Raw genomic sequence first — 143,426 nt, 5'->3', positions numbered from 1 at the left:
TGGCATGAAATTATGGTTATCAATGCAGAAAGCATTAAACAACCTAGCTGCGGCCACAGGGCTATTGCAGTCGACCATTGTGTGTGTTGAAACTCCCATTATCGGTTTTTGTTAAGAGGCTAAATGAAGAAATAATATAAGATGTTTGAATTGAGGATTGCTAGTGAAATGAAAGAGGTTGATACAAATGTTTGCTATTTCGTCTCATATTTATAGCAGGGGCGTCTAACACCCCGTGCAACCACGGGCGGAGGAACCGGGCCTCCGGTTTTGAACACCGAATTTATAAGCCATATTGACTAAATTCAATACAAAAATTGAAGTATAGTACCCTTGTACACTCATATTTGAGGCCTCATTTTTTCTCGGTGCACCGAGCCTCCATTTGTTTTAAGACGCCCCTGATTTAGAGTGGAATTCCACAAGTAGTACGGAAATTATCATGCATCATTAGCATCAGGTCAAATATTGTGGACCTCTTAATATTGAATTACTTTGAAAAATGTATGTGAAGAGCATATCTTAATACAAAGTTGTCATATATACGCATACATCGGCCGACGACCAAGTCTTGAACGTGCTCCGCTTTACAAAATCATGACTAAGAGATATGAGCATTGAAAGTAATTTTTCAGAAAAGTAGGGACGTTAAAGGAAAAAAAAAAATGCAAATTTATGAGGTACCAGGAGAATAATCTCAATTATTTAATTGGTGCATAGAGTTAAAGTTGCATTTTTAAATTTCCGTAACATCAAATAAGAAAATAAATTTGGAATAAGAGAATATACATTTTCCAAATTTTTCTACTCCATGTCTCTAGTAATAGTTTACATTTTTTTTTAATAAAGAAAAAATAAAATAAATGTAAATTATTGACTAGACGGAGCGACTAACATATTGCTTAAATTGTACTCCGTATTAAAATGATTGAATTGGAGGGATTGTATGATAACGTCAACATGAAACTCAATAATACAAAATTAGTTTTTTAAAGTAGTAATGACAAACAAAATTAATTGCTCTTATTTTATGATTAATCAGTCCATAACGGTGTGTACTAAGAATAAAGGAATGGTCTTTCGTTTCGAAATATTAGATAGATTATTAATTTGAAGACTTTTCTTGCCATCAACATGAGTCCATGAGCAACCCTTGCTGAATAAGAAGAACTAAGAAGGCATTGATCTCTAGAAGGTCAAGGTCTATATATATCATTTTCAATATTGTTGCTAAACTAAACGATTTATAGTCATAGGATATAGATGACATGAATGGACTGACAATTTGAAGTAGGATTATTTCCTCTGATATATTTACACTTTCTTTATTTTGTGAGGGAAAAATAAAGGAAGTGTAAACATATCACTGGAACGGATGGAGTATTATACAAAATATTAAAACGGAATTGCTAAATTATGCATATTTTACTAGACCTTGTTTGGTTGTCATACGGGAACTAATCAATACTATATATTAAATCCAGAAACCAAAGGACTTCAATGTAATTAAAGAAAGTTATACAAATTAATTATACTATATAGTTTTAAATCACTAGCACCGTGTGATGGACCCGATTAAGGGATCTCAATGCAAATATTATATAGTCTGGGTTAAAATTAAATTATATAAAAGTTTGGTAATTTTCCTAAACAATTATAAGAGACTAAAACCTGGTTAATTTCCTTAAAATAAAATAATTAATTAAAATGGTCAATTTCCTTAAAATAAAATAATTAATTAAGATGATCAATTTCAAGGAGCCTAAAAGAAAGAAGATGCTTAATAATTTTCCTAAATATTTATAGAAGACTAGAATATGGTAAATTTTCTTAAAATAAAATAATTAATTAGTATAAATATGCACATTTATGGTACTGATGGGGCATATTCTGCACCCGCTGACCAAGTCAACACATTGAGCAAGGTCAAAGATATCCACAACAAGTCAACGGCTTAGACCCTAAGCAAGACGAGGCCTGTTTCGGCTGTCGATGGGTCCCGGCCAGGGGCAACCGACCAAGGGGCACACATCCGCGAACTCATATCCAAGACCCCTCGGCGGTGGGTCAACGGGGCCCGCCGGCCGCCATAGGTCCCTCGGCCGAGGGGTAGATCGATCTTTCCACCGCTAGCCACTTGGCCACTACGTGACAAAAGGTGAAAGTCTATAAATACTCCTCAACTATCATTGAGGAAAGGATCCACAATTTAACCTAAGAATCACTATTCATCTGGTAATATCTTCCTTATCTCTCTACAATACGTATTTTGCCAAGTAACAACCACTTACCTCTCTAAGTTCTCGACTTGAGCGTCGGAGTGAGTTCGCTCGGTCCAAAGCCGAGCCCTCGATTTGTTCATCGTTTCAGAGACCGCAAGGAGGATTCAACTAAAGACGTCATTCTACAAGCACGGGTGGTAACATATAAGCGCTCGAAATTACACCCGGAACAATTGGCGCCGTCTGTGGGGAAAGATACTAGAAGCTAGTCACATTCATTCCCAAACAAAAAAAAAACAACAAAACAAAAACCCACCCAAAAAAGCTAAGAAGATGTTAAAACAACAAGAGGTATTCGTAACTGACGAAACCGAGTTCCGCCAAGATGATACCGTCCACAACTCTGGAGTTGCGCAGCCCTCCACCGGCCGGGTAATTCAGCCGGAGTACGGGATGCCAATAATACCAGATACGCCGCTGCCCGCCAACCAGGTCACCATCATGGGACATGTGGTTGATGTAGCGAAACTGAAACTACTCCTGGACCTCATTAGTAGTACGTCGGCTCACACTGTCACACCGACAAGAGCGGCGGAACCCGTCCCGGAGACCGGGGCCTCCGTAACGTGACTCAAGAGACTTGAATGGAGCACTGGAAGAAGCGGCCCCGTCAAGACGCCGGAGGAGCCCAGTGTGCGGTGGTAGACCTAAGCTCCTCCCGCACCCGCGGGAGGACAGCGTCGCGCCGGCACCGACGAGGCCTCGCCTCGGAGGAGTGAAAGAAGTCCGACTCGTCGAGTCGGAGAAGAAGCCCGACTTACCATAGTCGGAGGAGAAGCCCCACCCAAGACGAGGAGAGGGGCCGGACTAGGAATGCGAGGAGCCGATCGCCGCGTGTCATTCGACACGTGGTCGACGACCCCTCGGTGCCTATGTCCTTGACACCGCCGTGCCAACCAAACTAAAATTGCCGGCGTTCACTTACAAAGGGGATAGCGACCCCACCGACCATGCCGAGGCCTTTGAGTCGTACATGTCGGTGTGGGAACAACCCGATGAAGTCTGGTGCCGAGTCTTCCCAACGACCTTGCATGGGATGGCTCAGAGTTGGTACAAAGGGCTGCCCGACGGCTCGGATATCTTTTACGCCGACCTAAGGGACGCCTTCCTAGCCCAGTACTCTTGCAATAAGAGGAAGGCCGTGGAGACGTCGGACCTCCTAACTATTAGGCAGGAGGGGGGCGAGTCTCTACGAAGCTATGTGAAGAGGTTCGATGCCAAGGTTCAGCAAATTCGGGAGATAAATCCCCATTTGGCGGCCTTTGCCGATGAAAGGCCTCCCAAGGGGAGACTTGAAAACGAGCTCATCAAGTCCGGAGGCCTGGGCTTAGACGCATTTGCGGGAAGATGGCCGATCAAGCCATCAAGGTAGAGGACTATCACAAGACTGGTCGCCAGCCACGTGGCCGGGCACTCGAGAGAAGAAGAGCCACCGCGAGGACAACCCGGATGAAAGACGCCGTGACAATAATAGGTCACGGTCTCGATAAACTGCCAGAAAGCGAGCTCGGCGGGCGCCGGGTGGAGTTCGGGAACATACCACCAAAGGCGGTACCGTGATCACACCCCCGGTTGTATCTCGCCGCCGAGGTCTTCGCCCGAGCAAGGGCGAGGGCGAGAAATGGGAAAGGCCTCCCAAACCGAAGGGAGACGGTGACACGAGCCGATTGTGAGTACCACGGCCACACCGGTCACCTTATCGACAACGCCGCCGGCATCTGAAGAATGCCATTGAAGAGCTAATCCGGAAGGGGAGCCTCGGCAAGTATGTTGCCAAAGGCCAAAAGACTGAGGCCGGCGGTTCAAATAAGAAATCCGTCTTTGAACGGATAGGAGTGATCCATGTTGTCATCGGGGGCAACGAGAACGGTGGGTCCGCTCATGGGCACAAACGGCACCTGAACGAGCTGTATCAGGCCATCAACTTTGTGCCCAAAACAGCGGTCCCCGCTTCCAACATCCCCGATATGACTATTGGGAAGAAGGACTACGAGGGAGTCATCGCTCCTCACAGCGACCCACTCATAGTCCACTTGGACATCTCCAACCACCTGGTCAAGAGGTGCACGATTGACACACGGGCGCCTACACGAACATCATGTTCAGGGAATGCTTCCTCAACCTCGGCCTGAAAGACAAGGACCTAAGCCCTTGCACCAGTCCACCGTATGACTTCTCCGGGGCCGGACTAGTACTCCGGGGTCAATCGATGCCGGTGATGTTCGGCGAAGGGATTGCGGCTAAGAATGTCCTAGCTGAGTTCGTGGTCATTGACGGCTCGTCCGCCTACAACGTTCTTATCGGTCGAGTCACTCTGAGCGAGGCCGACGCAGTGATGTCCATACGGGCCCTGACACTGATGTATGTCTCGGACCGGGGGAAGCACATAAGATCGTCTCCAAGGACGAGAAGGACGAGGTGGTCAACATCCGGATATCCCGGAGGATGCAACTTGCAATCCCTCAAAGCGGCAAAGAAGTCGAGAGGGGAAAAAGCCCATCCTTACAACGGGAGGGCGACCTCATGGATGCAATCGACGGCTAACTAGGAAGGTGTGCCTTTAATAAGCCGTTAGAACACTGACGATCTCAGAGAGTACCTTGTAAAGTGTCGGAGGTGCCCAAGACAACTGTGGGTATCCCGGTACGTGTTTATATCTAATGAGGAATCGTCCAAGTTCTCCATCAAAGTGTTCATTCCCCAAATAGTCACTATCAGAAACAGGTACCGGCTCACACTGTCATACCGACAAGAGCGGCAGTCATCATCATCAAGAAGCAAGCGCCGTCGCAGTCACCCCAAGTAGTAGACGCTACGGCGATCACCCCAAGAGGTAGACGCGCAGCGATCACTCCAAGTGGTAGACGCCACGGCGATCATCATCAAGAAGCAAGCGCCGTCGCAGTCACCCCAAGTAGTAGACGCTACGGCGATCACCCCAAGAGGTAGACGCCGCAAAGTCACTCCAAGTGGTAGACGCCACGGCAATCACCATTAAGAAGCAGGCGTCGTCGCAGTCACCCCAGGAGGTAGACGCCACGATCACTACCAAAGACAAACTGGTGATACTCGCAAAAGCAATCAACATTCCTTAGGAACGTTAAACAGTTGAGATACGCACTCTAGACTGCCTCGGCCAGGCCGAGGCGAAAACAAAAGAGGCGCTCAATTAATAACGTGAGAAGACAACCCAGACGAAGACGAGAAAAGACCTCGGCCAAGCCGGAGGCAAAGCGAAAACGTTTACAGTTAAGACGCTCAACTACTAGCGCAAGAAGACAACTCAGAAAAATTGGGTAAAGACCTCGGCCAAGCCAGAGGCAAAACAAGCGAACTTTCACTAATAACAGCGGATTACAAACAAGAAGAAATGCAGACGACGGCCGTCCCCATAAGGATAAGCCAAAAGACAACCTACCAAAGCTGTACAAAATACAAGGAAAAAAGAGGCAAAAGGTTACAGATATCATTTAAAGCGCCAAAAGATGGCAGGGAGGAAAGACTGATCTAAAGCTAAAGCTATCCGAGGCGCCGGGAGAGCCTGGTGACAACCGCCCGTCTCCCTATGCCTGTTGCTGCTCGCCGTCAGCAGCGTTAGCAACATCGTCCTTAATAGGCGACCCAGAAGCTGTCTCAGCAGTCTCAGCTTTCTCAGCAGCCGCAGCCTCAGCAGCCTCAGCTGCCTTCATCCTCTCGGCTTCCTCTTTGGCTGCCCTAGCCTCCTCAGCAAGGGCCGCCTTCTCCGCGGCCGCCTCCGCCTCCCTCTTCACCCTTGCCTCCTCCTTGGCCTTTTCCTTCGCCTCTTCCTCCTTAGCTTCGAGCTTGTCATCAAACAGCTCGTCAAAACATCCCACGGAAAGGAGCCATCGAGAGGGAAGAGCTCCTCAATCACTTCCCTGGCAGCTCCTTCGGCCAGGTCCCGATATTGGGCGCACATGTTAGGGAGAAGAACGGTTTGGAGTTTCTCAATGTCCTCCTCCCTTTGGGCAATGATAGCATCCTTGTCCCGGACCACCTTCCCCGGGTCCGGAACAGTCCCTAAATTCGTTCCTCGTGTAAGGTAAAGGTCGGCGCGCTTCGAACAAAGTCACGCATCTCCCGCAGACTTGGCGGCCGGCCGCCGAGCCTCGCCTTGGCTCTCTCAAAGAAGGACTTCCTTTTCGCGTCCTCCCTAAGTTTTCTCTCAAAGACGGATCGCCTCTTGACCTCCGCCTTGGCCCTCTCGGCCTCCTTGTTCGCCGCGTCAAGTTCCGGCCTTAGCCGCTCGAGCGTGGGGCGGCCTCACCATGGTCTCCTCTTGCTCCATAATGTGGGAGCTGGCTAGCCGAGCCCACTTCGCCAGCCTCTTGGATATTTTTGCACCCTCCGCCACAAGCTCGGCGGGGGAAATCTTCCGAGGTAGGGAAGCGACGGTGACATTTCTATCGGCCCGCCTTCTCAGTCGCTTCTCCAATTGTCGCACGGTGAGAACGGCGGCCGCCGACGGTTGATCTACAAAAAGTCAATTAAAACATCCGTGTCAGTATACATGGACATATCGGAAAGCCACTCATCAGGAACGCCCAATGAGCCGGCTGAGTTTTGAGCCATAGGATAAATCGGTACCAGGCTTGGGATTCTTTGTCGGAGGGCCCATTTCCTTGCCGCCCTCGGTAGCAGCAGTAGAATGCAACAAAGCAGCAGCGGGGGTGGACCTTTTCCTCTTAAGGATGAGGGGAGATCCCTCCGCATCAGAGTCCTCCCCGTTGGTGATATCAACGATCTCCACCGTCTCCTTCTGGACTGAAGGGATGGAAGGTGGAACGGATGTCGACGCCGTCGCCACCGAAGGCTTTGTTTTCCGCGTTCGACGCGGCTGATAAGTAGCATTTTAGTCGTATTTTGCCCCGCATTTATACTTTATTCCGACTCGATTTTGTGTGCTTAATTGTCTAATAAGCTCATTTAATTACTAATTTATAATAATTAGTCGTATTAGTTATATTTAATAATTAGTCGGTTTTATATAATATTAGTATTATTTTATTATTATTATATTAATTTATTATTATATTAATTCAATGTGTAGGTGAAACGGGAAAGCAAGGCGGAATAATGAGACGGAAAATTGAGGAGCAAGCCAGATTGAGGTGAATTAAAGACGGGTCAAAGCTATTAGTAAAAAAACGAGAGACTAATGTTGAGTGGAATCAAAGGTCAACCTTTGACCTTTAACAATCAAAGTCAACAATCGTCTTCATCAGCGTTGCTTCACCATCATCATCAAGCTTCATCACCATTTTCGACATCACCATCAAACTCGTCCTCCATTCACCATTCATTCACTCACCTCACCTGTTTTCTCCTTCATTAACCAACCCGACATCATTCAGCCCTGCATTTCATCATCTTTAACAACAACGACACCATACCTTCCCTAGCTGCTCGACCTCCATTCATACATTAACAACCCACCATTTCCGCCATTTCCATTCATCAACACCTCCCCTGCATCTCCACCATACTCGACCTGCACCGTCATCTATCACCCCGCAACCATCACCTTTCACCTCCTTTTCATCATCATAAACTCCTACCTCCATCATCCGCCATCAACAATACCACACCACAACATTAAGCATTTGCTTATCCTTAGACAACCACCAATGATATCAGTCATCATCAACTCGCATCATGAACTCGGAATCAAAGCAACAACAGAATTGAAGCTTGAGTCCCCCGCCGTACCCGGCGATCGACTACCCACACCGGCAGGCACCAACATCAATTCCTCTCCTTTTCTTTGTGAACGCTACTCGGTCATAGCCACGGCAGCAGCCGGGCAACCGGCATACAACAACGCAGACAACATTATCGCATCAATTTGTGTTCCTATGCCGATGCCCCGGCAGCCGCCCCACCGGCAACCATACACACCTAGTGAATTTCCGCCTTTTCTTCATCTACTCGCTGCCGGCACCATGCCCCGGCCGCCGGTGGACCGGCATGGACTCCCCTGCTTCCGTTTTTGACTTTCCCTTTTCCCCTCTTACTGCTTTTGTTTTTTTTTAATAGAAAAAGTGGGTGTGCGTGTCAATGATTTTAGAATGTATCGATTAGTAGTTTTAATATGTGTCGATGATGGGGTATTAAGAGTATTATTATTAGATTATTATTATTATTATTATTGTTATCATTATTATTAGAGTAGTATAAAAGAGACACAACACATGACACTACCATTAGACATTAGACACTACCATTAGAATTAGAATAGAAATTAGATTAGTTCATCCTTCTCTCTCAATATTGTAGAACCCTAATATTTACTCTCTCATTTTCACTCAATAAAATTTGCAATCTTTCTTTAATTATTAGTTTAATTCTTCCCTTGTTTATGCAAGTTCTTCATCTCTCATTAGTATACAATTAGTATTTTGGGTTGTATTTGAAGATTAGAAGAAATTCATTCTTCCATTATTATCCAAGATTGCTACTTTCCTCTTTGTTGGTACAATTCTCATCTTTTGTTTGCATTTACTTTCATTTGTTTACATTTCTTATGTTGTTTAATTGTTATTCATCAAAAGTATTAGTCTTTATCATGTTTGCAATGTTTACTTGTATATTGTTGGAAATTGTTGGTAATTTCTCACCCATGAACATGTGTGAGTAGTCTTATCTAGGGTCTAGGGGGAATTTGGGTAATTAAGGGGATGATTTTGGGTTGTTAACCTTTTGAATTGGGTGATTATGTGGTTTCTACTCTTAATGCATTTGAAGTGTTTGTGGAAATGACTCAATGAAAATTGGACATTTCATTAACATGTTTGGCTTACCTTGGTGCATTGTGCTATTAGATAGTTTTAGAAGTGCTTATAGATGAGTTTTAATGAAAGTTAGAACATCTCTTTGATGCATTCGATCCGTCTTGGTGCTCATGCTATTGGGTAGTCTTTATGCTTTATTTGTAGCTAGTTCATCTCGATCAAGTGACAACTTATTGAGGAGCTTAAGGTGACTAAGAAATTAGTCTTAAACCCTTGACCACTATTATTACCCTTTTCTTGTTAGACCTTGTTTCTCCCCCTAATTGCCCTTTGTGAACCCAAAGACCTTAGCCTTCCATCAATTGAATACAATCCCATTTAGTTTAATTTATACCTTATTGCATATTAGTTTTAGATAAATCAACATCTTATTTTTATTTGGCTAAACTAAAGACTTAAACAAACCAAGTATCTAACCCCCGCCATCTTTGTGTTCGACACCCGAATAAATACTACTTTTATTTGGTTTTATAAATTGTTTTTGATTGGGAAGTGACGGCAAATCCCGTCATCAAAATGGCGCCGTTGCCGGGGATGGCGTTAGGTTATGCTTAGTTAGTTGAAGTTTCTAGCTTTAGTCTTTACTTGTTGTTTGCTTGTTTGTGTAGCTTGTGTGCTTCTTGTAGAGTGTGTGTGATTTTTGCCTTACCCTAGTGTGTAAAAGCACTAGGAGTCTTACGGTTTGTCAAGTTGTATGCCTAGGAGGAACCACCAAGCTTTGCTCTTTGACTCCGATCCCGAAAGGCTTTTTAGAGCCTTAAGGAATAGGACCATTGCAAGGGTTAGAACCTCTTCTCAAGCAACCATAAACCAAGCAAATTCACCCACCCAACCTCTCTTTGAAAACACAACACAACAACAACCAAACAACACCATTGATCACCCCCTAGAAAATCCTTTCTACAATTTCCAACTCCCAAATACTCCACCTCAAACACCACCCCCTCATATACCAAATCTACCACCAATGGCTTTACGTGACCATAACCGTCCTAACCACAATGATGCTTGTGACCCTATCAATTTTGGCACCTTGGCCCCAAACAACTTTGAAATGCATCCCGCCCAAGTCGGGTTAATTGAGAAGAACTTGTTCGGGGGTCATATTGAAGAGGATGCCCATGCTCATCTCCGGAAGTTTAAGAGGAAAGTTTCAATGATGAAGAAGAATGGGGTGTCCGAAGACACCTTGAGAATGATGTTGTTCCCGTTTTCATTGACGGGCAAAGCGGACCGATGGTTGAACATCCATCCACCGGATACTTTCACTACTTGGGATGCTTTGGCTAAAGCATTCATGGCCAAGTATTACCCTTCCTCCAAGACCGCGATGCTCCGTAATGAGATCCATACGTTCCAACAAGAGGATGGGGAGTCCTTGGGTGAAGCTTGGGACCGTTATCAAGACTTGATAGCGAGTTGCCCCCACCATGGAATACCGGAATGGTACATCACTCAAACTTTCTTCCAAACTTTGCTACCAAGGACTAAGGAGATGGTAAATGCCTCCGCGGGGGGAGGATTTGATCACTTGAATGATGAAGAGGGCACGACATTGATCAAGAAAATGGTAGATTCGGAAGCAAACTATGGTTCTAGAGGAAACATGCTAAGAAGGAATGGGAAGTTTCCTAAGGAAAACTCCTCCAACTCCGAGACAAATGCCAAGCTCGACTTACTCACAAAACAATTTGAGAAGTTTCAAAGAAATCAAGTGCACCAAGCCGCAACCTCACATGGGGCACCCATGGAGGAAGTGGCTCAAGTCTCAAGTTGTGAACTTTGTGGAGGAAGTGGTCACACATATGACTTGTGTGCCAACAATTACAACAACTTTGATGGGAACAATGTGCAAGAGGTGAATGCTTTCCAAGCATTTAACAATTTTTCCAACCGTCCACCTAGACCCTCATTCAACAACAACCAAGGATCCAACCAAAACTTTGCCAACCAATCTCAAGCATATCAAGATTATAAGGGTAACCAAGGGAACCAAAGTAATCAAAACTTTTACCAAGGAAACCAAGGAAACCAAGCTAACCAAGGGTTTGGCCAAGGATTCAATCAATGGAACAACAACAATGGGTTCAATCAAGGATACAACAATAATCAAAGGTACAACCAAGGGCAAAATCAAAGGTTCAATCAAGGGTACCAAGGGAACAACCAAAATTCCAACTTTAAAGATCAAGGATATGGCTTTTCTCTTCCAATTTCCAACCAACCTTTCAACCAAGAGATACCACCCCAAGCAAGCAATACCATGGGAGATGATAAATATGAAAACTTAGTGAAGTTGATAGGGGATTTGGCAAGTAATACCCAACAACAAATCAAGAGTCTTGAAGCTAAAGTGGCTTCCCAAGCTCTCATGAGTTCTCAAAAATCACCGGGTGTATTTCTAAGACAAGGGCAAAATCCAAGGGACCCTATGAAGTCTAAGGAAGTTAATGCTATCATGGTTGGAGTTGAAGAGGAAAAAGAAGAGTCATTTGATTTGCCAAGTCAAGAGGAGTTATCTTACACTACTCCCTTTTCTATGGCTATGGAAACATTCCAAGAAGTTGATCATGAGCCCGAAAAAGAGAGCATAGAAGACTATGTGCTTGAGCAAATAATGACCATTCATGGTACAAGCTTGGATGTTGAAGTCGGCCCGGATAAGGGAGAGATGGTTATGACTACACCAACCACTATGAGTGAAGAATTTGTGCTTGAGGAAATAGTGGAAGCACCAAATGTGAACCCAAAAAAAGAAGAGATGGTGATGGTAGAAGAGCACTCTTTGGCCAAGCAAGAAGAAGTCATTTCTAGAAGAGTGGACATTAGTAGCCATGAGCTTGATGCCTCAAGTGAGAAGTGCAATGTGGTCAAATCTAAAGAAATCCCCATCAAACTTGATGACCCCGGGAGTTTCTCAATTCCTTGTACCGTTGGTGACCAAAAGGTGGATAGTGCTTTGTGTGACTTAGGGGCAAGTGTGAGTGTCATACCACTTGCCCTTGTGAAGAGGTTGAATATTTCAAGCTTAGCCCGCACTTCCATTACAATTAAACTTGCCGATGGAACAATCAAATCTCCAAATGGGATTCTCAAGGATATCATGGTTCAAATTGGTAAGCTTTCAATTCCTACCGACTTTGTTGTGTTGGATATACCTATGGGAAGACGCTCTCGTGTCATTCTTGGTAGGCCATTCTTGGCCACGGGAGGAGCCGTCATAGATGTCAAAGAGGGACGATTGTCATTCAAAGTCGAGGAGGAAAAAGTTGAATTCAAGCTACCACATGCTTCAAAGAAAACCGTGGTTCAAAACATGTTTGCCGTGGAAACTTTAGAACTCCATGAAAATGAAGATGAGAACATGGAGCTCTTAATTTCTTGTGAGCCGAAAGTTGATGATGAGCCACCGGGTAAGTTCCTTGAAGAACAAGTGAATGATAAAGATAAGTGTGGGGAAATGAGTAAGACTTGGGAAACCAAGTTCGATTCTAGCACAAATGCCCCTCCAAATTCAAAACCAAGAATTTAAAAGAAGAAACTCAAAAGATGGAGGAAGAGATCGAAAGTAAATAGGGTATGTGACCCTAATGTTGACAAAGAAACCAAGGAAAAGTTTGAAGAAGAAATGAACCGAAAATGGCAAGAGATTCAAGATGCCATGAGTAAGTTGCATGCTTTGATGATGAAGAACAAGGGTTCATGTGTTGTTGATCCTTGTATTGAAGGTAGAAGGTTGGTGGGATCTCGGGATATTGATCCCGGTTGAATGAAATTTTTGAATGAAGAGGTTTGGTGGAGTTACTTAAGAACCACCGCAATGTATATATTCTTCTCCTCTTTAATTAAGTTTTTTTTACCGCATTTTGCATTTAGTAACATGGTCCGAATAGGAGCTAATCTAAATTAGCTCTCTTTGCATTCATATAGTATAGGTTGCATCGTATTTCAATATTGCATATAGGTTAGATCATGCATTGCATTCTTATTTGAAAACCACTAAAAATTTGAAAAATCAAAAATCACCAAAAACATGTATTTCATTTCCGAATTTCCTCCACACATTTATTTCCATTGGAAATATGTAAATAAATAAGTGTGGGGAGGAAATTCCATCATTTTAAAAATCCAAAAACATGTTATTTATTTTCAAATATTCAAAAAATCCAAAAACATGTTATTTATTTTCAAATATTCAAAAAATCCAAAAACATGTTCTTTAATTTCTAAAAATTCAAAAAACACCAAAAATATGTTGTTTATTTTTCCTATTCTCTCCCTATACTTTGTTCCATTGAGGACAATGTAAATTTCAAGTGTGGGGAGGGAAATATCCACTTTGTGAATATTTGTTTATATTTGTATATACCTTTAAATGTGATAAAAAATTGAAAAATGCCTAAAAATTGAAAAATTTCGAAAAATTGCAAAAATATTGCATTGTATATATATGTTTGTCTAACAAGTGGTGCAGGCACATACGGGACATTTGAGGCATTAGAAGACTAGAAGACCGCTCGGTTTAATCTTTCTTATCTCTTTCTCCTTTTTCATTCCTTTTCTTTTACAATTGTTGGATATATGGAGGAGGATGGGCTATGTCGATGAGGATGTTCCATTTTGGAACTTGGTGTGTGTTGCTTACGTGCTGATAGGTTTAGACAATTGTTGCATGTTTATTTATGTTGCTAGTACTTAGAAATGCATTTCGTATCTTGTGAATATGTGTTGGTTGCTTTATTTACAGTTTGCATCAAGTTTGTACGTATTTTAAAACAAAATGTGGTCTAGGGAGGGATTATGATACCCCAATGATGATTTATGTCTTGACCGTGCCTTCCCCCTCCCCATGGCTCACACCCGTGTCACATGGTTAGCATATGGAAAAAGGGCATGTCCACCAAGTTTTGGCCGCCTTGTGAGACCGAGAGGACCGTAGGCTAGACCTAGACCTCGACCTAACTACTCAAATGTGAGGATTAGAGCCTCCTAGGGTCGGTGCATTCATACCCGACCCCTCACTTAGGATTGTGAGTAGGTCTCCTCGCGAGACGTGTTATGTCTAGACGCATAAGTGTGTCATTCCGTCCTTAGGCCATGATTTGCATTTCATTTTTTGTGCACAAGTTATGAAATAAAATTTGTTTCTACATGCATATAAACCTCACATAGCCAAATTGCCTTGTTTTGTCCCTTCCATTATCTCCCTTTTTTATTCACCCCCTTTGAGCCTCAACCTATTCATTTGGCAAACTCACTAAAATAGCTACATCCCATAACCACCCTTCCTTGATCAAGAATTAGTCGGTTTTGTAGTAGTGTTGTAGGAGGTGATTTGGGTCATAGTGGTGGATAGTATACATATCCACTTGGGTCGGAACTTGGTATGCATTTGGCATTATATATAATTTAGAGGTTTTGAAAAAAAAAAAATGAAAAAAAAAAAAAAAAATAGAAAAGTGAAAAAGTTGTGAAAAATCCAAAAAAGAATTAGTTGTGTTGTATATATACGTGTTAAGAAAAGAAAAAGGCAAGCAACACCCCTCCTCATCATTAAACGGGGTAGAAAGAGCCGTTGCTAAATAAAGGGGCAATTTGATGTTTTTCCAAAATGAGTCGGGTTTACACAATTTTTGCAAGACTTGAGAAAGCGAGTCTTTGTTAGGGTGTAGACGTTACCATTTGTTGAAATAAGAGGAGTACTTTCAAAGTTTTTCCAATTTGAGTTGGGTTTATGCAATTTTTGCATAGTTTTGGTGATCCATGCTATGTTAGGGCATAGACGTGTCTCATGTGTTGCAATAAGAAATGGATGTGATGTGTCGACAATTCTTGATTTGAACTCCACATGTCCAAACGGTGCTTGCACCAATCCCGTTTCGTCCTACTCCTTAGCCTCGTTACAACCCTTATTTCATGGCTTGTGCATTGTACTTTTTGCATCTAATTTGGACGTAGGACGGTCTTACACATTAGATTGCGGGCACGTTCTCACGAGTCGCAGTAGGAGAGTGTTTGGGCCACTTTTTGTACAAAAAACACCCGGTCTTTAAATGAGTGACGAGTGAAATCCGTGAGGTTGTCGATGGTCTAAGTCCCCTTAGTCATGGGTCTCTTTTGGTTGAATCTTGCGCGTGTCGTGTCATTCTTGGAGGAATAGCCTTGCTTCCCCTTTTCCCGCCTTAGAATGTGTTTCTTTGGCTTTTGTGAACATATTTGGGTTGTTTGTGCCACGTTTAGGGAGTTGGCACCTCGTTGAGGTTTTGAGACGGTTTCACCTAACCTAGACCTTTCAATTTTGAAGCAAAACGGCCGCTTAGATGAGGAAAGCGGTTTGACTTTTTGATTGATGCATCTTATGATTGATTACGTGCTTAAATGTTGGATGTGTCAAAAGTTTTCCGCAAGCCCCCACTTGCCTTGCATCGGAATGCATACCTCATTGTGTTTCGGTGTGAGTTGAAGGGACGGAGAAGGCCCGTTACTTGCCTCTCATCGGATATTATTAATTTAGCTAGTCTTTTATATTAAGGGTCTCAGTTTAGTTTAAATGAGCTTACTCGAGGACGAGTAAGGTTTAAGTGTGGGGAGATTTGATAAGTAGCATTTTAGTCGTATTTTGCCCCGCATTTATACTTTATTCCGACTCGATTTTGTGTGCTTAATTGTCTAATAAGCTCATTTAATTACTAATTTATAATAATTAGTCGTATTAGTTATATTTAATAATTAGTCGGTTTTATATAATATTAGTATTATTTTATTATTATTATATTAATTTATTATTATATTAATTCAATGTGTAGGTGAAACGGGAAAGCAAGGCGGAATAATGAGACGGAAAATTGAGGAGCAAGCCAGATTGAGGTGAATTAAAGACGGGTCAAAGCTATTAGTAAAAAAACGAGAGACTAATGTTGAGTGGAATCAAAGGTCAACCTTTGACCTTTAACAATCAAAGTCAACAATCGTCTTCATCAGCGTTGCTTCACCATCATCATCAAGCTTCATCACCATTTTCGACATCACCATCAAACTCGTCCTCCATTCACCATTCATTCACTCACCTCACCTGTTTTCTCCTTCATTAACCAACCCGACATCATTCAGCCCTGCATTTCATCATCTTTAACAACAACGACACCATACCTTCCCTAGCTGCTCGACCTCCATTCATACATTAACAACCCACCATTTCCGCCATTTCCATTCATCAACACCTCCCCTGCATCTCCACCATACTCGACCTGCACCGTCATCTATCACCCCGCAATCATCACCTTTCACCTCCTTTTCATCATCATAAACTCCTACCTCCATCATCCGCCATCAACAATACCACACCACAACATTAAGCAGCTGCTTATCCTTAGACAACCACCAATGATATCAGTCATCATCAACTCGCATCATGAACTCGGAATCAAAGCAACAACAGAATTGAAGCTTCGAGTCCCCTGCCGGTACCCCGGCAGTCGACTACCCACACCGGCAGGCACCAACATCAATTCCTCTCCTTTTCTTTGTGAACGCGCTACCGGTCATAGCCACCGGCAGCCGGGCAACCGGCATACAACAACGCAGACAACATTATCGCATCAATTTGTGTTCCTATGCCGATGCCCCGGCAGCCGCCCCACCGGCAACCATACACACCTAGTGAATTTCCGCCTTTTCTTCATCTACTCGCTGCCGGCACCATGCCCCGGCCGCCGGTGGACCGGCATGGACTCCCCTGCTTCCGTTTTTGACTTTCCCTTTTCCCCTCTTACTGCTTTTGTTTTTTTTTAATAGAAAAAGTGGATGTGCGTGTCAATGATTTTAGAATGTATCGATTAGTAGTTTTAATATGTGTCGATGATGGGGTATTAAGAGTATTATTATTAGATTATTATTATTATTATTATTGTTATCATTATTATTAGAGTAGTATAAAAGAGACACAACACATGACACTACCATTAGACATTAGACACTACCATTAGAATTAGAATAGAAATTAGATTAGTTCATCCTTCTCTCTCAATATTGTAGAACCCTAATATTTACTCTCTCATTTTCACTCAATAAAATTTGCAATCTTTCTTTAATTATTAGTTTAATTCTTCCTTGTTTTTATGCAAGTTCTTCATCTCTCATTAGTATACAATTAGTATTTTGGGTTGTATTTGAAGATTAGAAGAAATTCATTCTTCCATTATTATCCAAGATTGCTACTTTCCTCTTTGTTGGTACAATTCTCATCTTTTGTTTGCATTTACTTTCATTTGTTTACATTTCTTATGTTGTTTAATTGTTATTCATCAAAAGTATTAGTCTTTATCATGTTTGCAATGTTTACTTGTATATTGTTGGAAATTGTTGGTAATTTCTCACCCATGAACATGTGTGAGTAGTCTTATCTAGGGTCTAGGGGGAATTTGGGTAATTAAGGGGATGATTTTGGGTTGTTAACCTTTTGAATTGGGTGATTATGTGGTTTCTACTCTTAATGCATTTGAAGTGTTTGTGGAAATGACTCAATGAAAATTGGACATTTCATTAACATGTTTGGCTTACCTTGGTGCATTGTGCTATTAGATAGTTTTAGAAGTGCTTATAGATGAGTTTTAATGAAAGTTAGAACATCTCTTTGATGCATTCGATCCGTCTTGGTGCTCATGCTATTGGGTAGTCTTTATGCTTTATTTGTAGCTAGTTCATCTCGATCAAGTGACAACTTATTGAGGAGCTTAAGGTGACTAAGAAATTAGTCTTAAACCCTTGACCACTATTATTACCCTTTTCTTGTTAGACCTTGTTTCTCCCCCTAATTGCCCTTTGTGAACCCAAAGACCTTAGCCTTCCATCAATTGAATACAATCCCATTTAGTTTAATTTATACCTTATTGCATATTAGTTTTAGATAAATCAACATCTTATTTTTATTTGGCTAAACTAAAGACTTAAACAAACCAAGTATCTAACCCCCGCCATCTTTGTGTTCGACACCCGAATAAATACTACTTTTATTTGGTTTTATAAATTGTTTTTGATTGGGAAGTGACGGCAAATCCCTACATCAGCGGCATGTTACTAGCAACCCTCGCCTGGGCCGCCTCCACATTCAGGCCTTTAAGCTGCTGATCCATCAGGTCATTCGGCGACGTCCTGCGATCACGGGCGAGCCTTAGGGTGCAAATCAAGAACGGTCTTGTCCTTGTGCGGCCCCCATCCTCTTAAGAATATCCTCGGACAGTCCGCGCCAAAATGATCTGCAAAAGAAGCAAAGCAAGAGTTAAGCAAGGAATGAACCAAAATTCAAAAAGCAGACGAAACATTGAGAGCGACCATGGGCCTCACACCGACCCCACTCACCTGCGCCAGGGCCGGTATGAGGCCGACATGGAGAGCGGCTCATCCGAAGGATGATCTCGCGTCGGGGGGATCCATCTTTTCGACACCCCACTCTTGTCCGTCTCAAAGAGCCTCATCGTGACCCTCTCATCCTCATTAAGAGGGACCTTGTCGGCGTCCATCTTAAGCTTTTTCCGTTTAACCCATCTGTCATGCTCCGCCTTAGTCTCGCACCGCAAATTAACTTAGTCTTTGGAAGGACCGGGGAGCGGATAGTCATCCGGCACCTCAATATACACCCAACGATCTTTCCAGTCTTTACAAGAAGACTGACTTATCAACGGAGACGTAACCCGGCTCCATTTGCACGATGTACCATCCGACGCGACCGGAAAATGACGGCCGAAGGTGGTGAAGCCGACGGAATAAATTAACCGTTGGGACCTCTCCCTTAAAGAGACAGAGCCAGACGAAGCCGACTATGGTCCTAAATGCCAACGGGTGTGGGCCCACGGCGACGTTCATGGCCCTAATGATGGCCATAACGTAATCATTCGGCGGAAACCGGAGCCGTACTCCAGTGCCGCATATATACGCCGGTGCAACCCGGTGGAGGGCAACAGATGGCTCGACTCCTCTCGGGGATAACAATTTTGTATCCCCTGCCAAAGTAGAAATGGCCCTCGAAAAATGTCTCGCCGGAACAACGGGCGAACTTATGGGTCCAAGTACGGTCGGGCCGACCTTACAAGGTTCGCCGTGATCCATGACGTCTCGCCTCCCCTCATTAGGGTGAGCCCTTTCAGCATCATCACCAAAATCGTCTCCGTCGTCATCAACATCATCATCATCCTCCCATTCCTCCAAAATTTGAGGATCAACTTCAGGAGAAGGAGACCTCGGACCCCCGGACCTTAGTGGGATGGCGGCGGTGCCTCCCCTTCATCAGGACGCGACAGGGAACCCCGGCGCGGGGTTACTAGGTCCGGCCTCAGTAGAAGACATGGTAGAAACAGTTATTCAACAAAATAAGAGATCGAGAAAAGTTTGTTTGTTTACCTTGAAGAAAAACACTAGCCAAAGTAACGACACTGAAGATTAGAAAAGAGAAAAACCCTTGGAAATTTGGAGGAAAGAAAATTTTAAGAGAACGAAATTGGTGCCCAATTTCAAAGACTAACTGCCCTATTTATAGGAAAAAGCCCATGAAGAAGGACCAATCAGGGCACAGCCCACGAAACGTCAGCCAATCAGCAATCAGACACGTGTCAGACATGCGGCCACGGAATGTCAATCGTTGCAACAGTTGAATGTCAATCAATGCAACAGTGACCAAGCGTCTTCAACACGCCCCTTCATATCTCTCTCTGCTGTTCATCTTCCTCAACAAAATCCTAAGTATCCGTTTCTCCGCCGGCCACATGATCAACCAAGCCGAAAGCACGGCCGGGGGCAATCAGAAACAACCGGCACTCTCCACCCTGGTCTCAGCCAGCGTCATTGCCTTTTCCACATCGGATGTCCATTGCAAAACCATGTGGAGGGGGGATATGGTACGGCCTAAGCAGAGCCACGCCGAGGTAGAAGAAGCCGGGGCAGAAAATTTTCACTTACGCAGAATATACGCTCAGCATACATCGGAGCCCATACCACGGCATAGACTACGCTGGGGGCAAATTGATGGGGCATATTCTGCACCCGCTGACCAAGTCAACACATTGAGCAAGGTCAAAGATATCCACAGCAAGTCAACGGCTTAGACAGCCTAACCGACGAGGCTGTCGGCTGTCCCCGATGGGTCCGGCCGGGGCAACCAGCCAGCCGGGGCACACATCCGCGAACTCATATCCAAGACCCCTCGGCGGTGGGTCAACAGGGCCCGCCGGCCTGCCATAGGTCCCTCGGCCGAGGGGTAGATCAGTCTTTCCACCTGCTAGCCACTTGGCCACTTGGCCACTACGTGACAAAAGGTGAAAGTCTATAAATACTCCTCAACTATCATTGAGGAAAGGATCCACAATTTAACCTAAGAATCACTATTCATCTGGTAATATCTTCCTTATCTCTCTACAATACGTACTTTGCCAAGTAACAACCACTTACCTCCCTAAGTTACTGACTTGAGCGTCGGAGTGAGTTCGCTCGGTCCAAAGCCGAGCCCTCAGTTTGTTCATCGTTTCAGGAGACCGCAAGGAGGATTCAACTAAAGACGTCATTCTACAAGCACGGGTGGTAACATATAACTGCTCTAGAATTACACCCGGAACAGGTACTAATTATTATCATCATAAAATTATACAGTATATTAAATTTAAAATCTATGCAATTATATTAAACTTTATAGTTTATTAGATGTATAGAGATATTAATTATTTAACATACAAAAATATAATATAAGTAGGTTATAAATAATTCAAGTTAGATTCCATAATATAAGCTGGTTCGTTATTAGAAGGTATAGTGCTTAGGTTGAATTTAATTGGGATTATTGATAGGATGGACTATGGAGTGATTATTGCAGACCGCCAATAGGATGAATATTGTTATGAAATAACCCTATATAATATTGCATAATTCTTTCGATTTGATTTAATGCATATATGTAATAAATTTATATAAATATATAATCCTCTTAAAATCGCATGCCTAAGTAGTAAAAGTAATTTCGTGAGTAAAGAAAAGAATTGTGGTAACATTGGATATAGTTATATGATAGTAATCACTCATTTAAATAGTAAAAGTAACAATATTATCAGCGAGATTAGTGAAAGTGGTAGAAACAACAACAGGAGTAGTGAGATAATCAATATTAATGCGGCAATAGTGGAAGTAACAATAATTACGGCGAGAGTAGTGAAATTATCAATATTAATGCGGCAGTAGTGACAGTAACAATAATTACGTCGGGAGTAGTGAAAGTAACAATGATTACGGGCAAGTAGTGAAATGTTATTACTATTGTTTCATTAATAAGAGTAAAATATTAATAGCTGGAGTAGTGAATTTGTCTTAAAATTTATTTCATCGTAATTTTAGGATATGTCATAGAAAAATATATTAATGATAAATTTATGGGTTATGTAACTTTAAGTAATTTTATTTAATGAAAAAAAAATTAATGGTAAGTAGAGGTAGCCCGGGCGAAGCCGGGCACCAATACTAGTTTTCCATGATTTTACAAAACACATGAATTGGCCAATTTATGTAAATTGCTCAAAACTCATTTGGTTGACATCCGTGAGTTTGATTGATACAGGAGTATTCAATAACTTAGAGGGGCTAAGTAATTAAACTCTTCCATTATGGAGTTGGAAATTCATGGGAAAAAGAAAATTCCATAATTTGGGGTAACCAAGCATCTCCCATTTTTCCAAATCATGGGATTTTTCAATTTACCCATTTTTATGAGGGCAACAAAACGAGGCCGTTTTACTAGGACTTTTATTTTTATTTTTACAAATTGTGCTATAAGACCATTTTTAGCAAAATATTACCTCAATAACACGCACAGCCCAACTAAATAGTTTACGTAATTGCTCTTTTATGGATAAGTTTTAATCTTTCATAGGCTTTTTTCATAAAATTTCCATACTTTGTCCTTCTTTAGATAAAAAAAAAAAAAAACTAATCAAATTCTCTTCTTCTCTTCCTCTTAAAAAAATCAATCAAATCCTTATCAAATCATTCAATTATAATTTTAAATATTATATTAATCAAGTAATAATTCATAATTCTTACTCCACAACAATTTTTATATCAAATTAGGTGTATAAATTAAATTAGGATGGATAAAATTAGGGTTTGTAAATTATAAAGAAGTTTGGGGAAGGTGGTGGTTGGATGGTAAGGGACTAAGGGGAGGGGCTGATGGTGACATGGGGAGGTCGTCGGGTGGTGGTGTCGAACGGTGATGGTGCTATCGGGGTGGTGGGGGGTAAGGGAGTAAGGAGGGATATGTTGGTAATTTTTTTATGTTAAGTGGAAAGATATAATGGTCTTTCATGTCCACGATTGAGTAAATCATGTCTATGAAAGAACATGACCCATAATTTAATAAGCTTGTAAACTAATACTCCCTTCATTCAAGCCCAACACTCACATTTGCCTTTTACACATTTGCCTTTTACACATTTGCCAATGCAGGTTTTGCATCGGCAAGAAGACTAAGGAAGCTAGCAAAGGAGCTTACAAGTCAAGCATAGGGAAGAGGAGTGAAGAGAAGAGCAACAGGACTCCCAGCCGGCTGGACATCAGCCGGTCCACCGGCTGAGAGTCCCCCTATACGAGCCATGAGAAGAAGAAGTGAAGGAAGACTCCAAGCCGGCTAGTCGGCAGCCGGTCCACCGGCTGGCAGTCACTCCTTGGAGCCGGTTCAAAGCCGGCAGCCGGTCAACCGGCCTACCACACCTGGCAATTTAATTGACATTGAAAAGTTCCATCGGGCTATTTGTCGGTCCTTAGACCGGCGGCTGGCTGGCTCAGACTCCTCTCCCCGCATTTGAATTTCCTTGTAATATTTGACCTAAATATTTGAAAAACTATAAATTAAATACCCCTCTCCTTAATCATTTTCGGGACAATACCCTAAATCTAATATTAGCCTCTTAATCATATGCAAACCCTTAATCAAAAATTTCAATCTTTTCTCAATAAATCTTTAGCTACTTGTTATTATAGTCTAGATATGGTTTAGTTGGATTGTTTACATTTGAGTATTGGGTTGTAACTTGGAGATTGGTGAAAATTGTTCTTCCATTAATCAAATATTGCAACTTTGTCTTCATTATTGGTATAATTCTTCCCTTATTGTTGTTTACCTTTCATTTGTTTACATATTCAAGTTATTTAGTTGTTCTATCTTCATATCATGTCTCTTCTTGGTTGTTACATGTCAAAGCATCAATCTTTTGTGTTTGTTATCATAATTATGTGTGAGTAGTGCCTTACTAGGATGTAGGGGGATCTCTTGTAGTATTAATGAGAGAGTTTTGGCATGGATTAATAGTAATTCTTTGGTTGTTTACATTTACCACTTGTTATGTTCTTAAGGTGTTTGATGAATTGCCCCAATGAGTAAGTTTAGTAATTTCACTAACAATCTATCTACTATTTGAGTGAGTAACTTGATTAGTAACTAGGATTTGATAACAAGTTGTGAGTTAGGTTAATTGAATGAGTAAGTTGATTAATCTTGACTTAAGTGTAGAATTTACATCGAGAGACTATATATGTTGTGACAACCTAGATAACTATTAGTCCATGCCTATTTCCCTTCTCCATGCTACTTGGGTGAACCCGATCGTCCTAGTCCTTAATTAATCTTGTCTTAAAACCATCTTAGTTATTGCCAATTCCTTATTTGCTTTAGTTTGCATCTTAGTCATTAGTTTAGAATTCAAACTACTCCCTTTTAGATCAAACTAAACTAGTTATAAACGAGTAATCTTAGTGCCTCAATTTCCGTCCTTTAGGTTCGACCCTTTTGCATATTACAACGAGTTTTCGTTCACTTGCGAGAGGAGTAAATATAAAACTCACATCATGTGTCAGAGAGGCCGCACGACGCATGCCGTAAGGAGCAAGGAGGACCGAGTAATTGTCAATAAACCATTTCAACCAAAACTTAAGCGTTGGTTGAAGTCCCAAAATCGGTTTTATACTGTAACACACCCCCTTACACAAATGTCCTTTGGGCTTGAAGTGTGGACACGACTACAGCCCCCACCCCCACCCCCACCCCCACCCCCACCCCCCCAACGTGGTGTTAATATTCCACTTTAGAATTGAGAGGATGATAGGCTATCGCACACCTATGTAAAGATAATTATCCTAGACAACAAATGAATGTAGCAATAGGGGTCGAACACAAGGAGACGGGAATTGCGTTGTGAAATGCTATGAGAAGATTTCTATCAAGATCGAATTCGTTTTGGGTTTGTTTGTTTGGTTTGGTAACTTAACAAAAACTATGATGTAAATTATATAATAAAAAGGAGTCTAAGTGGGTCGGGTCACACATGCAAATGTAAATATATAGTTGTGTTAAACTTGGTATTAAAAACATTGTCAATTGCTTAGGCATAGAGACACCCACCTTACGGCATTAGTGTCAACCATAGACCGGGTCCTAGAGAAACTCTCGTCCATGACTAGGTCGTCCTACTACACATGTTTAGTCTAATTCAATTCAGTGGCTCTCGACTTTAGAACGAATGAACAAACTTAATCAATTGAATAAGGCCTTAAACAAAGATTAAACATTATAGTGCAAACATGTGATAGAAACAATTGAACAGTATTATTATCAACCTATTTTAACATATTATATATTTGATTTTGCATGGCTCCCCTAGCCCCTAGACTAGGAAATTTAGCTACTCATATTACAATGTAAATTATAAACTATATTGTAAGAAATGCTAAACATGATTGTGTGAATTATAATAACAAAATGATATAACATGTAAAATAAGTTATGCTAATGAAGTGTAAATAAAGTACTAATAATAAACTATGCATAAACTAAGTGAAAATGTAAAATCGTAAACTAGAAATAGAAATACCTTAATAGAAATGAACTTGTATGGAAGAAACAATATTAGAACCAAATGCTTGAAATGTATTAAGGACTAAATGTTTGAGAACTACAAGCTTAACAATGTTGAAAACTAATATGAAAACTATTGAGAGAATTATAATGCTTAAGGCTATGTAAAGTATATGAGACGTAAGAATAAGATGACCATATGTAGATACCTCATTTCTGCACCTCTCGCAAACCACCCGGTGATGATTGGGCCGCATGTTTGGTACGCGAAACGATTTGTGACAATTCGTAAGATTATCGTCAAGTGATTGCTCAAATATTGATGTCTACCTCTTAATTGTCATCTACTTGCCGATACGGTCATTTTGACGGTAATTAGAGTACATTTGGAGTCCGGGCTTAAAACCGTCTCCATTTTCTGATAACCGTTAAATCCCGAGTCAGAATGTTCTGGAATGTTCCGGATATTTCTATTCCATATTTCATAATTTTCATCCTTTGGTAAACAATTTCCCGAAATATTCACATAAGATATTAAGGAAAACCAAATTATTCCGTCCTACCATAACTTAAACACGGAAATCTTTCTTCCGCAGGAGGAAACCACTTGGGAACAGACGCAGCAGGTGTTGCGCCTCTTCCAAGAGACGCAGTGACTGCTGCGCCTCTTCCCAGGTCCTATTCTGCGTAGTTTTCGTATCTTTTTCATATCTTTCCGAGATTCACTTCCAAAGAGTCTCCGAAACCCTAATTCCTTCACGTGATTAGTATAAATAGGAGTCTTCGCTCCTCATATTTCTCACGCGAGTGTCCGCCCTTCTCTTCTCCCTTTGCATTCTAGACCTTTGTTCTTACTTTTTGGCGTCTACGTGCTTGAACATTCGACCACGTAAGCTCGGATCCTTCTGAGTACCAGCCTCGTTTGCATGACCGACCAATTTGACCAACTCCACATCAATCAACTTAATTAATTAATCGTTTTCCTCTTACGAGGGCATTTTCTTTGCATTCGCGTCGAGCATCACTAATCGATATCTTAGTCCTTCTCGTTCCGTCAACATGTAAGTCTGAGGGTGTATAATCCTTGTTTATTTATTGTATTTACTTTTTGTATCATCAATGTAAGATTTACGTCGAAAATACCAATTAAAACCGATTTCTAAACCGTGCTTCAAAACCTCTTTTTACGGATTTCCAGGAGATAATCGTTGAGAAAGGACGCAGCAACTGCTGCGCCTCTTCGAAGGAGCGCAGCACCTGCTGCGCCTCTTCGTGAGACTGCCGCAGTTCCTGCTTCTTTTCTTCTTCCTTCGTCCTCTGTAAATTCGTTCGTTCGTTCTTTTTTATTTGTTTGTTCTTTAATTCTTCGTCATGATAACATAATATTTCACATGTATATTATTATTCACCGTTAGCATGTTTAATTCATCATAAATTCGGCTTGAATCCCAAGTAATCTCATATTTGCGGGTTTTCGTCATTAAAATTCAATCCGGGTTGTAGAAATCCAATTCGTTCATATTGAGTTTCTGGAATTCGATCTTTGATAAATTTTTATCTGTTTATTGTCATATTCGTCATTAATTTGTCATTAATTCATCATGTTTAGTTTAGTCTAATTAATTTGTTTAGTTTATTTCATTCACTCATGTCACTAATCAATCATTCTTTCATGTAAATAATCCGTCTTTATTCCGTCTCATCCATGTTTTATTGCTTCATGACCCGTTAATCACATGTAAACAACCTATTAATCACTTCCATCCGAGTAGATAATTTAATCAATCATTAAATTTACCGACGAGTATTAACAACACGCAATTCCGGCTTCACAGCCAGAATCCAGGTCAGGAACAGAAGCAGCAACTGCTGCGCCTATTCCAAAGGACGCAACTCTGCTGCGCCTGTTCTGGGTTGAATTCTGTCCCTGAACTCCGTTGTTGCTTGACCTAGTTTAAATTAGCTTACGTTTAATTAATTATTATCCGTATTATCACCTCCTGTTGTGTTCGTTAATTTACTCTTTTATTCGTTTTCTCAAATTATCCGTTTTAAAGGTATTTTCGACATAAATCGCCTATTCCATTGTAATTATTGTAATTTTCATTATTGTAATTTTATTGTATTTATCATATTTCTTGTATCCATTTGTATGTTTTCACGTATAATCAATCTTAAATCCTACTTCGACCTTAATTGTATGTTAAACTAATTGTCAACCGACTTAGTTAATTTTCACATGTTAGGATTAAAACTTGGATGTTGCATTGCATGCATATAACCGACGATATATCAAGTACAAATAACTTCCCTAATCATTAGCAGAGGCCGCTATCGAGGCGGGCGGGATTAGGTGTTCGATCAAAAGAGCTTCCTAATACGTACCCTCACCCCTTACTCCAGATCGATCTCCGTGAGCACCCGTGTTCATTGAGATCCACGAGAGTCATTCTAGACATAGAATGCTAAGGGTAACGATTGCTTAGTGTTCATGTCTCTACTTTGTGTCTTGACATGACACGAGGTATTCGAACGGTTCCAATATCCCATAAAAATTGGTGGCGACTCCATACAAAAATGCAAACGCTTGTTCCTCTTTCCTCCCAAGCGCCCCCGTGGGCATCCCCGCTGTCCACACCCTAATGACGGATTAAGGCCCCTATTTATAATAAAATAGGGGCATAACATAAAAATGCTAGAGAGGGTCAACTCCGATTGGGGTTGCCAGCCCCGATCGGGGGCGTGGTTGTCCGGGTTCATTTCTCTTAATTTCTTGCTTAATTGCTTGAGGGATCCAATGTTCGTGATAAATGCTCCCTTAATCACCCGGTAATGCTATATATTCTTAGCATCCAAAGCTCCATAGCATCCAATGCTTACACCTCAATTTGAATTTCTATTTTTGGGCTTGACTTTGCATTTGGCTTTATTTGCAATTTCTTACTTCAATCCACTAAATCTTCATGCAAAACCCATGCAAATTCATATACTTAGTCCAATACTTGGTCTTGTTTAGCTTAGTGAACTTCGTGTATAAAATGAGAAGAAAAAGCCTTTAAATGCTTAGATTCCTACAAAAACGTAACAAACACAACAATACGCCTAGAACACGTACAAGATTAGCTCAAAAATATATCATTTAAAGTATGAAAAACAATAGAAACCGAGCTAAAATGAGGGGTAAAAGCATATATAAATGAACACATCAGGGGGATGGTATTCGAACCTTTGACCTTGTGATCACACTGGCTTTGATACCTTTTAAATTTAACAACGGGTCTGGGTCAGACCGAAACGGAGGAAACAGATTCCACAATACAAGTCCAAGAGTCCTTCACTCTTAAACCAATTGACAATAGAGGGAATAACCATTTGCCTTATAAATTGGAAATGCTTCCCTTCTTTTCTTAATTTGAGACAACTCTCACATGTGGGACTTTGGGGTTCTTCACACTAATTGACTAACAAACGAATTTCGGTGAATTTGTGAGGGAGAGAGGACGGGCAAACTGACTAGTCTAAGTTAAGTATCCGGAGGTCGTATTATTTTCAATTTGAATGTAATAATTCATAATATATTATTAATAAGGAAGAATAAATGAAAAACAACTAAATTTAATTTGGGTGTTTTTATGAAAAAATAAACATTTTTCATTTAGGTTAATTGATTCAGTTCTTATCGGTTCAGATTCAGTTTCGAATATCATTGGATTAGCATAGAGTTCGATTCAGTTTCGGCTCGATTCGAATTGAGTCAGGTTTCAGGTGTTATTTAATTTATTCATATCGGATGTTCGATCGTTTATCATTTTAGATATTTTCGATCGACTTTTAGGGTTCGGTTTTGTTTTGCCAGGTCTAATTGTACTCTTTACTGAATTAAAATTTAACTAGTTTAGATCCCGTACAATATATGCACGGTATTTATAAAATTTTACTTTTTAGTCAACTTCGAATTATTTATGGATTTTAAATTGATAACTCACTTATTTTTTATGTTTCTCATCACTTATTTTGATTTGAGAAATAAAAAATAAAACTGTAAAAAGTCATGAAATGAGTATTTTAATAAAAAAAATCTTTTACCGAGAAATTAATGATGTTATTTTTAGAATTTTTTTTACTATTAACATTTTTTGTGCAACTTCTTATCAATAAAAGTCAATAAATTTTCATCGTACCATTATTTTTTAAAAAAAAGTATATAATTTTTTTATCATATAAGAATGGAGATAAATTTGTGGAGAATGTGATCAAATATGGAATATTTTAAATATTAATTTTTAAAGATTGTGTCATTAATCACCTAACATACTACTTCCTCCATTCTTATATGATGTACCCATTTTATTAAAATACTCCACTCATATATTCAACAAATGCTATATCATATAAAAATGGAGGAAGTATAATATATGATAAAAAATACTAAGCTTCATTTTAGGAAATATGATTTAGACGGGAAAAATAAAAGTTTAACCTATTTATTTAGTAAATAGGGAATTTCTAAATGCTAATTTTTCTAAAGATCACAATCTAAAAACCGGGCGACACTAATAAAGTAACTGAGTACTAACAACTCGAATGGAGAAAGTTTTAGTTGTAGTGAATTGGATTACTCACAAAATTTAATTGATAAATTCTATGTTATCACAATTTAAAGAATTTCATACAAAAATGACTCATAAATGATAAATGTATAAATTAGGCAAGTAACATAATTTTGGTTTATTAAAAAATAAAATTTCAAAGATAGAGGATTTTTTCAACGGTACCCCTCAACCTTTTCATTTTCTAAAAGTACCCTTCTTTTTCGGAATTTTTTTTAACAAGCCAAGTCACATGATTATGAGTTTAGAAAACCGTAATTTTTTTCAAGTTAATCGTCTTTACGTGATCTTCAGTTTAGCCGAAAAAACATTGAATTTTGAACTTGCAGTTGAGAGTTACAGTCAGTTAAAGGTTTTGGACGAAATAAATTTTGCCTGACCATATCTCTCGTCTACGAGTTCCGAAAGCGATTTTTTTTTTTTCCAAATACATTGTCTTTATAGGAACTTTGAGTTGAAATAAAAAGTTGAGTTTTCTGCTCTCTTATTAGCCAAGTGTTATGTCTAGTTAAAGAGAGTAACAGTGAGGAAATGAAAATGTTGAGGGGTATCATTGAGAAAAACATAGGTATTCCGGATGGAACAAGACACGAAAACAAGTATACTCGAAAAACCCAAGTCCATAAGATAGGCTGATCAGCATGGTATAATTTGTCCCTAATAAAGGGTGTAAACTCAAACTCTCGCTTGTGACCGCTCACCACGTCTCTCCTATTAAGCTCTTTCACTTGCAGCTTATAAGAGGCTACGTACTTATGATAAAAAAATGTCCGTCACAAATGAGAATTTGTGATAGCAGGATGTAATGTACTACCTTTTCACGTACACAAATCGGAAAAAGTAAAACAAAGCTCACAAATAGTCATTTATTATAATGAACATTTTATTCTCAAGTGAACAAAAATTGAAAATGAACAAAACACCATATAAAGAGAGCCCAATATTTTGGGTTACAAAAGCAACAAAACACACGCATAAAACTCAATAAAAATCTTATTCAATCTCTATAGTCATATCATATCCTTGATTAATCAGACCGGCCAATTCAAGCATATAGGTGAGGATTGGCAGCGAGATATTCGGAAGCAGTGTCGAACATCTTCTTGATATTCTGTTTTCCAGCTGCGACGTGGTCATCAGTTACCACAAAATCTCCCTTTGTGTGGTAGTTTGTCACCATCGTGTAGTGTGTCCCGTTCCCTGATGGCTCGAATGTCGTCTCGTGAACTACATATTCTATGTTTTCACGAAGTACATCACCTTCAATGGTGGTGTACTTGCAGTAGAACTTGCCTGCATCAATTCTTTTTAATCATCAAACAACCAAACCAAACCAAATCGTAATCGACCTTGATAAAAATCTACCCATAGCATTTCACGAAGTAATTCCCGTTTCCTTGTGTTCGACCCCTATTGCTACATTAACTTGTTGTTTAGGGAATTTATCTTTGCATAGGTACGCGATAAGCCTATCAAAGGAGTTATAAGATGTCTCGTGAACTACATATTTGGGATTTGGGATTCACGAGACAACCTTCGACATTTCACGAGACAACCTTTTGTGTTAATGCCTCCTTAATTGCGTTTGTCTGCTGTAAATGTGGAATCGTTTTTTGGCTCATCACCTGCTCAATTCTCCTATAAATACGACCTGCATCTTCACTCCAGAAACACACAACACTGTAACAGCAAATTTTGTATTGCGATAACTGAAATACAAAACAAGGAAATAATTATATTTTATTAATAAATATCAAAAGTACGTGTACAATCTCTAATGTATCCTCTGATTCTAATATGCCGTAAGGGGTACGTGTCCGGGGTACACGTGAGGGGTGCACGTGTAGACAAATTTAATTGCTCTACGCGCGATGTAAATTTGATTTCTTGAGAGGGTCGCGATGACTTGAATCTCTCTTGAAGGTTTGAACTTGTGATTGAATCTTCAACGCAGTGCTTGTTGACTGCTTGCAATGATTTTTGAGAGAGAGGATTTGTAGGAATTTGTCTGCTTCTTCTCAAACTTCTTTGCGATTATGAATTTCCAACCCTTTGAATGAATGAGGAGAGAAATTTCTATTTATAGAGTTTAAATTCCCTTTGTTGGACTTTGATGGTCACGGGCCCATTTGTGGGTTTATTAGCAACCTTGGCCCAAGTTTGATTCTTTCAGGTTTAGTGATCGAATAACTCCTTTTTGTAATCCGAATCGACCCACATTTTATTTAATCGGGACAATTAATTAAATTAAGTTAAAATTTGGTATTAACTCAAAATAATTAATTCATTTTATTTATTCGGCACATTAATAAATTTTCTGTGCCTACAAACACAATTCACTTTTCCTCTCTTCTCTTCTATAACATTTCTGGGTAAAGAAAATTATGTCGTTCCAATACTCTCAGTCTCGAGTGGGCGTGCCTGAGTGCAGTAGTGTAAATCCTTGGGGAACTACCGGTCAATTGCTGATCGCCACCACGGTCGTACCGGAAATATAGTTTTCAAGGCAGTGGCTCTCATACCACGTCACTACTAATCGGTTATCTCTTTTCCTTTTACATTGTTACTGCAATGCTTGTGACCTCTCACAACATCTTTTCCATTTGCTCTCTCACTTATAGCTTATAAGAGATCACGTGCTTGTGACAAAAAAATGTCCGCCACAAATTGAGAATTTGTGACACCTGAAAGTAATGTACTACATTTTCACGTACACAATCGGTAAAAGTAAAGCAAAGATCACAAATAGTCATTTATTATAATGTAACATTTTATTCTCGAGTGAACAAAAATTGAAAATGAACAAAACACCATATAAAGAGAGCCCAATATTTTGGGTTACAAAAGCAACAAAACACACGCATAAAACTCAATAAAAATCTTATTCAATCTCTATAGTCATATCATATCCTTGATTAATCAGACCGGCCAATTCAAGCATATAGGTGAGGATTGGCAGCGAGATATTCGGAAGCAGTGTCAAACATCTTCTTGATATTCTGTTTTCCAGCTGCGACGTGGTCATCAGTAACCACAAAATCTCCCTTTGTGTGGTAGTTTGTCACCATCGTGTAGTGTGTCCCGTTCCCTGATGGCTCGAATGTCGTCTCGTGAACTACATATTCTATGTTTTCACGAAGTACATCACCTTCAATGGTGGTGTACTTGCAGTAGAACTTGCCTGCATCAATTTCATCCACTCTATTTTTCGCGTACTTAAAGGGCTTCCCTTCAGGGAAGTTGAGTTGTCTGACAGACCCAACCGTGCCAGGTTCACCATGAACAACGTCTACACTTTTCACAAAATGGGGCAACGCTTTTGGCATGAAATTATGGTTATCAATGCAGAAAGCATTAAACAACCTAGCCGCGGCCACAGGGCTAGTGCAGTCGACCATTGTGTGTGTTGAAACTCCCATTATCGATTTTTGTTAAGAGGCTAAGTGAAGAAATAATATAAGATGTTTGAAGTGAAGAAATAATCTACTTCACCAAGCACTACGAGCCTACAACCGGCCATCAGGCGAATACTAAAACAAAAGGCGCCCATAGCGTTACTGCTCCCATCTTTACAAAATCAGACGTATATTAAGCCACATTCGACTCCTTAATTAGGATATGTACTCTACCATGTAGTAAGACGCTAGGTGAATGTCCAAAAAAAAAAGCAAATACCACTTCAGTAGCATGAGAGGAGTCAACACACGATGCCTGGCAGTTTAGCAGAGTTGCTTGCCTTTTGTAACCATAGCCTGCAAACAGAAACAAACTTTTTTGGAAATATATTTTTCTCTCTCGAGTAAACAAAGCTAAATAGTGATGAATAAATTGGCGAGCTTGACAACAAATGTTCCTCAACAAGCACCAAATAGAACATCATTTCAAAATGTGATGATTTAAAGAGGTTGAAGTCTTGACAGATGGATGTTCATAAAAATAAACCAGTATAATGCACACCCTGTCAACTAACGCAAGCTTTATAACGCATAACAGAAGGTGTAATCAGTCATTTGGTAGCAAATCGAGTCATGCAGATAAAATAAAAGTAGAAGCTTACTTACGAAGGCTTTAGCTTTGGGCTTTTTTTTCTTAACTTCAGAATATCTTCCACAGCCTTCTCTGCAGCAAATATAGTCATCCTTTTCACCTACACAGAAAAGGGCATTAAATCCGTATCCAGAAATATTTGTTCGATTTCTAATCCTGGCGAAAGGGCAACAATGGGGCGACTACATTAGTACATCGTGACAAAGCGTGATGAATGTACGTACCTCCAATTTATCCTCCTTTGCCCTGTGGTTTTGAGGCAGAAGACGAAATTCCTCTGATAGCCGCATACACTCTTGAGTATTTTCAGGAGACACAAAATCAAGGGCCACTTTTATGCACGACTGTAAAAAATAAAAAATAAAAAAATCAATTGATCGCAAAACATCACCCGCGTAAAGAAAGCAATAAAAAAACCTGTTACTTTACTAGCAGCAGAGCATAGAAACACACTTCCAAGTAACCTATATTGTAAGCACCATTTTGCACAAGTACACAAAGAAAAGGTCTTTAATTTTGCAAAAGATTGTTTGAACTATAACATGGCAACCATAGTCCACAACAGCAGCATTCACAGACCCTATTGGTTAAAGAACTGACCATTGAAGTCAAGCAATGGTACCTTTAAGTTCCTAACTTGATAAGGACAGCCAACGGGAATTAAGACCGCTTCTCCAAGATCTTGAACAAATGTCCAAGGCTCAATTCCTAAAGACGGGATAGAATTCAGATTCAAAAAGCAGAACTGGGGAACAAGGTTTCATTATATAAATGACGAAACAAGGCTGGGAAAGAAAACAGTTGATAGATTCATGCCATCATGCCTAAAATCGTCATACACGTACCATATTCCTCCTTCAGTTTCCTTTTGTGTTCCTTAAGCAGGTAGAACGTTTGATCATGAATAGGGTGAATGACCTAACAAGTTTAAAAGAAAAGAAGACGTGAAACAGATTATACATGAGATAAGTAATAAAGTAGCACAGATAATTAATCCCCCAAATGACATTTCCAGCAACTTAAGGACTTCACAAGATGTACATAATTTAATAGCAAATAATGATGGATTAAATTTAACACGTAGCCTCAAACTTACCTCTTTTAGTGGTGCACAATAAGTGTGCCTAAACTCTCGATAATGAGCCTTCAAAAAATCTTCTAGCTTAGGGATATCTTCTCTTCGGAAAATATCCCAAAGAGCACCTCCACTGCAATGCTCTGAACTTTCAACTTCCATAGAAGAACGAACAGATGCTTCATTGCCAAAAGTATTATCAGGATCACCTCCTTCAATGCCTGGATCTGTTTCGCCATCTACTATCTTTGCTTTCGAGCATCCACTACTATCATCCAATTGGGTTAAGTTTGTTGACTTATTGCTCAAACAAGATTGGGTCTCACACAACCCATCAGACCCTCGGTCAGAAGCATGATTTTCCACTTCATCCGATAAACCTGGTGATTTTATTTCTCCACCACAATTTTCAAGGAGCGCCTTATCAAAGATTTCCCTTTGGTCTTGTGCAGAGTGCTTCTTTTTCAAAGCGAAAATAGCCTTCAGTTTCTGACCTTTCAAGGTAACTTCAGCAGTATGTGTCAATATATTAACCTAAATTAAGCCAAAAGAAACTGCAATTAGTAACTAACAGAAAAACAACTCAAAAGCAATACAATTCACGGTGCAAAACAACACGGCCTTAAAAAAACATCAATCTACGGTGAGTAACTAATCAAAATTGGTAGCAATATCTTCAATTAGTAGCAAAACTACACTATTTTCAACCGACGACAGTCTTTAACAAAATGACAAAGTTAAGCACCACGACTAACTATACTCATCAACAATTCCATATTTGTATGACACCAGTATTGTGAGTAAACCAGAAAATAAAAAAGCTAGAAAAAGTCTCACTACTATAAACATTGGACACACTTTAGGTCACAAAACGCCGGGATCTCTTAGTTTTATAAAGGTGAACCTCCAGGACCTAAATTGTTGTAAGACGCAACTAGCAATACATACAACCAAGTAATTTCTATTTTTCACTTGTAGTTCTTTTGTTATTCCCTTCTGGCACATTATAGCTAGTTTTTACCTTTGTCACTTGTAGGTCAGTTTCTCAGGTATTGCTGTGAAAAAAATATTTTGGCAATAGATATTTGTTTTACAAAAAAAAAAAAAAAAAAAAAATGTGCCTTAATATCTATGAAGTGGCTTGTTGCTGCATTGCGCCGTGTCTTTTGAAATGAAGTATGTGGTTCATCCTCGTAATGCATAACGAAAGAAATAGTATATTTGACTTGGATCATATAAAACCTTTTTTCATTGATATATATATACTCATACATGGGTTAAAAATTGGATTGGAAAGTGGTTGTGCTGCATAAAATGGGGGCTAAGGACATTTTGTGACAATGAGGTAACAAAGGCTTGTTTTGTGAGAATTTTCAGAGATTTTGAGGAGCATTCAAAAGGACCGAACTGAACAACAGTTGAAAAGAATATGAATGCCTTGCACATTCAACATAATCGCGCTACAAAGGAAGAAAAATACCTACAAAAGAAAAAGTTTTGTATACGCCATTTTTTGTTCAATATCATCAAATCAGATTTATACAATGGCAGTCCTCCCTTTTTGAAGGATACATGAATTACCAACATTTAACTAGTGATCTGACGAAGACAATGGTCATAATAAATGGAATTTAAAATTGAATGCATTAGGAAAGTACGATGAGAAAATTGACATGCAAGAGCTAAATCCCATTAGTTTGTAGAAATATCAGCTTAATATGATCCCAGCTAACTTCATGGTCCAGGCGTTTGCAAACAGAGAACAAAAACCAAGTACTTCTTCGAAACCCACATTCGTGGGCCAGGGACGTGCCATTTACTACCAAAGATGAAAATTGCGTCAAAAACATCAAATGACTGGTACACTATAGAAGAAGCGCTTTAGTGAGCTATTGTGCTTTATTCCATCATAATCCGGTGCCAAAGATTACTCAGTCTTTGGCACGCAAAAAGTAAAAAAGTATTCAGTTTTCACATATTACTTAAAGTGAACAGCAAAACATTAAAGGTCAGACATGGGCATACCGCATCAGACATATCACAATGAAGCTTCGTAACCGAATCACCCCGGCCTAGCTCTTGAGAGAATCCATATGCAATATCAGTTTTTGGACCCATGCGAGGCTTCAGGTAACCTTGAGGCCACTTGGCAGCTAGATTCAGAACTCCATCCCTGGGATGCGTATACTCTTTAAATGGCAATGCTCTAATGAATTCAGCGCCATGGCGAGGCAAACGCTCCTCAAACATATCATCGGGTGGCCAATCATTCAATTTTAATACAAGGGGCCAATCCAATTTATCAAAGTCCCCTGTTGTATACCCCCTAAAAAACTTGTGAACATTGATATCAACCTACAGTAGAATAAAAAATGCCAGGTTGTTAGTGGTGGACTTGATAAGTGCAAAGAGCATAAGGTGAAAATGTTAAATAAGGGAAGTTGTAAGTTGAAACTATATTGACACAGAAAGAGGCAAAAAACTGACGACAAAATAGGACTGAGGAAAGCAAAGGCACTAGTAAGAATCTCATCATGATAGAATCGGGAAATATCCAGACTTCTTAAGCAATCAGACTATAAACTACTCGATATCTATAGGCAAATTTAAATAGATGTAATATACCTGAAAATAGGATCAAGTCAATCATTTCAGATTCATCATGGTTTATATTTGCTCCATATGTCGTACAGGCTTGTCCAATTTGAGTTTAGTTTGTTTTATGTCTTTTAGGAGTCCAACTGTGTCGGGGTACGGATGTCATCATGGGATACAAGAACCATGAGTTATATTAAAGGAAAGCTAAAAACAACAGAAATATAACGTGGAACTCATAAAGGAAAAAAGAAAAAGACAAAAATGACAGATTAGTTTAGACAAATGATGGAGGGAATATACCAGGTTGAAATAGGGTTCTTCAAATAGGGTTCAAGTCAATCATTCCAGGTTCACCAGGGTTCAGATTTGCTCCATATTGAGTTATATTAAACTACAGTTTCAATAAAAGATAATTTGGTAGAGGGAGCATCTGCGTCCACTATTTATGCCAAGTAAATACAAACTTAAACGTATAGTACATGTATATCTCAGTTGCTACTATTTAATTCAAGTATTTACAAGATTGAAAGAGTTTAAGTCGTATCAATTAAATTGGGAGATTTGTGTTGCAGGCAATTATATTTAGATTCATCAATACAGGCAGCAATTTGCATTCAACACATGTTTTTCAGTCTAATTGGCCTATGGGTTTAAGACTTTAAGTTTCTTTCACAAGTCTAACTAAGTGCATATTAATTACATGGTGCAAATTAATTTCATGAAAGCATCAAAAACATATTACAGGCCATAGCAAACACGCAACAAGACACCTATCAGATCAACAGATCATACAGCCAGGTTAAACAGACGCCAACAAGAATACTATTTCTGGTAACAGGAGATGGGGAATGGGGACAATAGACATTAACAAATTTAACAATAAAAAAAAAAAGAACACACAAAGCAAGCAAAAAGTGTGTATTCACCTCACACCACTCCAAGCAAGAAATAGCTTTCACACCCAGCTGCGTGGAATGGTTCAGATTCTTAATTTGACGAACAGCACGCCACATGACTAATGGTTCCCAACTTAAACCAGGGGTAGTTTCCAGAACACCTCGTACAATTACGGGTTCTCCCCGAGCCCAATGTTTCTGGAAATACTTTAAGTCTCCCTGCTGAATATCCCTCGCATCTGGACAATACAAATAATTGTCCTTGCTACCCTCTCTTGAGGCACATTTCCGCATATTACATTCTGAAAAACCATCAGGTGATGAATCAGAACATGATAAATTATAGGCCTCAGCTAGACTTTCCTTTACAGAACCAGTTGCAATTTTTTCTACTGTATTAATTAACCCTGAAACCCGGTCATCAGACATTATAGACCTCAACTGAAGAATTTGGCTCCCGCATCCTTCGCGTGATGCACAGAGTATCCTGCCCCTTTCATCTGCTTTCCATTCAGCCTTTGCCTTGTTTTTATCATCAGGATGAAACTTAGGAACATCATCGCTTCCACTCGCGCTATCCGATTGGGCAATCCTCCCTTTGGTCCTATTTTTTTTTGCTGGCCTTGTGTTTTTAGTCTGTGATGGGGCAGCTTTACCGCCATGCAAATATTCAAAACCTGGGTCAACAAACTCAATAATAACTTCTTCATAATCCTTTAGCTGTCCAGCACGAATGTCCCGGCAACAAGCGAGGCACAAATCATATGTACAAGAGGGGCAACTTCTGTGGAAATCGAAAATGGAAGTTTTGCAGTTGTTACTGCACAACAGAAGAAAAATTCAGGCCTACATGAGGTAAATAAGTGTCATCAACTAATAAAACAAAGTTTTAGTAACGTGTGACATTTACCAGAATATACGCTCGTCTCTGCTGCAATCTGCCTTTGGAATGTTGAATTCGGTAACTGGAACACCTACATGGACAGAAACCAATTACATAAACAGGTACCAAGTCTAAACAAACAAAGGAAATAGATATGGACATTAGTCCACCAGAATATAAGATAGGGCCTACATGCAAAGTACTTACTCGGTAATTAAACCCAATCATTAAAATTAGAGCCCACATATCGTCATCAATACAAATCTATTTTCTTTTATGGAATGAATGTTCTAATCCAATGTTAATAACAATTTTCACACAAAACATACAAGAAATATTTTGAAACCCAGGCATTACAACAAGTTTAACCGAGACAAATTTTAGCGTCAAATGACACAAGAAGAAAATATCAGAATGCATCAATAATAAGAGGCCATAATCGCACATATGGCCCATAAAGGGCACTCATTAGAACAGAAAAATGAGGGAATGTTGAATGCATAGCCATAACCAGCACCAATCATACGATGAATATTGGCTTCAATTTCCTTCTCCAACATCTGTTCCGTATTGATTTGCTTCAGAAGCGGTAAAATAGTCCTCAACAACTTTTTGGAGTGCTCAATATTTTCTTCAACACTAATTTCAAATTTATCGTCCATGGCATTCTGCACAATTCAATCAACATGTCAATTTCAATAATAATTATCTACAAAGAAAACAAGATATCATGTCTAAGCTGGAGAACGCACCCTGACAAGACCCTCCATACGCAAGCAAGCTTTACAATTGCAATTGTGAAGGCAAACTGGGCAAGCTACGGCAATCTGCTCCTCTGTCATACGTGGATACCTATTTGATACAACTAGCATCATTAGAATTGCAACATGCATACTAAGGAGAAATCTATTTATGTGAGAAGGTAATTTGATAAGACAAACTAACAGCTTATCTAGTGATACTAAGGAAAAGGGACTGGAACAGCAAGAATGCGAGGCAAAGTATCATAATTGATGAATGAGATAGAATACTATCATACATCACAGAACTTTCAGATTAGCAATCTCAGATGGTTGAAGTGTATGCGTATAAAATGCTCATTATAGAAAGACGCAAATCCACCATGCTTCTTCACAATGAAACAGCCTTAAACGTCTGAAAAGAATTTGTGAAGAATGCAAATTTCACCAGCCAATATAGATTTACTTTTTAACATCACATAACTCCACCAGAAAACGATTCATTCGTAAATCGTAAATATAGCAGATTACTGAACATAGTTAAAACAACATATCACATAATGACATTCAACAAATATAAACATCTACCAAAATTGGAATTAGTAGAAGAAAAGAGTAAGATAACAACCAATTTCCGATGCAAGGGACGCAAAAGCGCTTGGTTTTACACTTGGTGCACCTAACTACTCTACCCTTGTCATTCCTCTGGCACTGGTGACACATTGTAGAATCAATCTTAATCCCCTGTCAACCACGCGCACAAACAATTCATCACACTCATGAAATTCAATTAACACAAACAAAAGACTAATCTTATACGGAGCAATAATAATATATTCATACATACATTCTCATCAAATTTGAAGCTTCTCTTATTGGTTTTCTCCGAGTATGAGACCTTACCCCTGCGAATACTCCTACTACTCCTATCCCCCATACTATCATCATCATCATCATCATCTTTATCCTCGTCGACACCGTTTTCAGAAACACCTGGTGTGCTCTCCATGGCTTTCTTCTTAGTATTTTTCTTCACATTACTAGTCTCTTCAGCTTCATCGTCAGCCACCTTCTTCTTCCTTACTGCTTTTCGCCTTCTCGTCCTCTTCTGCCTCTCCTCGTCTTCTTCGATATAAGCAATTACTTCAGGATCATACCCCTTTGGAGCACATTTACGACGTCGTATCTTCGGCAAATCAACATCACTCAAACCCTCTTCACTTTCCTTGCTGTCTGCTTCACCTTTATCGGTTATTTTATCGTCTTTTCGGGTAATTTCATCATTTTCACCGATAAATTTTTCACCTTTCGGGATGATTTCATCAGCTTTTTTACCCATCTCTTTAGGGTTTTCTCCATTTTGTTCAATTCCGTTTTCTATTTTAGGGATTAAAACAGCAGGTTTACCACCAATCTTACCTTTCTTAGTAGGGTTTTCATCAGTATCATGAATTCCGTTTTCTAATTTGGGAATTATAACAGCAGGAGGAGGATTACCAGCTTTGATTTTGGGTCTTTTCCTCTTATAAACTTTAGCAATTTCATCAGTTTTAGGCTTGATATAATCATCAACTATTTCCATTGAGCGTTCTTCAATCTTTGGTTTCAGCAATTTTCCATTTTGCCCAACATTATCTTTCATTATTAGTTTCTAATTAAGGTTAAAATTATAAATTGGGGAATTAGGGTTTGAGGTTTGAGATATAGGGAATAACTAGTATTGATGTCCGGCTTCGCCCGGGCTACCTCTACTTACCATTATTTTTATTTTTATTAAATAATTATTTTAAGTTGCATAACCCATAAATTTATCATTAATATATTTTTCTATGACATATCCTAAAATTACGATGAAATAAATGTTGAGGCAAATTCACTACTCCCGCTATTAATATTTTACTCTTATTAATAAAACAATAGTAATAACATGTCACTACTTGCCTGTAATCATTGTTTCTTTCGCTACTTCCGCCGTAATTATTGTTATTATCACGACTGCCGCATTAATATTGATAATTTCACTACTCCCGTCGTAATTGTTGTTACTTATACTATTGCCGAATTAATATTGATTATTTTACTACTCCCGTTGTTGTTTCTACCACTTTCACTAATCTCGCTGATAATATTGTTACTTTTACTATTCAGATGGGTGATTACTTTCATATTACTGACGAAATTACTTTTACTACTTAAGCATGCAATTTTAAGAGGATAATATAACTTGAAATCTAACTTGAATTATTTATAACCTACTTATATTATATTTTTGTATTGTATGTTAAAATAATTAGGGTTATTTAATGAGAATAATCCAAACTAAGCCTCATCTTCCTCATTTAATCCAACATATTGATTATCCCATATTAATCTGATCTTTCCTATCATTTAACTCATATTGATACTTTGGAAAGGCAACCTGTTAAACAGGTTACCCCTTCATGTTAAAACACTTTTTTTTTTTTCCTTTAGGCTTTGTTTATTACAAAACAAACATCAAACCCATTCATACTGAATAAACCTCTTCTTTCTTGTAATTCCACCATTACCAAACACCAAACTTTGTCCACCACAATCACAGATCCATCACCATTTCCCCACAAAACCCACCACTACGCCACGACAACAACCATCATGCAGCCACCATCCGATAACACCTCGCTTTGCTCAGAAATTCGAACCAATTGAATTGGTAGCACCTCAATTTTACCCAGAAATTTGAACCTAATTTCCAAGCTTGGAAACCCATAAAATTTCGTCTCAAATTGGCAGAAAAAACGGAAACAAAGAACCCATAATTTCGTTCAAATGAATCCTTTCTAAATTTCCATCAGAATTTGCCCTTAACATACCTTCAATGTCAACCCAACACTTCAATAAATTTTCCAGATTCGACTTGAAATTCGAAAGTTGCAATCAAACGCATTTGGGGGTTAGGGTTTGTAGCGTTTGGGGTTTTGGTGAATGTGGCCGGAGATGGCAATGTCGTATCAGGGAGCGACGATGGAGGTCATAATGAAGAGTCGGTCGTATCAGTAAGCGACGAGGCTGACCTGAAGGGGCTGGTTTAAGTGTACCTGGTCGAAGGATGAAGAACCTGAGGGGTGGATGGCGCATCAGCGAGGTGGTGGTCGTTTGGTGGTGGCTTGAGGCTTGGCATGAGATAGAGCGAAGAAGAAGGTGAGTAATGGAAAAAGAAGAAGAAGGGGTTAATGTTCAATAAAGATGAAAAACCTGATAATAATAGAGGTTAACAGGTTGTAACCGGTCAAAATTAAGACGGGTGTAAAATAAGTTAAATGATAGGAAAGATTAGATTAATATAGGATAATCAATAGGTTGGATTAAATGGGGAAGATAGGGCTTAATTTGGATTATTCTCATTAAATAACCCAAATAATTAATACATCTAATAAACTATAAAGCTTAATAAAATTGCATAAATTTTAAATTTAATATATAATTTTATGATGATAATAATTAATACCATAAGTGTGCATGTTGATACTAATTAATTATTTTATTTTAAGGAAATTGACCATCTTCTAGTTTTCTATAAATATTTTGGAAAATTACCAAGCATCTTCTTTCTCTTAGTATCATTGAAATTGACCATCTTAATTAATTATTTTCTTTTAAGGAAATTGATCATCTTAATTAATTGGTTTATTTTAAGGAAATTGACCATGTTTTAGTCTCCTACAAATATTTAGGAAAATTACCAAACTTCTATATAATTTAATTTTAACCAAACTATATAATATTTGCATTGAGATCCCTTAATCGGGTCCATCACACGGTGCTAGTGATTTAAAACTATATAGTATAATTAATTTGTATAACTTACTTTAATTACATTGAAGTCCCTTGGTTTCTGGAATTAATATATAGTATTGATAACGAGAACAAAGGGGAAAGAATTCGAAAAGATCCCGCCAAAAAAATCAACGGGATTTAGTAACTCAGGACTACTGGGAAGGCCTCGTGTTGCACCCCTTTAAAAACAAGATGAATGTGTCATAGTGGTAATAGTGAGGGTACTCCAACCAAGAGGTCATGGGTTCGATCCTCACTAGATGACAATTTACACATTTAAAAGGACTGACAGTTAACTAGAGAGACAAGTAGGAGTTCCCTCTAGGTTTTCCTTGGGAGGGCCCGCCCCTAGTGTTTGACAATCCTAGGTTTTGCCTGCTTTCTGCAGGTTCTTTCTTCGTTTTTCCTCGTTTTATTCTCTTTTATTCTCTAGATTTATGTGGCAACTTTCTCTTCGAGAGTAGTGTTTCGTGGGTAGGGCTTCTTTAATGGCGTCTTCAAGCAGGGACGTAGATCTAAACCAATCTGATACTTTGGTGGTACAAGGGGGGTGGAGGATGGGACGGAGAGGAATATAGAATTAGAATGGGTTGTGGAAGATGAGGAAAAGGAACCGGCTGCGCAGCTGTGTGTAGTAGGACGTCTTTGGACCGAACAGCACGTTAACATGAAGGCTTTTATTGATACAATGTGCAACGGATGGAAGACGAAGGAAGGGGTGGTTGGGGAGGTTGTGGACAAGCAGAAGAAGTTGGTCACTTTCAAGTTCAATAGTATGGCGGACAAGCAGCGGGTTTTGGAGGAGCAACCCTGGCACTTTGATAGGAATGTGCTTATCATGGCGGATCTTCGTGATGACATGATTCCGAATGAGGTACCCTTGTTTTTTTTCTCCAATTTGGGTGAGGGTTTATGATCTCCCTATTGTGGGGCGGCTAAATTTGGAGAATGCTATTAATATTGGAAACTCTATTGGGACCTTTGTGGAAGTTAATAATTCGGTAAACCCGTCGATTAACAGATCTATGCGCATTAAAGTAGTTATTGACGTACGTAAAGCTTTAGTGGATTCGATAACGATGAGGATGAGGAATGGGAAGCAGTGGAAGGTTAGGGTTTCTTATGAGAGTCTTCCCATTTATTGCTATGTTTGTGGGCATGTCGGTCATGGGGAAAAGGACTGTGGTGAGAGGAAGGGACCGGTGGGGGAGGGCATAAAGTTTGGTGATTGGCTGAGGGCATCCCTTTGGAAGGTGGCCAGGGTTTCGCAAAGAGGTATGGAGGAGGATGGGAGTTGTGCGAAAAAATTATTCAAAGAGACTGAGGAGGTGGGTCATGTGGAGGAGGAAGAGTTGAGCAAGATGGTGGAGATGTTGAGGGGTGTCTCGATAGCCAGGCAATCTGATCAAAAGGAAATGGGCAGTCCGACATGTGCTGCTAAGAGGAGTGCTGTGGATGGGGGGGGGCGAGAAGATGTACGCAGGTGGCAGAAGAAGGTAATGCCTCCGTGGATGGAGGGGAGAAGGCGAGGGAAGCGGCGAGTGGGCAAGAGACTAGACGAAAGCTGAAGGTTAAGAAAGGGGTGATCAGTAACGAGGAGGGTGGTAGAGGTGTGCAAGTAAGTGGGGGTTCAGGGGGGCTGAAGAGAAGTGGGGATGGGGAAGTATGGAACACTGATCAGCTGGGTCCCGGGGAGAGGAGTAAAAGGTGGTGTGAAGGTTTGGTTGATGAATCATCTAACATGGAAGTAGCGGATGTCGGCGAAGACCGACACCGCGAACAACAATGAAAATATTTAGCTGGAACTGTCAGGGGTTGGGCAATCCCCTGACAGTGGGAACCCTCAGCGACTGGTGCTGGAGGGAGGGCCCGAACATCGTCTTTGTTATGGAGACGATGATTAGTGCGTCGGAGTTGTATAGAATTAGGAGTAAATGTGGTTTTTCGTCTGGTTTGTGTATGGGAAGTCGTGGAAGGTCTGGGGGGTTAGGATTCTGGTGGAAGGATATTAATGCGGAGTTGGTAGTGTATGATAAAAATCATGTGTTGGTGGATGTGAAGGATGCAAACGGGGAGGTTAGTTGGAGAGCGGCTGGTATCTATGGTTGGCCCGAGACCGAAAATAAACACAAGACATGGAGCTTGCTTCTGAGGATACGTGAGTCGTGTACTGTCCCGCTGGTTCTCTTTGGCGACTTTAATGAAATTCGGAGTCCTCATGAGAAGGAGGGGGGTAGTGTGAGGAGTGAGAGGATGATGGATGCCTTCCGTGAGACGATGGATGTGTGTGGTTTTCGGGATTTGGGGTATAAAGGGAATAAATTTACGTGGCAAAGGGGGTTGCAGGTGTCCACTTTTGTGAGGGAAAGGTTGGATAGGGTTATTGCAACCGAGGAGTGGTGCTCATCCTTCCCTGGGTCAGTGGTGCGTACTTACCCGCTGTACGCGTCAGATCACGCGGCTTTGTTGCTGTCACAGGAGGTGGTGAGGGGAGAGCGAGTGGGGGGTTACCGGGGGTTCAAGTTTGAACCATTTTGGGCGGCGGAGGAAGAGTGTGTAAGGGTGGTGAAAGAGGCGTGTGAGAGGGAGGGAATTGGAGGGGTGGAAGAGAAGGCGCAACGAGTGGCAGGGGAGCTAAAGAGTTGGGCTAAGGTCCAGTTCGGTGACGTTAAGAGGAGGCTTAAGGAGAAGGAGGAGGAGTTGGGGCGGTGGCAAAGACGACCCCCGTCGGGGGACATGCTGGCCCATTGCCGGGAGGTGGTTAAGGAAATCGAGCAGCTACGATACCAGGTGGAGTCGTACTGGTATACGAGGGCGAGAAGGTTGGAGCTGAAGGATGGAGACAAGAACACTTCTTATTTCCATCACAAAGCGAAGCAGCGGAGGAAGAGAAACAAAATTGTGGGTCTTGAGGATGATGAGGGTCGGTGGAGGGATAAAGAGGAAGAGGTGAGAGGGGTGATTGAGAATTATTTCGGGGGTTTATTTGAGTCGAGTAATCCGGCTAACATGGAGAATGTAGCGGCTGCTATGGATGAGGTTATAACCCCGGAGATGAATGTGGTTTTTGATAAGGATGTGAGCGATGAGGAGATTAAAGAAGCCTTGTTCCAGATGCACCCCCAAAAGGCGCCTGGCCCTGACGGGATGACGACTCTTTTTTACCAACGTTACTGGGATGTGGTGGGAAGGAATGTGTGTGCTTTTGTGCGGGATTGGTGGGTAGGGAGGACAAGTCTGACGGAGGTAAATAGAACTAATGTGGTGCTTATACCGAAGTGTTCCGAATCACGAAGAATTACGGAGTATAGACCTATTAGCTTGTGTAACGTGCTCTATAAAATAATCTCTAAAACATTAGCTAATAGGTTGAAGGGGTGTTTGAATGAGGTTATCTCGGAAAACCAAAGCGCCTTTACACCGGGGAGGCTTATAACGGATAATGTCTTAATTGCGTTTGAATCTTTCCATGCGATGAAGCGAGGGGGGAGGGACGGGCTGGGAGTGTGGCTCTTAAATTAGATATGAGTAAGGCCTACGACAAAGTGGAGTGGGGGTTTCTTGACGTGGTGATGCGGCAGATGGGGTTCTCGGTGCATTGGCGGAGACGGGTAATGTCCTGTGTGTCCACGGTCTCACATGCTTTCCTGGTTAATGGTAAGGCCTCAGATAGCGTGACTCCGAGTCGGGAATTGAGGCAAGGGGACCCGATATCACCTTACCTTTTTCTCTTATGTGCTGATGCTTTCTCTTTGATGATTAGGAGGGCAGCGGAAGAGGGTCGTATTCATGGCTTTCGGGTGTGCAGGGAGGCGCCGAGGGTGTCCCACTTATTCTTTGCGGACGATTGTATCCTTTTTGCGCGAGCAAATGTTAGGGAATGCTCTGCCATAGCTGATATTATCAGCCAATACGAGAGAGCATCAGGGCAGAAAATTAATTATGCTAAGTCAGAGGTATTTTTTAGCAAAAAGGTGACGATACAATGCAGGAATAATATCATTAGTACCCTTGGTGTGCGTGAGGTGGAGCGTTATGAGAAGTACCTGGGTCTCCCAACTATCATTGGTAAGTCGAAGAAAGCTATTTTTGCGGGGTTGAAGGACCGTATGTGGAAGAAAATGCAGGGGTGGAAGGAGCGCATGCTCTCCTTTCCGGGAAAGGAGACAGTGATTAAAGCCATTGCCCAGGCTATTCCAACTTACATGATGAGCCTATTCGCCATTCCGGAGGGAATTATTGAGGAGATGCATTCGGTGATGGCCCGTTTCTGGTGGGGTTCGAAGGCGGGGGAGAGGAAGCTGCATTGGTGGGCGTGGGATAAGATGTGCCAGCCGAAAAGTCTTGGAGGAATGGGGTTTCGGGATATGCGGGTCTTTAACCAAGCACTACTTGCTAAACAAGTATGGCGGTTGATGGTTTTCCCGGAATCGTTGGTGAGTCGGGTGCTTAAAGCAAGATACTTTAAAAACAACACGGTTCTGGAAGCTAGGCGTGGTTTTGACCCGAGCTTTACGTGGCGAAGTATGTGGAATGCCAAGCCGCTGATTTTGGATGGCATAAGGTGGAGGATAGGGAGTGGCCGAATGGTTAAGGTGTGGGAGGATGCTTGGGTCCCTGGCGAAGGAGGTACGAAATTCCTAGCTCCAAATATCGAAGCGGATCCGGGAATGACAGTGGATGAGCTAATTGATGGCGAAAGGGCGGTTTGGAAGGTAGACTATATCAATGAGCTGTTTTTGCCGGAAGAAGCTAAAGCAATCCTAAGCCTGCCTTTAAGCCGGGGAGAGACGGATGATCAAATCTATTGGTGGCCGAATAAATATGGGTCCTACTCCGTTAGGTCGGGCTATTGGTTCGGGAAACAATCTTACTCTCCGGTTGCGAACCTCAATGTGGGGGATGGGGTTACTAGCTGGTGGCAGCGGATTTGGAAGCTTCAAGTCCCACCAAAACTGGCTCATTTCGTGTGGAGGGTAAGTGCAAATCTGCTAGGAGTGAAAGCTAATTTGGCCCACCGCCACTGTGCCCCTGACCCAATTTGCGGCGTGTGTGGGGTGGCAGAGGAGACCGTCATCCATGCCTTTCTGGAGTGCGAGTGGGTAAGAGCTGTGTGGGAGAGCAGTGAGTTTGCCGTCCTTAATAGTGAAGCGCCAAGGGAGTCGGGTGTTCAGTGGTTGGTGTGGGTGTGGGAGAGGTTGGATAGGCCGGAGTTGCGAAGGTATTTGGCTATGGTATGGGCGGTGTGGTATATGCGAAATGCACGGGTGTTTGAAGGAGATACGCCTAACCACATCCTTGTCTTGACGGGTTTCATTAGAATGGTGGAAGACTACTCCACTTTTACGCTGGAAGGTAGAGGAAGTCGTAATGAGCAGGGGCACCATCCGAATGATGCCTGGGTGCGGCCATCCCAAGGGAGAGTGAAGATTAATACGGATGCGGCAGTGTTTGATGACGGAGAGGTGGGTTTGGGGGCAGTGGTAAGGATTCTAAGGAATGCTCTCGGGGAGGTTTTGATGGTTGGGTGTCGTAGGGAGCGAGGAGGGTGGACTCCGGAGGTGGCAGAAGCAAAGGCGGTCAGTTTTGGCCTAGAGTTGGCGAGGCAAGGTGGCTGGGAGAATGTTGTGGTGGAGAGTGATGCGCTGGGAGTTATCAATGCTGCTAAGAAGAGGAGTTTCTCAAGGAATCCGACTGGTCTTTGTATTTCTGATATTTGCTCTTTTGTTTCTTTGTTTTCGTCGTGTTTGTTTTCGCATGTTAGACGGGGTGGGAATACGGTTGCGCACCATGCGGCTAGATTATGTTCATCAGCTAATACGGAAGTGGTGTATGTTGAAAATTATCCGGGTGCTATTTTGGCACTAGCGGAAATTGATTTAATATAAGTATTTTTTCCCCCAAAAAAAAAAAAAAAAAAAAAAATGAAACCTGCTAAATATGAAGAGATTTTGATGGTGAAACACAAATTCCCAAGACCTGCACTATCCGTTTTTGAGTTAAATATCTACATCTTTCATAGATAAGAGTATAATGTCTAGCTACGATAAAAAAAAAAAAAAAAAAAAAACTTTTTTTTTATCTAGGTAGGTTAAAAAAAAAAACCTTGTTTTTTATCTAGGTAGGTGACATGTATTTCATCTTATTATTTCACCCTGTTTTAAATTTAAACGAATATATCCCTCTTAAAATAGACTTATGGTTAGAAACTTAAAACAAGGAGTTTTATGATTAGCATTTCAGTAGAGTAGAAGTTTCGCAATATTGATATAAACTGTATGAGCAGGTCAATTAGTTTCTATGTGAATGGCGGCGATTATGATGTCTTGTTTTAACAGTAAACATTGTGGTCTTTGATAGCTCTTTTTCATTTAAAGAGTCATGACGCAAATTACTTAACAGGTATATCATGAGAGTTGCTACAGAACTTCGCTAATTCACCTTCGCTCATACCTTTGATGCCTTATCTTGACACTTGGCCAACTTTACATGTCATATCCTCAGTATATATTCACTCAAAGGTGTACTAATTTTAAACTCGTACAAAATTACACAAGAGTACATGACTATTTTTTCAGAGTTGTGATATAAGAGAGAGAGATGTATTTGAGGGTCATATTTTAAGCGAAGTAATATGGTATACCAATATAAGGATTATAAGTTAAGCAATCCAGTGCTACAATCATTACAATTTGCGAGTTATGTAGTGCTCTGATACCAGATGCAGTTAGCCAGCCACATAAATGGCTAAATCTGTTATTCCCCACAGCCCTACCGTCTTTCCAGACTCCACGACCTCTGTCATTGAAAAAACCTTCATTTATAGAGGATAGATTGGCCGAAAATGGAGAACATTGACAAGATACCAAGAAGTTCAGGACTCGGTATTAGTTAGGAATTGGCTAACATGAGCAAATGTGATTCCTGCATAACCTGGTCACAGTAATGATTCATGCCATTCATGGAGGTATCAGTACTAAAAACATTGATCACATGCATCTAATTATTCCACAATCTACTTCACCAATCACCAAGTACTTACAAGCCTACAACCTGCCATTAGGCCAAGACCAAAACAAAAGGCGCCCATAGCGTTACTGCTTCCATCTTTACAAAATCAGACATCTTATTAAGCCACATTCGACTCCTTAGTTAGGATATGTACTTTACCATGTAGTAAGACATAGGTAAATGTCCAAAAAAAAAATACCACTTCAGTAGCATGACGGGAGTCAACACACGATGCCTGGCCGTTTAGCAGAGTTGCTCGCCTTTTGTAACCATAACCTGCAAACAGAAATACACTTTTTTGGAAATATATTTTTGCCTCTCGAGTAAAAAAAGCTAATAGTGATGAATAAATTTGCGAACTTGACGACAAATGTTCATCTACTACCAACACCCATGACCCACCAAATAGAACATCATTTCAAAATGTGATGATTTAGAGTGGTTGAAGTCTTGACAGATGGATGTTCATAAAAATAAACCAGTATAATACACACGCTGTCAACTAACGCAAGCTTTATAACGCATAACAGAAGGTGTAATCAGTCATTTAGTAGTAAATCGAGTCCTGCAGATAAAATAAAAATAGAAGCTTACTTAAGAAGGCTTTAGCTTTGGGCTTTTTTTTCCTAACTTCAGAATATCTTCCACAGCCTTCTCTGCAGCAAATATAGTCATCTTTTTCACCTACATAGAAAAGGGCATTAAATCCCTCTCCAGAAATATTTGTTCTATTTCTAATCCTGGCAAAAGGGCAACAAGGGAACGACTACATTGTGACAAAGCGTGATGAATGTACCTCCAACTTATCCTCCTTTGCCCTGTGGTTTTGAGGCAGAAGACGAAATTCCTCTGATAGCCGCATACACTCTTGAGTATTTTCAGGAGACACAAAATCAAGAGCCACTTTTATGCAGGACTGTTAAAAAAAAAAAAAGTAAAAAAAATCAGTAGGCCGCAAAACATCAACCGCGTAAAGAAAACAATTAAAAACTTGTTACTTTACTAGCAGCAAAGCATAGAAACCCACTTCCAAATAAAAGATTGTTTGAACCATAACATGGCGACCATAACTGAAGCAATCACAGACCCTATTTGGTTAAAAAACTGATCATGGAAGCCAATGGTACCTTCAAGTTCCTAACTTGATGAGGACAGCCAACGGGAATTAAGACCGCTTCTCCAAGATTTTGAACAAATGTCCAAGGCTCAATTCCTAAAGACAGGATAGGATTCAGATTCAAAAAGCAGAACTGGGAGCAAGGTTTCACAATATAAATGAGTAAAAGACGAAACAAGGCTGGGCAAGAAAACAGTTGATAAATTCATGCTATCATGCCTAAAATCGTCATGCACGTACCATATTCCTCTTTCAGTTTCCTTTTGTGTTCTTCAAGTAGGTAGAACGTTTGATCATGAATAGGGTGAATGACCTAACACATTTAAAAGGTAGCACAAATAATTAATCCCCTATATGACATTTCCACCAACTTATGGACTTCACAAAATGTACTTAATTTAATCAAAAATAAATAAATTTAACACGTAGCCTTAAACTTGCCTCTTTTAGTGGTGCACAATAAGTGTGCCTAAACTCTCGATAGTGGGCCTTCAAAAAATCTTCTAGCTTAGGGATATCCTCTCTTCGGAAAATATCCCAAAGAGCACCTCCACTAGGCTCTGAACTTTCAACTTCCATAGAAGGACAAACAGATGCTTCATTGCCAAAAATATTATCAGGATCATCTCCTTCAATGCCTAGATCTGTTTCGCCATCTACTATGTTTGCCTTTGAGCATCCACTACTGTCATCCAATTGGGTTAAGATTGTTGACTTATTGCTCAAACAAGATTGGGTCTCACACAGCCCATCAGACCCTCGGTCAGTAGCATGATTTTCCACTTCATCCGATAAACCTGGTGATTTTATTTCTCCACCACAATTTTCATGGAGCACCTTATCAAAGATTTCCCTTTGGTCTTGTGCAGAGTGCTGCTTTTTTAAAGCGGAAATAGCCTTCAGTTTCTCAGGTTTCAAGGTAACTTCAGCAGTATGTGTCAATATATTAACCTAAATTAAGCCAAAAGAAACTGCAATTAGTAACTAACAGAAAAACAACTCAAAAGCAATACAATTCACGGTGCAAAACAATACTGCCTCTTTCAATATGCATCATGAGGATGAACTATATACTATTATACTTTATTTCATAAGGCACAATAGGGCCTTTTACATTGATATATATACTCATACATGGTTTTAAAAATCGGATTGGAAAGTGGTTGTGCTACGTAAAAATGGGGGTAAATGACATTTTGTGACAATGGGGTAACAAAGGCTTGTTTTGTGAGAAATTTCCGAGATTTTGAGGAGCATTCAAAAGGACCGAATTGAAAAACAGAAAAAGAATATGAATGCCATAAACATTTACATAATCGCGCTACAAAGGAAAAAAAGTCGAAAAAAGAAAAAGTTTTGTATAAGCGACAATTTTTGTTCAATTATCATCACAAATCAGATTTATACAATGGCAGTGCTCCCTTTTTAGAAGAATACATGAATAACTAACACTGAACTAGTGATCCGACGAACACCATCAAAGGTCATAATAAAACAGCATTAGGAAACTATGATGAGAAAATTGATATGCAAGACCCAAATCCCATTGGTTTGTAGAAATATGAGCTTAATATGATCCCAGCTAACTTCATGGTCCATTCATTTGCAAAAAGATAATAAAACGTTAGTACTTCCTCAAAAAGGACCAAGTTCACATTGTTTTCTCTTCTTCCCTCTTTCATCCATTCCCTCAAGAACGACTTTGGATCATTTGACATCATATTAGGAATGAAAGAAGGTTAGGTTAAAAGACAGAAATACCATTTATATGCATAGAGAGAAAGAGTGGAACTTTAAAACACATTCATGATCCTGGACCAACTTCGAGACACAATACCTCTTTAACTTCAATGCATTTTTAAAACATGAATTCTTCAACAAAAGTTACATCAATTGACTTTTATTTGTAGTTGTAATCACAAAGGAAAAAAAAAAAAAAAAGGTCTAGATCATTAGATATGAAGCTTCGATTGATAGTATTTCCCTTGCATTAACCCCAAACATGTGCAGGCTATACTCTACCCAGTTCTAAGCCCATCTTATGTCAAATTGACGCTAAAGATTAATAGCTTTTCTCTCCCAAACATATGCCATGTTTAGTGATGACAAGTCAGATGATTCAACCTCCACAGCTAGACATTCGTGACATGGATGGGACATTCAGACATTTCATTTTAGACCATAAACATGAATTTGTTTCATATCATAGCCGAGTCCGACACTTTGACACAAATCCATGGAGGACAGTTCCATCCTAGCACGAGCAACATAGGATATACATATGATTCAACCTCCATAGCTTTTAAAAACATTAAAATCGTGAGATTTAGACAATAGTTATTTGAGATGTGAATTTTTGAAGTTAAGCATTCCCCTTGCATGATAAGGCATTGCTAGTTTTTAAGACTCTTGCCTTAGATAATATATAGCGAACAATCTATAAGTTCTTTTGCATTATATCCGTCCATATATAATCATAAATTTAGAGAAAGAACTTGAGATATTCGAACAAAACTCTCAGCAATTAAGCTTGGCAAAAGGCTTGGCTATATGACAGTGTCTTGAGTAGTCCCTTAGACTATATTCAAAACTGATTTTTCATTCAAATAACTTTGAACCTCATCCGCCCTTCTTGCTTTGAATCTGTTGTCAATGATATTTGACTAAACGAATTTTGTCATATAGATTTCATGTTTTCTAGTGTTAGCCAAGGGGGAAAAAGATTCGTTCAAAATTCCCTTTCCCCCCTCCTCTCTTTCCAAGGGTTACACCTAAAATGGTATAGCCTAATGCTTTTGAAAGTGAATCTAAGTAAGACCTTTTAAAGAAAGAATTGTCTCTTACCTTTTCAATGACAATATGTAATTTTGGTTTTCCATCTTCATAACATTATCAACATTTAGAGCTTTGCCTTCTTCGATTTGCTTGACCACTTTACTCCAAAGCAAGTATTGCCTTGACTATCGTGTCTTAATTATAATCATTAGACGTAAACTCTTATATATCTTAAATCATTTCTATGAAAAAATGGTATCCAACAAGATGAAACTCATTTTTTTCAATTCTTTTAAAAAATTTTATACAACTTTATACTATACAAATATCTTTGTAAGTGAAGTGGTAATGCTTTTGGCTTTCCCCTGAAAGCTCCACTTTTGTTGCCACATGTGTGTGATTCCCTTTTTCATCTTGCTCTTAGAATTGCACCCCCATTGCAATCCATTGCGATTGTTGGTAAGATTCGCGTATATATGTTTTTTTACTGCTCTATGTAACTTATCATCATAACTTATCATCGGAGGTAAGTGTGTGTTGTATACATATGTTTTTCCTTATTAGACAGATTCAGCCTTAGTCTTTGATCCACAATTGATGTTGCTGGTATTTAAGAAGATATTGAGCAAGAAACTAAATGTTAGAAACAAAGTGTACTAAATTGGTAAGCAAAGTATTTCATCCTCACCCCAGTGCACTACCTCAAAGCTACTAAGTGCTCTCTTGTTTGGACATTGGTTAGCAAAGTGACCAAAGCCTTGATATTGATAACATTTCTTCAAAGATGTGGTGTTTTTGTGTGAGCTCATGGGTGCTTTGCCTTTGTCAAGAGTGGAAGGTTTGTTTTGAGGGGTTGGTTCATCAACCTTGGCCTCGGTTTGGGTGGAGTAGGGGCTGTTTTGGCGGCTGTTTTTATGGCGGTAGCTCTCCCCTTTCCCAATTTCTCAACTCTCAAAGATAGGTTCACGGCCTCCTCAAAGGACAACACTTGATGCATTCTTACCTTACTAGCAATCTTAAAATTCAAACCCTCAATAAACCTAGCAATCTTTTGTTGGGGTTGTTCATTGACTTCACATTGCAAGGTTAATTGTTCAAAGTCTCTAAGGTAAGACTCAATGGGTTGTTGGTCTTGTTTAAGTTGAGTAAGCCTAATAAACATGTCTTGAGTGTAGTCTCTAGGCACAAACTTATCTTTAAGCTTCTTTTTCAACTTAGACGATGACTTAATAGCCTCTTTACCATCTCTTCTTCTCTGATTTTTCAAGTTTTCATACCAAAGAGAAGCATAGCCTTTGAGTTTCAAGATTGCAACTTTGAAAGATTTGCTATCCGAATAATCTTTAAACTCAAAAACTCTTTCAATGGTTCTAAGTCAATCCAACAAATCATCGGGGTTTAGACTACTATAGAAATCAGGAATTTCTACCTTAACATCTTTATTGTGCTCTTGTTGAAAAGCCTCGGCCATGGAACCCTCCGAATCCGAGTAAAGCTCTTCATCTTGGACCCTTGTTCATCTCGGCCTCTCCCTCTTCCCCAAATAACACGACCTCTTCCCCTGCCTCGTGGTGGTTGTCCTCTTCCTCTTGGTGGTGTTGGAATGTTAGCCATGATAGCATTAAAGGAATCCAATATCAAGTCACATTTTTCAAAAAGTTGAGAAAGTTGAGTGACTTGTGTTTCAATTCTGGCAAGTCTCTCCTCATTTGTGTTTTGAATGATATTACAAAGAAAAGACTCTTCCAAGACTTAACACAAGGTGGAATGTGTTAAAAACCTTGCTCTAATTACCACTCCTTGGAGTGTAACTTTGGAGTGTAATCTTGGGGAATAGTCACGATTTAGAGCAACACTTATGACCAAGAATTACAGCTTAATTTAGACTCAATAATGGACTCGATTTGGACACTTGAATGGCCTGTTTTAAGGACCAACAAACAACACAAGGGCAGATTTAAAGCTAACAAACGACTCAATCAAACCAAGGCACGAAACAACCTCTTTTGGACGAAAATAAGACCCTAATTAACTTGATTAATTTGAATGAAAGTAATGGAAATAAGATTGTAATTTAAATGCTTCTGAAGTAAACATTCAAATAACAATTTTCACAAGGACTTAAAGCAACGAAAACAGAAACTTTGGGACTGTTTTGACACGAAACAAGAACAAGTAACCGGGATATGACTTAAACTAAATCACGAAGCAGGTTTAAGCCTTGGAATTAAACTGAAGATCACAAAGCAAGAGCTAATTCTGCCTCAAACAAAGGGGTTTTCCGCACTAAACAAGAAGAAAGTTGATTGAAAACTTCAGTTTCAAACTCATATTTTAATTCACTCAAATCTGATTTTTTACATGAGATGAGAGCTCCTTAAATAGAGTCCTTGTTACAATCCTAGCCCTACAACTAAGGTAGCATCTAAGGGCTCAAAAGAGTCTCCTAATACTCCAAGAAAAATGGCTCATATGGCCTTACAAAGCTGAAAAATAAAGACAAATGACATAAAGAGGATTGTTGGTAATTGTACAAACTTCCTTTGGCATGCTTTACTTATTTATCTTATAAGGACATCTTGGCAGTTGGTGGGGCACGTCCCTAAGGAGTATAAGACCCAAAATTGCAGCAAAAAGGTCTTTTAAGCTTGCCTAGACAAAAGAAGAAAGCTTGAAAGCGATGGTTGTACTTCTCTCCAAAACCGTGCCCATTGGACCACCGGGCTGTTTGTTCTCTTTTGCACCAAATTTAATTCTCTTCAAGACTTAATATCCTAGGCAAAAAGGCTCTAAACTCATCATAGAAGAGTCTTAGGCCGGAAAATAGAATGTGTTCTTAGACGGAATTGGAATTGGACCTCATTTTTGGAGGTGGCCCAAAACCGTGAAAAATAGAGCTCGGGATACTTGTCAATTTCAACTTCAATCCCTCCCTCTTCAAAAGGACATGCGATTTTTTCAAAAGGACTTGCGATTTGTTCAATCCCTCACTCTTCAAAAGGACTTGCGATTTGTCAATTTCATTCATTATCAGAAATAAACTTTCGATTTGTTCAAACCTGAGGCAGCACAAAACGCATCCAAGACTTGCGTAATGACCTTAGCTTGTTCTACCGTGGCTTTGCCAAACAAAATGATATCGTCAGCGTAAAATAGATGGGTTAGGAAAGGACCATCGCGGCTCGTTCTGAAATTCGTCTTCATGTAGTACTTTAAGTATCATTCGACACAGGCTAGGTCACACCGTTTCCCATTGTGACTGATAAAAGATGGCTTGGAAACCATCCGGACCAGGAGCCTTATACAGTGACATTAGATTAAGCGCACACTAGATTTCCGCACATCAGTAATTCCGGTCAAGTTTCCCACGTCCTCACTTCCTGCCAATGTTAGTTCCGGAAATAAACCACTCGTCAACCCCTCCAAATTAATGGTTGAGACTTGACCAGCGAAGGAATTTTTAAAAAAGTTCAAAACTATGTTTTACACCTCTTTGCAATTCCATACCCATTGACCTTAAGCATTTTATAAACCTTCAATACGATTGTGCTTCCTACGTACTATGGTACTAAGATGGAAAAATCTTGTATTTCTATCGCCATCACATTTAGCTTCTATCCTAGACTTCTGAAACCATAAAAGCTCTTCTTGTTTGCGAACCTCTTCCCGTTGTTGCTTAAGCTTCCATTCGTATTTAAACAAAAAATTCATCCCACCTCTGGATATTTTCTTTAGCACGCCTTAAAGTCTCCTTTCCAAGCTCCTTTTACGCTCAAAAATATTACCAAAGACATTTCTATTCCAGTCTTGTAATGAATTTGCAAACTCATAAACAAACGGAATTAATGGCTGGTCATTTTTCCAATTGGCCTTAACAAATTCCGAGAATTTATTATGACACATCCACGTTGCTTGGAAACGAAACGGCTTGAGCATGGCTGGTAACGGAGCAAAACCATTCGTATTAACTAAGATAGGACAATGGTCATATTGGTTTTGCATCAAATGACGAAGAGAACCTTCCGCAAACATAATTCTCCAGGAAGAATTACAAATCGCTCTATCTAATCTTGCCCATTTCCTTGTATCCACTATATTACCCCGCGCCCATGTGTAATCTGGTCCGGTATAATCAAGATCCATCCACTCATTAGATTCAAGTCACGAATTGAATTTCTCACATCTTCGCCTCATACTTTCGGTGCTACCATTTCGTTCATGAATAAATCTGGAGTCATTGAAATCTCCCATCGCCAACCAAAGACGGTTGTGAGAAGCAGCAAACGTTTCGAGGTCCCTCCATAACTCTTCTTTTTTGGTAGAGTCGGGACTCGCATAAGCCGCTGTATAAAACCACGGAATCTCCAGAACCCTTGTAATTTCAACCGTAATATGTTGCGGATTGTGAATTAATGGGGTGACAGTCACTTCTTCTGGACGCCAAAACAACCAAATCCTCCCACTAAAACCTTCAGCATCAACACGAGTTGCTCCTCCATAATTAATTCTATCACAAACTTGTTGAGCGGCAGTCCCACTCAAATGCGTTTCAACCAAGGCTAAAACTTGCAGTTTATTAATCCGAATGATTTCTTTTAACATTAATAAAAACGCCGCGCTCCCTACTCCCTGAACATTCCAAGGTAGTCGTTGGTTAAGATGGTTTGGGTATCTATCCATAACACTTTTTGGGATGTGGGGTAACGAGGACAAAAAAGCTGGTGAGAGTTCTCATCACCTGAGGGGTGACTCTCGCCTCCACGAGGAGGTCCAGTGATATCGATCGTGGGGATCGGACCACCTCGATCTCCTTTTCTTTCCATCTTGTGAACTATCGGAATTGCCACTGCCATCGATGGTGAAATCATTGGTGATGTTAGTATTGAGACGGAGGGATGTGAGAGTAATTGATTATGGGGATGTTGAGTGGTGAGAAGGTGGAATTCATGGTTGTTTGTCGTAGGTGTTATGGTGGAACGAGTGGTTATACAAATTTGATTTTAAAATGTTTTTTAATAAGAAATATTAAAATAATTATTTTTATATGAATGTTTTATTAAAATAGTGTTTAAAAATAAAATAATTATCATTTTGGTAGGAATGAAAATTATTCATCAAAATGGTGTCCAACTAGGCTTGGGAATATCCAAACCTAAGATCTAATCCAACACCATTTTCATACCACATGCATTCTCTCACCCCACGATAGTGTCACCGCCAGGGGCGTACCCCTCACCCCCTTCCCCCACCACTGCCTCTACCCAGCCGACCACACCCACCAACACTCTACCTCGTCAACGCCTCCGACGACGACCTCCATCCACCATCGAGCTTTTAAATGTGTCGGGACTCCCAGATCTGCTCAAGTTGATAGCAGTCTTAACAACAATCACCAATTCATCGTAAAGTAAATCATACACTGATACAAGGACAATGTGATACAAATGAGTAAATAATTCTCTATCTATTTGTTCAAAATACAAAAATTGATAAAACTAAAACCAACATCCAACTCCAGTATCAAACAATTCATTACGACAATTCTAATTCCTTTACACCGTTTTCCCTCTTTCTCCATCACCTTCTTATTTTTTGCAATTCCCACATGCTAATCTCATCATTTTCCAATCATGGGGCCCACACTTTATAAATTTAAAAGGGCCACAAAAACAACCACCTGGAGATGGGCTATCGTCGCCGGAAACAAGGGTGGACTTTGCTGGAGTAGCAAAATTCTGGTGGTAGCCTAAGGGACGACAGAGAAGGAGGCAGTCATACAAGATGTGGTGGTTGGTAATTTTCGAGGAATTTTTTTGTGATGAGGTGGCTGTGAAGGGGACTGGTCGGGTGGGATTACGGTGGTGGGAATGGTGGGAGATAATTGGGGTGGACGGTGGTGGTAGGGGAGATTAAGGTGGCGTTGCGGTTGTGATAGGCAATAGGTGAGATGAGAGAATGAGGGTGATGGGTGAAACTGGTGTTTAAGTGATTGGTTTGGAATTCCCGAATCTAGTTGGACACCATTTTGATAAATAATTTTCATTCCGAACCATAATGACAATTATAATATATTTGGACATTATTTAGAAAAAACACTTTTTATATTCATTGTTCAAATATAATATAAAAATAATATTATTTTAAAAATATTCTTGAGTTATTTTTTATACATCAGGTCCAACGGGTCGGGTGGGGTTTCAAACTTTCAACCCTAAAATAACTCATCATTTCAGGTTTAGGTCATTTTGGGTCGCGGGTCAAGGTTTACGGGTCTTCGACCCTAAAAACCAGGTCGGGTCATGTTTTAACAAGACTAGTCCCATCCCCTTAACGCATATGTTTGTCTCCTTCCTACCCCCTCCCAACATTAACGGATAAGAGGCGGGAGGGATGAGGTGTCAAAGGTGGGTTTATATAACGTGTTCGGAGTGAAGTGTAAGTGTAGGTGTAGGTGTAGGTGTAGGTGTAGGTGTAGGTGTAGGTGTAGGTGTAGGTGTAGGTGTAGGTGTAGGTGTAGGTATAGGTTGTAAGCACATGAAGTGGAGTTGTGAGGGAGGTATAGGCGAGTTGAGTTAGACTTTGCTTATGTTAGTTTATTTGAATTTATGTCCACATGCCACTTCTTTTAGTCATATAATACTACCTCCTAAAATAACATGCCTAAGTGTTGAGATCGTGTAATTCCGGGGCAAGTAATACAGATCTTATAGCAATAGGTGTTTGAAGTCGAAAGAATTACTCATTTTTTGAGCAACTGCACAGTTCCCCTGTTGCCAAGCCGATATTTCCATTGAAATTGTTTCACAAGTAATGTGGCAAAAAAGTTAAAAACTATTCAGTTTTCACATATTACTTAAAATAATCAGCAAAAAATTAAAGATCAGAAATGGGCATACCGCATCCGACATATCACAATGAAGCTTTGTAACTGAATCGCCACGGCCTAGCTCTTGAGAGAAACCATATGCAATATAAGTTTTTGGGCCCATGTCAGGCTTCAGGTAACCTGGAGGCCACTTGGCAGCTAGATTCAGAACTCCATCCCTGGGATGCATATACTCTTTAAATGGCAATGCTCTAATGAATTCAGCACCATGGCGAGGCAAACGCTCCTCAAACATACCATCCGGTGGCCAATCTTTCAATTTTAATACGAGGGGCCAATCCAATTGATCAAAGTGTCCTGTTGTATACCCCGTAAAAAACTTGTGAACATTGATATCGACCTACAGTAGAATAAACAGTCAGGCTATTAGTGGTGGACTTGATAGATGCAAAAGAGCAAATGATGAAAATGTTAAATAAGGGAAGTCAAAACAATATTGACACAGAAACGCCAAAAACTGACAAAAAATAGGACTGAGGAACGCAAAGGCAGTAGTATGAATCTTATAATGTTAAGAGTCATGTAATATCTAGACTTCTTAAGCAATCAGACTATTTACTTTAGGCAAATTTAAATGGATGTAACTATTCCTAGAACTAGGGTTCTAGGCAATCATTTCAGATTCATCATGGTTCATATTTGCTCCATATGTCATAGAGGGTGGTCCAATTTGAGTTTAGTTTGTTTAATGTCTTTTAAGAGTCCAACTGTGTCAGGGTACGGATTTCATCATGGGATACAAGAACCATGAGTTATATCAAACCAAAGTTAAAAACAAGGAAAATATAACTAATCTGTCATTCTTGTCCTTTTTGTTCCTTTCACATGATATAAATAAACAATGGAGGGAATATACCAGGTTGAAATAGGGTTGTTCAAACGGGGTTCAAGTCAATCATTCCAGATTCACCATGGTTTAGATTTGCTCCATATTGAGTCAATATTAAGCTACAGTTTTGAAAAAGATAATTTGGTAAAGGGAGCATCTGCGTCCACTATTTATGCCAAGTAAATATAAACTTAAACTTATAGTACATGTATATCTCAGTTGCTACCTTCTAATCCAACACATCTTTTCAGTCTAATTAGCCTACGCGTTTGAGTTTCTTTCACAAGTCTAACTAAGTGCATATTAATTACATGAAAGCATCTAAAAAATATTACTGGCCATAGCAAACACACAACTAGACACCTATCAGATCATAGAGCCAGGTTCAACAAACACCAATAAGAATACTATTGCTGGTAACTGGAGACGGGGAATGCGGGAAACAGGCTTTAACAAATTTAATAATGAAAAAAGAACATACAAAGCAAGCAAAAGGTTTAAGTATTCACCTCACACCACTCCAAGCAAGAAATAGCTTTCACATCCAGTAGCGTAGAATGATTCAGATTCTTAATTTGACGAACAGCACGCCACATGACTAATGGTTCCCAACTTAAACCAGGGGTAGTTTCCAGAACACTTCGTACAATTACGGGTTCTCCCTGAGCCCAATGTTTCTGGAAATGCTTCAAGTCTCCCTGCTGAATATCCCTTGCATCTGGACAATACAAATAATTGTCCTTGCTACCCTCTCTTGAGGCACATTTTCGCATATTACATTCTGAAACACCATCAGGTGATGAATCAGAACATGAAGATAAATTAAAGGCTTCAGCTAGACTTTCCTTTCCAGAACCAGTTACAATTTTTTCTACTGTATTAATTAACCCTGAAACCCGGTCTTCAGACAAGATAGACCTCAACTGAAGAATTTGGCTGCCGCACCCTTCTAATTCGCGTGGTGCACACAGTATCCTGCCCCTTTCATCTGCTTTCCATTCAGCCTTTGCCTTGTTTTTATCATCAGGATGAAACTTAGGAACATCATCGCTTCCACTCACGCTATCCGATTGGGCAGTCCCCCCTTGACTCCTATTTTTTCTAGCTGACCTTGGGTGTTTAGTCTGTGATGGGGCAGCTTTACCGCCATGCAAATATTCAAAACCTGGGTCAACAAACTCAATAATAACTTCTTCGTAATCCTTTAGCTGTCCAGCACGAATGTCCCGGCAACAAGCGAGACACAAATCATATGTACAAGAAGGGCAACTTCTGTGGAAATCGAAAATGGAAGTTTTGCAGTTGTTACTGCACAACAGAAGAAAAATTCAGGCCTAAAAGAGGTAAATAAGTGTCATCAACTAATAAAACAAAATTTTAGTAACGTGTGAGATTTACCAGAATACACGCTCGTCTCTGCTGCAATCTGCCATTGGAATGTTGAATTCAGTAACTGGAACACCTACATGGACGGAAACCAATTATATAAACACTTAAACAGGTACCAAGTCTAAAATTAATCCATATTGAGACAAACAAAGGAAATATATATGGACATTAGTGCAGCAGAGTATGAGATGGGCCTACATGCAAAGTTCTAACTCGGTACTGAAACCCAATCATTAAAATTAGTGGTCATATATCGTCATCAATACAAATCTATTTTCAGGGAATGAATGTTCTACTCTAATATTAATAACAAGTTTCACACACAGAACATACAAGAAACATTTTGAACCCCAGGCATTACAACAAGTTTCACTGAGACAAATTTTAGCGTCTACTGGCACAAAAAGAAAATATAGCAATGCATCAACAATAAGAGGCCATAACCGCACATATGGCCAATAGAGGGCAATCGCTAGGACAGAAAAATGCGGAAATGTTGAATACATAGCCATAACCAGCACCAATTATACCATGAATATTGGCTTCAATTTCCTTCTCCAACATCTGTTCCTTATTAATTTGCTTCAGAAGTGGTAAAATAGTCCTCAATAGCTTTTTGGAGTGCTCAATATTTTCTTCAACACTAATTTTAAATTTACCGCCCATGACATTCTGCACAAGTCAATCTACATGTCAATTTCAATTATAATTATCTATAAAGAAAACAAGATATCATGGCTAAGCTGGAGAATGCACCTTGACAGGCCCCACCATACGCAAGCAAGCCTTGCAATTGCAATTGTGAAGGCAAACTGGGCAGGCTTCAGCAATCTGATCCTCTGTCATTCGTGGATACCTGCTTGATACAATTAGCATCATTAGAATTGCAACATGCATACTAAGGAGAAATCTATTCATATACACAGGTAATTTGATAAGCCAAACTAACAGCTTATCTAATGATACTAAACAAAAGGGACTGGAAAAGCAAGAATGTGAGGCAAAGTAACATAATTGATGCATACTATTAGCAAACAAGTCTTAAAATGCTTATCTCGAAACGTTGAGATTAGCAATGTGAGATGGTTGAATTGTATGCATAGAAAAATGCTCACTTAATAGAAAGACACAAATCCACCATTCACAATGAAACAGCCTTAACAACATTAGAAAACAATTACAAATAAGCACCAGAAGTGTTCTTTACGAAAACAGCACCATGTAAATTTTACTTCCTACAACGCATAACTCCTCCAGAAAACGATTCATTCCTAAAAATTGCAGATTACAAAACATGGTTAAAGCAACATATCACATAAGAACATTAAACAAATAAACATCTACCAAAATACAATTAGTAGAAGCAAAAAAGAGAGTAAGATGACAAACCAATTTCCGATGCAGTGAACGCAATAGCGCTTGGTTTTACACTTGGTGCACCTAACCACTCTACCCTTGTCATTCCTCTGGCACTGGTGACACATTGTAGAATCAATCTTAATCCCCTGTCAACCATACGTACAAACAATTCATCACATTCATGAAACTCAATTAACACAAACAAAAAGACTAATCTTATAATAAAATTACTCCGTATCATACATACATTCTCATCAAAAATGAAACTTTTCTTATTGGTTTTCTCCGAGTATGAGACCGCGCCAGCACTCCTCCTACTCCTTTCATTAACACCATCATCATCTTTATCAACATCGTTTTCAGAAACACCTGGTGTGCTCTCCTTGACTTTCTTCTTAATATTTTTCTTCGCTTTACCAGTGTCTTCAGCTTCATCATTTTCAGAAACACCTGGTGTGCTTTCCTTGACTTTCTTCTTTGTATCCTTTTTCTTCACATTACTTGTCTCCCCAGCTTCATCACCAGTCACCTTCGTCTTCCTTCCTCCTTTTCGCCGTCTCGCCCTCTTCTGCTCCTCGTCGTCATCATCGAAATAAGCAATTACTTCAGGATTTAACCCCTTTGCGGCACATCTACGAGGTCGTTTCCTCCCCAAATCACCATCACCCAAAATCTCTTCATTTCCCTTGCTCTCTGCTTCACCTTTATCGGTAATTTCATCATCTTCCTCTTTAGGGTTTTCTCTATGTTCTTCAATTCCGTTTTCTTCTTTAGGGATTAAAACAGCAGGATCGTCAGCAATCTTACCCTTCTTATTAGAGTCTTCTTCAATATCTTGATTTCCGTTTTCTAATTTGGGAATTACAACAGCAGAAGGATTACCATTACCATTACCATCTTTGTTTTTCGCCCTTTTCCTCTCATAAACTTTGGCAATTACTTCGGTTTTTCGCTTGATATCATCATCAACCATTTCCATTGAATTTGAATTTGAATTTTCTTCAATCTTTGTTTCCATTATTTTTTTCTAATTAGGGTTAATATTAGAGAGAGAAAGAGAAAGGGTATATGTAAAAAGGGGAATTAGGGTTTGAGGGTTGATATATAGGGAAAGGTAACGAGAAAAAAGGGGGAAGAATTCGAAAAGATCCCGCCAAAAAGATGGATTGGAATTAATGCGTGATGACTATTGAACTGAAACTGACTAAATATGGAGAGATTTTGATTTTTGAAGATGAAAAGAGATTTGTTTCTGCACGCAATTCAAACTTCAAGCATTACTGTGGGCTGCAACGATGGATTTTCGACTAGATAGATACTCTAATATAGTTTTTGTTTCTAAAATTAAATCCTATGCTTGTACTCTTTGCTGTCAGCAACTCAGTATTGATGTCAATTCGGTTCAGATTAAGGTTGCGTATATCTGAACCATTTTTATCAGCGTTTTTCTGCAGTAGTGTGGTGTGATTAGCATTTCAGCAGTACAGCAGTTTTGCGATGTTGATATAATTATATGAACAGGTTGCGTATATCTAAATTTTCTTTTTTTTTTACGTTGTTTGCATTCATGCGGTTAGTTTTATGTGAATGTTTGTTAAAGTGTCTGATTTTGATAGTTATTTCGATTATAATTGTGTGTTTTGACAACTCTTTTGCATTTAAAGAGTCATGTTAATACACTTTGAACTAATGTAATTTTTGAGTGTAAGGGGTTGTTTGGTTGACACTTGAATAACACATGAATTGAAAAATCCCATGAATTGCAAAACCTGGGTTGTTTGGTTGCCATATTTTTTGGGAAATTGAGTAATTAGAAGTTCTCAGTTCATTGGAAGTTACCATGGAATTTAATACCTACATGAGCAACCAAACACCTTTGCTAAATTCACCCGAATTGGATGCAGGAACTTAATTCCCATGAAATTGAAGTTCCTAGAAAAGTAAGTTTCTTGATTAACCAAATGAATCCTAAGTTGTGCAAAATAGCAGGTAGTTTGGTTGGAAATTTATTAAAAAAGTTTGTTACCGTTGTAAAACACAAGTTTATGAACTATAGGCTGAGGCTTTATATCTAATTCAATTTCAAAAGTAGTGTACTCTTTTTACATGGTATCAGTCGTCGTGAAACAAATTCAATTAAAAATTCGTCATCTTCCTCGTATGATTCCTATGGTGAATTGGTGATTCCTTTTTTTGTCATCTGATGATCAACCGTTTTTCAACTATTGGTTACTCCCATTTTCCTTTGCCATGATTTTCCAGGCTAAAAGCAAGATTTGGCTATCACTTAGGCATCTAAAAACAAAGCAAAATTTCTTGATGGGTCTTGCCAAATGCCTCCTAGCTCCAATGGGAGACAAGAAACATCATCAATGAATACGCTGTGATTTGATGGCAATGAGATAGGTGCTTTGTAGTTTTAGTGCCCCAAACGCTACATCTCTCCTTTTATGGAGAACCCCATGAACGTTCTTACTGTCCCAATAAATGAGGATGCCCAGTATATTGGTAGGCTCCCAAAAGGCAAAAGCAATGTGAACAACGTATTTTAATTATCGAATATTGTAGTCGAAATTTTTTGATGGGCCATGAAAAGGTAGAAAAATGACTTTAGGAAACCCCCATTGATGTAGGGAGTAATTGTGAAATGGGAAGGGTGGATTAAATAATTAGTGGAAAATGATATGGAAAAGAGAAAGAAAATTTGGGGCACCCCATGAGTGCAAATGCTCTTAGATCACTGCAGGGATACAGGACTTGGGGGTATGGCCTAAGATCATTGAAAGATATGGTTAGGCAAAAGCCATCAAGATTTATCAAATTAAGAAAGATATTGTTAGGGTTAAACAAAATAATACATTTTTGGCGGAGTATTACAGCAAAATAAGATTTAACAAATAAGTGCATTTGATCATATGAATGATATGCCATTTGTATAAGAATCTTTTTTACGACTGCCAAAAAAAATCGAGAACATTGGGAGACACTGGACAATCTTGATCCTTTTCCAACCTATTTGTGTGGTAAAATTGATTCGTGTTTTTGCACTTTGCCTAAGAGGATGCTACGTGAGCATGAACAAAATGCCAAGTTGATTCAGATTTTAGTTTGTTTGAATGGTGTTTATGATAATATCCATACTCATAATTTATTCATGAGTCAATTAGTTACCATACGTAAAATATTGGGGTTATTGTGCTTTACAACAGATTGAGAGACAAAGACAAATCTTTGAGGTAGGGGATCTTTTAACTCAAGCTATTGTTTATGGCCTCGTGGGCAAGATATGAGAGGGACAAACTCGAGAAATGTTAAAAAAAGTGAGTGGGATAAATAATACGGCATGTGTATAGGAAAGAATATCGCAAGAGTGGTAATTAACCTCCCTATCTGTGGTTAATGATGAAATTAGGTATTTTTAGAATAATTTGTAGTAATCAAGTCCCATAATTATACTCAAAAGTGAGTTAAATCCTATTGTTTGTTTTTTCATGAATATTTCACTAATTTTCATTTTATAACACGATTAATCAAATATAAAATTCAGTTTTTACATCTTTTATTTACAATATATAGTTGTAATAGCGAGTATTTTCGATTATTTTGTAATTTTATTTTGTCTAGTATACATGGATGTAAAATTATTTTTTAGATGAATATTATATAATTAATAATTAATTGTAGGTAAATTAGTAAAGTTGAAATGATTAATCTTTATGTGTTATTAGTTACCTTCTCTGTCTCGCTTATTTGTTTGTCTATTTCATTTTTGGGTGTCGGAGTCCGTCATTTGTTTGCCTTATAAGTCATTTGTTTGCCTTCTATTTTAGGAATGTCTGGACAATTGAATCATCCACACTCAATTTGGTTCGCTTGTCATCTAATTATTGACACCCTCATCTTTTCTTGGTTTTTGTGCCAAAACCAAAGACAAACAAATGATCGGGACGTAGGGAGTATATAATATTAATATAAAATAATTTTTTTGTCAAAGTTTTAGTCTTAAATAAAATTCGGGATTTAATTTCACTTTTAAATAAAAATGAGTCCGATTTTATCATTAATCAAAGTAGCAAGTCATAATCTTCTATATATAAAAGCTAAGTTTTTTAAAGCAATGTGATTGGTCCTCACAATTTTTAGTGGATGACACCCACTCCAATTATATTTCTCTTCTTTTCATTTTCTCTTTTCCTATGATATACTTCATTTTATCATTTTCGCAAATGTTTCTCATTTTAGTATGAAAATAAAGTAAATATAAAAAAAATAAAGTATCGACTGTAAAATAAATGCAAGTAAATATAGAAAATCAAATATAAGTTTCCGATCATAGTTGCATGAACATATTTTTTGTGTGGGGACTATCGTCTAATACTACATGTATGTATCAGAGTTTCGAAACTATTTACATTCTCAAATGACAATTTTATTAGTAGATTCTATTTTTTATTTTTATTCAAGTTCTTGAATACTAAATCCCGTACGATTCTATCCGCTCTAGCTTAATTTATAACAATCCTTTATCTATAAAAGTTGAAGCCAATAAAGCTCTCCTATTGGTCTATGATTTTTAAGGATTAAAAAGAAAAAAATTAAGGTAGGACCCCATGTTCATCCTACACATTTAATTACCCTTTCTCCTATATTTCACTTGATTTGCTTTTCTTTTTCTCCTTTTCAAACTACTGAGTTTACGATATTTTAATTTTAGTTTTAACTTTTTTATAATTACATATTATACATATATATTTTCCTAAAATGTTACAAAATGAATACACCTGAATGAAAACAATTAAAAAAAATTACAAAATGAATAAAATTACAAATTATTTGTACTGGTTTTCTTATTGATAGGTACCCAAATAACATTCCTATACAAAAAAAAAATGCAAGTCTCGATAAGAATTAAAGCACATTCATATAATTATAATTCATAATGTTAAGAAATATACAAAATTTAGCAAAATTTGAAGAAGATTCATATAATTATAATGTTAAAAAAAATATACATGGTAAAGATTTTAATGATTATAAAAAAGTACCAGCACTAATTTTCTTATCTTAAAAAAAACCACAAGGCTTACAAAGCATTATTATGAGACAAAAACATTTATTTAGTAATCAGGCATCAACAATATCATATTTACAATTTCAATACCGTCATTTGAATATAACATTTGAATAAAGAAGCTCAATTCATTATATGTGGTTACAATAATAAATAAGAGGCCTGATTAAATTCAATATCGTTTCTATGGACAATTTATATTATTACGATATTGAACACTTAACATCTGTTATTACGACCCGTGCATTTTATTGCACGGGTGTAAAACTAGTGTTATTATATTATTATTATACATCGCATTGTTTCAAACTTCCAATGTTACATAAAAATATTAGGCCATAACTAATCGTATTAATTAAAATATTTTGGTTGTTATAATTTAAAAAACAAGTCGTGTATTATTTTACACGGGCCTAAAACTAGTTACTAAATAAATCTGAATCTGATTTTATCATTTATATAATAATAAAAAGAGAAAATTGTTGATTACAGCCTTTTAAAAATCACTTTTTGAAAATTACAGCCTTATATAATTTTTTTTGTAAATTACATCCAAAATATTACTTTTCTTCTAAAACTGCACCAACTTGAGGATTTCGGTGAATTTAGATGATGTTTTGATGTTGTTTGGGGTGATTAATTGGTTTGTGTTAAGGAGAGGTAAGAAATCCGGGTAAGTAGGCTCTCAAATAATATAGGGTATATCAGTAAAACATCATCAAAATTCACCGAAATCCTCAAGTTGGTGCAATTTTAGAAGAAAAGTAATATTTTGGATGTAATTTACAAAAAAAATTATATAAGGCTGTAATTTTCAAAAAGTGATTTTTAAAAGGCTGTAATCAACAATTTTCTCTAATAAAAACACAAACTAGACACCTATCATAATGCTACATCAATATTTTCCATTACCTAAACAATCCAACTCCACATCACCAAGTCATTTATTACTAAGAGGCAAAAAAAAAAAAAAAAAAAAGCACCACATTACACAACGGAGATAATATTTACAAACGAGAGTCAAGTTCTTATAAGTTCACCTAAATATTTGAGTGTCTAAGTCCTCTCTACATCCCTTAGATCTTCCACTAAGGATGGTTGAGATTGAAAGCAACAAAACACACTTAACACTAATTAGTTTCTTATACACTAATTAATCAATTTTCTCTCTCTAGCTTTAATTATACATTCACTAATTGATTATTCTACCCAATTAACATTATTTTTTACCTTCTTATATTTTCAAGTTTTTTAAAAAAAAAATTTGAGAGAAAGTTTACACAAATTTTATGACACTTTTACTGTTTTAAAAGTGTAATTCAAACAAAAAAAGTGTAATTTTAACAAAAAAGAAAACGGTTTTGACAGATATTATATTGAAATTTCAAATTTTGAAACAAGTTTACGACAAATTTGAAATTTTGAAGCAATTTTACGTCAATTTTTGAGAAATGTTTTTTTTTTTTTTCAAATTTTAACACAACTCATTGTAAATTGAGTGATTTATAAGTGTAACTTTAGTCTTTTAGAAGTGTAACTTTAGTCCATTAAAGTGTAATTTTACTCAAGAAGTGTATTTTTAGTCAACTAAAGTGTAATTTTAGTCCATTAAATTGTAATTTTAGTCCATTGAGAGTATATATCTCTAGTCCATATTCAATGTGTAACTTTAATACATTGAGAGTGTAGCTTTAGTCCTTTGATAGTGTAACTTTAGTCCATTGAGAGTATAACTTTAGTCCTAGAGAGAGTACCCTTAATAGAGATAAGTGTAACTTTAACAGAAAAAAATGTAATTTTAATAGAAAAAAGTATAATTTTAATACAGATAAAAGTGTAATTTTAATGGAGAAAAGTGTAACTTTAATAATAGAGAAAAATATAATTTTAATAGAAAAAGTGTAATTTTAATAGAAAAAAGTGTAATTTTTATAGATAAAAGTGTAATTCTAATGGAGAAAAGTGTAACTTTAATAGAAAAAAGTGTAATTTTAATGAAAAAAAGTGTAACTTTAACAATAAAATGTTAACAGAAAAAATATAACTTTAATAGAAAAGAGTGTTATTCTAAGAGAAAATTGTTGATTACAGCCTTTTAAAAATCACTTTTTGAAAATTACAGCCTTATATAATTTTTTTTGTAAATTACATCCAAAATATTATTTTTCTTCTAAAATTGCACCAACTTGAGGATTCCTCCGTAGCATCTTTCCTTGTTCAATTGAAGACTCCTTTATTAAAAAAGAAAAAAAGAAAAGTCTAGAAAAGCAATAAAAACATCCACATAGGTTGAATTGAATAGAATCATCGAGAGAGATTGGGCGTGAAGAAGGATGTCTTACTTGCTACCACACTTGCACTCAGGATGGGCTGTGGATCAGTCAATCCTCGCCGAAGAAGAACGCCTCGTCATCATCCGCTTTGGCCACGATTGGGATGAAACCTGCATGCAGGTTCTCCTTTCTCCTCTATTATCACTCTTTATTCCTTCTATTTTTTACTTATTTCGTCCCAATCATTTGTTTGCCCTTTTTTATTTTTGTTGTGAGGAGTATTTTAATCAAAGGCAAACAAATGATTGAGACGGAGGGAGTAATTGTTACTGTCTCACTTCCGATTTTGGTACTTAGGGTTCCGCCTGCTACCGGCGGTTATGAATTATGATGCTACTTATTTCATACCCCATAATTGGATTGACTGCAGATTCTCATATTTTCAATTAGTACCTGCTCGATCAACTTTCCACAATTTTTTATTTTTTTTTATTTTTAAATTTATTATCACTGAGAATTGCATTGACTGCCTACATCATATTCGATGGTATATTGAAAGTTTTCTACTTCCACTTACCTCTCACATCCGTGAGGATGTTAATAGGTTGATTTCGATTAATAAAAATAAAAAAATTTGGAAAAATAAACAACAACAACAACATTACCCCAGTGCCTTCAATGGCTCCGTCAAATTGCGGGGTAAGGGGGTCGGATGTACGCAGCCTTACCCTTGTTTTAGCAACACAAAGAGCCTGTTTCCGAATGACCCAAGATGAAAATTGCGTCGAGAACTGCATCGATAGGCCACTACTTCACAAGAGAATGAAGTGTAGCCACTTTAGTGAGCCATTTTGCTTTATTCCATCATAATCCAGAACCAAAGAGTAATGAATCTTTGGCTCCATTGGAAATATGGAAACAAAAAATTTTTTTTGGAAAAATAAAAAAAATTGGATGCTATTGTTAACTAGGAATCGGATTTCTGTTGTATCCTGTTCTAAAGATGGTGTAAATATGTCGTTCCAATTGTCTTTACTTGTATTGTAAGCAGAATTAAATTAGCTTATATTTTATGATAGCATGGGCCTTGGCTGCTGGTTGTTGTGGGTGTATTGCCGAAGTTTTTCCTCGCATTTCGACTATTCTCCTGCACTTGTGTCTTCCCTATTGTTTCAATTGAAGGATGTGTGACTAGTGGCCCCCTTCCTTTTTTTTGTGTATCTAGAAATTGTTTCATTGATTTGGAAGATTTTTCTCACTTCTGGGCAGGAGGGGACAGTCTGGTTTACTTCGTGTTATGGGTATCGTAAGCTTGTAGGTTTATGTTGATTTCTATGTGTACTCTATGAACGAACTGGCTATTTTGAAGTTGCTGTCTTTCAAAGATATCAGTGATGATAGTGTTGCATGCCCATGGCTTATTTCATCTCTTCCTATAATGTTGTGCACAAATTCTCATTGAAGACGGACACTATCCGTCACAAGCTGAAGACGGATATTGTCCCTCTCACAAAATGCAAATGGATAGTGCAAGTGGGGGGAAATGGATACCCCACTTCCCTCCCACTTGCATTTTGTGAGAGGGCCACTATCCGTCTTCAGCTTGTGACAGATAGTGGCCGTCTTCAATGAGACGGACTGGTTGTGCACAAAAGTAGCTGTACGGAATTTGTGCCCCTTTATTTGATCCTTTTTTCTATTAGTATTAATTATGTCTGCTGACATTTTCTTACCTTATCTCTCAGATGGATGAAGTGTTAGCTGGGGTGGCGGAGACCATTAAGAACTTCGCTGTGATTTATCTTGTGGACATAACCGAGGTGCCTGATTTCAACACAATGTATGAGCTTTATGACCCGTCGACAGTCATGTTCTTTTTCAGGAACAAACACATAATGATTGATCTTGGTACTGGGAACAACAACAAAATCAACTGGGCCCTCAAGGACAAGCAGGAGTTCATAGACATTGTTGAGACCGTCTATCGTGGTGCACGGAAGGGGCGAGGTCTTGTGATTGCACCAAAGGATTACTCCACCAAGTACCGCTATTAAGTGCTTTTACAAGCCACCTTTTACCTCCATATCCTATCTCTGTAACCCATTGGCACTCATTGTGTTATGTTATAGTCGTTACTCATAAGCCTTTCGTTTAAAGGAATTCAGGTTATCCATTGTGGAACTATCTTGTAATGATTATACTTCTTAATGACTTGCTTTCAGATTGTTGGTAATCTCGATTATATTCTACTGCTGATGTTAGTTCTGATTTGGCTTTCATATTGTCCTTTAATTAGCCTTTTAAACTTCTTAACTTTTGCAAGGCATAGCATAATGCTGCCGCTAAAAAGCAGTCCGGTGTGGTTTGTGATACCACCTTTAAACTTCTTATTATTGCGTTAGTACACGTCTTCCTGGTATCTTCCTTGCAGCTTCGCTACTGCTATCTTTTTGGTTGATGGCATTTAAACTACATGTTCGAAATCTTTTCTTAGTATTGCATTTTTTATGGTCAAGTGTTGTATTCACAATTAAAGAAGGGAAAGAAACAAGAAGGTGACAGCTGCAAATAAATATGTAACATTAGTAGTATATAATTGCTTATAGCTTTTATAAGCGGTTGATATAATGGTATGTACGGAGTATGAGTTTTTCTATACAAATGTAACTTGTAAATTTTTACAGTTATTTGAGTTCCAGATGTAGCAGCGACACATTCGGTATCACATTTTGTTCCTGCCCGAGAGACCATCGACAAAGCGTTCAATAACTATTCCAACAAGATACCAAGGAACTCCAGCCAGAACGACCTGCAACCAAGAACTGTTGACTACTTGCAGTGCGAAAGGACCACCAGCATGTTGTTGTAACTCTACTACTCCAGCACCTGCTCCATGTAATATCGCATTGATTGATGCAAGCACAGCTAACCCCACTGGCAGAACTGTAATTACGGGTCTCCTCGGATAATTCCTTCGTTTAATGTATGTTTCCTTGTGAGTCTTACCGTCTTCAGAAGTTGGTGAATGTAATATGGTGTCGGATTTTGTCGTGTTTTTACCCAGTGGTTGCACTGGAGTTGGAGTAGATGGGGCCCAATAATCATCTTTCAATGTTGTTTGAGGGAGCAGTCTATTGGTGTCTCTGGTCTGAAACATACCGTGTTTCCTTGCTTCTGTGGCTGCTTCTCTGAGTTTCTCTACATCCGGATGATTAAATCCTTTGCCTCCTCTGAATGCTAGATTTGATGGAGTTTGTGAAATCGGTGATTGCCAGTACAGCCAATTTGAGATTGATCTTATGGCTTGGATTGCTGATATTCTTGCGTCACTCTGAACTTTGGAGTACTGAAAACAATCGCAGACATTGGAGTACGCTATCACCAAATCAGGTTATACTAGATATTCATACTGTGCTGCTTAGACTTTGTTATTTTTCTCACATCAGGGGAAAAACATAAACTTTTTCCCCATTTAGGGGGATAAAACTCGTCAAATACCGGAAAGCAAGAGTTTGAGCAGCATAGCATTCATAGGCACATTTCTTTTAGAATAATATGACCAAGGTATGCAGGAGCATTACCGGCGACTCTTGATTTGATTTTCTAGTAGCAGCTTCATCAAGTCGTTTATGGAAGACTTTAACCTCGGAGAAAACGTCAAAACTTCGTGCACCAGCTGTGTTACTAGCCCCAATCCTGACATTTCCTCGCGGCTGCTTGGACATGAGAAACTCTAGTGCTGCAAGATCTGATCTTTCTACCATCCTGTAAGCCAACACCCACAAAATTATAGCAGTCAATAATGCAACCAGTTCGAATCTCCCTTCCTTCATTGTACCGAGTCATCCTCTTGTGAGACTGTCTCACATATTGAAAGGGTGAGGAACAATCAGCGAGAGAAATTAGAAGCGGTTTCCAAAAAAATATTGAGGAGACCTATCTCATTTGTAATGTGTGCATCGTGTTAAAATTTAATGGATAAAAGAACTACTTGTGGAAGTGAATTTGTAGCAGAGATGAGGGATGTTTACGAGATGCAATCGACAGGACAGACGTCTATGGAAGCCTGAATTTTATCTTCGGGATCAGCCCATTGAGCAACTACACGAGCTCTCCCATAGGCAGCTTCAATGGCAAATGTCTGCTTAGCAAACAAAGCACATTTCAAGCAACCAATGCACTTGACCTCATCTACAAATACAGCCCTGTCTTCTGTTTCTGATCCCATCCATGATGAGTACAGTGGCTGCCCTGTGTAGCCTTGTAAGTCTGTCATCTTTGCTTGCTCCTATCATGGTTTTTAGTGTAAGAAGATACATAAGCAATTATACTACTAATGGTAAAATACCATATTTTACGGTAATGATTTATTTTGCAGGCGGTTTTACAGTATGTTATTACAAAGTCGCCTTACAAAAGGCTTACTGGGAAAACTTCACCCTGCAGGATCAAAAACAGCAAAATGTGTTTACAGTTGACTGATTTCAGCGAGTGAGAACATTCGCAACTTACATCTACACATTAAAATTGTTGCAGCTTGGTATCGGAGATCAATTCAGTAATTAAAGTAAAAGTTATGCAAATCTATTGAGCTTAACGACAAACACTTGACCGTGAGGAACTTATTTTATGGCAGGACGGCCTTACAAAAGACTTGTTGACAAGTATCTCTGACACGAGATTTGCAGGAGGTGAATATGAAGGAGGTAAGTAGCAAACCTTATCATAAGCAAAGCGAGCGATGGGATCAGAAAGAAGAGCATAAGCATCATTAAGAATGATGGCCATGTCATGTCCTGCAGGTCCTGCAATATCAGGATGACATCTTTTTTGTAGAGACCTGTACGCCTTCTTTATTTCGCTTTGATCACTGCTACTCTCTATTCCCATCAGTTCATACAAATCATACTCCCTTATAAAACTCGATGATGACGACGATGATGATGCTCTGCATGTAGTACTATTTTTCTGATGATGAGGAGGAGGAAATTTAAGTGTTTTTGTAGAGTAATTATGGAAAAATGTTTGTGGTCTGGAGATTGGTGGTGTAAGAGTTGGGAAATGAAGAGCAAGGTTTGAAGATGCCATTATTCTGTGGCCTTAGCTTGTCTGTTGGAGCAGAATGAGTAGGAGGACAAATATAGATGTGGGATAAGATATTTTTGGACACAAAACACCAACATTTTCTCACCAATTAGTGAACTTTGGAAGAAAAAGGACACTACGTAACCTGCTTCCAAGATCCAAGGGGCTCAAGATATTTATGTTCGTGTAAGTCTCCCATATATCCGTCACAAGCTTCAGAATTGGTATTGTCGATCAACGCCGATCTAAATGAGAATTTGTGTTTATGTTCTTCTTTTTGAGGTTTTCCTTTTGTTTCATCTTTCTACAACAACAACAACATCGAGCGCTTAATCCCAAAATGATTTGGGGTGGTGATATGAATCATCCTTTCAACCGTCATGGGTGAGAACGCACGCTCAAAATGCGAATAAAAAGGGAAGATAAAAACAAAAGGAGAACGAAAATGTAATGGAAAGTCAAGGTGAACTTAGGGGTTTTAAAATCGAATTAAATCTTTTCTTTTATAAAAACTTAAAATTTAAATCGAGAGAAAAGATTAAAACGATTTTTAAAAACCGAAATAGAGTTAAGGATCTGGAATGAACCAGGTAAAATCTATAAGAAAGTGGTTGTTGAAAAAGTGTGTAATAAAGGAGAGAAAAATAAATAAATTAATTTCTTTAAATTAAATAAATAAATAAAAACACTAAATCTGTCAAAAAACATCAAATACTAAAAATAAATTCATGCTCTAAAAATAAAAAATAAAAAATAAAAAATAAAAAATAAAAAATAAAAAATCAATCACCGCCGGGTTGCGAGAATCGAAACCGAATCGAATTTAATAATAATTGTATGATACTCGAACCTGTATATATCTGAAATTGAGAACTATTAGCATATAAAATCAAATTTGGGATTCCAACCATTAGCTTAACCTTTTGGCTGGAGTGGTTTCTTAACAACACAAACAAGGTTACAATTGACCTGAATTAAAACTATTTATTTATTTCCTCATAAAGTCATAATAAACTCATATTTTATGTGTTTTTTTATTAATTCTTTATCGGAATTTATTTTCATAGTACAATTTTTACTCATCGTAGTACTTTTTGCACCAAACTTTCCATTTGTCTACCCTTCTTAAAAAAAACATCAACCTAATTCTCTCCATTGTTGAATCCTTAACCTCCTCCATACTCATTCAAATTCTACAATTATGGATGATTATTCAGGTGTAGGGTATGTATTTAATTCATTAATTAATCCACTATTAATTAGAGTTTATGTTAAAATTAGGTTTTTTTTTTTTTTTTTTTTTTTTTTTTTTTTTTTTAAATTAGTGTGTATGTTAAAATTAATTAACCTTAAAGTTCAACCATCAAAAGCCTGCAAATAGTAGGAGGAAACACCAAAACAGCACAGTAAACCATATATGAACCACGTTGCGTTCCCCGAACTCTATTTTTGCACCTAATACGACGCCGTTTGTAGGGTTAGTCTTTCTATTGCGATTGTGTTTAATACTTGCATTGTTTGATGCTTTTTGGTGAATTTGTTTCTGGATTTTGATCGAAGATCAGGATTAGAGTGTTGGAGTGGTGGCCATTTTACGGTGGTGGTTTGCTTAACGGTGGTATAAAGGTAGTTGATAACACTGGTAGTTGACGGTGTTCATGAATAAGAGAGGAAATTAGAGAACACATCGAAAAAAATGGGATGGAAAATGAGAGGGGCATAATCGTCAAAATGTACTGCAATGAGTAAAATATGTACTGCGAAAATCAGCACACCTTCTTTATTTATTAATGATATTATAAATTATAAATTATTACATTCAAATTAGAAATTATAAGATATATTTAAGCTTTTTATTTTTTTTTACTATAAATTCAAGAAAATTATCACGTGAAATAAAACTGAACTGAAATTGATCTAACTCGACTCAAAATAGCACAAAATCGAACTAAAATCGAAATTATGGGCAACCTAACTTAAATGGAATCGATTTAACCCAATCTGAAACCGAACGAAATAATTTATAGGTCTAGCGGTGTTGGTACTAGGACCGTCCATAGGATAGGAGTGTTGCACCTTATTCAAATTTTTGGTTGAATCTTCTAAGAAGTAGGTAGGTCCGTCCGATACAAAAAATGGCCCAAAAGGTTGGCAATTGGCATCCATTTTCATCCCTCTTAAACTACGATCATCTCATCGTCGGAAAGAAGAGACAGACACACAGTAAAAAAAACAAAAAAAAACAAGGAAGCCCTAAAAATGGGGAGCGCAAGACAAGCGAGCAGACTGCTATCTAACTTGTCCTCCAAGCTTCTCGCCTCTCAAAAACCCTCTTTATCGGGTCAAATCCGGAAATTCGGGTCGTCGTCACGTGACCCTCCGCCTGCTGTGTTCGTCGACAAGAACACTCGCGTAATATGTCAAGGTATCACCGGTAAAAATGGCACCTTCCACACTGAACAAGCCATTGAATATGGCACCAATATGGTTATTTTTCCCGCCTCTTTATCCTTTTCAATCTTATTCCTTAATTTGTTACTCCCTCCGTCCCGATCAATTGTTTACTTATTTATGTTTATCAAACTTGAAAATGATTGTTTGCCTTGATCTGAATGTGTTTGTTGTTTTCATTTTGGTTAGCGTTTTAGTGAATTAATTAATGTCGGAGTGATGAATGCATTAGGATTGTGATTTTTTTTTGAGTGTCAAATGAGGCGCAAGGCCATTACAATTTACTCCCTCCGTCCCGCTCAATTATTGTCCTTTTGTTCTGGCACAAAGACCAAGGAAAGAGGAGAGGACCAATAACTATATGACAATTGGAATAAATTGAATGAGAATGGTCAAATTACTCATCAAGTTCATTCTTAAAATAGAAAGTACAACAAATGACTGAGACACCCAAAAATGGAAAAAGACAACAAATGACCAGGACAGAGGGAGTACAATATAGGCGTAGGGGATTTGAAGTTTCAACCCGTAACTTATTGTCACGATACCTCTTTGCTAGGATTGTGAAATTAATGGTAGATTATGGAGCGATTTTGAACCGTCATTAAGCTGTGTATTTCTTGTAAAAAGTTGGGAGTTGTGATATTATGCTTAGTTGAGGTTAAACGGTTCACTCAATTTCAGCTGTCCATCATTCTTTTGTGGGGATTGTGAGTTTTGTTTATCAACATGGGAAATCGATTTCTAATTACGTTTTTGACGGTTTGTCAACTCTATATATGCTGCATTATGTGAATAAACCCATAGATACTCCCTCCGTCCCAGTCAATTGTTGTCGTTTGATTTTGGCACAAAGACCAAGGAAAGAGGAGGGGGTCAATTATAAAATGACAAGTGGACCAAATTGGGTGTGAAGGATTAAATTGCTCATCAAATGCAATCCTAAAATAGAAAGGACAACAATTGACTGAGACACCTCAAAATGGAATAGGACAACAAATGACCGGAACAGAGGGAGTATAAGCTAAGAGACTGCTTCCTCTATTGCCAATTGGTGTTAGATTGGAGCCTCCCTCCGGCTTATGAAGCGGACTCTCTCTGTTGTCCAGGCCATTTTGCATGATTTAACATTATGCATTGTTAAACAGAGACATACCAACAACCTTGCGTCATTAACTCATTACAACTATTCCTGTTCCCCTTCAATAGGTCTTCATTCATTATTGCAATAGTTGTTTTTGCGATATTTGCGTATTTGTCTCCCAGCTGAATTTAGCTCTGTTTGTAGTTAGTTAGTTAGTCCATTATATAATCCATCAGTGAATATTACTAAAACATTTTAACTCATTAATTATTGTTTTCTGGTCAGTGTTGGTTATGCCAGCTTTGTTGATTTATGGACCTTTTTATCTCTGATTGAAGGTGCTTTGGTTATTCATTAATTATTGTCGTTATTAGGTTGGTGGTGTTACTCCAGGAAAGGGTGGAAGTGAGCACCTAGGGCTCCCTGTTTTCAACTCCGTTGCAGAAGCAAAGTCTGAAACAAAGGCCAATGCATCAGTCATATATGTCCCCCCACCCTTTGCTGCTAAAGCAATTATGGAAGGATTGGAAGCTGAGTTGGATCTCATCGTCTGCATCACTGAGGGAATTCCTCAGCATGACATGGTGAGCTATCTTCTATGGATCATCAAGGCTGCTTGTTTATCAATAACTGTCTTATACTCTTTATCAATATCATTTCCATTGTGTCCTATTTGATTTATGAACGTCTTTTGATTGTTAGTTGTGCTATCAATATGGCTTATTAGTACGGAGTATTTATTCAGGCTTACTGGCTTCTTGACATTGATGATATGAGTTATGACCTGGCATATCATTATTTAATACAGTATGTGTTCTCGTCCCTTCACCTGGAAAGGGAAGGTGTACTACCATTCTTATTTTAATAACTAAGGAGTACTTAGAGTTCCATACCCAAGATGTAAGTAAATCATAAAGCAAACAGTTAGGGGTCGTTTGGTTGCCCACTAAATTACACAGGAACTTTAATTCACGTGAATTGCAAAATGGGTAGGTTGTTTGGTTACCCCAATTCACATGAATTGGAACTTCCCATGAATTCCAATTCCTCCATAATGGAGGAAGTTGCTTACCTAGATCCCCCTAGGTAAGTGAGAATGCCTACATTGAATTACAATGCCTACATGTAACCAAACAACATTTTCTAATTCACATGAATTCTAAAATCATGTGATATGACACTTCCTAGGCATTGTATGTTCCCGTATGTAACCAAACGACTCCTTAGCTGCTTTCCTTTCCACGTGTGCTACGTTAAATTTATCTTTTATGAGTATGCATAAATTTCTTTCACTCATTCACTTCACTCTGCCCTCTCCGCCCTTTCCAGATATGTGTTAAATCTTGTATCATCACAGAAGAGGTTAATTTCTTGTTATATGGCTGTAGATCAGAATGTGTACTTATGAAGCAAAACAAGATAAAGAGGGTGGGAGATAGAAAGAATGTATATACGGATTAGGGTGAGAGATAGCACACTTAACTGTGTATTTGAAGGAGTCCCAACATTGCGGGAGTAATTGAAGGAAGCCAGGTTTTAAGTTAATTAGTTATTTGTTCTTTTTTTGTGGAGTCGGTGTTTTCAGGTTTTTGTTTCTTTTTTGTTTTCATGTTTTGAAATCAATTTATTATCTTTGATTTATTGATCTTTACCTTTTATATGATTCAACTGCCTTTTGTCAGCTAGATTTATGGATGTAAACAATTTATACTAAGCAAAACAGTCTTCTTATATTGTCGCTAAGAATAGTCGTACTAATTGGATATACTTGTAATTTCTTGTGGAGTTGTTAAGCAGGCCTTTTTCACTTGCAAGATTCTTCTGTATTATTCATTATTTTTTATTTGTGTTGTTCAGGTTCGTGTAAAAGCGGCACTCAACAGACAATCAAAAACCAGACTAATAGGTCCAAACTGCCCTGGTATCATTAAACCAGGAGAGTGCAAGATAGGAATTATGCCTGGCTACATCCACAAACCGGGTCGTATTGGAATTGTTTCTCGATCTGGCACATTGACATATGAAGCGGTGAGAACACGTCATTCTTTTGTATGATTACGTGATAAGCTTTTGACAGCAGTTTCTCATGAGCCCAGCTTGTTAAAGCAATAGCTGCTCAATTGTGCCTACTCTGAATGCTCTCTGTCATGTTTTTTTTTTTTTTTTCAAGTTAACCCACTTTTTGTGAGGGTAAAAGTGTTGCCATGGAAAAATGGAGGGAATACATTGCAACAATTTTGTTCTTTTCATGATGCTGCTGTCATTTTAATTTTGTGATTTGGCATGCCCACAGAAGACATGTTAAAAAGTCTTTTTCTGCTTTGCAGTGAGATTCTTATTTTTGAGTTCACAACTTTGTGCTTACCCTGTGGTGCTGATTTAATTTAATGTTTCTCAGCCTTCACTTTTATAACCAACACAGTGCATTTTCAACTAACCAAAATCCTGTTTCGCTGCGTGCTTTTGACTCTACTCTCTCTTGTTATTCATTGTTACGCCAATCTATAGGAATGAATATTGCATCCCTGAATTTTTTCCGGCAATGATTGGAAGAGCTTTTCCCTCAAAGATACCAAGCACATGGATTACTGCTGGCATCTGTATTTCATTTTTAGAGAAATATCCTTCTAAAATATTGTCTCTGGACCATGTGGCTTTATTGGTTGATTGATACATTGTATTGGGTTTAGAGTTGAGAGATTGTTGATCAAATATTCAGTCGTATAATCTGCAAATGTGTGTGATACTCTTTCCACTAGCTGTACTTGACATCTTCGTCCTTTTCATTTGTGAGGTAGGTTTTCCAAACAACGGCTGTTGGACTTGGGCAATCCACCTGTGTAGGAATTGGTGGAGACCCTTTCAATGGCACAAATTTTGTTGATTGCATTGAGAAGTTTATTGCTGATCCACAGACAGAAGGTCAACATTCATTATTTTCTCTTTTTTGTCATATTTGTTTTGTGTCAGTATGTGTCATGAGACTCGTGAATTTTTCTGGATAATTCTTGGTTCTAATTTTGCATTTTTGCATTTTTGCTCTTGGTAGGTGACTATGTTTGTGTTCAGGGTGCTTGCTTTGTTATAATAATTTTGCATACTAGAATTGATTGTGTTTTCTATGCATTTTTTAAATATAAAATATACTTGAAATTTTTTGTAATTAGGCTTTTGATATCTGCATTTAGGGAAAAAAACCCTTCTAGATGGCTATTGTCTGTTGATCCGCTAATTACAGAGAATATAATAGAAAGAAATAATGTCTTCCGAAATAGAAGGTGATGACTGTAAAACTTGTGATGTGAAATTTTTGTTGCCATCTTGTCCAGTTTCGACTCGTTTGGGTATAAGTGTAAGGATTTCTAATCCTTTAAAGGAAGATTTCAGGAACATGGCAAATTATGAGATGTCAATAACTGAATTATGAGGGGCCAGAATGAACTAACTCAGAAATACATAGTAAGAATTCGCCTTGCGAGTAGTTTGGCACCATTGCACTCGTTTAATGAGCTTATGTCATGAGGTGACCTATAGGAACCACTGGAGGCAGAATATCCTTGTGGCATCTCTTGTTTTTGCTTGTGCAAGTGACACTCCATGAAACTTAGGCTGACTATCATTTCAACATCTCACGATTTTACCCGTGTGTACATTGCAGGTATCATTCTTATTGGTGAAATCGGAGGTACTGCTGAAGAGGATGCCGCTGCTCTAATCAAGGTGAGTCACAATGTCAATCATTTCTTAAGTAAAAGAAGGGGGGAAGTGATTCTGCTGTTGTTGGATAAGTGTAAGGATTATGGTCGGTACCTTATTAAGTAATATAAAGAGTAAATTATCACAAACTCCCTTTTACATGCAACTATTTAAAAATTACTCCCTTTTATAATTTTTTTTTTTATAACTTACTACCTTTAAATAGCTAAACTTTAGAATTTGATACCAAAATTCATCTCAGGGGAATCAATAAGGAATATTTCGACCAGTTTGAATTTTTGCCTCCAAATTTTGTTTTTTCTGACAAAAATACCCCTCCCTATTTTCTTATATCCATTGTTCATTCATTCCTCTGTTAGTTTGTCTTCCCCTCTCTCACTCCCCATTACTTTAGCATTCTTTCCCTTAATCCCTCTCTCCTAATTCTCGGTTTATCTTACCCATAATTTTAAGCATCTCAAGAGAACAACAAGAGGTATTTAATCTTCATTAATCTGTAATAAATCTGTAATTCATAACCATCAAACATCTCAAGACAATAATCTAAACACAGACGAAATTAAACCCTACAAATTCAATAAATTGGAGATAATTAACAGTAATTTAAGAAAAATTTAGGGTAAAAGAAAGGGTTTTTTGTCAAAAACTACCTTATATTTAGGGGTATTTGTAAAAAGACTACCTTATATTATTTTTCTTGTTTTAGAATACCTTTGTTTTCTCTTTTTTTGGTCAGAAACTACCTATGCTGAAAATATAGCGAAATTTGGTCGATTTGATGACATTAACCTATCTCATATTACTCTCTTAACACCGAACAACAATGATCAAGTGCGTTCAAAGTTCAAACCACAATTTAACTTCAAATAAGCATAATTTATGTTTTCACATTTCAATAATAACTACGAACATCTCTTAAAGTTAAGCGTAAGTACATCATGACTTCCCAAAATATGATCTAAGCAAGTTTGAAACATAAAGGACTCATGGGAGATAGGTTAAAGCCAGAAAATTGACTAATTCCGTCTAGACTCTTAACATAGGTAGTTATTGACCAAAAATAAAGAAACCAAAGGTAGTCGAAAACAAAAAAAATAATGTAAGGTAGTATTTTTACAAATACCCCTAAATATAAGGTAGTTTTTGACAAAAAACTCTAAAAGAAATTAAAAACCTGCGTAATACTGGTGAGGATGAATTAAAATTGATGGTGGTGATTAGATGAGACCAGAATACGCATAAGATTTTGATTAATTAACAAGTTGAATGAAAAGGTAAAAGACGGTAAAAAGGAGGTTTGCTAAATGCAAAGTAACACACAAAGATTAGTACAATAAGTAGGCAGGTAAAAAGGGGAAATAATAACTGAAGGGTAAATCGGTCCATTCACATCATATTTCACCGGAAAAGGCCTCTGCTATCAAAATTTAAAATTTATCTATTTAAAGGCGGTAAGTTTTAAAAAAAATTATATAAGGGAGTAATTTTTAAAAAGTTAATTTTTAAAAAGTATATAAAAGGTAGTTTTTGATAATTTACTCTAATATAAAATACAGTACTAGTTTGGAACTTGGGAAGTGTCTTAAAGTTTTTATTGCAATATCTATACATAGTTCAATTGCTGTTTTACAAATTATTACTAACTGGCTGACTGTGTGTCATCAGCTCATCACGTACACTTACATCATATCATCTAAAATAAATGAAGAATTTTATAAATCCATTTTGAAGTTTTCAGTATAGGTGAAGTCTCTTAATGAAAAACTACATATATCTCTTAGTACGATTGCCGTTGGGATCTAGGTGGCTAGTTTTTTAATATGGGGTTTTGACATAATCAACAAGTAAAGCGAAAGATGAGATGTGTGAATTGTGATCATGATCTGAAGGGTCGGAGACTTGAGTAACATATGTGCTGAGAAAGTTACTAGACATGGACTTTTGGTGCCATCTATGGAGTATTACATTATAGCCATCTTGTCCTTTTCAGTGCCTAGGAATCTGGTTCAAATGTTGAAACTAGGTTATTTATATAGAACATCACTGCAAGGTTCTTGAAGACACTAAAAAGTGACGAGGGCAGTTAGATCTGGGAAAAACCTGTTTTTCTCTATATGAAATAAAAATCAGGACTCCTGATGCTTTGGTAGCCTTTGGCTGCATGTTAATGAGAGTTATTGGGTGACTGTAATCAGTATTGTATATAGCTCCTTGGGAAGTGCTGCTCCTATTTGTATCACTGGTAATATCTAACATAGGGTGATTGTCAACTATTTATTGATTACCTGAACTGGACAAACGATTACGCCATTCACTTTTGGGGAAGGGGTTCCTTTTTGAAAGAGAACGGCATTATAATAGGACAAATTATGCATCTAGCATACATCTGGACTAAAGAACTGTATGGGAATGGTGTCATTGCTTCCCTCTTTCTAGTGTAACCTGGTTGATCTATTGTCTGTAATGGGTGTATTTGCTTGGAACAGGAAAGTGGAACTGAAAAGCCTGTAGTTGCTTTCATTGCTGGCCTAACAGCACCTCCTGGCCGACGCATGGGTCATGCTGGAGGTATTGCTTCATATTTTTTTCTCATTTGTTAGCAGTTGTCTGATCTGCATTTTCAGTTTTTAGGACTGAAAGTGGAATTGCCCTTGTACTACTCTCAGTTCTGGCAGACTCCTTTCGTTGCTTCTGTTGAAGTTACCTTATTCAATTGCAGGACTGTTGGATTGTGTGTAGCCAGTTGCCAAGTATTTTCTTTTTAATTTTTTTTGTCTTGCAGCCATTGTGTCGGGTGGAAAGGGAACAGCGCAAGACAAGATCAAGACATTAAGAGAGGTAGGGGCTACAGTGGTAGAGTCACCTGCAAAGATTGGCGCAGCAATGCATGAAGTATTCAAACAAAGGGGTCTTCTAAGTTAGTTGGGGTAACCTGATTCCCTTTTCACTGATTTTTTTGACTTTGGGTTTAGGTGAAGTGACATTATATAATTAATATTCACCTGATAAATGTGATGTGAATTTGGAAGTTCCTTCCAGCATCACTTGTTAAAGGATGAGACTGCATTTGATGCTATCTCGAATTCTCAGTGATACTTGACCTCTGCCTGTTTGCATTAAATTTGAATGCTAGCCAAGTTTTTGGGCTCGGATTTTCTCAATAAGTACTTTTATTAAGGTTAAGAGCCAAGGACCCATCAGATGTTAGAAAGTTCTGTGAAAAGAGATGGGGCTATCCGACATCCAAAAGTGTTCTGGCTGTGTTATATTCTGAATAGTGGAGTTTTTCTAGTGTTACATTCTTCTTGATAACCGTACAGGAAAATCATATTCAGATTTGCACAAATTTTTTGCATTCATCTATTAATTCTTGTAAGCATCTTAGTTTGTGCGGAAAGCATTGTTGTTAGCCTTGGCACCACATTGCCTACATCTGTGATAAACATGGTTGTTGAGACTTGGTGACTGACAGAACCACAAGTTAGCTTGTTGGGTAGTTAGCTCATTGAAACAGTGACAGCATGCGAACCGTTTCATCGTTTCATGCATTTTATTGCCGTTCAACATCTATACACTTCCAACTCAGATTTCTGATGAGGTTGTTATATGTCGTTGCATCAGTCAATTTTTTGGGCGTACTTTCGGTGGCCAGTCACAGGTTTGAATGTTTTTAGAGCTTCACTTACTAATTGTTTCAAACTTGCGTAATGCCGCCTCATTCGTTCACACGGATATTCCCTTTGTCCCAAATATTCATATATGTAATCTATTTACTGTGTCGGTGAATTCTTTATATTTTTCATTTTTGAGCATATTTTTACCTTCTCACATTAGTTTTAGAGCCCTTTTAGAACCCTCTATTAGTGAGAGAGCCTTGAAAAAATAGAAGAGAAAAACTTAAAAAGTAAAAGTTACCCAACTTTGTAGGTTTAATTGTATTTTATGCAAAAAAAAAACACCTAAAAAGTTCAGGGCAAAAATCACACATTTCGTATACCCGAGGACTTACTCAGTGCGTACTGATGGTAACGGTTGCGGGTTTCCTCGTCACCGAAAAAAAAAATTGTGTACATGGCCCGTGTGCCATATGTATAACATCATGCCACATGTATGATGTACCCATATAATAAGACTCCTGAAAATGACCTCCATCAGAAAAGTCTCAATTTCTGGAGGCTTCTTCATACTTGCAGCTTATCAAAAATTTATCACCATCATCGTATTCTATCAACCAACAAAACATGGCAACCAAATTAGCCTCCTCCTCATCAACATACCACAAGTACGAAATCCGTCAACGTTTGCCTGACCCGAAAACATCAGCCCTTCTGGTTATAGACATGCAGAACTACTTTGCTCCCATGGCTCAACCAATTCTTCCTACCATCACCACAACAATCCAGCTCTGCCGACGAGCGGGCATCCCCATAATATTTACGCGCCACCGTCACAAGCCGGGCGACGACGGTGGCGTCCTCGGGGAGTGGTGGGACGGGGACCTCATCTTTGATGGCACCCCAGAGTCCCAGCTCATCCCTGAAGTAATTGCAGCAGCTAGCTTATCTGGTAAAGTCATGAACGACGTGAGTTCTAATCTTGAAGGTGAAGTGGAGGTGGTGGAGAAGGATACATATAGCGCGTTTAGGAACACGCGGTTGGAGGAGAGACTGGGGGAGTTGGGAGTGAAGGAGGTGATAATCACAGGTGTTGTGACTAACGTGTGTTGCGAGACGACTGCTAGAGAAGCGTTTGTTAGAGGGTTTAGGGTGTTTTTCTCTACTGATGCTACCGCCACTTCGTCGCCTGACTTGCACGAGGCTACTCTTATCAATATGGCTTACGGCTTTGCTTATCTTGTTGATTGTCCAAGGCTTAAGTTGGCCTTTTAACTTCTGGCTTAATCACTGAACGAAGACATCTTTGTTAGTTTACTGTGTTATTAAGTTGTTGTAATGTTTATGAGTTGAATAATTGCATCGGAAACCCTTGATATGTAGTGAAGAATCTCATATGTATGAGTTTTACATACATTTCTATAAATAAAAGAATTGCTAGAAAAATGAAGTTTTTACAAGTGTAGACCTAAATATATAATGCACAAAAAGGGGATGATGAAGATCAAGAAGGCGGAGAAGATGGCAAGTGTTTGCCGGATAAGAAGTGTTTAACTAACTGCAACGCCTGTCTTGGCTTCGTCGTTGCAACTTGATGTCCTGCTCCTCTTACTGTCACAAATGTCAATCCTTTGTACTCTATTGTCCATCCTCCCACCTACATCACATCTTCATCTTGTTAGTATATTTGGCCAAGTTTTCTTTATGAGTCATCCAGAAACAATCTCTTTATGTCTTTAAGATGGTTTTGGCGTTTGCATTCAACACCCTTACGCATCTGTTTTTACTGAGTTGTGATGAAGAAAGTAAATATACCTGCGCGCTGGTGTACCATGCTTTCCATTCTTTAACAGTTTCAAGCCCCAGCTTTCTGAGAGTATACCTTGTTGAGGTTACTGGAATTCTACCATCTGTGTCCCCACTGAATTATAAATTTATAATCGAACTTGTTAAATCTCAGTGTCTTCCTATACTTCGAGCAGTAAATTTAGTAAGGATACTGGTTAGTGGTTACATTACCTGAATATCCAAATGCGAAGGCCTTTAGCAATCAGCTTTCGTATAGTTGGAAGCATTGAAGGCGGGGAATCACTCCACGAAGTTATATTATCACTGTCGCGACAATTTAACCACAATTATATCAAAAATTGACTGCAAGTTTTAACCTTTTTATTTGAAAGTGAATTATAAACGTACTTGCAGTGGGTCCAGGGATAAGGAAGTTTAGTGAGGTTGGCATGCAGGGCAGCTTGGACGTCTTGTCGATTCATGTACGTGTCAGTGTAGTCCGATAAACATGGATCATACCCTGCTGGTTTCCGACCCCACCCTGGCTATCATTCAACCACAAAAGTTAATACAGCAGTCACCTACTAAGCAGGCCTACTGGAATTAAGAAGAAATAGTAAACTTACGAATCTGGAGAAAAGGCGAGGGGAAATAGCATCAATGACAGGAGGCTGTCTGTTTTTGTGGGTTCCGGTCTGGTTTTCGACACAAATGGGGGAGTACAAGCTGTATATGTCGATAAGTTGGTACTGGTTGAAATACTCCGTCAGGGCTGTATTGCAGTGATTACTTAGATTTTGGTTACTGAAGTTGCAGTTTCTCTTGAGGTTATTGTATAACCGGTCAGATATGATAGCGTGATCCCAGGCGTAATCTACCATTCCTCTTTGATCTGTTTCATCATCTAGCAATGCATTTCCGATCTGATCATTCGTTATAATTGGAGGACATTAATAAGGGAGTTGCCACATATTTTAAAGCCAAAGAAGAACGAGTTTAGAACTTCAGAATAACAGGAACTGATGGGAAATTCACAAGGCTATGCAGGTAAATACCAGAACTTCAGAATAACGAGTTTAGAACTTCAGAAGATTTCCGCAGTTCAAATCTCATGATTTTTATCTTTCCGGGGAAAGCTATGCAGGTAAATACCAGAACTAACTAACTACTGCCTGACTTCAGAATAACAGGAATTGATGGGAAATTCACAAGGCTTTATATGAGGAGCATACCATGAAGCCTTTCAACTTGATGTGATCGTCTTTGGAACCAATTGCGTTAGCTTCGAGAATTTTCTCAGCAAGTTGGGGAACGTAATGGCCTATACAGAAAAACATGAGCATTGTAAAATTGTAAGTAAACAAAGGAAGAACAGTTTGAAGTCAGGCAGTAGTTAGTTACGGTATTTACCTGCATAGCTTTCGCCAGAAAGATAGAAATCATGGGATTTGAACTGTGGAAATCTTCTGAACCAGTTGACAAGAAAAGTGTATGCATCCTTCGCTAAAGAAACCATCACCAAGCCCAAAGGTGTCAATTACATTTTCATCGGAGTTCAAAGATTAGTTATACGAGAAGGAAGAATAATGTAAGGGGAATTGCCTGCAATGGTGTCACCAAGTTCGTTGATGTCGTTGCTAGTGTTGCTGTAAGAAAACCCAACACCAACCGGAGATTCCAGAAACAGTAGATTCGTAGCTGAAGAAACCATCAAAGGTATGTTTAGAGTTTGAGCTTAGCTTACTGTTCTTTTGTTCAGTAACTAGTATAGCCCTGTGCAATATACGGTTTTACTTTTTCAGTCTATTATTTATAAAATTTAAATTGACAATTTACTTATTTTTCATGTTTCTCATCATTTTACTTTGATTTGATAAATTAAAATTAAAATTGTTAAAAGTAATGAAATGAGTATTTTTTTGAAGGTTTTTTTTAACCGAGATATTAATAATGTTATTTTACAAATATTTACGAATAACATATTTTTTAGCAGCAATTTTTCTATTATAAAAAGTCAATGAATTTTTATCATAACATTTTTAAAATAAATAAATTTATCTATCATAAAAAGATTGGAGGAAATATGTTAAAAATACCACGCCCTATTTTAGGAAATATGTTTTCGGCGGGAAAATTTGAAGTTTCGCCTATTCTTTTAGCAAATAGGGTATTTTTGAATGGTAACCGAAAATTATTAGTCAATGGGTAAAGGGTTTTGGATTAAAGAGTGTCAGATTTACACGGTCTTACTCTAATAATATTAACACATCACTAAAAGACGGTTTTAAAATGACTCGTTATAAAAATTGCGTAACCAATTGTAAAAGAAGGTTATTTATACCTCTATTCCAAGAGTATTTGTTGAGCTTAAGCTTGGGTTTGCTGCCTTTCTCAGGAAAGAAAGGCCCTAATTCTTCAGCTTCTCCGTACCCAATAGAAGAGCACCCTGGACCTAAACTATCCAAAAAGCAATTAGTCTTGGCTAAGTCGGTTAAGTCGGTTATATATGTACAAGTGTACCATTAAGGTAAAACTCATTTATAAATGGCAAATTCTTGTGTAAAATAGTTTTCCACGAGTAAATAAGTTGAGTTTTATAACATCAATTGGACACCTCTACACCCAATTACTCGGTACCTAACAATTAAGTATACATAGGTTAGATTCGTAAACGTGGTCTCAAACAAGTGTTACTAGTCGGCTTTATACAATCCTCCCTATAATTCACCTCAAATCTTCACATTAATAATGTGATAGAGTTAATTGGGAATGCAATACTAAGACATAAATCCTGTTTTATTATTTCAGACAAAAATAATCCGTCTGAACTCTGAAGCAAGACCAACTGTGGATGGAATTATATTAGATCAAGAGCATATAGTCATGTGTGATGAGTAAAAGGCTGAATATAAACAACAAATGTAGTTAGTTAGTTAGTTTAAAGGCATGCATGATGGCAACCACTCTATAATAAAAATAATAATAATGAAATTGATTAATTAATTAAATAAGTTAGGTGTCTGTTTTTGTAGCATCTTCTTAACTTTAAGCCTTTTTCTGTTATTATTAGTTCAGCTTCTTCTAACTACTTGGCTCAGCGTAATGTATACCCAATAGTAATCATAGCTGGATTGACTTGGACTTGTGCCACATTTGGTTCTGCAATAATATTTTCAACTTTGATGATTTTGACTGATTCAGGTTTGAAATTTCATCACTTTAAAAGGGGGAGTAAAAAAAATAAAGTAAAACATTACATATATAGTTTTGCACAATTTTGCTTATTTTGTAAAAAAAAAAAAAAAAAACAGAATGTTATAAAGACGAATTGTTGTTATAACAAGTTTCTCTTGTGATGGACATATCCTTAACAAGCTTGCGACGGGTCAAGTAATACTTACGTGGTTAGATAAGACAAAACAGATCGCTATTCCCTAGGCATTCTGTTTCTTGTCTTATCTACCCCACATGGATAATACTTGACCCGTCGCAAGCTTGCGACGGATATGCCCGTCACAAATGAGAATTTGTGGTGTTGTTAATATTGCCTTGTTGATCATCAGAGTAAACTGCTGAAACATAAGGTAATTAAAATCAAATAAGGACATAGATTTATAGTATATGATTAAGGCATTTGAAACTAACTTCTATAAGGATATACAGTAGTTAAAACTCGACTTCTCCTCGCTACTATGTAACTCCCATTGTCTCTAGAGTTTCACTCATTCATAAAGTAGTAGGTTTCGGTAAATATATGCAAAATTTCACGTAACTCAAATAAATTTTGTCGATTACACTAATACTTTAGGACAATAATATCAAAATAGAATTAGCTGAATTCTCCAAGCAGTTGTAACACCATTAGTAATGTATACTGTATAAGCTTTCAATACACAAGTTAAAAATAAGATAATGTATGATGATGATTGATGATACCTCCATTAAGCCAAAGGAGCAGAGGTTTGTTCGCAGGTTTATCAGCAGCTTCGAAAAGCCAATAAAATAATGCTTTCCCATGGCTTTCATTCACAGTTACATACCCTGCATACTGTTTAAAACTCACCTTTGGTTGCCCTGGTAGCCTTACTACATGGTCTGCCCTCTGTTCTGCCTTTATTTTCGGACTTAACACCCCGTCCCAAGACCGAGTTTTGTTGCTTGCTGAACAAACCATGCTGCATAATGCTACAACAACTAACAAACTATACCAAATGCTTATCATAAAAGAATTCATCTCTAGTTTAAGGGGTGGGAGTTGTGGGATTTTACTATTTGTTTTGGTAGAGGTACCTGTCACCTGTGGACTGTTGATATATATAATGATGATATTAACTAAAATACACCAGGAACAATGTTGCTGTTAATAAGCCATTACCTAACCTTATATACTATTATTTGAATTAAATTTTCTTTTCTGAGCCTTAACACGGTTTCGTTTACATAAATGTTATTATCGGTGAGAATCATGTATCCTATTTGGTGTCCCATTGTGTGTGGCACACCACTTAGCTTCTAACACCTCAACAAATTAGTATATATATTGTAATATTTTATTTTACCACAAGTGATGTGTCGAAATATAAGTGGTGTGGCACACACACAATAGGACACAAAAGTGGGACAGAGGATCCCCACGGCTAAATTAAATGCTTAATATAATATCGGGATTATATAACCCCCCTTATATTAAAAGAATAAGACTTCTCCAAAATTTTCCCGCCTAAATGAATTTGGCTATAATTGAGCTTTTATTATATCATATCTGTAATTAGACTTTTATTATATCATATCTGTTATTGGACTTTTATTATATTATATCTACATCTGGATTATAATGAACTTTCCATTTTCCACGGTTGATACAAAATATTAATAATAATAAATTTTCAATTAAATTTCAAATTAAGTTTTTTTTTTAATGGTTCTATCTAAAATACGCATTCGCGCGGGATTTATACTAGTACTCTGTATTAATGCGATATGCGTATGATGGTATTAAAACTCAGTACTATCAAACGATGTTACATACCCTAATATAAGATCCTTTTTGCACTAAATTATGATCTTAAAACCCTAAAAAGCATAATTCTATATCAGTTTGGTCAGATGAAGTTAGTTAGTTGCTTCAACAGTCAGTAAAAGAGGGGGCAAGTTTGGACATCTAAAAGTCCACTACCCGTTACCCATATTTACCCATATTTAAAGGGATGACTTCATGACTCTAACTTCAATGTAGGCTCCCACAGTCCCACTGTTTGGTCCCTTTAATTCTTTAAATGGTCTTATATGAACTTTTGCAACTTTCTTTGGAGATCAACCATTTTGCCAACTTCTTATCCATTTTCAATTAGTCTCCCCCTAGGACACGGAGGTTGTTTTAACATTAAAACGGGTTAAATATCATCCATTTGAGCTGAGCGTATAACAAATTTTCTATTTTTTTTCTTTGCATTCTACTTTTGTCTTATTCATACTATTTGACTCGTTTTAGATACATCTGTCTTAAACAAGAATTTGTGATCCACTTTTTACACTATCTCTTCATTCTGACTTTTATTTTCAGGACCCAACTGGCTTCAGTAAGAAGCAACAAAGCAAGTCATGCCCTTTTAGAACAACTAAACAACCACCATATTTTTTGTTTTAGTCAAAGATCAATAGAAATGTTCGAATTTTTAATCGAAACGATTTCAAGCAGGCTCTTGCATGCTGTAAGTCATAGTCCAATCAGAGGTCATTAACATCAGAATATCAGAATACCAATATTGTTACCCAAATGCTGACAATCTTTTTATTATTTCAATGTGTTTCTGTGTAAAAAGAATGTGCTTTACAATTAGCAATGTGAGACAATAACAATATTGAATGAATATTCTTTCACCTAAATAAATACTGTATTGCTAGTTATTTAGTACCAACAATTCTTGAGCTTGTATCATATCATTGTGGTGGATATCGAATTATCGATGTTCAGAAGGCCTTAGGGGGCATTGTTTTGTTGGCTAAGAAGTGCTTGAGCATTAGAAGAGCTTCCTTAGGTTTAAATGTCGGAACTTGGTGACCCGCCCCTCTTATGGTCACAAACATCGCCCCTTCATACGTAATTGTCCATCCTCCCACCTACACACATATACGTACACAAAATGATCAAACAGATGGAAAATACAATTAGTCTCGTATGTAAGATCGTCTCATACAAGTAGCAGCTTCAAATATAATTGTACTATACCTGATTGTGGCTGTACCAAGGTGTCCAGTCTTTAACAATCTTCAGACCTAGTTTTTTGAGAGTCATCCTGGTTGCCGTAACTGGGATTCTCCCATCAGTGTCACCGCTGCTCATTTATTTCATGACAATACATTATTACACATGCGATGTGTGATTAACTCGAGACTATAAGAAAATGATTTATGTATTGAATAACTTGCCTGTAAACCCATATGCGAAGGCCTCCATTTACAAGCTTTCTGATAACAGGAAGGATCGAAGCTGGTGCATCGCCCCAAAATGTGATGTTGTTGCTGTTAATACCCGTAAATCAAACAAGTTCATTTCATTCATTGCCAAGACCTGACTAATCAATCACATTTGTCGATAATTATAATTTGAAGAATAAGATACCTGCAATGAGTCCAATTATAGGCCATTTTTGTGACATTAGCATGAAGAGCTGCTTGAACATCTGGTCTATTTAGATACGCTTCCGTGTAAGAGTCTGCACAAGGATCATATCCTGCTGGTTTCCTATGCCAATTTTCCTGTCACCCCAGTCGTTTGGTTCAAAAGGTCGGAATGGAATGGAATGGAATGGAATGGAGTACGAGTGAGGCGGACTTACAAATTTGGAGAACAAGTGAGGTGCAATGCCATTGACAGCAGGAAGACGTCTCCTGGTAGTGGAATTCTGAACACAGGTTGGAGTGTACAAGCTGTACATGTCGATGAGATCATAAACAGCAAAATACTCATTTAAAGCATTCTTGCACGCTTCAGTTTGATCTGTACTACTGAAGTTACATTTTGATTTTACATCTTTGTAGACCTTGTCCGATATAACAGCATGGTCCCAAGCATAGTCTATCATTCCTGTTTGATCTGTGTCATCGTCCAACAATGCATTTCCAATCTGCAAGCGCCAGTCACACAATCCCGTCTCAGACAACTTACTCTTTTGTGCATTTAAGTAAATTTAAGATTAGGAAACTTACCATGAACCCTTTAAGATTAATAAATTTTGACTTGGAAACCTGTTTGTTGCTGTCGAAAATGACCTCTGAAAGCTGTGGAACATAATGTCCTGACATATAGCATCCGAAACAATCAATTACAACCCGATATTATAAAGTTTGAAGGTAGGTGGTTAGATGAGTATGCTTACCTGCATAGCTTTCTCCAGAAATGTAGAATTCATGGGACTTAAACTGCGGAAATCTTTTGAACCAGTTCACAAGGAATGCATATGAATCCTTTGCTGTTTAACAAGGACCAAATGTTATTGAGGTTACCAGGATTCGAACCCGTGACCTATGGCCACATTGGCTCTGATACCATGATAGATAAACCATCTCAACCAAAACCTTAAGGTGATGGTTGAGGTCCAACTATTATAATTATTCTTATTAGTCAGACTAACTATTATAATTATTCCTATCAGTTCAAAGAAGTTACCAGTAATGGAGTCACCAAGTTGGTTGATGTCGGAGGAAGTATTGGTGTAAGAAAATCCGACACCGACAGGGGACTCAACAAACAGTAGATTGGCAGCTGAAAAAAACAGTAAAAATGTTACCATCAGAATATCAGCTAATATTTCGACAACAATATTACCAAGTGTTTTAAGGGTTCTCGCAAATCACAACATTGTAGAATTCTTTAGTACCTTTGTTCCATGAATTTTTATTGAGATTCAAACGGGGTTGGCTTCCTTTACGTGGGAAGAAGGGGCCTAATTCTTCTGCCTCGCCGTATCCAACTGAGGAGCATCCGGGACCTGTGTCAAGAAATCACTATAAGCTGGCGACTTCAAATCATTCCTACTCGTATCATAATAAAGAAAAATACTAATCAGATGTTAACTAGCTTAGTTGGTAAAGTCACAAGGTGTGGTATTCATGACCTGGATCAAACCCGTCAATATTAAAATCGGCCTTATCTCAAAGTTATGTCATGTGTTATTATTGCAAGTGTGAATGTGTTGGTTTGGGGTGAGGAAGGGGACCATATTCTGATAATTTAGTCATTGTCATCAATTTATCGCAGATATACAACAAATTGGGCGAGTTGTTGTTGTTGTTGTTATCCAAATACATGCTCTGTAACCTGCATTTATATTTATCGCTTCTATATTCTAGATTTCTAGCTACCTGTTGCTCTATTATGGCCATTGGTCTACTAAAATTGTTTCCATGTGAAATGGTTAATGCCATGACCAATTAATTTTGTTCTTTTCTCTATAATACGTCTACTCATTTATCTCCTTATCAAATTAGGGAGCATCAGTCCCATCTCTGTCTTTAGCAAAATTATAATTTGGAGTTTAGGGGTAATGTTTCAACAACAACAACATCAGAGCCTTAATCCCAAAATGATTCGGGGTCGGCTGACATGAATCATCTTTTAGAACCATCCATAGGTGAACGCACACCACAAAAAGCGAATAGAAAGGGAAAATGAAAAAATAAAAATAAAAAGGGGGAGCGAAAAAGTAATGGAAAGTCAAGGTAAAGCTTACAGGTTTTAAAATCGAATTACAACTTTCTTTTATAAAAACTTAAAATTTAAATTGAGAGGGAAGAGTAAAACGATTTTGAAAACCGAAATAGAATTAAGGATCCGGAATGCCTTAAAAGTAAACCAAATAAAATATATAAGAAAGTGGTCGGTAGAAAAATGTAATAAAGGAGAGAAGAACAAATAATTTTTTTTTAAAAAATAAATAAAAACACTAAATATGTCAAAATAAAATAAAATACTAGAAATCAACATGTATCCTTTCCCTCCATTGTGCCCTCTCCGTCACCATACTCTCCTCAAGTCCCAGAAATCTCATATCGTGCTCTATCACTCTCAACCATGTCTGTCTCGGTCTTCCTCTACCTCTAGGGGCCTTTTTCTTTCTCCAAGTCTCCGCTTCCTAACCGGGTGCGCCCATAGGTCTCCGTCTCACATGGCCAAACCATCTTAGTCGGTTTTCCATCATCTTGTCCTCTATTGGCGCCACTTTTACCTTTTCCCTAATCACCTCATTCCTTAATCGATCTTTCCTTGTATGTCCGCACATCCATCTCAACATACGCATCTCCGCCACACTCATCTTTTGAATGTGACAATGTTTCACGCCCAACACTCGGGAATCGTAAAGTAAGGCAGCCTAATTGCCGTGCGATAAAATTTTCCTTTAATCTTTGGGGCATATCTTTATCGCATAAAAACCCAAGCACCCTTCCATTTCAACCACCCCGCTTTAATTTTCGTGAGCCACATCTCCGTCTAACTCCCCATCCTTTTGAATAATAGATCCTAGATATCCAAGAAATCGACCCCTCGACAACATTCCCATCAAAAGTAATACTCCCCGCCTCCGTGGATCTCACCCGCCACTTTAGTGAACGGACACCTCAAATACTCGGTCTTACTCCCCGCTCAACCTAAACCCACGAGTCTCTAAAGTCTGCCTCCACAATTCCAACTTCCTCTCCACCCCCTATTTCGTCTCATCAATCAACACAATATCATCAGCAAACATCATACACCAAGGGATGTCATCCTGAATATCCCTCGTCAACTCATCCATAACTATGGCAAAGAGAAAAGGACTAAGTGCGGAACCTTGATGCACCCCGATGGTAATGGGAAATTCTTCCGTTCTCCAAACATTAGTGCGCACACTTGCACTAGCCCCCTCATACATGTCCTTTATGAGGTCAATATATTTTCGAGACACACCCTTTCTCGCCAAAGCCCACCAAAGTACTTCTCTTGGTACCCTATCATATGCCTTTTTCAAGTCAATAAAAACCATATGCAAGTCCTTCTTCTTGTCCCGATGTTGTTCCATCAACTGTCTCATGATAAAAATCGCATCCATAGTCGATCTCCCGGGCATAAATCCAAATTGGTTATCCGAGATGTCTACACATCTCCTAAGCCTTTGCTCGATTATCCGCTCCCATAACTTCATCGTATGACTCATAAGTTTGATTCCCCGATAGTTGGAACACTCTTGAACGTCACCTTTGTTCTTGTACAAAGGAACAAGAGTGCTTCTCCTCCAAGCTGATGGCATCTTGTTGCTCATCCAAATTTTGTTGAAGAGCATGGTTACCCATTCGATCCCTTTCTCCCCGAAGCACCTCCAAACTTCTATGGGTATACCATCCGGACCCTCTGCTTTCTTTGACCCCATCTTCCTTAACGCCTTTCGGACTTCACTCTTTTGAATTCTACGCACAAATTCCCGATTAACCATGCTTGGTGTTACTTCTACATCCCCAAAACCTTGTTCCTGATGTCCATTGAATAAAGTATCAAAGTAAGAACTCCATCTAGCCTTTATTTCGCTATCCTGAACCAGAACCTTGTCGTCCATATCCTTCACACACCTAACTCTCCCAATATATCTCTCTTCTTGGGTCTCTTATACGAGCGGTTTATAGATATCCTTTTCTCCTTCTCTCGTGTCCAACCTGGCATACACTTCTTGGTTAACTTTTGCCCTCGCATCCCGTACTGCCTTTTTAGCGGCTCGTCTAGCCTCCTTGTACTTTTCAAAGTTCTCATCACTCATGCATTTCCCCAAAACCTTATAGCATTCACGTTTTGTCTTTATCGCTTGTTTTACCTCCTCGTTCCACCAAGATGTGTCCTTACTTGATGGTTTATTCCCTTTAGATTTCCCTAACACCTCCCTCGCCAAATCCTTTACAACATGCTCCAATTTATCCCACGTTGCATCAATATCTTTCTCCTTGCAATCCGACCAAATATCGCTACTTCCAACCTTATCCAAAAACGCTTGTTGGTTTTCCCCTTGTAGCTTCCACCACTTGATTCGTGCCTCACCGATTATCTTTCTCTTCCTCAAGTCTCTCTTACCCCGAAAATCAAGCACCACTAGTCTATGTTGTGTTACGGCACTTTTCCCGGGTATGACCTTGCAATCGGTGTACTCTTTCCTCCACACATTCCTTACCAAAAGGAAGTCAATTTGACTAGCATTTCCTCCACTCCTATAAATAAAATAGGATAAACTAGGAAAAAAAAATTAAAACGAGAAATATCCTATTTTTCACTGTATTGAACCAAACTAGTTAAATTTCCCCATTGGTGTAGTCAACTTTATATTCAAGAGGTACAATATTAATCTGAACCGTTGAGAACTAAGGATCCTGTCTATTTCCTTACTCAAAAACAATCATTTTCATGTTATGTTTAAAAATCATTCATTTATTACTATCAATAAAAGAGTGATTTGTTATATAAATAAACCGTTTTGCACCGCTAGACTATCTACAATAACAGGGCCGTCTCGGGATTTTGGGGGCCCTTGTGCAAACTCTAGATATTAGGCCCCTATTTAACATTTTAAGAAACAAATTTTTTAAAAAAGAGTATATAAATGTGGCTACTAAGTCTTGAACCCGAGATCTGGAAACCTAATTACTATCCAACAAGACACTATCTTTATTGAATATTGTGTACTCTACTTATTTATTCTTACTTTTACTTTTGATTTCTGCCCCAAAAATTGGGTGCCATGTGCGCCCGCACGGGGCCAAAGACGGCCCTGATTACAATAATGGCGCACGGGCCCAAAGACGGCCTTGATTACAATAACTAGTGTTGATTAATATGTACGGGTACCTCGAAAAAGATTTGAAGGAAATGACAGTCCGGTGACGTTGATATAACGAGGTAAACGGCCAAAAAGGGAAGATATGAAGCAGTGACAAAAATGAGGTACATATACAGAGAAGAGAATAGAAGAAATAAATGAGGAGACATAATAGTAGCTGGAAACCTGCTAATGTACTATAGCGTAACGAGAATGGGTTTGGTAATTGGGTAACACAAGTTGGTGAAGTAGTTAGTTGCTCGCGGTAGGATGAGACAGTCCACATTTTTAGCAACTTGAATCTCTTTGGGTTTCAGTTCCATTCATCATCTAATGCAACAAGGTCCCATCTTTCATTATTTCTTCTTCCCCACTTCATATTTTCACGTGCTCCACCCTTTTTTATTTTTTATTTTTTTAAAAGGTTTGTATTATGGAGGGAAATTTAAGGGTGGCCAAACATTTGGTCCGGGCTGACTCAGAACCGGGTATGGCTAATCGGACCCGGAACCCGCCTGGGGAAGTGGATGGAGACTGGCTGAGACCGTGAAGGTGGGCCCAGAATCGGCCCAAGGTAGAGTTGAGGGTAAGTCCGGGTTGGATTTGCTCGACCTAGGTCCGACCCTAGTTTTTGACGGGTCAGGTGAAAAACGACTCAAGGTGCGGACAGGGGCGGATTTATAGAGGGTGATAGAGTGAACCCTCACCCCCATTAATCTTGATAAACAAAGATATATGTATAATTGTGTGCTTATATTTTAATTAACTTCAGTGGTTTAGTGGTAGAAACAGTCTCCTATCTTTGAGGCAACCTGAATTCGAGCCCTAACAACTTCATTTTTACTTTTATTTATAAATTTGTATATTAAAAATCAATTGAAATTGTTGTTAGGAAGGATCGAACCTGCATTAACTTATTTGTTATTTACCTTCATTCAACCACCATGACAATGTCAATATAGTGATATTTAAAAGAAGCGTAATCATATTTAAAAATAAGTATTTCGGTGAAAATTGATGCCGCTCTCCATTACGAGATTATTGTTTTAGTATTTATCAAGCATTAATTAAAAATTATATATGAATATAAGTTATTGTTAAAAGTAGCTATCTTTTAAATATCGCACAAGGCCCCCAAATGTTAGAGACGACTCTGATTTGAGTAAATATATTTTGGCGTTTTTTTATGCTATAACTTTTACTAAACACCCCAATTCCATAAATCCTAGATTCGCCACTGAGTGCGTGTCGAATTCCGACAAGTCAATTATGAAAAATTTAAAGTTTATTTTTAGTTTCGTGTTTCTCACTTAGATAACTTAAAGTAAAATTCATGACTAAATCCATATTTTTGAGCAATTTTAAATACTCCGTAGTTTTTTGTATTTTAAAGTTACGTGAAATTTCCAATTAATATGTAATTTAGTATTTATTTTCAAACCCCGAATCAGCAAATTAAAGTGAAAAATAACCTAGTAAATCTCAAGCACTAAAGTGAAATCATTCAAACCTTAGACTACTAAAATGTAATTAGGTTAAACCTCGAGACACAAAAATGAAATTTTTTCAATTATTTTCATTATTTAGAGGAGTCTAGTGATTTACATAAGCAATCTAATTTCCTAATTGATTTACATGAGATTCTTACCAATGATGTAGATGTTGTCAATGATTTTCATAAGTTAGCAAGTGCATGAAAATAAGATGGACAACACTCTGGAGTTGATGATTATTTAACATATATGGACAGCAGAATCAAGCATTTTTCAACTCCATTCATGCAAGCAATCATAACGTACGTCGTCTATATATGGTGCTCTCTACTCCTTGACAGCTTACAAGTCCCCACATTTTAGGCATATTTACTTAAAACGCAATTTATATTATATTATAACATCGTCGTATGGTACAACCACATTAAAGATGGCGCCTATTTCTTATTAATCTAAAATTATCACAATTTATTAAAGTGATTATTTTTTATCCGCCGTACTATACAATGATCACACACAATAATTACTGTTTACGTAAAGGATTATGTATCTTGCGTACACAGTGCCGTATATATAATTACGGTATATTATATAAACATGATCTACTACGTATTTTTCAACATCGATCCCAAAATATTTATATGTTGATTACTGTATTTTACGTGGGGTTTATAATTCCAGAGTTCAACTCAGAAGAGTGCTCCCTAATTCATTACCAGTCTACTCTTTATTATTAATGCTGCATTGCTGCAATGAGCTGTTACAGTACGTTGAAACCATAAAAATTAGATATAATAAAAACGATTTGGTCAAGATTTGGTATACTTGTATTTATTTTGCTGTCAAAGACACCACAAGATTTATAGCCCGGGAGCTAACTGTGTTTATTTAAAAACTATAGGTTATTGCATATTAGGTTTTATTTGATGAATGCAAAGTAGCAAGGACCGTGGTATTTTCTCTAGCATTACGGTTAAAAGATAAGCTCTTCGTCCCGATTATTTGTTTACATTTGATTTTAGCACAAAGACTAAAGAGATGAGAAAATACCATTTGAGGCTACATGTTATTTAGTGATATGAGTGAAAAATAGGTTATGTAAACCAATGACCGACTCCATTCGTCCAAGTCAATAATTTACACTTTTCTTTTCTGAATATTTTAGTCAATAATTTACGTTTCTGTTTTAGATATAATTTAATCATCTCTACTTTTTCCCTACCTGGATGTCACAATATATTGTTCTTCAAAAATGATACGGTAGGTAAAATATAAAATTGTCGGTATATGAAACTACTGAGAAATTTATCGACCACAAATTTGGATTGGTAACCCTAGTCACTGAAACAATTTAATCATGTCCATAGGCATAGTGGTTGGGGGCTTGGGGCCTGGGTGGCACTGGCATGTGAAAGGAATTGCACAAGGTTGTCACAGGGTTTTCTGTAGCCCTTCTCCCGCACTCAGTTCATAATTTCCGTTTTTTATTTTTTTGGCAGCAGTAAAAATAGATAATTTTCGTTTTTCTTAGGCCTAGATAGTTTTAAACTTTCTTGCAAACCACCATAAAATAGTCTTTGATTTTCTTTTTTATTTTGTTTGAGGGAAAAAAAGATTTTTATTAGACTAATTCCTAAATTAGTGTAGCTCCCGTGCAAATGCACGATATTTTAAGTTTTTGGAATTTACAAAGTAGAATAAAATATAAAAATTCCATAATTGTTTTTAACGTTGAGATATTGCTAAAGGTGATAGCTCGAGAATAATAGGAGCGATAAAAATTTAAAAAATACATTTTTTTCACACATTTATTTTTGGGAACAAAACAAAAGACTACGAACAAATTATAATTTTAAAAAGTGTAAACAAATATTTAAGGTGATCGAAAGTTCGAATCTTTAATCATGAACAATAATGATCTTGAAACATACAGCTTTCTTAATACAAAAAGTATTGAATTTTCAATCTAGAAAATAGAACTGTAGAAACGCAATATATTTAATTAGGGTTATAATTGTTATTATGTGATAAAATTAAATCTTTTAACTACGTAATTAATGTTCCAATTGAACATATTGCATCTTCTTAGTTTGTGTGTGTAATTGTAAACATGCACGGTTCTTTTCGATGAGTAAAAAAGAGAGAAAATTTGATAGAGTAATAAAAATGAATAGAAAAGAAATGTTATTTGAGATAGTCTTTTAAAATAGGAAAGGAAAAATTATTTAAGATTGTCAATTTATAGCCCATTTTTCATGGTAGTTAAAGTATCCAAAAATGGCCCATTAAGAGAATATTTTATTTAGGCGGGAAAACTAAGAGAATTTTTATTCTCTTAGTCTCTTAGTAGTAAGGGAGATTACATCGGTGACAACCACGCACAACTACAATGTCTGGGTAGATGTCAATCCACATACGAGCCGAAAAATCTAGAGATATTTAATGAGCCATACAATGAGGTATCTAATCTGGAAAATTTTAATTTTCTTTGACTTTTAGTTATACATGAAGAATAACACTTGGGCTGTTGGGCAACACCACTCATTAAAAAACAGTTAGGAGTAGTTTTTACTCGTACGTTGCTAAAACTCGTCAAATCTTGCTAAAAATACCTGCACTCATTTACTAATCTTTGTGCCAAAAAATCAAGACAACTATTGACGAGACTAACGCAAAGGGAGTTCAAAAGGAAATTGGCTAGCATGCAAGGCAAGGTGATGGCTGATCGATAATGATAGAAAGGGAATTCAACCTAACTGATTTTAACAAATAAAATTGCACAAAAATTTTAAAGAGGCGGTTTTTTAATAGGGTTATTAAAAGACCTCTCATATACGAAGTATAAGTGGAGAAAGTTATTTAATTTGTATTTTTCATATTATGTCTCCCACTAACGTAATTACATTAAAAGGGATAATAAAGACGAACGACATTACATTTTTACGCATGTCAATTGTGATGCAATAATTACTAGAAGGACCACATTAACATAACCATATGCAAGAACAAGGCCGCCACTCCATATTTTCTATATCAAACAAATTTGTAATGTGTGGCTATGTTTTACTATTTTTTCCACTAATTGCATCATTTTTTTTGCTTAATAATATTCTAACATTAGTCTAGTAAATAAATGATTGGAACAAAACGAGTTTTCATAATCAGGGTTTCTCCATATATGGTGTTTTTGTTTTTAATGACTGGAACTAAAAATGTATGAGCAATCATAGAATTGGTCGAAAATGTTTTAATAGCAATATTTATATCAAGATATTTAACAAAAATATGAGCATGACATATAAAACAAAATCGAACCAAAGAAGTAAAAAACTTTTCTATAGATGATTATGATTATGTAAAAGTTACCTCCATTGAGCCAAAGAAGAAGAGGCTTATTATGAGGCTCATCCACTGCTTCAAAAAACCAATAAAACAGTGCTCGACCATGGCTTTCATTAACAGTTACATAACCAGCATAATGCTTGAAGTCCACTTGTGGTTGTCCCGGTAAATTCACCACCCGGTCCGCCTCCTGCCGAGCCAAAACCGTTGGATTCAGCCCGTGAACCGCTCGAAGAAGAACAAAAACTAAAAAGAGATATAATAATGTTGGTGCATAATTATAATTATAATTATAATCAGTAGAAAAAAGAGCCATTGATGAAATAATGATATATAATGGCTCTTTTTTCTCTCTTTAAATTATAATAAACCTACTATTGTTCTATGTTTATGTATATTTTTCTATGTAGAAAGTATGATAGAGGTTTGTATATATATATATATATATATATATATAGTTATACCACTTTCGTCACGATAGGCGGTTATCTATTTGACTTTTTTTTTGTTATGAGGAGTTTGAAATAAAGATAACTATTGATCGGGAATATATAAATAAAATAAATGGGGGAGTACATGTGATTATATTGTTAAGAATGAAAGCAATGATGGTGAAGAGATAACAAGTTGGGATAATGAGACAGATAAGGAATAAGTGTAAATATGATTGCTGCTGTTTTGGAAGATTCAATAGAATTCAATAGTGTTAATGATTCTACTGCGACTATTCTTCTTTGCTTTTATCATCTCAACTCATTATTTTTACGAATAGAGATGATTGATTTGTGTTGTTTGTGATGGAGGTTTAATAACTACCACTATTTTATTTGCTATCTACCATATCCATGACTCCATGAGTCATAAATATGGGAAATTCGGATGAAAATCAACTTTAAGGCATGCACCAATAAGGGCATGTTAGTTCAAACACTGATATTGTCTGAACTAAACTGGCCTAATTTAAAATACACAAAAACTCCGGAGAGACGGTCTCTCAATAGCGTTATTGAGAGGCCTCTCACATGATGGGGTGAGTAACCCACTAAATTTCTGTGGGGGACGGTCTCTCATGAGACCTACTGAAATAATAATAATAATAATAATAATAATAATAATAATAATAATAAATATATAATAGTTTCATCGCAATGGTAATATTTTCCTTATGCCCGGTTAAAATTTAGGGATACAAAATGTCACCCATAATTTAGAGTTGATCATGGGTCGGACCCATGCGGGCATGGGCTAGGCTGTATTGACAATACCAACCCATTTGTATGGGTTGGGCCAAATTAGTTGGCCTATTTAGTAAGCCCAAACCCGAACCTTATGGGCCAAATCAGGCTTTTAGGCTTAAATGAGCTTTTTGGGCCCTAATGTTTACGATTTACCGAACGAGATAAGTAGCAAAATATATACCTTTAACTAGTACATTAAAAACATACTCACTCCGTCCCAGTCAATTGTTGTCCTTTAGTTTTGGCACAAAGACCAAGGAAAGAAGAGGGGGCCAATTACTAGATGACAACTGGAACAAACTGAGTGTGAATGATCAAATTACTCATCAAGTACATTCTTAAAATAGAAAGGACAATAAATGACAGAGACACTCAAAATGGAAAAGGACAACAAATGACCGAGACAGAGGGATTAGTTTATAAAATCGTACAAAATATGATGAAATGCATATGAGTTAATCTCCAAAAACATAACAACGACAATCATCGACGTATGAAAATGCTTAATCATGTCTAGTAGATATGACTTATGCTATGTAAACATCGTTTTTAATTGTTGATAAATATATATCCATGAGTTTGTAAAAATGTTATTTATAACTTTGATAGCGCGGTTTTTAGTCGTCATTTCCGGCATCAAAAGTAATTTATAAAGCCAAATAAAAATGTAGTATTTAATCGGGGTCGAACACAAAGATGGCGGGAGTGTATACTTAGTCGGTTTAAATTCTATTTTAGTCAAAACAAAAGTAAGATTGGTTGATTATAAACTAAGGTGCAAATAAGATATAGAAGTATGCTAAAATGAAGTATAATTGATCAATATGAGAAAGACTAGAGTTTTCGGGTTTACTTGGGTTATTGGGCATAAAACAAGATAAAGAAGGGAAATGGATGATGCAAATGGTCAAGGAATTAAACCTAATGTCTTAGGACACCTAGAATTCATTAACCAACTTTCATGTGATTAAATAAAAGTCGTTATTCACATACACAAGGATCATCTAATAGTCTACACACCAAGATTGTTCATCCACTAGTATATATAGACACCAGATAACCAAACATGTGAGAAAATACTCAAACTCTCATAGAAGCAATTGTACAAACACTTCATATGCATGAAAGTAACAACCATTAAAACACCAAAATCCTTATAATTCTAACCCAAAATCATACCCATTATATTTCACAAAAAGACCTCACTAGACTTGGTAAGCGTGGTCGGGTCTTTTGTCAGAAGCAGCTATGGACTCTCCCGGTTCCTAACACCTGGAAGATCCTTATATGGAGGATATTTACGGGTACGCTCTCTGTAGGACGGGAGTTTCAACAAAGAAATATGGGGGTGGATGTGTTCTGTGGTTTGTGTGGAACTTGAGCATTGTAATTTGGAGACAGTTGAGCACCTGTTTAGGGACTGTGATTCCTCCGCTAGGATCTGGGCGGGGTCGGTGCTTGGTATTAGGGTGGAAGGTGCTGAGCACCTAAATATGACCGACTGGGTTATTGATTGGGTTCAATATTTGAGAAAGCAGGAGGGAGGGCTGAAAAGGGTTATACTTTTCATTGCCATTATCTGGGGTCTATGGATTATTCGAAACAAGGTTAAGTTTCAAGGTCTGGCTAACAATCCTCAGGTTCTGGTTGGAGTCTTATTTGATTCTATCAAGGAGAGGGTGCATATTCTAAACAACCAGGTAGATAACAAGGGGTCACTGAAAGAGCCTCGAGGGAGCGTTGGTGATCAGCTTTATCAGCAAAAAACTGACTTACGAAACGGGACCCCATATCACATGATTGGTCAACCGGGCCTTTGCTCTGCTCTTCGGATTAAGGTGGACGCGAGTTGGGAACATTCCTTTAAGGCGGCCTTTGGATGGGTGGCATATGATGAGCTGGGGCGGGAGTGTATGCGCAGCCAGGTGACTACTAGAGCGGAATCGGCACTACATGCGGAGGCTCTCGGTGTCCGAGATGTTGTTTCTTGGGCGCGATCCGGAGGTGTTCTCCATCTGGCCATCTCTTCTGATTGCCTACTTTTGATCAGTGCGATTGCTGATTTGACAAAGACGGATCATCTGATTAAGGACATCTTGGAGGAGATTCGTAGTCTTGCAAGCTTTTTTCATTGTTTAAGTTTTTCTTTTGTTCCGAGACATCTTAATAGTGTGGCACATGGCCTGGCTCGGCAGGCCATAAGATTGTAGAAACTTTCTTTACAGTTGTGAAAAAAAAAAAAATCATACCCATTATATACCCGAGATCCCCCTAAGCCCTAGATGAGAACTAATCACACGTGTTTAGCAATGAAAAAACAACAATAAGATGGAACAAAATACAACCAAACATGCATGGTAAACATGGTAAAGTTTACTACTTTGGATGAATAATAATTAAACAACATAAGAAATGTAAGCAAATGAAAATAAGATGTAAATAAGAGAGAAATTGTACTAACAAAGATGAAAGTAACAAACTTGAATAATAATGGAAGATGAATTTTTTCTTGTCTTCCAATTACAACCAAATGAACAATTGTAAACTATTGAGAAATGAAGAACTTGCATAAACTAGAGAGCGATTAAACTAAAATTAAGAAAAGATTATAACTTTTATTGAATAAAAATGAGAGAGGAAATATTAGGGTTTGTAGATACCCGTATCCGTCGATATTGGAATTTATAGAGAACCCGACAAACACCCGATGATGATAGGACACATGTATTCTTTAGTTGTCATTTGTCATTATTTGGGTTCGTTTTACGATGTAGAACGAGCGTTGTCGACGGAGTATTTTATTAATTTAAATGATATTTAAATTAAAAGCTTTTTTTAGGTGAATTCAATTTATTTTATTTTATTTTGAATTTATTTTCTCAAGTTTAATTTATTGAAAATAAAATAAATATTTGATTCGAAAAATCATTTTATGAGTATATTTGATTTGAAAAATCATTTATTTTAATGTGTTAATCGATTTGAAAAATCGATTTAAAAATCGAAAAGAACTCGTTTTAAACACATGTTTTAGAGCTCGGTTATAGCTCGGTTTTTAAGCCCGTTTTCTTTACGAGTTGGCACGAATCTCGAGTACACTAACCAACCTAAGCCTCTACCCATCCAACCCCAGTTCGAACCCCATATCCATGGCCCAAATCACGTCCCAAATCACCCCCAAACAGCCCGCATACACAAAGCAGCCCCCCCTGTTTTGCAGCTCAAACCCGAGTCCAAAACCCGCTCCAAACACTACCAAAACCCGTGCCCATTAACTCTAACCCATACCCTAGTATCCTACCCATATTACCTTACCTTAACCACCAAGAAAACCCGTCACAAAGCCTCTCAAACCCTCACCAAAGCTGCTGGACAGCAGCTATGCGCGAACAGGCCCGTCTGCCTCTCTCCCCCCTTTTACCCTATTTTAACTCCTTATAAATACCACCCCTTCACCATACATTCATTCCTCTAAGTCCTCCATACATACTACCTTCACTTAAAAGCTTTAAACTCCAGAAACAAACCCTAATTGCCTCTCAAAAACCCTCCACAAAACCGACTTGCAAACTGGAACAGTTTGTGTGTCCTCTTCGAAATACAATTCGTTCCTCCTTCAAACATCCATTAAAATTCGAGTTTCTTATTCCTAATTAACCATACAACATCCATATACACATAAGACAAAGATATACGAGCCAAATTGCCCTTGAGAGTACACGAATTCCCTCGAAAAACAGAGTGTTATACACTCTGTTTTTTTCGCGGCTTTTTCCTGTCTGTCCAGTTCTGTTTGTGCTCGTTTTTCGTGCCCAATAACTCAAAACGAGCAGGGGTTGCTTTAAGATCTCTGTTCTCCTCCCTTTCTAGTTTTCAAAACATCTTTTAAATCGAATTTTCACCGTGAAACGAGAGAGAAATCGCTGTTTGAAAGTTGCTGTCCAGATTTGCCAAAAACGTGTTGTTTGCTTTGTTTCTTCGTCGACGACGGCCTCTCGAGATAAAATCTACCATCGATTACGACCCAAGACGGTGTCAACGATACATGTAGGTTGAGGGTGCATCAAATCCTCCTCTTTCTCCCTTTTATTTCGTTTTTTATGTTTGTTTTTTATAGTTTGTTTTTATTTGTTTATCGTTTTTGTTTATCGATTGTTATAATTAACTACGAAACTAGTTTAGTCCGAGTATGAGTTAAAGTACCACCATGAACACCCGCGTTGACTTGAGATGGGAAAGAAACCGCTACATCAGTCGGTCGTACACCCCCGTCTCATTTACATATCCTCGTGTTCAAGGTAGGGCATTAATAAAACGAATTCTAACTTCGCTCTTCGCTTTTGACCCCTCTTTGGTCTCGTGTAATTCGACCCACCTTAGGACCATTCACATGTTAGTTCGACCTCTGATTGTTAACATATAACTCATTTAGATGACATTAGATCAATTTAATAACCTAATTAGACACGTTAGGTGGCATCGACGTAGCTTTAAAAAACCGATTTAACAATTCTGTAACTTAATTGAATGCATCTCTCTCTTTCACATAATTTCTCGCTATTATAAGAGTGCGTGATTTGCACCTTCTTATTAACATTCGACGAGTTAACTTAATTAGAAAACTTGACCTAATTTTACCCCTTTAGGCCGTGTAGAATACACCTTGGCGTGACATTATCTCAATCGATCAACGTCGTTTCTAACTTGTTTTCTAACTTGTTTCTTAACCCATTTCGCAATCATCTATCTAACCTAATGAATCTAACCTAAGGATTAGGGTAGGCTAGAACGTGTAGGCCGTGTTTGGCCGTGTCTTTGTAGTCCTTTTCTTGTTATTTTCTTATCTTTATCTCGTTATTTTGTATCTTGTAATTACTTTGTTTATCGAGTCATGTTTGGTAGTTTGTTTGTAATTAGTTTTACTTTTATCGAGTCAAAACTTCTTCAAAAACCTTAGTCTTGTTTGGTTAGATGGTTGTGCCCCAATGCATGTAAGAGCGTAGTAAATCGCATGTTGTTTAAAGCAACATGGCCCGATTTATGCTAATGCATGCTTTGGTGTGTGCCCCTATGTCTAATTCGATAAGATTAAGTGAAAGCACGCATCACGAGGAGTGACCCAAGGCCGTGAGTCATGTAAGCCGTGGGCTACCCCTTTGTGCACGTTTTCCTAGGCCGAATGGCCGTGTGTCGTGTATGGTGTCGTATATAGCAATTGTATTTAGATCGAGTTGTATCTTTAATTCCTCGTTGTGTCGGCATGAAATGCCTGGGTTGTAATAGGGTAGATCCCAACGGCTCCCCCATTCCCTTCAAGCCTTGTTTGTTTTGTTTATGTGTTGTTAGATCAATCAACCCACATGCTAAATTACAACTTTGACAAAGTTAGTTTAGTTGCATCTAAATCGACATAGAAACTTCACATGTTAGGGTTTTAAAACGATGTTTGCATATCATATATCGTAGTAGCTATGACCTTGTTTGAAATCCGATACTTGACTTAGTAGAGGCCGTTATTGACGGGCGGGGTTAGGTGTCCTTATGGGCTTCCTAACACGTACCCTCACCCCTTACTCAAGATCTATGGTTTGTGGATCCGTCTAAATACCATTGGATTACGAGAGTCATTCAAATCGAGTGATACAGGGTACAAGTCTTTATCTTTAATCACTCGTAGTCGATTGGCTTTATGCTTTTCGATGAAAGGTGTAAAGTTGACTTGAACGGTTCCAAGTTCCCAAAAAACTTGGTGGCGACTCTAATTTGTCTTAATTCGATTCGAAAGAACCTCGAGTCGATTATGCCTAGTGTGGATCCCGCGGACGCAGTTCCCGAGGGCCTTGTCCACAGGGTTCTACAAAATATTGAGAGAATAATCTAAGCTAGTCTAATTCTATTCTAATATTGTGTCTAATCCTAATGTTGTTATCATATGGTCTTTATGTACTAGTTTTATTTATACAACTAATAATAATAATAATAATAATAATAATAATAATAATAATAATAATAATAATAATAATAATAATAATAATAATAATAATAATAATAATAATAATAATAATAATAATACCCTAAAGGAAAATGAAAGTAAATCGACACAAAACAAAAACGATACACGACTCAAAACAAAAGAAAAAGGGGAAAGGGGAAGAAACAAGACAACACGCAGCCAAACGGTGCCTATGCCGGTCCTCCGGCCGCCGGGCATGGTGCCGGTAGCGAGATAATTAAAGAATTAGTGTAGATCCCGCGCAAATGCGCGGTAAATATAGGCCTTTTAATTTTTAGTGTATTAGTTATAGATTTTAGATTTATATCTCGCGAATTTTTATAAAAAACAACTAATATTAAAATTAATCAAAAGAATTGAATAATTCCATGAATTGTGTTTTTTTTTTTGAAAATATTTTAACTACATCAAATTTATTAAAAAAATCTTTTTTCGTCACAAAATTAATAATAGGAGATACAGTTTTTATGTATAGATTATTTTAAATGGAAAATTAGTTTAATAACTGAAAATCTAATTTGTTTCCATATATAAGTGATGGGACATATTCTGCACCCGCTGACCGAGTCAACATATTGAGCAAGGTCAAAGATATCCACAGCAAGTCAACGTATTAGACAGCCTAACCGACGCAGCCTGTCGGCCTGTCACTTGGGTCTCGGTTAGGCAACCACCAAACGGGGGAGACATATCCGCGTACTCACATCCAAGTCCCCAAGATGAAGTCAACCAGGCCACCGCGCATGGGTCCTCGACCGAGGGTAGAGCAGTCTTTCCACCGCTCGCCACTTGGCCACTTGGCCACTACGTGACAAAAGGTGAAAGTCTATAAATACTCCTCAATCCTCATTGAGAAAACGATCCAATAATCCACAATTCACCCTAATACTCACTATAAACCGTATAAACTCCTTATCTCTCTACAATATACTTTGCCAAGTAACACACAACTTAATCTCTTTAAGTTTACCGACTTGAGCGTCGGAGTGAGTACGCTCGGTACCAAGCCGAGCCCTCAGTTTGTTCATTGTTTCAGGAGAGGCCAAAAGGAAGAGTCAAGCGAAGACGTCATTCACCAAGCCTACGTGGTAACAAATCCTGCTCCGGAATTACACCCGGAACAATTGGCGCCGTCTGTGGGGAACCATACTAAAAGCTGATCACCTACCTTTAAAAAAAAAAAACAAACCAAAAACCATTCAAAGAGCTAAGAAGATGTCAAAACAACAAGAAATAATAGTGAGCGACGAAACTGCATTCTACCAGGATGACACGTTTCCTAATTCTGAGATCGGGCAGTCCCCCACCGGCCGAGTGATTGAGCCGGTGAAGTACGGGATGCCAAGAGAGCCAGAAACACCGCTGCCTACCGGCCAAGTCACTGTCATGGGGCATGTGGTCGATGCAGCCAAATTGAAGCTATTCCTGGACCTGATGGGTAGTACGCCGATCACCCCCGCCGCAACGACGGTGACGGCAGCGCACCCACAGGTGACCAGGGCCCATAAAGTGACCCCGAACAACTTGTCCGGGGCGATACACGGAGCCGTGCATACTAGGACGCCGGCGGAGCCCATGGTGCCAGTGGCAGACCTAAGTCCTTCCCCCACTCGCGGGAGGACAGCGTCGCCGCGGCAACAACGAGGCCCGTCCCGAAGAAATGAAGAAAGAAGTCCGACTCACCAAAGTCGGACAATGACAAGAAGCCCTTCCCGCCACGGGGAGAGAAAACGGACTAATGTCGCGAGGAGCCGATCGCCGCGTGTCATTCGACACGTGGTCAGACAGCCCCTCAGTGCCTATGTCCTCGAAGTCTCGGTGCCGACTAAACTGAAGTTGCCGTCCCTATCATACAAAGGGGACAGTGACCCAACCGATCACGCCGAGGCTTTCGAGTCTTACATGTCGGTATGGGAGCAGCCTGATGAGGTATGGTGCCGAGTCTTCCCAACAACCCTGCATGGGATGACCCAGAGTTGGTACAAGGGGCTACCTAATGGTTCGGTATATTGCTACGCCGACCTAAGGGATAACTTCATAGCCCAGTACGCCTGCAACAAGAGAAGGGCCGTGGAGACATCGGATCTCCTCACTATCCGACAGGGGGAGGACGAGTCTCTACGAAGCTACTTGAAGAGATTCGACGCAAAAGCTCAGCAGATCCGTGAGCTGAACACCGAACCGGCGGCCTTCGACCGATGAAAGGCCTCAAAGGCGAGCTCAAAAATGAGCCGATCAAGTGCGAGGACCTCAACCTCGACTCCGCCGTAAAGATGGCCGACCGAGCCGTAAAGGTGGAGGATTACCACAAGACCGGGTAGGCCACAGTGAAGCCGGGCACCCGAAAGGAGGAGCCGCCGGCGAATCTTTGTCGCCGTGACATGAATCGGTCACTACCGAGAGATTTAACAGAGAGCGTAACTCGGCGGGCGCCGGGGGGAGTTCGGGACCATACACCCAGAAGCGGTACAACGGTCTCACCCTCCTGGTCAAGTCTCCGGCCGAGGTCTTTGCCCTGAGCAAGAATGAAGGGCAGAAGTGGGCAAGACCCCCCAAGACGAGGGGGGAAGGCGACGCAAGCCAATTTTGCGATTACCACGGCCAGACCGGCCATAAGACCGACAACAAGCGTCGCAGATCAAGAACGCCATTGAGGAGCTGATCCGAAAGGGGGCCCTCAGCAAGTACGTAGCTGGGGCCCCAGAAACGAGCTCCGACGGGGCGAATAGGAAATCAGTATTCCAGAGAATGGGAGTGATCCAGGTTGTTATCGGAGGAAACGAGAACGGAGGGTCAGCTAATGGGCACAAACGACACCTAAATGAGCTTTACCAAGCCATCAACTTTGTGCTCACCACAGCGATCCCCGCTTCCACCGTCCCCGATATAACCATCGGAAAGAAAGACTACGAAGGAGTCGTAGCCCAAGACAATGACCGCCGGTAGTCCACTGGACATAGCCAACCACTTGGTTAAGAGGTGCCTAATTGATACAGCGCCTACACGAACATCATGTTCGGGAATGCTTCCTCAATCTCGGTCTCGAAGATTGAGGACCGAGCCCCCGCACCAACCCGCTATACGGGTTCTGCGGGGGGCGGCCAGTACCCCCCGGGGTCAATCAGGTTGCGGCGATGTTCGCCAGGCGGATGCGGCCAAGAATGTTTTATCCGAGTTCGTGGTCATTGATGGTTCGTCCGCCTACAATGTTCTGATAGGCCGGGTTACTTTGAGCGAGGCCGATCTTTGTAATGTCCATCCGGGCCCGACATTGATGTATGTCTCGGACCGGGAGGCACAAAAGCTCGTCTCAAAGGACGAGAGAGACGAAATTGTCAATGTCCAAATATCTGCAAGAGGGTGTAACATGCAATCCCTCAAAGTGGCGAAGAAATCAGAAAAAGGGAAGAGCCCATCCTTACAACAGGAGGGTGATCCGATGAACACCGTCGGCATGGTCGAAGGAGCCGAGACCGAGCAAGTGGAAATTGACCCGGGACGCACCGTAATCGCTGTCGGTGTCGGCCTGGAGCCAAAATTCGAGCCGATCTCCTAGACCGCCGAGGAAGAACAAAGACGTCTTCGCGTACTCGGCCGCCGAGATGCCAGGCGTGAGCCGAGAGGTGATCGTTCACAAGCTGAACGTGCTCTCCACCGCCGCCCCTGTCAAGCGTAAGATGAGGAACTCCTCGGCCCGAGAAAGACGAGGCCATCAAGGCCGAGGTAGACAAATTGTTAGAAGCAGGCTTTATCATGCCTTGTACTTACCCTGAGTGGCTAGCAAATGTTGTAATGGTGAAGAAGTCATCAGGGGGGTGGAGGATGTGTGTTGATTTTACAAATCTTAATAAAGCATGCCCTAAAGATTGCTATCCCTTCCCTCGAATAGATAGCTTAATTGACGCAACGGCAGGCTACACTATGCTAAGCCTGGCTAGACGCCTTCTCGGGTACCATCAGGTATTCATGGCCGAAGAAGACATGCCTAAGTGCGCATTCATCACCATACACGGCACATACATGTATAAAATGATGCCGTTCGGTTTGAAAAACGCTGGCGCAACTTACACTAGGCTGGTGGACAAAGTGTTTCAAGATAAAAAAAGGGCGAAACATCGAGGCTTACGTCGACGATGCTATTGTAAAAAGCAAGTCTGACAGCGAGCACTTGGCCGACTTGAGCGAAACATTTTGTTCACTAAGGAAATACAAGATGAAACTTAACCCAACGAAATGCAACCCGGTGTCCGGGCGGCAGTAAGTTCCTCGGCGTGCTTGTCGGCGCCGGGGAATTGATGCCAATCCAGAGAAAGTCCAAGCAACACTGGACCTACGGAGCCGAGGAATCGAAAAGAGGTTATGATGTTGACCGGGAGGATGGCGGCTCTCGCCCGTTTCATCTCTCGGTCAGCCGACAAGAGCACCCCATTCTTCAAAGTGTTGAAGGGGAATAAAGACTTCAGCTGGGGGGAGGAACAGTGCACAACTTTCAGGCAACTAAAAGCTCATCTTCTAACTCTCCCGACCCCGTCCTGGCCGATCTTCGGGGGAGACGCTATATCTATACATAGCGATTACCTCGGCCACGGTTAGTGCGTAATCGTCGTCGAGAAGAAGACAAGAAGCAACACCCAATCTACTTTATCACCATACATGCTGGCCGCCGAAAGAAATTACCCACCGATCGAAAAAGCGGCCTTTTTGTGTCGTTGCCGCAAGGAAATCGAAACCTTACTTCGACGCACATCCGTGACGGTCCTAACCGACCAGCCATTGGAGAAAGCATTGGAAAAATTCGAAAAATCCAGCAGGCTCATCAAATGGACAAAGAGAGCTATCCCGGCTTCGGCATTCAATACAAGCCGAGGCCCTCGATAAAGGCGGCACTTGCAGACTTCTGGCCGAGTGCACATATCAAGAAGAACCAAATCCGGAGTGTGGGAAGTATACACCGACGGGTCCTCCACGACGAACAGCTCGGGAGCCGGCATCCTTATCATCAGCCCAAACGGGGACGAGTTTGAGTACGCCTTGAAGTTTACCTTCTCGGCCTCAAACAATGAATCCGAATACGAGCGGTGATAATCGGAGTCGAGCTAGCGAGAGCAAATGGGGCGGAGCATGTTGTGGTGAAACAGATTCACTCCTAGTCACTAATCAAATCGAGAGGAGAGTATGAGGCTCGAGACGACGGGATGGTAAGATACCCGGAAAGGGTAAAAGCTGACACCGCTAAATTGAAATCTTTCCAAATCCAATGCATCCCAGTGTCCGAGAACAACCGAGCCGACGCTCTCTCAAAACTTGCCAGTTCAACCAACAAGAATGTCACCGAACCGTCTTTGGTGGATATCAGAATGCTAAAAGCATCACCGAAACCGTCGGCATGGTGGGTGACATAAGCCGAGACGACGTGGATGACTCCGATAATGAAATACAAACTAACAAAAGAGTTCTGGGAGGACCGCAGTCTCTCCCGAAGATAAGAAGGATCGCCGCAAGGTACTTGGTGTTCGAAGGAGAACTATACGAAGGTCCGTGATAAGACCACTTTTGAAATGTGTCGCCAGCCGACGCGGAGCTCATACATCGACAGAGATTCACGAAGGCATCTGTGGACATCACATGGGGGCAAGAACGCTAGCCCACAAAGCTCTCTCGAGCCGGCTACTTCGGCCTACCATGCTTGAGGATTCCGAGCTAAGACCAAGAAGTGCAAGAATTGTCAGATGCATGCTCCGGTGATACACGCACTTTCCCGAGACCTGCAACCGGTACTTAGTCCCCTGCCATTTGCACAATGGGGGATGGATTTACTAGGACCCTTTCCGACGGCCTCCGGAGAAAGGAAGTACTTGATCGTCGCCGTTGACTACTTCACCAAATGGGTCGAGGCTGTCGCGGTACCTGCCAAGACCACGGCGGCCGTAAGAAAGGTGATTTGGGAGAACATCATAACTCATTTTGGGTTACCCCAAGTCATGGTATTTGACCACGGCCGAGAGTTTTGGAGTGACATGGTGATGAACTGGCTAGAGGAGCTCGGTATCAAGTTCGCATACTCCTCCGTCTGCCACCCTCAGAGCAACGGGCAGGCGGAAGCAGCTAATAAAACAATCCTAAACGGGCTGAAAAAGAAGGTTGAAGATCTAAAGGGAAGGTGGGCTGATGAACTACCCGGCGTCCTGTGGTCCCTCAGAACCACGGAGAAAAAAGCAACAGGGTACAGTCCATTCCATCTAGTCTATGGGTCCGAAGCCATCCTGCCAATTGAAGCAGCGGTGCCGACATTCAGAACGCAAACCTTTGACCCAGTTGAAAATGAGGAAGGCCTGACAGCCTCCCTAGACCTAGTCGAAGAAAGCCGAGACACGGCACGGCTTAACTTGGCAGTATATCAAAACCGAATGAGAAGAGCATACAACCGTAGGGTCCACAAAAGAGACTTAAGAGTAGGAGATCTAGTCCTAAGAAAGTCAGCCGCAACCAACAAAGGAAACATCCATGGTAAAATGACGGCCAACTAGGAAGGACCCTACAAAGTGGTTGAAGAAATGAGGCCGGGGACATACCGGCTAACAGACATGGAGGGAGTGCTTCTAAAGAGCCACTGGAACACAGACAACCTAAGGAAATATTTCATATAGCGGCGGAGGTGTCCGAGACCGTTGTGGACACCCCAACGTGTGATTATACCTTATGAAAAGTGATCCAAGTTTTCCATCAAAATGTTTGTCCCCTCCGAAGTCACTACCAAAGTAGACGCCGCGCCAAAGCCGGCGCAATCACTACCGAAGTATAAAAGCGTATAAGCACTGTTGAGACGCAACTGATCGCCCGCCAATTCGGGAGCGGCAGAGGAAGCGATCAATATGTCTATAGATACGGAAAGCAGTCGAAACGTAAACTCGGTTGCCTCGGCCAAAGCCGGGAGTGACGAGGGAAACGCGATTTGCCAATAGCAGTTGATACTCGCGAAAGCGACCAACATGCTTAGGAACGTATAAGTACGGTTGAGAAATGCAAATCTGACGCCTCGGCCAGACCGAGAGTGAAAGAGGAAGCGATCAACATGTCTACAGATACGAACTCTGTCGAGCCGTAACCTCGATTGCCTCGGCCAAAGCCGGGAGTGACGGGGACACAACGATCGATACGCTAACATGTTCACAATGGCGGTTGGGAAGCGCAAATCTGACGCCTCGGCCAGACCGAGAGTGAAGGAGGAAGCGACCGACATGCCAACATGTTTAAAAACGTTAAGTACAGTTGAGATACGCATTCTAACTGCCTCGGCCAAGCCGAAGGTAAAAACGAAAAAAAAGCGCTCAATTAATAACGAAAGAAGACAACTGAATGAAGGATTGTGATCAAAGCCCCGGCCAAGCCGAGGGCAAATAAACAAACTTTATTAAAAATGTTTACAGGTGATACAAAACGAAGTCGACGGCCGTCCCAATAAGGATAGCCTAAACTCAACCTACCAAAGTTTTACAAAAAAAAGAGAAGAAGGAACAACAAAAATTATCACATTGAGACAATGAAGCGCCAAAAGGATGGCAGGGAGAGAAGGCTCAAAAGTTGGCCCCCGAACAGCTGAAGCTATCCGAAGGGCCAGGTGAGTCTGGTGACGACCGCCCGTCTCCCTATGCTTGTTTCTGCTCGCCACCGGCAGCGAATAAACATCACCATCAGTGGGCGACCCAGAAGCCGACTTGGCAGCTTCACCTGCCTTTGCCCTCTCAGCTTCCTCCCTGGCCGCCTTCACCTTTTCAGAATGGGCCGCCTTGACCTCAGCCTCCTCAGCGGCCTTTGCCGCCTCTGCCTTCTCCGCAGCCTTTGCCTCCGCAGCAGCCGCCTTCTCATCAAGAAGCCGGTCAAAATCCTGCCACGGGAAGGGGTCTTTAGGAAAGAGCTCTTTGATTACTTCCCTGGTGGCATCTTGGCCTGGTCCCGTCGGGCACACATGTTAGGGATGATGACAGTTTGGAGCGTCTCAATGTCCTTCTCCCTCTGAGCAAGGATGGCCTTTGTGTTCCTGTGCTCCTTCGCCTCGGTCAGATGCAGGGACTTCCATTTGGCCCTCTGCTCAACCACAGCATCGTAACCGCCCTGAAGTTTCTCTCTCTCCTCCCGCAGCTTAGCGGCGTCAGCCAACGCAGCCTCAAGCTTGGCTCTCTCGGCTAGGACCGCCTTCTCAGCGTCCTCCCTGAGCTTTCGCTCAGCGAGGAAATCATTTTCGGCGGCCTGGAAGTCCTTCTTCGCCTTCTCGGCCTCTTGCTTAGAAGCGCAAGCTCAAGCCTAAGCTGTTCGAGCCAGGAGCCGCCTCACCATGAGCTTCTCTTGCTCCATAATGTGAGCGCGGCTATGTCGATCCACTTCGCCACCCTCTTGGACAACCTTGCACCCTCCGCCGCAACCGGGCGGGGAAGGCTTCGAGGACGAGGAGTCGACGGTAGCATTCGATCACCCTTCCGCATGTGCCGCTTCTCCATTTGCCGTTCGAAGAAGAGCGACGGTGACGTGGCCGATCTACAAAAACCACGACAAAGCATCCATGTCAACATTCATTGACATGTCGAAAGTCCGTCATCGGGAATGCCTAATGAACTCGCTAAATCCGAGCCATAGGTTAGATCCGTACCAGCCTTGGCCTTCTTGATTGGAGGGTGGTGGTCCCTTTCCTTTCCCGGCCTCGAATAACAGCCAGCACGGCGAGCTCGGACTCTTTTCTCTTGTTTGAAGAAGGAGGACCTTCTGCAACGGTGACCGCCTCTTCAACATCGACGACCACCACCTCCTGCTCCTTTTGGACCACAGGGACTGAAGATTGAGCTAGGGTTGACGCCGTTGCCGCCGCAGACGTTGTCTTTGATCTCCGGCGCGGCACGTTACCGGCAATCCGCGCCTGAGCCGCCGTCACATCCAATGCCTTCAACTACTGCTCCATAAGTTCGTGAGGAGCCGGTTTGCGATCACGTGGTCCGGCCTTAGGATGCAGCTCAACAACTCTCCCGTTCTCGTCAAGTCCCAACCTCTCGAGGACGGAGACAGACAGTTCCGGGCCAAATCGGTCTGCAGAAGAAACGAAGCAAGAGTTAAGTAAAGGAAATAAACCAAAATTCAAAATACAGAAACATAAAAAACAAAGATGGGCCTCACACCGACCCCACTCACCCTGTTCGAGGGCCGGTATGAGGCCGACGTGGCAGAGCAGCTCATCCTGAAGAACGATCTGCGTCGGGGGCATCCATCCCTTCGGCGTGCCATCCTTCTCAGCCTCAAACAGCCTCATTGCCCGCTTTTCGTCCTCATTAAGATAGACCTCCGAGGCGTCCATCTTAAGCTTAGTCCGGGAGACGTATCTGTCATGCTCCCCTTGATTCTCGCACCGCAAATTGACGCGGTCCCTGGAAGCAGGGCAGCGGATAGTCCTCCGGAACCTCAACGTATACCCACCGCCCCTTCCTGTCCTTGCAAGAAGTAAGCTTAGAGACGGTGATATAACCCGCTCGGTCAGAGCATCGTACCACCGGGCCGCCTAGGGTAGTCCCCCGAAGGTGGTGGAGCCGGCGAAAGAGGTTCACCATTGGGGCCTCCCCTTTGAAAAGACACAACCATACAAAACCAACAATCGTCCTGATGGCCAACGGATGCAGTTGGGCCACGGCGACATTCATGGCTTTAATAATGGCAGCAACGTATTCATTCAGAGGAAACCGGAGCCCATACTCCAGGTGTCTGATGTATACGCCGATACAACCTTCGGGAGGGCAACAGACGGCCTGACCCTCCTCAGGGATAACAATTCTATACCCCCGCCGAAGGAGTAATGGTGTTCAAAAAGTTCGTAACCGGAGCAATGCTAGCGAACTTATTCGTCCGTGCACGATCGGGAGATCGATCGAGGTGCATCACCGTGACACGAAACAAGCGGCCTCTCTACGGCGGAGAAGGGGTCGCCTCATCATCCTCATCATCAATACCCTCCAAATATCTCTCATCAATTTCGGGAGAAGGAGACTGGGGCCCCGAACCTTATCGGGGTGACGGCAAGTGGCTCCCGCTCATCAGGATGCGACGGTTCGCCCCCCTGCGCAGAAATCTTTGGGTCCGACATCGCAGAAGACATGACAACAATTACTTAACAAATAAAAGTTGAAAATTTTGTTTGATTACCTTGGAAAAGTGCTACGCCGAGTAACGCTTTGAAGGCTAGAGAGAAATTTCTTCGAAAAAACTAAGAGAGGGAAATTTTTTTTTGAGAAAATGAATTTTTGGTGGCAAAAATCAGGGGCTAACTGCTCTATTTATAGAGCAAAGCCCATGAAACGGACCAATCAGGGCAAAGCCCATGAAGCGTCAACCAATCAACACCGAGCCACGTGTCAAGCATGCGCCCACGAGATGCCAATCGACGTATCTTCTTCAACACGCTCCTTGACAGAATGCCAATCGACGTATCTTCTTCAACACGCTCCTTGACAGAATGCCAATCGACGTATCTTCTTCAACACGCTCCTTGGTATCTACTTGCCAAACGGCCATTGTTCAACCAAGCTTGGCAAAGACGCCGGGCAATCAAAAGCACACGGCACTCTCAACCCTCGGTCTCGGCCGGCGCCATTTTCTTTTTCACATTTAATGTCTCATTACACATCCATGTGGAGGGGGATATGATGACTGAGCGAGAACCAAGCCGAGGAAGAAGAAGCGGGAAGAAATTCAACTTGCGAGAATACGCTCAACACTCATCGAAGGTCCATACCACGACATAGACTACGCTGGGGACAAATTGATGGGGCATATTCTCGCACCGCCGACCGAGTCAACATATTGAGCAAGGTCAAAGATATCCACAAAGAAGTCAACGTATTAGACGGCCCTGGCTAAACGCAGCCGAGCGACTGTCGGCTGTCACTGGGTCTCGGTTAGGCAACCAGCCAACCGGGAGACATATCCGCGCACTCACATCCAAGTCCCCTCGGCATGGAGTCAACCGGGCCGGCCCACTGCTATGGGTCCCTCGGCCGAGGGTAGAACGATCTTTCCACCTACTCTGCCACTTGGCCACTTGGCCACTACGTGACAAAAGGTGAAAGTCTATAAATACTCCTCAATCCTCATTGAGAAAACGATCCAATAATCCACAATTCACCCTAATACTCACTATAAATCTGGTATAAACTCCCTTATTTCTCTACAATATACTTTGCCAAGTAACACACAACTTAATCTCTTTAAGTTTACTGACTTGAGCGTCGGAGTGAGTACGCTCGGTACCAAGCCGAGCCCTCAGTTTGTTCATTGTTTCAGGAGAGGCCGAAAGGAAGAGTCAAGCGAAGACGTCATTCACCAAGCCTACGTGGTAACAAATCCTGCTCCGGAATTACACCCGGAACAATAAGTTTGAGCACTTTGGAGGAAAAAATTTAGAGAAGTAGTATTCTCTTAGTATATAGGCGGATTTATACTTTTAAAATTTGCACCTCATTAATATTTATCAGTTGTATTTGATATGAAACAAAAAAATTGAAATGGAAAAGTAATAAAAAAATTTATTTAAGTTGTGAATTTTTTCTAGTGAATGTTTTTTTGTCACGAAGCTAATAGTAAGAATGTGTCAAGTTATTCTCTACAGTAATAATTATTGCATTACTGAAAATTTTAGCAACTTATACTTTATAATTTAATATCAATTTAATATTATTTTAATGAAAAAATCATAATTATGAATTTATTTAAAAAATTAGAGTTTATTTATAAGAATATATTCATTGAAAAGATAATAATGTGATGAAAGAAAATTTTACAAGAGATGCTTTTTGGAGGGAAAACTAAGAGAATTTTTATTCTCTTAGTAGTAGGGGGATGGAGCAGACATTGGCGAGGTGCGTGGTTGCCGGTTGACCGGTGTTGGAAGTAATGCAAAGGCTAGTAATGTTGTCTAAATACATTACATCATAGAGAAGCTTTCCATTTTCCTCGTAAGAAAATATCTACACTTTCTCCACTACTTGCATGATTAGAGCCATTAACTCCATGTTTTTGGCCCATGTTCATGGTGGTGGTTAGGCCACTAACTTTGTGTTTATGGTGTTAATTAACCACTATAAATAGAGAAGTGTAATCATTTGAGAAATACACATCTCCATATATCTTTATTACCTTCTCTATGATAATTTTGAGCATACCATATGAGTTCCAACTCTAATAGTTGAGTACAAAATTTTAGGTGTGTTGTGTGACCTTGGGGGACGACGCCCATTCCGATTTGTATCGTAGTCGGGGCGATTTCGTTTCTCATTCAGTGGCCTTCATACCACGACACAACATATATTCTCTCAATATATCTTCGCCCCTACAGTGACATATATTTCCAACAATTGTGAAACGAAATTTTGTCACTATTATTGTTGTTGTGATCTCGTCATTGAGAATCATTTGGTTGGAGAAAATATTTATTTTCATCTAGAAGATTCACATCAGCTCGTAGAGAGTGAGACAATACGTCGGTGTTTTGGCCATAACTCGGTCTCTAGACCATTGTTTGAGGCGTGTAATATGGCGTTGAAAAGCTAAGAAGAAAGGCTACAACTTTGTAGTTGAAGCCGTGAGCAGATTCTATCATTTAGCTTCCTTAAAATGGACATCAATGTCATGGTAGTATGCTGAAAGTTTTTACGAAAACTTATACAAGAATGGTATTATCTATAATTTTATTACTCAATTCCATTCTTATGGTTAAGGTATGTTCTCGAGACTTTCCTTTAAACTATTTATGATGATAAATATGAAGATTTGGTCAAATTATATATGCCTTAACCGTTCATATGTTTAAGCTACTAATTTATTTGGTAATGTCTATAATCTTGATAAAATTACTTGATAATTGATTTCGAGATTATGTGAATGAAATTGTTCCAAGATTTTGAATGACAAGTAGCTAGAATGATTGAGTGACCAAGATATTGATATGTGTACAATATGTTTATCAAGCAAAATATTTCACACATTTGGATTGATTATTTAGTTTTGATTATGAGATAAACTAAAATTGATATTTTAGTAATGAACCAAATATAGGGGTTAAATATTTTGTTTTAAATTGATATAGTATCTTGGATATGTGTGACAAAAAATTGAAAATGATTATTTGTCAAAGCTTCATAAAAGTAGATTATAGAGAATATTATTTGTCAATGATTATGTGATATCTAAAAGTTGAGATGATGAATGAATGAATAATGTGTATATTTTGTTTGAACGATTATGTTTGTCACTAATATGTGACGTGACAACATGTGGGGGAAGACGTTCAACTTATTTTATAAAATTTATTCAACAAGTTTAGAGTTGATATCTTATAATTTGTGAAGAGTATATATGTATATCTTTGATTGTGGGGGTGTAGAGAAAATGATAATCGCATGTTTTATACGTGACTAATTGAACCAAAACTAGAAGTATGTATATCTTTGATTGTAATGGATTGGAATGGATTTAATCCATTTTAATATTTGGTTGGAGCATTTTGGAATGGAGTTAGAAAACCAATGAATTTTCAATTAATTGATTTTTTAGGCCTATTAGTTAAGGGGCTGGTCTCATATCATGAGACCGCCTTATATAACAATTTGTGAAAAAAAATTATTTCGTAATTAATTAAAATGGATTGGTTCGGGCCAAATGCTTTGCCCAAACCTAGCCCAAAAATACTTTGGGCTTTTTGGGCCAAGATAAAAGGCCCATGCCCTTCAAAAAAATGGGTTGGGTCGTGTCGGGCTGATGGTGATGGGTATTTTGATCGTTTCTACCACAATTAAAGAATAAAAGTAGATATCAATAGGTGAACAATATTTGAAAAGGTAGAAATGAAAAACGTAAACATACTATAAATATAGTCTCGATACCTCTGAAGTATCATGTATATAAACGCATAACTTTTGTACGTTTTATATAACGGGGGAAAAAACAATATTGGAACGGGAAAATCGAATAAGGAAGAAAATGATAGAAATGATAGAAATGGGGAATGACAAAAGAGGGTTTTGATGACTACAAGTAGTTTATATTGAATTGATTGATATTGATCTTATTCAAGTCATGTAACTTACTTACACTTTGTTTGCAAAAATAAAAACATAAAGGAAAAGGGAAGAAATAAGATGGAGGAAGAGAAAAAGGGATGGAAATATGAAAATTGGAATATGATAAGTTTGTTTCAAATTTATCCTATGTTTGTGGGATTTTAGTTTGTATTTGAAATGAAAATATATCTCACTATTTATAGTATTTATATCTTCATTCTCTCTCTATTTTAACTCATTTGTTAATAAAACTCGAAATAAATAATGCAAAACACTGTAATTGCACTTTATCTTAGTATCGTTTTATACTACTCCCTCTTATTCAACTTATAATTTCCCTAGGGATTAGCTACTGAAATTTCGTTAGCTATCGAAATTCGAATCTGCAAACTTTCCGGACACTAAGATTTTACATTGCCTTGGGCCCAACACGGGCCCGACTCAAGTTGATTTTTACGCTAAACGAACAAGCGGGTTGAACCAAGTGATGTTAGTCCAGTGGTAGCCGGGTTAAATCTTGAAGCTTGCAGAAATGCAGGAGTTGAGAGGCCCGGGTTCGACTACCAGCTGGGGCGATGATCACTTGGCCACTGTAATCCCCGAAGAGGGTGGCTTCTAGGTAGCACCAAAACGGACACGGACACGTGACACGTGACACGGCATCCCTTGAAATTTAGGACACGGGACACGTTATTTAAATTTAATAAAATATATATTTTATAATTATAAACGTTCGATTTTATTTTTATAAAAGTATTTGATATTTTATTTAAATAAGTGAAGCTAAAACTTGCCGTTGATTATAACTCATTTTCATTTACCATCCAAACGAATCTTTTAATCAATCTCTTTCGATAGCTCATTTCACGCGTAAAGAACATCATTCACCCCAAATGATGTCCAAATGTCATGGACACGCGTCGGACACGGCCGAAATATCATGGACACGCGTCGGACACGTGCCCGAATAAATGTAGAAAGTTAGACACGGCTTTATAGGTGTCTGACACGTTTCGACGTGTGTCCGAGGAGTGTCGGTGTCCGACACGGTGTCGGACACGAGACGGCTGATTAGGAGAAGTGTCCGTGCTACCTAGGGTGGCTTAAATGGTCCATGTGATGGTGCGGAAATTTATGAGCCTGAGGGGACTCAACCCCCTCGTCATCAAAAAATAAAAAAACGGGTTAAACCTACAAAATTTCTAAAAGTAAGTTGGCAGTAAGGCTTATTTAAGCGGGTCGAACTTACAAAATTTCTAAAAATAAGTTGATAGCAGGGCTTATTTAGCCTGCAAGGACGATGGCCGTGAGCACCTCTAGAAGATTTAGCAACTTGTGATCCATGTTAATTACTTGAAAACATAATCAAATTTGATTGCAAAGATAAATAACTTAAATAAACTAAATGACAGACTGATAAATAGCCATCACCCTACAAATGAGGCTCAACCCACAGCATGGGAGAATGATCTTGGAGGGACAGTCCCTGAAAATGGCGGTCAATGCTACCGTCTTCCATATTATAGACGCCCATGTCTTTGCCTTTGCCGAACTTTGCAGTGGTGAGAATATATAAACGGTCATCAGTGAAGTAGATGCAATTAGGCTTGCACCCATAATAACCCGAAGCAGAAGGATTGTTAGCTTTTGGCACGTCTATAGCAAAGGCCTGATTACGCCCTACAAACAAGGATGTGGTGCCCAAGCTGTTGACGTCCTTGACACGATTATCAAACCGCTTTGGGGACACAAGTATCTCCACAACACGAAATCCAGCGGTCAAATAATCGTGAGGAAGTTCAAAAAGAGGTTGTGTTTTAGGGTAAAGACACAATCTGACAACCACCAACAATTTTTCTTCATCCCCAACTACAAAATAAGCCTTCCAAAGGTACCGATGACCGCTTCCATCATTGATCCCATCAAAGAGACTAGGTAGTCTCTCCCACTTAAGTTCATTATTGTCACTGCCAGAAAGCCTGAATATGTGTTTTAATTGATCCAACACATAATAGTAACCCCGATAGAAGATGACATCTAGAATAAATACACCCGAAAGAAGAGAATGGTCAACAAGGGTCCAAACCTTGTCGCCTGGCTTCCATAATCCAATTTTATTGGAGGCATATACAATCATAACCGTATAACTGCATATACAAAATTAATCAAACTTTAAGACGAAAGACGAAAAAGAGAAGCTAATTAAGGTACCTTTTGGTGCAAGGGCATGCAGACAATGTGAATCTCGACACAGAACTTGACAATGTATCAAGCCGTGGAAGTGGAATATAATTGTGAGATGATGGACTGCAAAAGGGATTGTAAAGACACATAGTCATCGTCGATCCCGTAGTCCTAACCACCAAGACCCAGCCATGTGAAGAAAATAACCGACAGTTGGAAAAATTTTCCTTGATGGGAGGCAATCTTGTGACCAATTGTCGGACGCTTTGAAAAGACAAGCTGTAGATAAATAGCCGCATTGCCTTGCCTTTGCCTTTTCTTTCAAAAGATTCCTGCTCCGCCATCATCAGCCATGGAACTTGAGGACCGCAACACCCAGCACGGCCACCATCAAGGAATTTGCACTGGGATTCCCGTAACACAGAATTCCAACGACTGCAGACAAGGTACATCACCTGGAGATCGTCAAAATTCGACAGCCGTCCTGCGATTTCTATCAATGGCCCATTTGGTAATTCATCCCAGTGATAGCACCTGTCAAATGATTCAGTTTGCTGCCTTTTCCTCTTCTTGGCCCCCTCCTCCTCATACTTGTGCATTGGTCGATACTGTTTTTGGTATATAAATAATAGGGTTAATTCACGGGAATAATCCTCATTTAAGAGAACCATTTTCGTACGAAGGCTTCAGAAAAATAGTCGCATCTGACCATGATATACAATGGTCACATATGGCCAAAATGGTCAACTGTAGGGAGACCTTCTGTATATTGAAAAGGATAACAAATACGAGTATATTCAAATTGACAATTGACATAAAAACCTCAAACCCTAGAATTTTGAAATTGACAACTACAACTTGAGAACTTCAATTTTACGGAGTTAAAATATACTCAAGAGTATGTATAAATTCACAAACGAACCTTTGGAAATTGCTAACGGTTGTTGAGGATGTAAAGAACGCCGAATAAGAGGCAGTTGGTCTAGTGTACGTGATTTATTGTTGATGGGTGGGTAGTGTAATTATTAGTTGGGAAGGGTAGTTTAGGCATATTACATAAGTTTAAGTCGTAATATGAGTATATAGATCGGGATTTACAAAAACCGTTAGCATAATGAATATTTGGTGGTAACTTTTAGGGTTAAGTGATATTTAAGGTGGTAATTCGTAAAAATAAACATAAAAGGGGTTGATGGGCATATTCTGCACCCGCTGACCGAGTCAACATATTGAGCAAGGTCAAAGATATCCACAGCAAGTCAAACATATTAGACGACTTAACATTGCAGCGACTGTCGGTTACTGTCACTTGGGTCCCGGCCAGGCAACTAGCGGTAAGGGGCACATACCGCGTACTCATATCCAAGACCCCCTCGGCGAGTCAACAGGGCCCGCCGGCCTGCCATGGGTCCCTCGGCCGAGGGTAGATCAGTCTTTCCACCTGCTAGCCACTTGGCCACTTGGCCACTACGTGACAAAAGGTGAAAGTCTATAAATACTCCTCAACCCTCATTGAGGAAAGGATCCGAAAATAACCTAAAACACCTCATAATCTGGTAATATCTTCCTTATCTCTCTACAATACATACTTAGCCAAGTAACACATAACTTAATCCTTTTAAGTTTACTGACTTGAGCGTCGGAGTGAGTACGCTCGGCCAAAGCCGAGCCCTCGGTTTGTTCATTGTTTCAGGAGAGGCCAAAGGAGGATTCAATCAAAGACGTCATTCTACAAGCCACGAGTGGTAACAAATAACTGCTTCGGAATTACACCCGGAACAGGGGTTATTTGTAAAAAACGTACATAAAAGGGGGTTATTTACAAAAAACACTAATAATTATTTTATCTTTAGAAGGTATATAAAATTGATTTTTTAATTGTGTTAGTAAATTATAGTACTAAAACTAATCATTTTTAAATAATTATTTAAAATATATTATATAAATATTAATATTTTAATAAAATTATTGAATGACTTTTGACCCAACATCCCGTTCGAATCAGGTCTTAACCTAGATTAACGGGTTATTTTGGATTCCGGCTAAATAGGCCACGAGTCGCGATTTTCAGGTCTATTGTGGGCTTGTGGTCTCAGTTTAAATTAGTGTTATTCAGAAGTATTATTATAAAACCAGAGAATTATTCAGAAGTATTATAAAAACAGAGAATTTTTCTTACTCCATCCAAAGCGTGGTTTTCAACCATGCCAATTTCATGCTCATTAGATATCTGCGCTACCATCACTGCATCTTCCTGTGTATTCCTGCAACAGTAAAACCGTTAACACCTGATGGTAGAGAGGACTCTCCATAGACCATTGTGTAGATATTACAACAATAGAGAGGACAACACTCTTTTGAGTATAGTAAAACATAATAAGACCACAAAACATTGATAGTATAGTAAAACATAATTGTTCTCAATCACACTAATCCATGTTTGTTATGGTCTTTCCCTTCCCCAACTATATTATTGCTTCCCCATTTTTCAAACCTCCTAATCGGGACCTCTTGTGATCTCCGTCTCACATGATCAAACCCACCTTAAACGGTATTCCCACATCTTATTCTCCATAGACGCAACTCCTACCTTACCCGAACCACCTCGTTCTTCAACCTATCTCTCCTTGTCACCTTGTGTGGACACACATGCACAGGAGCATACGCATTTTCCATTAGCCGTCTTGTGCACGTGACCATGTTTCACCGCCCAACATACAGTTCATGCGATAGAATTTATCGTCATTTCCCAATCAAAAGTAATTTATAAAACCCAATTAAAAAGTAGTAATTAATTGGGGTCGAATACAAAGATGGCGGGGTGTATACTTAATTTAGTGCGAGTCTATTTTAGTTGGAAGGCAAGAAAGGTTAATTCTAAACTAATAACCAAATTTAAACTAAGATTGAGTAATAAGCAATATGTGTAAACAAGGAAACCACTAAAACAAGGAAAATTAGATGAATGCTTAAGATGGTGAATAACAATGATTAAGAGACTAGGATATTGGGTTCACTCATATAGGTAAAGGGGAGACATGCATAGGGTGATAGATTCAAAAGCTAAAGCATAGAAAAGACTCTATCTCTCAATAAGAGACTAATCCTTAAGTTAAGATCGATTAAGTCCTCACCTAATCAACCCAACTACAATTTTATCATGCTAATCCTAATTACTAGCCAAGTTCTCACCCAACAAGCAAAGATAGATAGTGAAAGCACTTGAACCTTCATTCAAGCATTAACACAAACACCTAGCATGCACAATAAAACTGAGAAGCTTAAACTCAAGAATTGTAATCTTTCTATGCTATAATCTACCCTTATGATGCTATATGCGATCCCCCTCCATCCTAGTATGCAACTACTCACACATACTCATGATAACATAAACAAAAGATGGAAACTTTAGCATGGAATAAACAATGGAAAACATGTTTGCAAATTCTATTAACTAAGCAACTCAATATGTAAACAAATGAAAGATAAACAACAATAGAGAAAGGATTATACCAATAATGAAGACAAAGTTGCAACCTTTGATTAAATAGAAGAATAATCTTTACCAATCTCCAATTAACAACCCAATACTAAATGTAAACAATTCACCAATACTAATTCTAAGCTAATAATAAGAGTAATTAATAATTGATTAAGGAAAGATTAAGGTTTTGATTAAAGATTTGCATAAAATTAAGGAAGTAATTTCAGATCTAGGGTCTGTTACAAATGATTAAGGGAATGGATATTTATACTACCCCTTGAATTAAACACAAATGAAGGAAAAAGAAGACTAAAATGCGAAATTGCGTCCTGTCCCGGCACACCGGCTGCCGGCCTCCCTCCCGCGGCAGCGAGTCTCTTCTTTCCTGAGACGAATTTAAGCTTGGGTTACTCTCTGCCGGTGGACCGGCTGCCGGCAGAGGATACTCCTTGCTTGATTTTCCTCTTCATTTCTTCTATAAAGTATGCGTGTGCCGGTAGACCGTCTGCCGGCTTGCCTGCCGGCAGCGAGCCTCTTTAATTCTTGCTTCTAAAATCTTCTTCAAAATTTGGCTAAGTGTTGGAGATGTTCCCTGTCGGTGGGCCGGCTGCTGGCCTGCCGGCAGAGAACACTTTCTCAGTCTTTCCTTCACTTCTGGGGATGGGGGGATGTCCCTGCCAGTGGACCGGCTGCCGGCCTGCCGGCAGAGACATCTGCTCAGCTTTCTCCCTTCTTTTTCTTCTCAACTAGCATGGTCCTAAGCCTGAGCTTGCTCCTTCTTCCATTTTGCCTCTTCTTAGGCCTATTCCCTACAAAATGAGGCGGGGATTCACAGTATATATCCACGAGGAGAAAGGGGACAAAATGCAAGCGAGTCGGGGTTGAAACCGTGTCAAATGGGGTCAAGAAGTATGAGAATAAAGAGGGAAAATGGTCTATAATAATCAATTATCAGTGTGGCCATGTTTGAATTCGTAGAACTTACGGCTTGTGAAAACGATATAGGATCGTTATCAGCTCCAACATTATAATTCAATTCTTGTAGATATACTTCATAGTCATCAGGAATAGCCGATCTCCTTTCACGAATTGATCTTCTTAATGGAACTTGTTCATCCTCATGGTGAACCTCTTCCTCATTATGATCTACCATATTTTGATCGACATTTTGTGGAATTTCTATCACTGGTTGTGTAACACTCGATTGAACTTGAGGAGTGTGAATGACAACCAATCTGTCACTTGAATCAGAGGGTGGAACTTCATGATGATCCCTCTCCGGGACAATGTCCTGAATTAGGTCACTCCCACTGATCAAGTCATTCTCAAGAAATTTAGCATTTCTTGATTCCACAATCCTTGTACTACGAGATGGACAATAAACCTATAACCCTTAGACTTTTCGGCATATCCCATAAAATACCCACTAATAGTTCTTGGATCAAGTTTCTTTCTTGTGGATTATACACTTCACCTCCGACGGGCATCCCCAAATGTGTATATGTCTCAAACTTGGTTTTCATCCTTTAAATAACTCAAAAGGTGTTTTAGAGACAGCCTTGGAAGGAACCCGATTTAATATATTATAGAATCAACTAATATCTAAAAGGTGTCTTAGAGACAGCATACGAATGATTACAATGGTACCATATTTATAGTACTCAGAGTATCTAAATTGTATCAACTAATATCGCAATATAATATAATTATTTATTGATATTATTCCGATTACGGTATATTACACACTACAACAAATAAGGTAATTGGCGACCATATAAGGCGACTGAGAACAGTCGCCATTAAGAATAAAGCGACTAAGGCCCGTCGCCCGCACTTCGTAGCTAGGTTTAGTCGCTTTTGGCGACAGGACTTCGTCGCCAATTTTGGCGACGGAATTTTTTTAAAGCGGGCGACAGAAACTCGTCGCCAAAATTGGCGACTGTGTTTGGTCGTCAATTTGGCGACTGGGTTTGGTCGCCATTTCCCCAGCCACGTCACCTCCAAATCTTCAGGATTGGCGACGGTTTTTGGTCGCCAATTTGGCGACTGGATTTGGTCGCCATTTTGGCGACTGTTTCCCGTCGCCAATTGCCCAATATCCGTCGCTAATGACCCTAAAATTAATTCATGATCAGAAACTTAGCGACGGTTTCCCGTCGCCAATTGCCCAGTATCCGTCGCCAAATTTACATTTTTTTAGCCTAAAAATCGTTTTTGACCTAGCCAAATACGTAAAAACCTGCAAATAAACCAACACTTCCAGCAGAGAATACATGGGAAGCCAACACAACCAAACTTCATAAAGAAAATCATGTTCCATACACACAACTACGAGTTTTGGTCATCTAACATTATCCGGGAATAACATGTTCTCTAAAAAACTACATAACAGGGAAACTTGCTCCCGCTCCACTACAACCTCCATAATTAGGATCTCTAGGATCCTTTGGTTGCGGGCGCCACCCAGTGTTGCAATTGGCGAAGAAGGAGTTCATCCGGTCCATTTCCTCCTTCATCCTCCGAATTTCTTCATCTCTCTCGGCATCCCGCCTCTCCCTCTCGGCATCCTGCCTCTCCCTGGCGGCTAATTGAGCTTGGAGCACACTTACGACACTTGGGGTATAAGGTTGTTGTTGGGAGGAAATTGACCCTCTTCTTCTTGTAGGAGGGTAGAAAATCTCCTTTGCCGACCCGGCTCCATACACATCTCCTCTTTGGAACCCCTCAACAAGATCAAACCATAGCTCATTGTCATCAATTTCCGGGTTGTTCTTCCTACGGACAAGGAATTGTTCCTAAAAAATTGATAAAACATTAATGGTTAGAGGTTACTTATCTAAAAATTGATAAAACATATACTTTAACACATTAAGAAATTTTTATTTTTTGACACTTACATATAACTGTTGATCTTTTTCCTTTGCGAAGATCAACTTGCCCTTGCTTGTCTTCTTTGCGTGAGTGTCAACAAAGAGATCAACAATCGTGGGTACCTTGCCCTTATTATTCTTGGTCTTCCGGAAAAAAAAAAACAAGGAAATTGTTACTCAAACATGATAATTAATGAGACTAAATTAGAAGACTATTAAATTAAAAGCTAAGACAAATAACTTACATCTAACACCACACGATCATGAAAAGATTGAGACCCTCCATAATGAGTAGGCTCAACTTCCCACTACTACAGATACAACCTATAACAACAGTCAAAAACCGTTGTTATATAAAAAAGCGGACGTTGTTAAAGCGTCCGTTGTAAAAGGTTTTAACAACGGTTGGTTTTTTTTAAGGAAACCGTTGTTAAAAATATTAACAACGGTTTTAAGTATAAAAACCCGTTGTGGAAAGTGTGACTCAATTTTGGGGGGAAAGTTATAACAACGGGTTATTTATAAATAACCGTTGTTATTTGTTCTTAAAAAATAAAAAAAAAAATAAATTAAATATTACTAGCTATAAATATTAAAGCATCCTTTACTAACATATTAAAGCATCCTTTACTAACATTCATTAATTGAAACAACATGGCAATGAACCCTAATTTTATCAACAACGAAGAATGGCTTACACAAACGATTGAAGATGATGGGAAGGTTCTCGCCGGGCTTCCCGCCGATCAACACCCATTAATCAAAGCATCCCTTGAACATCAACGGAATTATTGGATTAAGAGGCGTGAAGCGGTCCGGCTTGTCAACAAAGCCTCATCATCATCATCATCTTCATACCCCGTCGGTCACGATACTCATGCAACTTGGTTTGCAGCCAGGAGATATGTTGAGTGGTACTCTTCCAACCTTATCTCCACATGCAAGTCGTGTCCTTGCATATATTCAATCTGTTATTGCAAAATATGAAGCCAATGACCCCGGAAGTTAGCGGTATACCGAGTGGCGTGATTGGTGGCGGAGTTGAGAAGCGTTTTTTACGCTTAACCGGGGTTGTTCCGGCTATTATACATCTTTTGATTTCGATAATTTTTGTAATGTATTTGGTTTAAAATTAAATGAAATGATCATTTTGAAAGTGTTGAGTTATGCTTGTTTGATTTGCTTCCATTTTTTCAACTCCATAGATCTATCAGTCATCATCAAGATCCGATTATGGCACAACTTCCTAACATATATGGCACAACTTCCTAACATATATATTAATTAAAAAACAACTCAACCCACACATTAGTATAAATACATTGCATTATCTCAACTAACATGCATTTCCATTATCTCAATATATTCTCCAAACCCTAAGCGCTAAACATGCTCGATCCGTCTTTCAAGGACGCAAAAGAAGATGGAAATGAAATAATAGGAAACACATACATGGAAATGAAATAATTAGCAGAGATCTTTGAACGGAACCTAATGGTCGATAAAAACACATACATTGAAATGAAATAATTAGAACAATAAAATAATGACGATGAAACAAACTGATAATTACAGAACATACGTAAAGAGACGATGAAATCAACAAAGTGACGGCGAGAAGATAAAGCGGACGATGAGAAAGAGAGAAAGAGACGATGAGAAAGTGTGTGTTTTGTGTTTGTGTTTTATTTCTTCTTTGGGTTTGTGTTTGTGTATTAAGGTTTGTGTTTTGTGGCTGCAGCAGACTTGTGTTTGTGTGGTTTATAGTATGGAAGGTATTGACAACGGTTATTAAACAACAAACGTTGTGAAATATGTTTTAACAACGGTTGTAGAAAACACCCGTTGTTAAATAAGGTTTAACAACGGGTTTCAAAAATAACCGTTGTTATTACTTTTCACTAACTTTGCGCCAATTTTGCGCCAAATTATTAACAACGGTTCCTCATGTGTGACCCGTTGTTAAAACTAATAACAACGGTTTTTATAACCATACCCGTTGTAATTGATTTTAGTAAAATTCGCGCCATGCATTCTACAACGTTTATTGTGATTTTCGTGAATATTCGTTGTTAAAGGGGCGTTGTAGTTGCCTGGATTTGTAGTAGTGTCCGCGTCCTTATCTCCTCCTTTCTTGTTGATCTTGTTCCGGGCCGATGCTTCCTTGAACTCAGGACTGTTCCGGTACTTGGTATACTCCTCATATGACGAACCTATAATCAATAAAATATCAATTATTAATTAATATAGTTTCAAAATATGTAATGAATTTTAACTAATTACGGGTATTAAAAGAAACTAAATACCTTTCATGAAAGATGGCGCCTTCTTCCTCTTAGACACCTTATACATGTTGTCCCTTAGCCTCTTCTTGCCAATGTCATTATACCTTTGCCAAACTAGGCGCTCAAGGTCGGCTGGCCAATAGAACACACGCTACAAAAAGTAAACACATGGATGAGAAACAAATTAATAATAAGGTAATTAGAATAAATAAATTATATTTAATAATATATATTTTATAAATAGATACTCGGAAGTTGTTGAACCACATCTCCTTATCTTCATCAGTAGCGTTACTCCAACAAGTAACGCCGTGTGTCATGTTCTCTTGGGTGCTATTAGTCACACCACGAACAAACTGTTTGACTTCTAAACTCGAAATCAAACATGTTAAAAACATAATTATATAGGAAAACAAAAATAATGTATAATTAACATATGTCTAAAAAAAGTCATTTATTACTAAATAAAAAAATTACAAACTAGAATGAATAAAAAATTACCAAAGACCATTCGGATCAAGGATCATCCTGCCGTCAGTTGATCGGGGTATAGCAACCTCTACCTCCTCCTCCTCCTCACTCACCTCCGTAGTAGAACGGTCAACGTCCTCCTCCTGCTCTCGGGAGCTACTACCTCCCTCACTATAGCCTCCGCGCTGCCTACCTCCTCCACGAGCTATGTGTACTACAATTGAATAAAAAGTGTTAGCAAATATTACAGGATAATTATTATAAGATACAAAAAAATAAAACCTAATAAACAGATATAAAAGAAAAAATAAAACGCTAATAATTGTTTCCAAATTTTGATATGTATACTTTCAATACCTTCTCTTACTCATCATCATCATCATCCTCATCTTCTTCTTCTTCTTCTTCTTCTTCTTCTTCTTCCCCCCCTTCTATCCCATCCCTCTCCTTATCATTCTCTTCTTCTTCCTCTTCTAACTCCTCCTCCGCTTCTATCTCATTTGCATAAATAATTTCATCATGATCAACTGGGGACAAAACTGTTTCTGATACAACCTCTTCTTGGAAAAAAGATGTATCAACTTCTGATCGTGCCTTTGTTTTAAAAACGGCCCACCATTGCTTTTGTTGTCTATCATTACTTGTGCTCGGAAGAGATGCAAAATAAACTTGATGAGCTTGTTGTGCAAGTATAAATGGGTCATATTGAGAGTAGGTTCGTGTATGATTCACTTCCACGAGTTTGTAACGATCATGGACTCGTTCACTACGGAATTATCCCTCCATTGAATCTTGAATAAGACGGTTTTATAACTCCGATCCCGGCCATTGTAGCACAACTCAAAGATATCCTCTAATATGCCATAATATTCATTGCCATCAAGAGAAGAAATAGTAACGCCGTAGTTGCATTTAGCCTTACTTTTGCCATAGTCCCATCGACAGTTGATGGCAAATCACGTACAGCCTCCCATATCTCATCCCCTTGGAGTCGAACCGGAGCATTGTCACCCACCTCCTTACCTTTTAAGAAAGATTTCTTGTTCTCTCTATGAATATGTCCATCCGGTAAGAAACATCTATGACAATCAAACCAACTAATTTTTTTGGAATTAGGAAGATAAAATGCTTTACTCCTATCCATGCAATAAGGACATGCCTTTCGCCCAGCGATTTGCCCATCCCGATAGCATACCATATGCGGGAAAATCATTTATAGTCCATAACAATGAAGCTCTTAGTTGGAAATTTTGCTTCTTCGACACATCAAATGTTTCTACACCAACTTCCCACAAATACTTCAGTTCCTCCACCAACGGTTGTAAATAAACATCCAGATGGTTTTTTGGGTTATCAGGACCGGGAATAAGTAAAGAGAGGAAAATAAATTGTCTTTTCAGACAAAGCCAAGGAGGTAAGTTGTACGGCGTGGTCATTACGGGCCAACACGAGTACTTTCTACCAAACTGACCAAAAGGGTCAAACCCATCCGTACACAAGCCAAGTCTCACATTGCGAGGTTCCTCGGCAAAATCGGGATATAACCTATCAAAACGCTTCCACTCCTCCCCGTCACTCGGATGACACATCTTTCCTGGTGTACGAGGATTTTCTTTGTGTCATCTCATTTGGTTGGCAAGATTTTTCGTGGCATACATTCTTTGAAGTCTAGGAGCTAATGGAAAATAAATTAATGTGTTTTCTGATATTGGTTTCTTTCTCTTTCCACTCCTTTTATTACCCTTCTTCCCCTTCAAAATAATATTTCCTTCACTTGTCTCATATCTATCCCTTTGACATTTCTTACATTTGTCAAGCAAAGCGTCATCTTTCCAAAAAAGCATACATCCTTTAGGACATGCATCAATCTTTTCATGTGGAAGCTGAAGACCTTTGACCACTTTCTTGGTATTATAGAAATTTCGGGTCATAACATTATTATCGGGTATAACATCCTCAACCAACGTAGCAATACTATCAACGGCTTTAAATGGCATATTATACTCACATTTTAAAGAAACTATCCTGGATGCAACTTGTAACAATGTCATTCCACTCCCCTCATATAAGGTTTTTTCGGAAGCACTTAGCATGTCAAAAAAGGCTTTTGCTCTTGGGTTTGGTTGTTCTTCATCAATCATTGGTACACGGTCGTCATTAATGAAATCATTAGACTGAAAGGCATCAAGTACCATTTCTCTATATGGGTTCTCATTTTGTTGGATTTGAGGCTCTTCGGGATAATATTTTTCTCCATGGGAGATCCAATTGTAGTAGTTTGGAAAAAAACCATTTGTAACAAGATGCTCTTCTACTTCAATGTCAAATAAATATTTTAAGTTTTTACATTTAGTACAAGGACACCTAAGTTTATGTTGTTCCAAATCATATGAATCTTGACATCTAGCAAATTCAATAAATCCACGAACTTCCTTTACAAATCTAGCGATAGGACGTTTCTTCTTATCTACTCTTTCTTCGTACATCCAGCTACGTTCAGATCTTTTCATTTTAATCTATAAGCAATATATAGCAAACTAACCATTTTAAATAATAATATTTAATTTCAACAAAAAAAACAATGGTTATCTCATCCTCCATTTTATGCTAATTTCAAGATTTCAATTGGGTCCTTATCACTCCAACCTAAACCCATCAATGTACGTTTCAAGTCACTAGCAAACACACATTTGTGATTTATTAATGAGAAAAAAATTCGGCAGCAATTCCCCTTAGTTCTCCAAATACACAATGTGGAAAAGATACATATTCCACATATGTATTCAGAGAACATTGGAGAAAATTGCAACCAAATTCTTTTCTCATTAATAAAATCACAACTATGTGTTTACTACCTAAGTGACTTGAACGCATAAAAAGACGATCCCAAAATGGGGACTATTCAAGAATTGCTCCTAATGAGTAATTCTTGAACGGGTACTAGGTCATTATATATTAAACAAGTTGTCAAAATTATAAGGCAAATTTATACAATCCCCTAATCAAATGACATTACTAATTTAACAAATTTATACATCATGCTCATTCTAACTTAATTTCGTTAATTATAAGGCAAATTTATACAATCCTAACATTATACTACCTTCATAAAACTATACTACCTTCAACAATACTACTTCAATATTACTAAAACTAAGTTACTACCTTCAATAATACTAATATTATCAAGATAACCTTCAATTACATCCCCTAATCAAATCACATTACTAATTTAACAAAAACCCCAATTTCTAACCCTAACTCAAATTAATTAACAAAAATGCTAATTAAATTACAACTACATACATTAATAAGCATCACTAATGTATAAATTACAACTAGATACTAAATAAGCATCACAACTTAAACAAAATATGAAGGATTGAAGTAATTAAATCAATTTGAGTCGAAAACAAACCTTTATTAAAAAGAAAAACAAAGGGTCGGTAGTGATGTGCTGATGTGGTGTGCGGATGGCGGCGGCGAGTGGTGGCGTCCGGTGGTCGTTGTAGTTGGTGGTGGCGTCGGGTCGTCGGGTTTCTTGTAGTTTTTTTTTTTTTGGTTGATGATAGAATGAATGAAGGGGGACGGGGTGAAGAAACTGGCAAAAAAAAAATTAACAGGCGATTGGCGACCGTTTTTGGTCGCCAAATTGGCGACGGGTATTGGTCGCTAAATTTGGCGACTGTTTTCGGTCGCCAAATTGGATAATATTCGGTCGCCCTTGGATTTCATACGGATTTTTGGATAAAAAGCTACAGTCGCCAAATTGGCGACTGTTTTCCGTCGCCCGAGTTTTTTTATCTGTCGCCAAATTGGCGACTGTAGCTTGTCTGTCGCCTTTGTCTTGTTTTCTTGTAGTGACAATATACCGTAATATCTTCAACATCCCCCCTCAAACCCATGGTAATTTATCAAAATTTCTATGGGTTTGTCAAATATAAAATAGAAAAATCATTTGAATTCTTCCGTCTTCAATCTTCAAGAGTAACGCTACTCTTTTCGAATTTGCTAAACGAAAAATATTATCGGTC

General features: G+C 39.0%; 12 protein-coding genes and 1 non-coding gene across 17 annotated transcripts in view; 4 read left to right on the top strand and 9 right to left on the bottom strand.

The window, feature by feature from the left end:
* LOC141649352 (major allergen Mal d 1-like) overlaps positions 1 to 164 on the bottom strand; it is a 648-nt gene extending 484 nt beyond the window's left edge. Inside the window, exon 1 of the mRNA XM_074458060.1 lies at positions 1 to 164. This exon is cut by the window's left edge and continues 484 nt beyond it. Within this exon, the coding sequence (XP_074314161.1) occupies positions 1 to 99 (99 nt within the window). The 5' untranslated portion in view covers positions 100 to 164.
* Positions 165 to 1,384: 1,220 nt separating this feature from the next.
* On the bottom strand, positions 1,385 to 41,531 carry LOC141597379 (lysine-specific demethylase JMJ26-like). Of its 4 annotated transcripts, XR_012522760.1 has the most exons (14): positions 40,671 to 41,531; positions 40,452 to 40,567; positions 39,836 to 39,935; positions 39,610 to 39,751; positions 39,111 to 39,174; positions 38,231 to 39,020; positions 36,732 to 37,061; positions 34,728 to 35,240; positions 34,477 to 34,549; positions 34,254 to 34,339; positions 33,856 to 33,975; positions 33,646 to 33,731; positions 33,072 to 33,336; positions 1,385 to 1,552 (listed from the first exon to the last, which is right to left on the bottom strand). XR_012522760.1 is itself a non-coding variant. In XM_074417846.1 (13 exons), exons 1-12 carry the CDS (start codon positions 41,463 to 41,465, stop codon positions 33,642 to 33,644), a joined length of 3,228 nt encoding a protein of 1,075 aa, XP_074273947.1. In that variant the 5' UTR covers positions 41,466 to 41,531; the 3' UTR covers positions 33,056 to 33,336. The 4 variants fall into 4 exon arrangements, 3 of the variants coding, with proteins under 3 accessions (XP_074273947.1, XP_074273926.1, XP_074273934.1); XM_074417846.1 differs by lacking the exon at positions 1,385 to 1,552 and having other exon boundaries at positions 33,056 to 33,336; positions 33,642 to 33,731; positions 39,601 to 39,751; XM_074417825.1 differs by lacking the exon at positions 1,385 to 1,552 and having other exon boundaries at positions 33,056 to 33,336; positions 39,601 to 39,751.
* Positions 10,422 to 10,528, bottom strand: LOC141619741 (small nucleolar RNA R71). The gene has a single exon (XR_012531796.1). It is a non-coding gene; the product is annotated as a small nucleolar RNA R71 (small nucleolar RNA).
* LOC141597406 (pathogenesis-related protein STH-2-like) lies at positions 32,313 to 33,003 on the bottom strand. The gene has a single exon (XM_074417864.1). The coding sequence runs from the start codon at positions 33,001 to 33,003 to the stop codon at positions 32,518 to 32,520; it is 486 nt and encodes a 161-aa protein (XP_074273965.1). The 3' UTR covers positions 32,313 to 32,517.
* Positions 41,532 to 50,547: 9,016 nt separating the features above from the next.
* LOC141597399 (lysine-specific demethylase JMJ26-like) lies at positions 50,548 to 66,481 on the bottom strand. The gene is made up of 13 exons (XM_074417856.1): positions 65,253 to 66,481; positions 65,036 to 65,151; positions 64,403 to 64,502; positions 64,177 to 64,318; positions 63,656 to 63,719; positions 62,767 to 63,565; positions 61,439 to 61,768; positions 52,209 to 52,718; positions 52,008 to 52,080; positions 51,778 to 51,863; positions 51,447 to 51,566; positions 51,245 to 51,334; positions 50,548 to 50,926 (listed from the first exon to the last, which is right to left on the bottom strand). Exons 1-12 carry the CDS (start codon positions 66,021 to 66,023, stop codon positions 51,245 to 51,247), a joined length of 3,201 nt encoding a protein of 1,066 aa, XP_074273957.1. The 5' UTR covers positions 66,024 to 66,481; the 3' UTR covers positions 50,548 to 50,926.
* Positions 66,482 to 72,291: 5,810 nt separating this feature from the next.
* LOC141597372 (thioredoxin-like protein YLS8) lies at positions 72,292 to 74,614 on the top strand. The gene is made up of 2 exons (XM_074417815.1): positions 72,292 to 72,529; positions 74,095 to 74,614. Exons 1-2 carry the CDS (start codon positions 72,410 to 72,412, stop codon positions 74,401 to 74,403), a joined length of 429 nt encoding a protein of 142 aa, XP_074273916.1. The 5' UTR covers positions 72,292 to 72,409; the 3' UTR covers positions 74,404 to 74,614.
* A 290-nt stretch (positions 74,615 to 74,904) lies between these two features.
* Positions 74,905 to 77,534, bottom strand: LOC141597349 (chaperone protein dnaJ C76, chloroplastic). Its single transcript, XM_074417779.1, has 4 exons — positions 77,069 to 77,534; positions 76,381 to 76,637; positions 75,931 to 76,114; positions 74,905 to 75,695 (listed from the first exon to the last, which is right to left on the bottom strand). Exons 1-4 carry the CDS (start codon positions 77,435 to 77,437, stop codon positions 75,072 to 75,074), a joined length of 1,434 nt encoding a protein of 477 aa, XP_074273880.1. The 5' UTR covers positions 77,438 to 77,534; the 3' UTR covers positions 74,905 to 75,071.
* A 1,974-nt stretch (positions 77,535 to 79,508) lies between these two features.
* Positions 79,509 to 87,832, top strand: LOC141597357 (succinate--CoA ligase [ADP-forming] subunit alpha-1, mitochondrial-like). The gene is made up of 7 exons (XM_074417790.1): positions 79,509 to 79,921; positions 81,344 to 81,553; positions 82,827 to 82,997; positions 83,768 to 83,891; positions 84,628 to 84,689; positions 87,173 to 87,254; positions 87,469 to 87,832. Exons 1-7 carry the CDS (start codon positions 79,694 to 79,696, stop codon positions 87,606 to 87,608), a joined length of 1,017 nt encoding a protein of 338 aa, XP_074273891.1. The 5' UTR covers positions 79,509 to 79,693; the 3' UTR covers positions 87,609 to 87,832.
* Positions 87,833 to 88,829: 997 nt separating this feature from the next.
* LOC141597365 (nicotinamidase 2-like) lies at positions 88,830 to 89,746 on the top strand. The gene has a single exon (XM_074417802.1). The coding sequence runs from the start codon at positions 88,928 to 88,930 to the stop codon at positions 89,573 to 89,575; it is 648 nt and encodes a 215-aa protein (XP_074273903.1). The 5' UTR covers positions 88,830 to 88,927; the 3' UTR covers positions 89,576 to 89,746.
* LOC141597341 (serine carboxypeptidase-like 34) lies at positions 89,658 to 94,391 on the bottom strand. Its single transcript, XM_074417770.1, has 10 exons — positions 94,025 to 94,391; positions 92,430 to 92,540; positions 91,691 to 91,786; positions 91,499 to 91,591; positions 91,321 to 91,409; positions 90,715 to 91,011; positions 90,497 to 90,633; positions 90,320 to 90,412; positions 90,116 to 90,221; positions 89,658 to 89,957 (listed from the first exon to the last, which is right to left on the bottom strand). Exons 1-10 carry the CDS (start codon positions 94,320 to 94,322, stop codon positions 89,805 to 89,807), a joined length of 1,473 nt encoding a protein of 490 aa, XP_074273871.1. The 5' UTR covers positions 94,323 to 94,391; the 3' UTR covers positions 89,658 to 89,804.
* Positions 94,392 to 95,853: 1,462 nt separating this feature from the next.
* On the bottom strand, positions 95,854 to 107,542 carry LOC141597236 (serine carboxypeptidase-like 34). The gene is made up of 10 exons (XM_074417616.1): positions 106,782 to 107,542; positions 97,969 to 98,079; positions 97,758 to 97,853; positions 97,468 to 97,560; positions 97,298 to 97,386; positions 96,928 to 97,215; positions 96,711 to 96,847; positions 96,518 to 96,610; positions 96,318 to 96,423; positions 95,854 to 96,208 (listed from the first exon to the last, which is right to left on the bottom strand). The coding sequence occupies exons 1-10, from the start codon at positions 107,071 to 107,073 to the stop codon at positions 96,059 to 96,061; spliced, it is 1,455 nt and encodes a 484-aa protein (XP_074273717.1). The 5' UTR covers positions 107,074 to 107,542; the 3' UTR covers positions 95,854 to 96,058.
* Positions 107,543 to 109,347: 1,805 nt separating this feature from the next.
* On the top strand, positions 109,348 to 110,205 carry LOC141634401 (uncharacterized). The gene has a single exon (XM_074446608.1). The coding sequence runs from the start codon at positions 109,348 to 109,350 to the stop codon at positions 110,203 to 110,205; it is 858 nt and encodes a 285-aa protein (XP_074302709.1).
* A 19,127-nt stretch (positions 110,206 to 129,332) lies between these two features.
* On the bottom strand, positions 129,333 to 134,001 carry LOC141597220 (uncharacterized). 2 transcript variants are annotated; one of them, XM_074417598.1, is made up of 4 exons: positions 133,796 to 134,001; positions 132,462 to 132,546; positions 130,310 to 130,890; positions 129,333 to 130,245 (listed from the first exon to the last, which is right to left on the bottom strand). In XM_074417598.1, exons 2-4 carry the CDS (start codon positions 132,522 to 132,524, stop codon positions 129,531 to 129,533), a joined length of 1,359 nt encoding a protein of 452 aa, XP_074273699.1. In that variant the 5' UTR covers positions 132,525 to 132,546; positions 133,796 to 134,001; the 3' UTR covers positions 129,333 to 129,530. The 2 variants fall into 2 exon arrangements, with proteins under 2 accessions (XP_074273699.1, XP_074273707.1); XM_074417606.1 differs by lacking the exons at positions 132,462 to 132,546; positions 133,796 to 134,001 and adding an exon at positions 131,205 to 131,299.
* Positions 134,002 to 143,426: the final 9,425 nt, after the last annotated feature.

This window comes from Silene latifolia, chromosome 1 (genome assembly GCF_048544455.1).
Source record: "Silene latifolia isolate original U9 population chromosome 1, ASM4854445v1, whole genome shotgun sequence".
NCBI lineage: Eukaryota > Viridiplantae > Streptophyta > Magnoliopsida > Caryophyllales > Caryophyllaceae > Silene > Silene latifolia.
This window is presented reverse-complemented; position numbering and strand designations above follow the sequence as displayed.

Excerpts from the sequence above, each read along its gene's own strand:
- LOC141597399 (XM_074417856.1), bottom strand. The coding sequence starts at position 66,023 with ATGGAAACAAAGATTGAAGAAAATTCAAATTCAAATTCAATGGAAATG. Across the intron at positions 64,319-64,402 it reads GTATGGTGGGGCCTGTCAAG|AATGTCATGGGCGGTAAATT; the intron begins GTGCATTCTCCA and ends TGACTTGTGCAG. Across the intron at positions 52,719-61,438 it reads ATTGTGATATGTCGGATGCG|GTTAATATATTGACACATAC; the intron begins GTATGCCCATTT and ends GGCTTAATTTAG.
- LOC141597349 (XM_074417779.1), bottom strand. The coding sequence starts at position 77,437 with ATGGCATCTTCAAACCTTGCTCTTCATTTCCCAACTCTTACACCACCA. Across the intron at positions 76,638-77,068 it reads CTCGCTTTGCTTATGATAAG|GAGCAAGCAAAGATGACAGA; the intron begins GTTTGCTACTTA and ends AAACCATGATAG. Across the intron at positions 76,115-76,380 it reads TGTCCTGTCGATTGCATCTC|GATGGTAGAAAGATCAGATC; the intron begins GTAAACATCCCT and ends GTTGGCTTACAG.
- LOC141597341 (XM_074417770.1), bottom strand. The coding sequence starts at position 94,322 with ATGAATTCTTTTATGATAAGCATTTGGTATAGTTTGTTAGTTGTTGTA. Across the intron at positions 90,413-90,496 it reads TATCCCTGGACCCACTGCAA|TGATAATATAACTTCGTGGA; the intron begins GTACGTTTATAA and ends TTGTCGCGACAG. Across the intron at positions 90,222-90,319 it reads CTTCGCATTTGGATATTCAG|TGGGGACACAGATGGTAGAA; the intron begins GTAATGTAACCA and ends TTTATAATTCAG.
- LOC141597365 (XM_074417802.1), top strand. The coding sequence starts at position 88,928 with ATGGCAACCAAATTAGCCTCCTCCTCATCAACATACCACAAGTACGAA.
- LOC141597220 (XM_074417598.1), bottom strand. The coding sequence starts at position 132,524 with ATGGTAGCGCAGATATCTAATGAGCATGAAATTGGCATGGTTGAAAAC. Across the intron at positions 130,891-132,461 it reads AAAACCACGCTTTGGATGGA|TATCGACCAATGCACAAGTA; the intron begins GTAAGAAAAATT and ends TACCAAAAACAG. Across the intron at positions 130,246-130,309 it reads GCATGCCCTTGCACCAAAAG|TTATACGGTTATGATTGTAT; the intron begins GTACCTTAATTA and ends TTGTATATGCAG.
- LOC141597357 (XM_074417790.1), top strand. The coding sequence starts at position 79,694 with ATGGGGAGCGCAAGACAAGCGAGCAGACTGCTATCTAACTTGTCCTCC. Across the intron at positions 79,922-81,343 it reads TTGAATATGGCACCAATATG|GTTGGTGGTGTTACTCCAGG; the intron begins GTTATTTTTCCC and ends TGTCGTTATTAG. Across the intron at positions 82,998-83,767 it reads GCACATTGACATATGAAGCG|GTTTTCCAAACAACGGCTGT; the intron begins GTGAGAACACGT and ends TTTGTGAGGTAG.
- LOC141597372 (XM_074417815.1), top strand. The coding sequence starts at position 72,410 with ATGTCTTACTTGCTACCACACTTGCACTCAGGATGGGCTGTGGATCAG. Across the intron at positions 72,530-74,094 it reads GGGATGAAACCTGCATGCAG|ATGGATGAAGTGTTAGCTGG; the intron begins GTTCTCCTTTCT and ends CTTATCTCTCAG.
- LOC141597406 (XM_074417864.1), bottom strand. The coding sequence starts at position 33,003 with ATGGGAGTTTCAACACACACAATGGTCGACTGCACTAGCCCTGTGGCC.
- LOC141597379 (XM_074417825.1), bottom strand. The coding sequence starts at position 41,465 with ATGAAAGATAATGTTGGGCAAAATGGAAAATTGCTGAAACCAAAGATT. Across the intron at positions 40,568-40,670 it reads GCTTCAAATTTGATGAGAAT|GGGATTAAGATTGATTCTAC; the intron begins GTATGTATGAAT and ends CGTGGTTGACAG. Across the intron at positions 34,550-34,727 it reads ATTGTGCACCACTAAAAGAG|GTCATTCACCCTATTCATGA; the intron begins GTAAGTTTGAGG and ends TAAACTTGTTAG.
- LOC141634401 (XM_074446608.1), top strand. The coding sequence starts at position 109,348 with ATGTGTTCTGTGGTTTGTGTGGAACTTGAGCATTGTAATTTGGAGACA.
- LOC141597236 (XM_074417616.1), bottom strand. The coding sequence starts at position 107,073 with ATGGCTCTTTTTTCTACTGATTATAATTATAATTATAATTATGCACCA. Across the intron at positions 97,387-97,467 it reads TTCTGGAGAAAGCTATGCAG|GACATTATGTTCCACAGCTT; the intron begins GTAAGCATACTC and ends GCTATATGTCAG. Across the intron at positions 96,209-96,317 it reads CTTGGTACAGCCACAATCAG|GTGGGAGGATGGACAATTAC; the intron begins GTATAGTACAAT and ends ATATGTGTGTAG.